This window comes from Oncorhynchus mykiss, chromosome 8, assembly GCF_057628025.1.
Source record: "Oncorhynchus mykiss isolate SJ-2025 chromosome 8, ASM5762802v1, whole genome shotgun sequence".
Lineage (NCBI taxonomy): Eukaryota > Metazoa > Chordata > Actinopteri > Salmoniformes > Salmonidae > Oncorhynchus > Oncorhynchus mykiss.
Genome location: NC_143029.1, coordinates 93,492,957 through 93,637,135, shown reverse-complemented (window position 1 = coordinate 93,637,135; position 144,179 = coordinate 93,492,957). Strand labels below are relative to the sequence as shown.

General features: G+C 44.6%; 2 protein-coding genes across 10 annotated transcripts; both read left to right on the top strand.

The window, feature by feature from the left end:
- Positions 1-47,628: 47,628 nt before the first annotated feature.
- stam (signal transducing adaptor molecule (SH3 domain and ITAM motif) 1) lies at positions 47,629-94,419 on the top strand. Of its 8 annotated transcripts, none has more exons than XR_016482729.1 (15): positions 47,655-47,900; positions 49,566-49,650; positions 56,634-56,709; positions 58,125-58,220; positions 63,095-63,241; positions 63,436-63,526; positions 63,919-64,117; positions 66,091-66,185; positions 68,358-68,446; positions 71,030-71,117; positions 71,356-71,383; positions 80,290-80,344; positions 82,287-82,434; positions 88,434-88,543; positions 88,760-89,644. XR_016482729.1 is itself a non-coding variant. In XM_036986803.2 (14 exons), the coding sequence occupies exons 1-14, from the start codon at positions 47,861-47,863 to the stop codon at positions 88,935-88,937; spliced, it is 1,497 nt and encodes a 498-aa protein (XP_036842698.1). In that variant the 5' UTR covers positions 47,629-47,860; the 3' UTR covers positions 88,938-94,419. The 8 variants fall into 8 exon arrangements, 3 of the variants coding, with proteins under 3 accessions (XP_036842698.1, XP_036842699.1, XP_036842697.1); XR_016482728.1 differs by having other exon boundaries at positions 58,125-58,241; XM_036986803.2 differs by lacking the exon at positions 71,356-71,383 and having other exon boundaries at positions 47,629-47,900; positions 88,760-94,419.
- A 2,460-nt stretch (positions 94,420-96,879) lies between these two features.
- tmem236 (transmembrane protein 236) lies at positions 96,880-123,811 on the top strand. Of its 2 annotated transcripts, XM_021614204.3 has the most exons (4): positions 96,880-97,365; positions 104,582-104,654; positions 107,657-107,786; positions 122,798-123,811. In XM_021614204.3, exons 1-4 carry the CDS (start codon positions 97,115-97,117, stop codon positions 123,388-123,390), a joined length of 1,047 nt encoding a protein of 348 aa, XP_021469879.2. In that variant the 5' UTR covers positions 96,880-97,114; the 3' UTR covers positions 123,391-123,811. The 2 variants fall into 2 exon arrangements, with proteins under 2 accessions (XP_021469879.2, XP_090039152.1); XM_090183026.1 differs by lacking the exon at positions 104,582-104,654 and having other exon boundaries at positions 96,911-97,365.
- The last annotated feature ends 20,368 nt before the right edge of the window (positions 123,812-144,179 follow it).

Below are 144,179 nucleotides of genomic sequence, written 5' to 3'. Positions count from 1 at the left end.
CTGTACGCTGTCCTGAAGGTCGATACAGGACCACTCTAACTGTCTGTCTGCTGTCCTGAAGGTCGATATAGGACCACTCAAACTGTATGTACGCTGTCCTGAAGGTCGATACAGGACCACTCTAACTGTCTGTCTGCTGTCCTGAAGGTCGATATAGGACCACTCAAACTGTATGTACGCTGTCCTGAAGGTCGATACAGGACCACTCTAACTGTCTGTATGCTGTCCTGAAGGTCGATACAGGACCACTATAACTGTCTGTATGCTGTCCTGAAGGTCGATACAGGACAGCTCTGTCAGTCTGCTGTCCTGAAGGTCGATTTATATGACCACTCAAACTGTCTGTACGTTGTCCTGAAGGTCGATACAGGACCACTCTAACTGTCTGTATGCTGTCCTGATGGTCGATACAGGACCGCTCTGTTTGTCTGCTGTCCTGAAGGTTGATACAGGACCACTCTGTCTGTATGCTGTCCTGATGGTCGATACAGGACCACTCTGCCTGCATGCTGTCCTGATGGTCGATACAGGAGCGCTCTGACTGTCTGCTGTCCTGATGGTCGATACAGGACCTCTCTGACTGTCTGCTGTCCTGATGGTCGATACAGGACCGCGCTGTCTGTATGCTGTCCTGATGGTTGATACAGGACCGCTCTGACTGTCTGTATGCTGTCCTGAAGGTCGATTTATATGACCACTCAAACTGTCTGTACGTTGTCCTGAAGGTCGATACAGGACCACTCTAACTGTCTGTATGCTGTCCTGAAGGTCGATACAGGACCACTCTAACTGTCTGTATGCTGTCCTGATGGTCGATACAGGACATCTCTGACTGTCTGCTGTCCTGATGTTCGATACAGGACCTCTCTGTCTGTATGCTGTCCTGATGGTCGATACAGGACCGCTCTGACTGTCTGCTGTCCTGAAGGTCGATACAGGACCACTCTAACTGTCTGTATGCTGTCCTGAAGGTCGATACAGGACCACTCTAACTGTCTGTATGCTGTCCTGAAGGTCGATACAGGACCACTCTGTTTGTCTGCTGTCCTGAAGGTTGATAGAGGACCACTCTGTCTGTATGCTGTCCTGATGGTCGATACAGGACCACTCTGTCTGTATGCTGGCCTGATGGTCGAAACAGGAGCGCTCTGACTGTCCGCTGTCCTGATGGTCGATACAGGACCGCTCTGACTGTCTGCTGTCCTGATGGTCGATACAGGACCTCTCTGACTGTCTGCTGTCCTGATGGTCGATACAGGACCGCTCTGTCTGTATGCTGTCCTGATGGTCGATACAGGACCGCTCTGACAGTCTGTATACTGTCCTGAAGGTCGATACAGGACCACTCTGTCTGTCTGCTGTCCTGAAGGTCGATTTATATGACTACTCAAACTGTCTGTACGTTGTCCTGAAGGTCGATACAGGACCACTCTAACTGTCTGTATGCTGTCCTGAAGCTCGATACAGGACCACTCTGTTTGTCTGCTGTCCTGAAGGTTGATAGAGGACCACTCTGTCTGTATGCTGTCCTGATGGTCGATACAGGACCGCTCTGTCTGTATGCTGTCCTGATGGTCGATACAGGACCGCTCTGACGGTCTGTATACTGTCCTGAAGGTCGATACAGGACCACTCTAACTGTCTGTCTGCTGTTCTGAAGATCGATACAGGACCACTCTAACCGTCTGTACGCTGTCCTGAAGGTCGATACAGGACCACTCTAACTGTCTGTCTGCTGTCCTGAAGGTCGATATAGGACCACTCAAACTGTATGTACGCTGTCCTGAAGGTCGATACAGGACCACTCTAACTGTCTGTCTGCTGTCCTGAAGGTCGATATAGGACCACTCAAACTGTATGTACGCTGTCCTGAAGGTCAATACAGGACCACTCTAACTGTCTGTATGCTGTCCTGAAGGTCGATACAGGACCACTCTAACTGTCTGTCTGCTGTCCTGATGGTCGATACAGGACCGCTCTGACTGTCTGCTGTCCTGAAGGTCGATACAGGACCACTCTAACTGTCTGTATGCTGTCCTGAAGGTCGATACAGGACCACTCTAACTGTCTGTATGCTGTCCTGAAGGTCGATACAGGACCACTCTGTCAGTCTGCTGTCCTGAAGGTCGATTTATATGACCACTCAAACTGTCTGTACGTTGTCCTGAAGGTCGATACAGGACCACTCTAACTGTCTGTACGCTGTCCTGAAGGTCGATACAGGACCACTCTAACTGTCTGTCTGCTGTCCTGAAGGTCGATATAGGACCACTCAAACTGTATGTACGCTGTCCTGAAGGTCGATACAGGACCACTCTAACTGTCTGTCTGCTGTCCTGAAGGTCGATATAGGACCACTCAAACTGTATGTACGCTGTCCTGAAGGTCAATACAGGACCACTCTAACTGTCTGTATGCTGTCCTGAAGGTCGATACAGGACCACTCTAACTGTCTGTCTGCTGTCCTGATGGTCGATACAGGACCGCTCTGACTGTCTGCTGTCCTGAAGGTCGATACAGGACCACTCTAACTGTCTGTATGCTGTCCTGAAGGTCGATACAGGACCACTCTAACTGTCTGTATGCTGTCCTGAAGGTCGATACAGGACCACTCTGTCAGTCTGCTGTCCTGAAGGTCGATTTATATGACCACTCAAACTGTCTGTACGTTGTCCTGAAGGTCGATACAGGACCACTCTAACTGTCTGTATGCTGTCCTGATGGTCGATACAGGACCGCTCTGTTTGTCTGCTGTCCTGAAGGTTGATACAGGACCACTCTGTCTGTATGCTGTCCTGATGGTCGATACAGGACCACTCTGCCTGTATGCTGTCCTGATGGTCGATACAGGAGCGCTCTGACTGTCTGCTGTCCTGATGGTCGATACAGGACCTCTCTGACTGTCTGCTGTCCTGATGGTCGATACAGGACCGCTCTGTCTGTATGCTGTCCTGATGGTTGATACAGGACAGCTCTGACTGTCTGTATGCTGTCCTGAAGGTCGATACAGGACCACACTAACTGTCTGTCTGCTGTCCTGAAGGTCGATACAGGACCACTCAAGCTGTCTGTACGCTGTCCTGAAGGTCGATACAGCACCACTCTGTCTGTCTGCTGTCCTGAAGGTCGATTTATATGACCACTCAAACTGTCTGTACGTTGTCCTGAAGGTCGATACAGGACCACTCTAACTGTCTGTCTGCTGTTCTGAAGATCGATACAGGACCACTCTAACCGTCTGTACGCTGTCCTGAAGGTCGATACAGGACCACTCTAACTGTCTGTCTGCTGTCCTGAAGGTCGATATAGGACCACTCAAACTGTATGTACGCTGTCCTGAAGGTCGATACAGGACCACTCTAACTGTCTGTCTGCTGTCCTGAAGGTCGATATAGGACCACTCAAACTGTATGTACGCTGTCCTGAAGGTCAATACAGGACCACTCTAACTGTCTGTATGCTGTCCTGAAGGTCGATACAGGACCACTCTAACTGTCTGTCTGCTGTCCTGATGGTCGATACAGGACCGCTCTGACTGTCTGCTGTCCTGAAGGTCGATACAGGACCACTCTAACTGTCTGTATGCTGTCCTGAAGGTCGATACAGGACCACTCTAACTGTCTGTATGCTGTCCTGAAGGTCGATACAGGACCACTCTGTCAGTCTGCTGTCCTGAAGGTCGATTTATATGACCACTCAAACTGTCTGTATGTTGTCCTGAAGGTCGATACAGGACCACTCTAACTGTCTGTACGCTGTCCTGAAGGTCGATACAGGACCACTCTAACTGTCTGTCTGCTGTCCTGAAGGTCGATATAGGACCACTCAAACTGTATGTACGCTGTCCTGAAGGTCGATACAGGACCACTCTAACTGTCTGTCTGCTGTCCTGAAGGTCGATATAGGACCACTCAAACTGTATGTACGCTGTCCTGAAGGTCAATACAGGACCACTCTAACTGTCTGTATGCTGTCCTGAAGGTCGATACAGGACCACACTAACTGTCTGTCTGCTGTCCTGATGGTCGATACAGGACCGCTCTGACTGTCTGCTGTCCTGAAGGTCGATACAGGACCACTCTAACTGTCTGTATGCTGTCCTGAAGGTCGATACAGGACCACTCTAACTGTCTGTATGCTGTCCTGAAGGTCGATACAGGACCACTCTGTCAGTCTGCTGTCCTGAAGGTCGATTTATATGACCACTCAAACTGTCTGTACGTTGTCCTGAAGGTCGATACAGGACCACTCTAACTGTCTGTATGCTGTCCTGATGGTCGATACAGGACCGCTCTGTTTGTCTGCTGTCCTGAAGGTTGATACAGGACCACTCTGTCTGTATGCTGTCCTGATGGTCGATACAGGACCACTCTGCCTGTATGCTGTCCTGATGGTCGATACAGGAGCGCTCTGACTGTCTGCTGTCCTGATGGTCGATACAGGACCTCTCTGACTGTCTGCTGTCCTGATGGTCGATACAGGACCGCTCTGTCTGTATGCTGTCCTGATGGTTGATACAGGACAGCTCTGACTGTCTGTCTGCTGTCCTGAAGGTCGATATAGGACCACTCAAACTGTATGTACGCTGTCCTGAAGGTCAATACAGGACCACTCTAACTGTCTGTATGCTGTCCTGAAGGTCGATACAGGACCACTCTAACTGTCTGTCTGCTGTCCTGATGGTCGATACAGGACCGCTCTGACTGTCTGCTGTCCTGAAGGTCGATACAGGACCACTCTAACTGTCTGTATGCTGTCCTGAAGGTCGATACAGGACCACTCTAACTGTCTGTATGCTGTCCTGAAGGTCGATACAGGATCACTCTGTCAGTCTGCTGTCCTGAAGGTCGATTTATATGACCACTCAAACTGTCTGTACGTTGTCCTGAAGGTCGATACAGGACCACTCTAACTGTCTGTACGCTGTCCTGAAGGTCGATACAGGACCACTCTAACTGTCTGTCTGCTGTCCTGAAGGTCGATACAGGACCGCTCTGTTTGTCTGCTGTCCTGAAGGTTGATACAGGACCACTCTGTCTGTATGCTGTCCTGATGGTCGATACAGGACCACTCTGCCTGTATGCTGTCCTGATGGTCGATACAGGAGCGCTCTGACTGTCTGCTGTCCTGATGGTCGATACAGGACCTCTCTGACTGTCTGCTGTCCTGATGGTCGATACAGGACCGCTCTGTCTGTATGCTGTCCTGATGGTTGATACAGGACAGCTCTGACTGTCTGTCTGCTGTCCTGAAGGTCGATATAGGACCACTCAAACTGTATGTACGCTGTCCTGAAGGTCAATACAGGACCACTCTAACTGTCTGTATGCTGTCCTGAAGGTCGATACAGGACCACTCTAACTGTCTGTCTGCTGTCCTGATGGTCGATACAGGACCGCTCTGACTGTCTGCTGTCCTGAAGGTCGATACAGGACCACTCTAACTGTCTGTATGCTGTCCTGAAGGTCGATACAGGACCACTCTAACTGTCTGTATGCTGTCCTGAAGGTCGATACAGGATCACTCTGTCAGTCTGCTGTCCTGAAGGTCGATTTATATGACCACTCAAACTGTCTGTACGTTGTCCTGAAGGTCGATACAGGACCACTCTAACTGTCTGTACGCTGTCCTGAAGGTCGATACAGGACCACTCTAACTGTCTGTCTGCTGTCCTGAAGGTCGATATAGGACCACTCAAACTGTATGTACGCTGTCCTGAAGGTCGATACAGGACCACTCTAACTGTCTGTCTGCTGTCCTGAAGGTCGATATAGGACCACTCAAACTGTATGTACGCTGTCCTGAAGGTCAATACAGGACCACTCTAACTGTCTGTATGCTGTCCTGAAGGTCGATACAGGACCACTCTAACTGTCTGTCTGCTGTCCTGATGGTCGATACAGGACCGCTCTGACTGTCTGCTGTCCTGAAGGTCGATACAGGACCACTCTAACTGTCTGTATGCTGTCCTGAAGGTCGATACAGGACCACTCTAACTGTCTGTATGCTGTCCTGAAGGTCGATACAGGACCACTCTGTCAGTCTGCTGTCCTGAAGGTCGATTTATATGACCACTCAAACTGTCTGTACGTTGTCCTGAAGGTCGATACAGGACCACTCTAACTGTCTGTATGCTGTCCTGATGGTCGATACAGGACCGCTCTGTTTGTCTGCTGTCCTGAAGGTTGATACAGGACCACTCTGTCTGTATGCTGTCCTGATGGTCGATACAGGACCACTCTGCCTGTATGCTGTCCTGATGGTCGATACAGGAGCGCTCTGACTGTCTGCTGTCCTGATGGTCGATACAGGACCTCTCTGACTGTCTGCTGTCCTGATGGTCGATACAGGACCGCTCTGTCTGTATGCTGTCCTGATGGTTGATACAGGACAGCTCTGACTGTCTGTATGCTGTCCTGAAGGTCGATACAGGACCACACTAACTGTCTGTCTGCTGTCCTGAAGGTCGATACAGGACCACTCAAGCTGTCTGTACGCTGTCCTGAAGGTCGATACAGCACCACTCTGTCTGTCTGCTGTCCTGAAGGTCGATTTATATGACCACTCAAACTGTCTGTACGTTGTCCTGAAGGTCAATACAGGACCACTCTAACTGTCTGTATGCTGTCCTGAAGGTCGATACAGGACCACTCTAACTGTCTGTATGCTGTCCTGAAGGTCGATACAGGACCACTCTAACTGTCTGTCTACTGTCCTGATGGTCGATACAGGACCGCTCTGTCTGTATGCTGTCCTGATGGTTGATACAGGACAGCTCTGACTGTCTGTCTGCTGTCCTGAAGGTCGATATAGGACCACTCTAACTGTCTGTATGCTGTCCTGATGGTCGATACAGGACCTCTCTGACTGTCTGCTGTCCTGATGGTCGATACAGGACCGCTCTGTCTGTATGCTGTCCTGATGGTTGATACAGGACAGCTCTGACTGTCTGTCTGCTGTCCTGAAGGTCGATATAGGACCACTCAAACTGTATGTACGCTGTCCTGAAGGTCAATACAGGACCACTCTAACTGTCTGTATGCTGTCCTGAAGGTCGATACAGGACCACTCTAACTGTCTGTCTGCTGTCCTGATGGTCGATACAGGACCGCTCTGACTGTCTGCTGTCCTGAAGGTCGATACAGGACCACTCTAACTGTCTGTATGCTGTCCTGAAGGTCGATACAGGACCACTCTAACTGTCTGTATGCTGTCCTGAAGGTCGATACAGGACCACCCTGTCAGTCTGCTGTCCTGAAGGTCGATTTATATGACCACTCAAACTGTCTGTACGTTGTCCTGAAGGTCGATACAGGACCACTCTAACTGTCTGTACGCTGTCCTGAAGGTCGATACAGGACCACTCTAACTGTCTGTCTGCTGTCCTGAAGGTCGATATAGGACCACTCAAACTGTATGTACGCTGTCCTGAAGGTCGATACAGGACCACTCTAACTGTCTGTCTGCTGTCCTGAAGGTCGATATAGGACCACTCAAACTGTATGTACGCTGTCCTGAAGGTCAATACAGGACCACTCTAACTGTCTGTATGCTGTCCTGAAGGTCGATACAGGACCACTCTAACTGTCTGTCTGCTGTCCTGATGGTCGATACAGGACCGCTCTGACTGTCTGCTGTCCTGAAGGTCGATACAGGACCACTCTAACTGTCTGTATGCTGTCCTGAAGGTCGATACAGGACCACTCTAACTGTCTGTATGCTGTCCTGAAGGTCGATACAGGACCACTCTGTCAGTCTGCTGTCCTGAAGGTCGATTTATATGACCACTCAAACTGTCTGTACGTTGTCCTGAAGGTCGATACAGGACCACTCTAACTGTCTGTATGCTGTCCTGATGGTCGATACAGGACCGCTCTGTTTGTCTGCTGTCCTGAAGGTTGATACAGGACCACTCTGTCTGTATGCTGTCCTGATGGTCGATACAGGACCACTCTGCCTGTATGCTGTCCTGATGGTCGATACAGGAGCGCTCTGACTGTCTGCTGTCCTGATGGTCGATACAGGACCTCTCTGACTGTCTGCTGTCCTGATGGTCGATACAGGACCGCTCTGTCTGTATGCTGTCCTGATGGTTGATACAGGACAGCTCTGACTGTCTGTATGCTGTCCTGAAGGTCGATACAGGACCACACTAACTGTCTGTCTGCTGTCCTGAAGGTCGATACAGGACCACTCAAGCTGTCTGTACGCTGTCCTGAAGGTCGATACAGCACCACTCTGTCTGTCTGCTGTCCTGAAGGTCGATTTATATGACCACTCAAACTGTCTGTACGTTGTCCTGAAGGTCGATACAGGACCACTCTAACTGTCTGTATGCTGTCCTGAAGGTCGATACAGGACCACTCTAACTGTCTGTATGCTGTCCTGAAGGTCGATACAGGACCACTCTAACTGTCTGTCTGCTGTCCTGATGGTCGATACAGGACATCTCTGACTGTCTGCTGTCCTGATGTTCGATACAGGACCTCTCTGTCTGTATGCTGTCCTGATGGTCGATACAGGACCGCTCTGACTGTCTGCTGTCCTGAAGGTCGATACAGGACCACTCTAACTGTCTGTATGCTGTCCTGAAGGTCGATACAGGACCACTCTAACTGTCTGTACGCTGTCCTGAAGGTCGATACAGGACCACTCTGTCTGTCTGCTGTCCTGAAGGTCGATTTATATGACCACTCAAACTGTCTGTACGTTGTCCTGAAGGTCGATACAGGACCACTCTAACTGTCTGTATGCTGTCCTGAAGGTCGATACAGGACCACTCTAACTGTCTGTACGCTGTCCTGAAGGTCGATACAGGACCACTCTGTCTGTATGCTGTCCTGATGGTCGATACAGGACCGCTCTGTCTGTATGCTGTCCTGATGGTCGATACAGGACCGCTCTGACGGTCTGTACACTGTCCTGAAGGTCGATACAGGACCACTCTAACTGTCTGTATGCTGTCCTGAAGGTCGATATAGGACCACTCTAACTGTCTGTCTGCTGTCCTGATGGTCGATACAGGACCGCTCTGACTGTCTGCTGTCCTGAAGGTCGATACAGGACCACTCTAACTGTCTGTATGCTGTCCTGAAGGTCGATACAGGACCACTCTAACTGTCTGTATGCTGTCCTGAAGGTCGATACAGGACAGCTCTGTCAGTCTGCTGTCCTGAAGGTCGATTTATATGACCACTCAAACTGTCTGTACGTTGTCCTGAAGGTCGATACAGGACCACTCTAACTGTCTGTATGCTGTCCTGATGGTCGATACAGGACCGCTCTGTTTGTCTGCTGTCCTGAAGGTTGATACAGGACCACTCTGTCTGTATGCTGTCCTGATGGTCGATACAGGACCACTCTGCCTGTATGCTGTCCTGATGGTCGATACAGGAGCGCTCTGACTGTCTGCTGTCCTGATGGTCGATACAGGACCTCTCTGACTGTCTGCTGTCCTGATGGTCGATACAGGACCGCTCTGTCTGTATGCTGTCCTGATGGTTGATACAGGACAGCTCTGACTGTCTGTATGCTGTCCTGAAGGTCGATACAGGACCACACTAACTGTCTGTCTGCTGTCCTGAAGGTCGATACAGGACCACTCAAGCTGTCTGTACGCTGTCCTGAAGGTCGATACAGCACCACTCTGTCTGTCTGCTGTCCTGAAGGTCGATTTATATGACCACTCAAACTGTCTGTACGTTGTCCTGAAGGTCGATACAGGACCACTCTAACTGTCTGTATGCTGTCCTGAAGGTCGATACAGGACCACTCTAACTGTCTGTATGCTGTCCTGAAGGTCGATACAGGACCACTCTAACTGTCTGTCTGCTGTCCTGATGGTCGATACAGGACATCTCTGACTGTCTGCTGTCCTGATGTTCGATACAGGACCTCTCTGTCTGTATGCTGTCCTGATGGTCGATACAGGACCGCTCTGACTGTCTGCTGTCCTGAAGGTCGATACAGGACCACTCTAACTGTCTGTATGCTGTCCTGAAGGTCGATACAGGACCACTCTAACTGTCTGTACGCTGTCCTGAAGGTCGATACAGGACCACTCTGTCTGTCTGCTGTCCTGAAGGTCGATTTATATGACCACTCAAACTGTCTGTACGTTGTCCTGAAGGTCGATACAGGACCACTCTAACTGTCTGTATGCTGTCCTGAAGCTCGATACAGGACCACTCTGTTTGTCTGCTGTCCTGAAGGTTGATAGAGGACCACTCTGTCTGTATGCTGTCCTGATGGTCGATACAGGACCGCTCTGTCTGTATGCTGTCCTGATGGTCGATACAGGACCGCTCTGACGGTCTGTATACTGTCCTGAAGGTCGATACAGGACCACTCTAACTGTCTGTCTGCTGTCCTGAAGATCAATACAGGACCACTCTAACCGTCTGTACGCTGTCCTGAAGGTCGATACAGGACCACTCTAACTGTCTGTCTGCTGTCCTGAAGGTCGATATAGGACCACTCAAACTGTATGTACGCTGTCCTGAAGGTCGATACAGGACCACTCTAACTGTCTGTCTGCTGTCCTGAAGGTCGATATAGGACCACTCAAACTGTATGTACACTGTCCTGAAGGTCGATACAGGACCACTCTAACTGTCTGTATGCTGTCCTGAAGGTCGATACAGGACCACTCTAACTGTCTGTCTGCTGTCCTGATGGTCGATACAGGACCGCTCTGACTGTCTGCTGTCCTGAAGGTCGATACAGGACCACTCTAACTGTCTGTATGCTGTCCTGAAGGTCGATACAGGACCACTCTAACTGTCTGTATGCTGTCCTGATGGTCGATACAGGACCGCTCTGTTTGTCTGCTGTCCTGAAGGTTGATACAGGACCACTCTGTCTGTATGCTGTCCTGATGGTCGATACAGGACCACTCTGCCTGTATGCTGTCCTGATGGTCGATACAGGAGCGCTCTGACTGTCTGCTGTCCTGATGGTCGATACAGGACCTCTCTGACTGTCTGCTGTCCTGATGGTCGATACAGGACCGCTCTGTCTGTATGCTGTCCTGATGGTTGATACAGGACCGCTCTGACTGTCTGTATGCTGTCCTGAAGGTCGATACAGGACCACTCTAACTGTCTGTCTGCTGTCCTGAAGGTCGATTTATATGACCACTCAAACTGTCTGTACGTTGTCCTGAAGGTCGATACAGGACCACTCTAACTGTCTGTATGCTGTCCTGATGGTCGATACAGGACCGCTCTGTTTGTCTGCTGTCCTGAAGGTCGATACAGGACCACTCTAACTGTCTGTATGCTGTCCTGATGGTCGATACAGGACCGCTCTGTTTGTCTGCTGTCCTGAAGGTTGATACAGGACCACTCTGTCTGTATGCTGTCCTGATGGTCGATACAGGACCACTCTACCTGTATGCTGTCCTGATGGTCGATACAGGAGCGCTCTGACTGTCTGCTGTCCTGATGGTCGATACAGGACCTCTCTGACTGTCTGCTGTCCTGATGGTCGATACAGGACCGCTCTGTCTGTATGCTGTCCTGATGGTTGATACAGGACCGCTCTGACTGTCTGTATGCTGTCCTGAAGGTCGATACAGGACCACTCTAACTGTCTGTCTGCTGTCCTGAAGGTCGATACAGGACCACTCTAACCGTCTGTACGCTGTCCTGAAGGTCGATACAGGACCACTCTAACTGTCTGTCTGCTGTCCTGAAGGTCGATATAGGACCACTCTAACTGTCTGTACGCTGTCCTGAAGGTCGATACAGCACCACTCTGTCTGTCTGCTGTCCTGAAGGTCGATTTATATGACCACTCAAACTGTCTGTACGTTGTCCTGAAGGTCGATACAGGACCACTCTAACTGTCTGTATGCTGTCCTGAAGGTCGATACAGGACCACTCTAACTGTCTGTATGCTGTCCTGAAGGTCGATACAGGACCACTCTAACTGTCTGTCTGCTGTCCTGATGGTCGATACAGGACATCTCTGACTGTCTGCTGTCCTGATGTTCGATACAGGACCTCTCTGTCTGTATGCTGTCCTGATGGTCGATACAGGACCGCTCTGACTGTCTGCTGTCCTGAAGGTCGATACAGGACCACTCTAACTGTCTGTATGCTGTCCTGAAGGTCGATACAGGACCACTCTAACTGTCTGTATGCTGTCCTGAAGGTCGATACAGGACCACTGTGTTTGTCTGCTGTCCTGAAGGTTGATAGAGGACCACTCTGTCTGTATGCTGTCCTGATGGTCGATACAGGACCACTCTGTCTGTATGCTGGCCTGATGGTCGAAACAGGAGCGCTCTGACTGTCCGCTGTCCTGATGGTCGATACAGGACCGCTCTGACTGTCTGCTGTCCTGATGGTCGATACAGGACCTCTCTGACTGTCTGCTGTCCTGATGGTCGATACAGGACCGCTCTGTCTGTATGCTGTCCTGATGGTCGATACAGGACCGCTCTGACAGTCTGTATACTGTCCTGAAGGTCGATACAGGACCACTCTGTCTGTCTGCTGTCCTGAAGGTCGATTTATATGACTACTCAAACTGTCTGTACGTTGTCCTGAAGGTCGATACAGGACCACTCTGTCTGTATGCTGTCCTGATGGTCGATACAGGACCACTCTGTCTGTATGCTGGCCTGATGGTCGAAACAGGAGCGCTCTGACTGTCTGCTGTCCTGATGGTCGATACAGGACCTCTCTGACTGTCTGCTGTCCTGATGGTCGATACAGGACCGCTCTGTCTGTATGCTGTCCTGATGGTTGATACAGGACCGCTCTGACTGTCTGTATGCTGTCCTGAAGGTCGATACAGGACCACTCTAACTGTCTGTCTGCTGTCCTGAAGGTCGATACAGGACCACTCTAACCGTCTGTACGCTGTCCTGAAGGTCGATACAGGACCACTCTAACTGTCTGTCTGCTGTCCTGAAGGTCGATATAGGACCACTCAAGCTGTCTGTACGCTGTCCTGAAGGTCGATACAGCACCACTCTGTCTGTCTGCTGTCCTGAAGGTCGATTTATATGACCACTCAAACTGTCTGTACGTTGTCCTGAAGGTCGATACAGGACCACTCTAACTGTCTGTATGCTGTCCTGATGGTCGATACAGGACCGCTCTGTTTGTCTGCTGTCCTGAAGGTCGATACAGGACCACTCTAACTGTCTGTATGCTGTCCTGATGGTCGATACAGGACCGCTCTGTTTGTCTGCTGTCCTGAAGGTTGATACAGGACCACTCTGTCTGTATGCTGTCCTGATGGTCGATACAGGACCACTCTGCCTGTATGCTGTCCTGATGGTCAATACAGGAGCGCTCTGACTGTCTGCTGTCCTGATGGTCGATACAGGACCTCTCTGACTGTCTGCTGTCCTGATGGTCGATACAGGACCGCTCTGTCTGTATGCTGTCCTGATGGTTGATACAGGACCGCTCTAACTGTCTGTCTGCTGTCCTGAAGGTCGATATAGGACCACTCTAACTGTCTGTACGCTGTCCTGATGTTCGATACAGGACCTCTCTGTCTGTATGCTGTCCTGATGGTCGATACAGGACCGCTCTGACTGTCTGCTGTCCTGAAGGTCGATACAGGACCACTCTAACTGTCTGTATGCTGTCCTGAAGGTCGATACAGGACCACTCTAACTGTCTGTATGCTGTCCTGAAGGTCGATACAGGACCACTCTGTTTGTCTGCTGTCCTGAAGGTTGATAGAGGACCACTCTGTCTGTATGCTGTCCTGATGGTCGATACAGGACCACTCTGTCTGTATGCTGGCCTGATGGTCGAAACAGGAGCGCTCTGACTGTCCGCTGTCCTGATGGTCGATACAGGACCGCTCTGACTGTCTGCTGTCCTGATGGTCGATACAGGACCTCTCTGACTGTCTGCTGTCCTGATGGTCGATACAGGACCGCTCTGTCTGTATGCTGTCCTGATGGTCGATACACGACCGCTCTGACAGTCTGTGTACTGTCCTGAAGGTCGATACAGGACCACTCTGTTTGTCTGCTGTCCTGAAGGTTGATAGAGGACCACTCTGTCTGTATGCTGTCCTGATGGTCGATACAGGACCGCTCTGTCTGTATGCTGTCCTGATGGTCGATACAGGACCGCTCTGACGGTCTGTATACTGTCCTGAATGTCGATACAGGACCACTCTAACTGTCTGTCTGCTGTCCTGAAGATCGATACAGGACCACTCTAACCGTCTGTACGCTGTCCTGAAGGTCGATACAGGACCACTCTAACTGTCTGTCTGCTGTCCTTAAGGTCGATATAGGACCACTCAAACTGTATGTACGCTGTCCTGAAGGTCAATACAGGACCACTCTAACTGTCTGTATGCTGTCCTGAAGGTCGATACAGGACCACTCTAACTGTCTGTCTGCTGTCCTGATGGTCGATACAGGACCGCTCTGACTGTCTGCTGTCCTGAAGGTCGATACAGGACCACTCTGTCTGTATGCTGTCCTGAAGGTCGATACAGGACCACTCTGCCTGTATGCTGTCCTGATGGTCGATACAGGAGCGCTCTGACTGTCTGCTGTCCTGATGGTCGATACAGGACCTCTCTGACTGTCTGCTGTCCTGATGGTCGATACAGGACCGCTCTGTCTGTATGCTGTCCTGATGGTTGATACAGGACCGCTCTGACTGTCTGTATGCTGTCCTGAAGGTCGATATAGGACCACTCTAACTGTCTGTCTGCTGTCCTGAAGGTCGATACAGGACCACTCTAACCGTCTGTACGCTGTCCTGAAGGTCGATACAGGACCACTCTAACTGTCTGTCTGCTGTCCTGAAGGTCGATATAGGACCACTCTAACTGTCTGTACGCTGTCCTGAAGGTCGATACAGCACCACTCTGTCTGTCTGCTGTCCTGAAGGTCGATTTATATGACCACTCAAACTGTCTGTACGTTGTCCTGAAGGTCGATACAGGACCACTCTAACTGTCTGTATGCTGTCCTGAAGGTCGATACAGGACCACTCTAACTGTCTGTATGATGTCCTGAAGGTCGATACAGGACCACTCTAACTGTCTGTCTGCTGTCCTGATGGTCGATACAGGACATCTCTGACTGTCTGCTGTCCTGATGTTCGATACAGGACCTCTCTGTCTGTATGCTGTCCTGATGGTCGATACAGGACCGCTCTGACTGTCTGCTGTCCTGAAGGTCGATACAGGACCACTCTAACTGTCTGTATGCTGTCCTGAAGGTCGATACAGGACCACTCTAACTGTCTGTATGCTGTCCTGAAGGTCGATACAGGACCCCTCTGTTTGTCTGCTGTCCTGAAGGTTGATAGAGGACCACTCTGTCTGTATGCTGTCCTGATGGTCGATACAGGACCACTCTGTCTGTATGCTGGCCTGATGGTCGAAACAGGAGCGCTCTGACTGTCCGCTGTCCTGATGGTCGATACAGGACCGCTCTGACTGTCTGCTGTCCTGATGGTCGATACAGGACCTCTCTGACTGTCTGCTGTCCTGATGGTCGATACAGGACCGCTCTGTCTGTATGCTGTCCTGATGGTCGATACAGGACCGCTCTGACAGTCTGTATACTGTCCTGAAGGTCGATACAGGACCACTCTGTCTGTCTGCTGTCCTGAAGGTCGATTTATATGACTACTCAAACTGTCTGTACGTTGTCCTGAAGGTCGATACAGGACCACTCTGTCTGTCTGCTGTCCTGAAGGTTGATAGAGGACCACTCTGTCTGTATGCTGTCCTGATGGTCGATACAGGACCGCTCTGTCTGTATGCTGTCCTGATGGTCGATACAGGACCGCTCTGACGGTCTGTATACTGTCCTGAAGGTCAATACAGGACCACTCTAACTGTCTGTCTGCTGTCCTGAAGGTCGATATAGGACCACTCAAACTGTATGTACGCTGTCCTGAAGGTCAATACAGGACCACTCTAACTGTCTGTATGCTGTCCTGAAGGTCGATACAGGACCACTCTAACTGTCTGTCTGCTGTCCTGATGGTCGATACAGGACCGCTCTGACTGTCTGCTGTCCTGAAGGTCGATACAGGACCACTCTAACTGTCTGTATGCTGTCCTGATGGTCGATACAGGACCGCTCTGTTTGTCTGCTGTCCTGAAGGTTGATACAGGACCACTCTGTCTGTATGCTGTCCTGATGGTCGATACAGGACCACTCTGCCTGTATGCTGTCCTGATGGTCGATACAGGAGCGCTCTGACTGTCTGCTGTCCTGATGGTCGATACAGGACCTCTCTGACTGTCTGCTGTCCTGATGGTCGATACAGGACCGCTCTGTCTGTATGCTGTCCTGATGGTTGATACAGGACCGCTCTGACTGTCTGTATGCTGTCCTGAAGGTCGATACAGGACCACTCTAACTGTCTGTCTGCTGTCCTGAAGGTCGATACAGGACCACTCTAACCGTCTGTACGCTGTCCTGAAGGTCGATACAGGACCACTCTAACTGTCTGTCTGCTGTCCTGAAGGTCGATATAGGACCACTCTAACTGTCTGTACGCTGTCCTGAAGGTCGATACAGCACCACTCTGTCTGTCTGCTGTCCTGAAGGTCGATTTATATGACCACTCAAACTGTCTGTACGTTGTCCTGAAGGTCGATACAGGACCACTCTAACTGTCTGTATGCTGTCCTGAAGGTCGATACAGGACCACTCTAACTGTCTGTATGCTGTCCTGAAGGTCGATACAGGACCACTCTAACTGTCTGTCTGCTGTCCTGATGGTCGATACAGGACATCTCTGACTGTCTGCTGTCCTGATGTTCGATACAGGACCTCTCTGTCTGTATGCTGTCCTGATGGTCGATACAGGACCGCTCTGACTGTCTGCTGTCCTGAAGGTCGATACAAGACCACTCTAACTGTCTGTATGCTGTCCTGAAGGTCGATACAGGACCACTCTAACTGTCTGTATGCTGTCCTGAAGGTCGATACAGGACCACTCTGTTTGTCTGCTGTCCTGAAGGTTGATAGAGGACCACTCTGACTGTCCGCTGTCCTGATGGTCGATACAGGACCGCTCTGACTGTCTGCTGTCCTGATGGTCGATACAGGACCTCTCTGACTGTCTGCTGTCCTGATGGTCGATACAGGACCGCTCTGTCTGTATGCTGTCCTGATGGTCGATACACGACCGCTCTGACAGTCTGTATACTGTCCTGAAGGTCGATACAGGACCACTCTGTCTGTCTGCTGTCCTGAAGGTCTATTTATATGACTACTCAAACTGTCTGTACGTTGTCCTGAAGGTCGATACAGGACCACTCTGTTTGTCTGCTGTCCTGAAGGTTGATAGAGGACCACTCTGTCTGTATGCTGTCCTGATGGTCGATACAGGACCGCTCTGTCTGTATGCTGTCCTGATGGTCGATACAGGACCGCTCTGACGGTCTGTATACTGTCCTGAAGGTCGATACAGGACCACTCTAACTGTCTGTCTGCTGTCCTGAAGATCGATACAGGACCACTCTAACCGTCTGTACGCTGTCCTGAAGGTCGATACAGGACCACTCTAACTGTCTGTCTGCTGTCCTGAAGGTCGATATAGGACCACTCAAACTGTATGTACGCTGTCCTGAAGGTCAATACAGGACCACTCTAACTGTCTGTATGCTGTCCTGAAGGTCGATACAGGACCACTCTAACTGTCTGTCTGCTGTCCTGATGGTCGATACAGGACCGCTCTGACTGTCTGCTGTCCTGAAGGTCGATACAGGACCACTCTAACTGTCTGTATGCTGTCCTGATGGTCGATACAGGACCGCTCTGTTTGTCTGCTGTCCTGAAGGTTGATACAGGACCACTCTGTCTGTATGCTGTCCTGATGGTCGATACAGGACCACTCTGCCTGTATGCTGTCCTGATGGTCGATACAGGAGCGCTCTGACTGTCTGCTGTCCTGATGGTCGATATAGGACCGCTCTGTCTGTATGCTGTCCTGATGGTTGATACAGGACCGCTCTGACTGTCTGTATGCTGTCCTGAAGGTCGATACAGGACCACTCTAACTGTCTGTCTGCTGTCCTGAAGGTCGATACAGGACCACTCTAACCGTCTGTACGCTGTCCTGAAGGTCGATACAGGACCACTCTAACTGTCTGTCTGCTGTCCTGAAGGTCGATATAGGACCACTCTAACTGTCTGTACGCTGTCCTGAAGGTCGATACAGCACCACTCTGTCTGTCTGCTGTCCTGAAGGTCGATTTATATGACCACTCAAACTGTCTGTACGTTGTCCTGAAGGTCGATACAGGACCACTCTAACTGTCTGTATGCTGTCCTGAAGGTCGATACAGGACCACTCTAACTGTCTGTATGCTGTCCTGAAGGTCGATACAGGACCACTCTAACTGTCTGTCTGCTGTCCTGATGGTCGATACAGGACATCTCTGACTGTCTGCTGTCCTGATGTTCGATACAGGACCTCTCTGTCTGTATGCTGTCCTGATGGTCGATACAGGACCGCTCTGACTGTCTGCTGTCCTGAAGGTCGATACAGGACCACTCTAACTGTCTGTATGCTGTCCTGAAGGTCGATACAGGACCACTCTAACTGTCTGTATGCTGTCCTGAAGGTCGATACAGGACCACTCTGTTTGTCTGCTGTCCTGAAGGTTGATAGAGGACCACTCTGTCTGTATGCTGTCCTGATGGTCGATACAGGACCACTCTGTCTGTATGCTGGCCTGATGGTCGAAACAGGAGCGCTCTGACTGTCCGCTGTCCTGATGGTCGATACAGGACCGCTCTGACTGTCTGCTGTCCTGATGGTCGATACAGGACCTCTCTGACTGTCTGCTGTCCTGATGGTCGATACAGGACCGCTCTGTCTGTATGCTGTCCTGATGGTCGATACAGGACCGCTCTGACAGTCTGTATACTGTCCTGAAGGTCGATACAGGACCACTCTGTCTGTCTGCTGTCCTGAAGGTCGATTTATATGACTACTCAAACTGTCTGTACGTTGTCCTGAAGGTCGATACAGGACCACTCTGTTTGTCTGCTGTCCTGAAGGTTGATAGAGGACCACTCTGTCTGTATGCTGTCCTGATGGTCGATACAGGACCGCTCTGTCTGTATGCTGTCCTGATGGTCGATACAGGACCGCTCTGACGGTCTGTATACTGTCCTGAAGGTCAATACAGGACCACTCTAACTGTCTGTCTGCTGTCCTGAAGGTCGATATAGGACCACTCAAACTGTATGTACGCTGTCCTGAAGGTCAATACAGGACCACTCTAACTGTCTGTATGCTGTCCTGAAGGTCGATACAGGACCACTCTAACTGTCTGTCTGCTGTCCTGATGGTCGATACAGGACCGCTCTGACTGTCTGCTGTCCTGAAGGTCGATACAGGACCACTCTAACTGTCTGTATGCTGTCCTGATGGTCGATACAGGACCGCTCTGTTTGTCTGCTGTCCTGAAGGTTGATACAGGACCACTCTGTCTGTATGCTGTCCTGATGGTCGATACAGGACCACTCTGCCTGTATGCTGTCCTGATGGTCGATACAGGAGCGCTCTGACTGTCTGCTGTCCTGATGGTCGATACAGGACCGCTCTGTCTGTATGCTGTCCTGATGGTTGATACAGGACCGCTCTGACTGTCTGTATGCTGTCCTGAAGGTCGATACAGGACCACTCTAACTGTCTGTCTGCTGTCCTGAAGGTCGATACAGGACCACTCTAACCGTCTGTACGCTGTCCTGAAGGTCGATACAGGACCACTCTAACTGTCTGTCTGCTGTCCTGAAGGTCGATATAGGACCACTCTAACTGTCTGTACGCTGTCCTGAAGGTCGATACAGCACCACTCTGTCTGTCTGCTGTCCTGAAGGTCGATTTATATGACCACTCAAACTGTCTGTACGTTGTCCTGAAGGTTGATACAGGACCACTCTAACTGTCTGTATGCTGTCCTGAAGGTCGATACAGGACCACTCTAACTGTCTGTATGCTGTCCTGAAGGTCGATACAGGACCACTCTAACTGTCTGTCTGCTGTCCTGATGGTCGATACAGGACATCTCTGACTGTCTGCTGTCCTGATGTTCGATACAGGACCTCTCTGTCTGTATGCTGTCCTGATGGTCAATACAGGACCGCTCTGACTGTCTGCTGTCCTGAAGGTCGATACAGGACCACTCTAACTGTCTGTATGCTGTCCTGAAGGTCGATACAGGACCACTCTAACTGTCTGTATGCTGTCCTGAAGGTCGATACAGGACCACTCTGTTTGTCTGCTGTCCTGAAGGTTGATAGAGGACCACTCTGTCTGTATGCTGTCCTGATGGTCGATACAGGACCACTCTGTCTGTATGCTGGCCTGATGGTCGAAACAGGAGCGCTCTGACTGTCCGCTGTCCTGATGGTCGATACAGGACCGCTCTGACTGTCTGCTGTCCTGATGGTCGATACAGGACCTCTCTGACTGTCTGCTGTCCTGATGGTCGATACAGGACCGCTCTGTCTGTATGCTGTCCTGATGGTCGATACAGGACCGCTCTGACAGTCTGTATACTGTCCTGAAGGTCGATACAGGACCACTCTGTCTGTCTGCTGTCCTGAAGGTCGATTTATATGACTACTCAAACTGTCTGTACGTTGTCCTGAAGGTCGATACAGGACCACTCTGTTTGTCTGCTGTCCTGAAGGTTGATAGAGGACCACTCTGTCTGTATGCTGTCCTGATGGTCGATACAGGACCGCTCTTTCTGTATGCTGTCCTGATGGTCGATACAGGACCGCTCTGACGGTCTGTATACTGTCCTGAAGGTCGATACAGGACCACTCTAACTGTCTGTCTGCTGTCCTGAAGATCGATACAGGACCACTCTAACCGTCTGTACGCTGTCCTGAAGGTCGATACAGGACCACTCTAACTGTCTGTCTGCTGTCCTGAAGGTCGATATAGGACCACTCAAACTGTATGTACGCTGTCCTGAAGGTCGATACAGGACCACTCTAACTGTCTGTCTGCTGTCCTGAAGGTCGATATAGGACCACTCAAACTGTATGTACGCTGTCCTGAAGGTCAATACAGGACCACTCTAACTGTCTGTATGCTGTCCTGAAGGTCGATACAGGACCACTCTAACTGTCTGTCTGCTGTCCTGATGGTCGATACAGGACCGCTATGACTGTCTGCTGTCCTGAAGGTCGATACAGGACCACTCTAACTGTCTGTATGCTGTCCTGAAGGTCGATACAGGACCACTCTAACTGTCTGTATGCTGTCCTGAAGGTCGATACAGGACCACTCTGTCAGTCTGCTGTCCTGAAGGTCGATTTATATGACCACTCAAACTGTCTGTACGTTGTCCTGAAGGTCGATACAGGACCACTCTAACTGTCTGTATGCTGTCCTGATGGTCGATACAGGACCGCTCTGTTTGTCTGCTGTCCTGAAGGTTGATACAGGACCACTCTGTCTGTATGCTGTCCTGATGGTCGATACAGGACCACTCTGCCTGTATGCTGTCCTGATGGTCGATACAGGAGCGCTCTGACTGTCTGCTGTCCTGATGGTCGATACAGGACCTCTCTGACTGTCTGCTGTCCTGATGGTCGATACAGGACCGCTCTGTCTGTATGCTGTCCTGATGGTTGATACAGGACCGCTCTGACTGTCTGTATGCTGTCCTGAAGGTCGATACAGGACCACACTAACTGTCTGTCTGCTGTCCTGAAGGTCGATACAGGACCACTCTAACCGTCTGTACGCTGTCCTGGAGGTCGATACAGGACCACTCTAACTGTCTGTCTGCTGTCCTGAAGGTCGATATAGGACCACTCAAGCTGTCTGTACGCTGTCCTGAAGGTCAATACAGCACCACTCTGTCTGTCTGCTGTCCTGAAGGTCGATTTATATGACCACTCAAACTGTCTGTACGTTGTCCTGAAGGTCGATACAGGACCACTCTAACTGTCTCTATGCTGTCCTGAAGGTCGATACAGGACCACTCTAACTGTCTGTATGCTGTCCTGAAGATCGATACAGGACCACTCTAACTGTCTGTCTGCTGTCCTGATGGTCGATACAGGACATCTCTGACTGTCTGCTGTCCTGATGTTCGATACAGGACCTCTCTGTCTGTGTGCTGTCCTGATGGTCGATACAGGACCGCTCTGACTGTCTGCTGTCCTGAAGGTCGATACAGGACCACTCTAACTGTCTGTATGCTGTCCTGAAGGTCGATACAGGACCACTCTAACTGTCTGTACGCTGTCCTGAAGGTCGATACAGGACCGCTCTGTCTGTCTGCTGTCCTGAAGGTCGATTTATATGACAACTCAAACTGTCTGTACGTTGTCCTGAAGGTCGATACAGGACCACTCTAACTGTCTGTATGCTGTCCTGATGGTCGATACAGGACAGCTCTGGTTGTCTGCTGTCCTGAAGGTTGATACAGGACCACTCTGTCTGTATGCTGTCCTGATGGTCGATACAGGACCACTCTGCCTGTATGCTGTCCTGATGGTCGATACAGGAGCGCTCTGACTGTCTGCTGTCCTGATGGTCGATACAGGACCTCTCTGACTGTCTGCTGTCCTGATGGTCGATACAGGACCGCTCTGTCTGTATGCTGTCCTGATGGTTGATACAGGACCGCTCTGACTGTCTGTATGCTGTCCTGAAGGTCGATACAGGACCACTCTAACCGTCTGTATGCTGTCCTGAAGGTCGATACAGGACCACTCTGTTTGTCTGCTGTCCTGAAGGTTGATACAGGACCACTCTGTCTGTATGCTGTCCTGATGGTCGATACAGGACCACTCTGTCTGTATGCTGTCCTGATGGTCGATACAGGACCACTCTGTCTGTATGCTGTCCTGATGGTCGACACAGGAGCGCTCTGACTGTCCGCTGTCCTGATGGTCGATACAGGACCGCTCTGACTGTCTGCTGTCCTGATGGTCGATACAGGACCTCTCTGACTGTATGCTGTCCTTATGGTCGATACAGGACCGCTCTGTCTGTATGCTGTCCTGATGGTCGATACAGGACCGCTCTGACTGTCTGTATGCTGTCCTGAAGGTCGATACAGGACCACTCTAACTGTCTGTACGTTGTCCTGAAGGTCGATACAGAACCACTCTAACTGTCTGTCTGCTGTCCTGAAGGTCGATATAGGACCACTCAAACTGTCTGTACGCTGTCCTGAAGGTCGATACAGGACCACTCTAACTGTCTGTATGCTGTCCTGAAGGTCTATACAGGACCACTCTAACTGTCTGTCTGCTGTCCTGATGGTCAATACAGGACATCTCTGACTGTCTGCTGTCCTGATGGTCGATACAGGACCTCTCTGTCTGTATGCTGTCCTGATGGTCGATACAGGACCGCTCTGACTGTCTGCTGTCCTGAAGGTTGATACAGGACCACTCTAACTGTCTGTATGCTGTCCTGAAGGTCGATACAGGACCACTCTAACTGTCTGTCTGCTGTCCTGAAGGTCGATACAGGACCACTCTAACCGTCTGTACGCTGTCCTGAAGGTCGATACAGGACCACTCTAACTGTCTGTCTGCTGTCCTGAAGGTCGATTTAGGACCCCTCAAACTGTCTGTACGCTGTCCTGAAGGTTGATACAGGACCACTCTAACTGTCTGTATGCTGTCCTGAAGGTCGATACAGGACCACTCTAACTGTCTGTCTGCTGTCCTGAAGGTCGATACAGGACCACTCTAACTGTCTGTATGCTGTCCTGAAGGTCGATACAGGACTGCTCTGTTTGTCTGCTGTCCTGAAGATCGATACAGGACCACTCTAGGACCACTCTGACAGGACCACTCTGACTGTCTGCTGTCCTGATGGTCGATACAGGATGACTCTGACTGTCTGCTGTCCTGATGGTCGATACAGGACCGCTCTGTCTGTATGCTGTCCTGATGGTCGATACAGGACCGCTCTAACTGTCTGTATGCTGTCCTGAAGGTCGATACAGGACCACTCTGTTTGTCTGCTGTCCTGAAGGTTGATAGAGGACCACTCTGTCTGTATGCTGTCCTGATGGTCGATACAGGACCGCTCTGTCTGTATGCTGTCCTGATGGTCGATACAGGACCGCTCTGACTGTCTGCTGTCCTGATGGTCGATACAGGACAACTCTGTCTGTATGCTGTCCTGATGGTCGATACAGGACCGCTCTGACTGTCTGATGTCCTGATGGTCGATACAGGACCACTCTGACTGTCTGCTGAACTGATGGTTGATACAGGATGAGTCTGACTGTCTGCTGTCCTGATGGGCTATACAGGACTTCTCTGACTGTCTGCTGTCCTGATGGTCGATACAGGACCGCTCTGTCTGTATGCTGCCCTGATGGTCGATACAGGACCGCTCTGACTGTCTGCTGTCCTGAAGGTCGATACAGGACCACTCTAACTGTCTGTATGCTGTCCTGAAGGTCGATACAGGACCACTCTAACCGTCTGTACGCTGTCCTGAAGGTCGATACAGGACCGCTCTGACAGTCTGTATACTGTCCTGAAGGTCGATATAGGACCACTCTAACCGTCTGTACGCTGTCCTGAAGGTCGATACAGGACCACTCTAACCGTCTGTCTGCTGTCCTGAAGGTCGATATAGGACCACTCAAACTATATGTACGCTGTCCTGAAGGTCGATACAGGACCACTCTAACTGTCTGTATGCTGTCCTGAAGGTCGATATAGGACCACTCTAACTGTCTGTCTGCTGTCCTGAAGGTCGATATAGGACCACTCAAACTATATGTACGCTGTCCTGAAGGTCGATACAGGACCACTCTAACTGTCTGTATGCTTCCCTGAAGGTCGATACAGGACCACTCTAACCGTCTGTACGCTGTCCTGAAGGTCGATACAGGACCACTCTAACTGTCTGTCTGCTGTCCTGAAGGTCGATATAGGACCACTCAAACTATATGTACGCTGTCCTGAAGGTCGATACAGGACCACTCTAACTGTCTGTCTGCTGTCCTGATGGTCGATACAGGACATCTCTGACTGTCTGCTGTCCTGATGGTCGATACAGGACCTCTCTGTCTGTATGCTGTCCTGATGGTCGATATAGGACCGCTCTGACTGTCTGCTGTCCTGAAGGTCGACACAGGACCACTCTGTCTGTCTGCTATCCTGAAGGTCGATTTATATGACCACTCAAACTGTCTGTACGTTGTCCTGAAGGTCGATACAGGACCACTCTAACTGTCTGTATGCTGTCCTGATGGTCGATACAGGACCGCTCTGTTTGTCTGCTGTCCTGAAGGTTGATACAGGACCACTCTGTCTGTATGCTGTCCTGATGGTCGATACAGGACCGCTCTAACTGTCTGTATGCTGTCCTGAAGGTCGATACAGGACCACTCTGTTTGTCTGCTGTCCTGAAGGTTGATAGAGGACCACTCTGTCTGTATGCTGTCCTGATGGTCGATACAGGACCGCTCTGTCTGTATGCTGTCCTGATGGTCGATACAGGACCGCTCTGACTGTCTGCTGTCCTGATGGTCGATACAGGACAACTCTGTCTGTATGCTGTCCTGATGGTCGATACAGGACCGCTCTGACTGTCTGATGTCCTGATGGTCGATACAGGACCACTCTGACTGTCTGCTGAACTGATGGTTGATACAGGATGAGTCTGACTGTCTGCTGTCCTGATGGGCTATACAGGACTTCTCTGACTGTCTGCTGTCCTGATGGTCGATACAGGACCGCTCTGTCTGTATGCTGCCCTGATGGTCGATACAGGACCGCTCTGACTGTCTGCTGTCCTGAAGGTCGATACAGGACCACTCTAACTGTCTGTATGCTGTCCTGAAGGTCGATACAGGACCACTCTAACCGTCTGTACGCTGTCCTGAAGGTCGATACAGGACCGCTCTGACAGTCTGTATACTGTCCTGAAGGTCGATATAGGACCACTCTAACCGTCTGTACGCTGTCCTGAAGGTCGATACAGGACCACTCTAACCGTCTGTCTGCTGTCCTGAAGGTCGATATAGGACCACTCAAACTATATGTACGCTGTCCTGAAGGTCGATACAGGACCACTCTAACTGTCTGTATGCTGTCCTGAAGGTCGATATAGGACCACTCTAACTGTCTGTCTGCTGTCCTGAAGGTCGATATAGGACCACTCAAACTATATGTACGCTGTCCTGAAGGTCGATACAGGACCACTCTAACTGTCTGTATGCTTCCCTGAAGGTCGATACAGGACCACTCTAACCGTCTGTACGCTGTCCTGAAGGTCGATACAGGACCACTCTAACTGTCTGTCTGCTGTCCTGAAGGTCGATATAGGACCACTCAAACTATATGTACGCTGTCCTGAAGGTCGATACAGGACCACTCTAACTGTCTGTCTGCTGTCCTGATGGTCGATACAGGACATCTCTGACTGTCTGCTGTCCTGATGGTCGATACAGGACCTCTCTGTCTGTATGCTGTCCTGATGGTCGATATAGGACCGCTCTGACTGTCTGCTGTCCTGAAGGTCGACACAGGACCACTCTGTCTGTCTGCTATCCTGAAGGTCGATTTATATGACCACTCAAACTGTCTGTACGTTGTCCTGAAGGTCGATACAGGACCACTCTAACTGTCTGTATGCTGTCCTGATGGTCGATACAGGACCGCTCTGTTTGTCTGCTGTCCTGAAGGTTGATACAGGACCACTCTGTCTGTATGCTGTCCTGATGGTCGATACAGGACCACTCTGCTAGTATGCTGTCCTGATGGTCGATACAGGAGCGCTCTGACTGTCTGCTGTCCTGATGGTCGATACAGGACCTCTCTGACTGTCTGCTGTCCTGATGGTCGATACAGGACCGCTCTGTCTGTATGCTGTCCTGATGGTTGATACAGGACCGCTCTGACTGTCTGTATGCTGTCCTGAAGGTCGATACAGGACCACTCTACCTGTCTGTCTGCTGTACTGAAGGTCGATACAGGACCACTCTAACCGTCTGTACGCTGTCCTGAAGGTCGATACAGGAAAACTCTAACTGTCTGTCTGCTGTCCTGAAGGTCGATATAGGACCACTCAAGATGTCTGTATGCTGTCCTGAAGGTCGATACAGCACCACTCTGTCTGTCTGCTGTCCTGAAGGTCGATTTATATGACCACTCAAACTGTCTGTACGTTGTCCTGAAGGTCGATACAGGACCACTCTAACTGTCTGTATGCTGTCCTGAAGGTCGACACAGGACCACTCTAACTGTCTGTATGCTGTCCTGAAGGTCGATACAGGACCACTCTAACTGTCTGTCTGCTGTCCTGATGGTCGATACAGGACATCTCTGACTGTCTGCTGTCCTGATGGTCGATACAGGACCTCTCTGTCTGTATGCTGTCCTGATGGTCGATACAGGACCGCTCTGACTGTCTGCTGTCCTGAAGGTCGATACAGGACCATTCTAACTGTCTGTATGCTGTCCTGAAGGTCGATACAGGACCGCTCTAACTGTCTGTACGCTGTCCTGAAGGTCGATACAGGACCACTCTGTCTGTCTGCTGTCCTGAAGGTCGATTTATATGACCACTCAAACTGTCTGTACGTTGTCCTGAAGGTCGATACAGGACCACTCTAACTGTCTGTATGCTGTCCTGATGGTCGATACAGGACAGCTCTGTTTGTCTGCTGTCCTGAAGGTTGATAAGGGACCACTCTGTCTGTATGCTGTCCTGATGGTCGATACAGGACCACTCTGCCTGTATGCTGTCCTGATGGTCGATACAAGAGCGCTCTGACTGTCTGCTGTCCTGATGGTCGATACAGGACCTCTCTGACTGTCTGCTGTCCTGATGGTCGATACAGGACCGCTCTGTCTGTATGCTGTCCTGATGGTTGATACAGGAACGCTCTGACTGTCTGTATGCTGTCCTGAAGGTCGATACAGGACCACTCTAACCATCTGTATGCTGTCCTGAAGGACGATACAGGACCACTCTGTTTGTCTGCTGTCCTGAAGGTTGATACAGGACCACTCTGTCTGTATGCTGTCCTGATGGTCGATACAGGACCACTCTGTCTGTATGCTGTCCTGATGGTCGACACAGGAGCGCTCTGACTGTCCGCTGTCCTGATGGTCGATACAGGACCGCTCTGACTGTCTGCTGTCCTGATGGTCGATACAGGACCTCTCTGACTGTCTGCTGTTCTGATGGTCGATAAAGGACCGCTCTGTCTGTATGCTGTCCTGATGGTCGATACAGGACCGCTCTGACAGTCTGTATACTGTCCTGAAGGTCGATACAGGACCACTCTAACTGTCTGTCTGCTGTCCTGAAGGTCGATTTATATGACTACTCAAACTGTCTGTCTGCTGTCCTGAAGGTCGATACAGGACCATTCTAACTGTCTGTATGCTGTCCTGAAGGTCGATACAGGACCGCTCTAACTGTCTGTACGCTGTCCTGAAGGTCGATACAGGACCACTCTGTCTGTCTGCTGTCCTGAAGGTCGATTTATATGACCACTCAAACTGTCTGTACGTTGTCCTGAAGGTCGATACAGGACCACTCTAACTGTCTGTATGCTGTCCTGATGGTCGATACAGGACAGCTCTGTTTGTCTGCTGTCCTGAAGGTTGATAAGGGACCACTCTGTCTGTATGCTGTCCTGATGGTCGATACAGGACCACTCTGCCTGTATGCTGTCCTGATGGTCGATACAGGAGCGCTCTGACTGTCTGCTGTCCTGATGGTCGATACAGGACCTCTCTGACTGTCTGCTGTCCTGATGGTCGATACAGGACCGCTCTGTCTGTATGCTGTCCTGATGGTTGATACAGGAACGCTCTGACTGTCTGTATGCTGTCCTGAAGGTCGATACAGGACCACTCTAACCATCTGTATGCTGTCCTGAAGGACGATACAGAACCACTCTGTTTGTCTGCTGTCCTGAAGGTTGATACAGGACCACTCTGTCTGTCCGCTGTCCTGATGGTCGATACAGGACCGCTCTGACTGTCTGCTGTCCTGATGGTCGATACAGGACCTCTCTGACTGTCTGCTGTTCTGATGGTCGATAAAGGACCGCTCTGTCTGTATGCTGTCCTGATGGTCGATACAGGACCGCTCTGACAGTCTGTATACTGTCCTGAAGGTCGATACAGGACCACTCTAACTGTCTGTCTGCTGTCCTGAAGGTCGATTTATATGACTACTCAAACTGTCTGTCTGCTGTCCTGAAGGTCGATACAGGACCATTCTAACTGTCTGTATGCTGTCCTGAAGGTCGATACAGGACCGCTCTAACTGTCTGTACGCTGTCCTGAAGGTCGATACAGGACCACTCTGTCTGTCTGCTGTCCTGAAGGTCGATTTATATGACCACTCAAACTGTCTGTACGTTGTCCTGAAGGTCGATACAGGACCACTCTAACTGTCTGTATGCTGTCCTGATGGTCGATACAGGACAGCTCTGTTTGTCTGCTGTCCTGAAGGTTGATAAGGGACCACTCTGTCTGTATGCTGTCCTGATGGTCGATACAGGACCACTCTGCCTGTATGCTGTCCTGATGGTCGATACAGGAGCGCTCTGACTGTCTGCTGTCCTGATGGTCGATACAGGACCTCTGTGACTGTCTGCTGTCCTGATGGTCGATACAGGACCGCTCTGTCTGTATGCTGTCCTGATGGTTGATACAGGAACGCTCTGACTGTCTGTATGCTGTCCTGAAGGTCGATACAGGACCACTCTAACCATCTGTATGCTGTCCTGAAGGACGATACAGAACCACTCTGTTTGTCTGCTGTCCTGAAGGTTGATACAGGACCACTCTGTCTGTATGCTGTCCTGATGGTCGATACAGGACCACTCTGTCTGTATGCTGTCCTGATGGTCGACACAGGAGCGCTCTGACTCTCCGCTGTCCTGATGGTCGATACAGGACCGCTCTGACTGTCTGCTGTCCTGATGGTCGATACAGGACCTCTCTGACTGTCTGCTGTTCTGATGGTCGATAAAGGACCGCTCTGTCTGTATGCTGTCCTGATGGTCGATACAGGACCGCTCTGACAGTCTGTATACTGTCCTGAAGGTCGATACAGGACCACTCTAACTGTCTGTCTGCTGTCCTGAAGGTCGATTTATATGACTACTCAAACTGTCTGTACGTTGTCCTGAAGGTCGATACAGGACCACTCTAACTGTCTGTATGCTGTCCTGAAGGTCGATACAGGACCACTCTGTTTGTCTGCTGTCCTGAAGGTTGATAGAGGACCACTCTGTCTGTATGCTGTCCTGATGGTCGATACAGGACCGCTCTGTCTGTATGCTGTCCTGATGGTCGATACAGGACCGCTCTGACAGTCTGTATACTGTCCTGAAGGTCGATACAGGACCACTCTAACTGTCTGTCTGCTGTCCTGAAGATCGATACAGGACCACTCTAACCGTCTGTACGCTGTCCTGAAGGTCGATACAGGACCACTCTAACTGTCTGTCTGCTGTCCTGAAGGTCGATATAGGACCACTCAAACTATATGTACGCTGTCCTGAAGGTCGATACAGGACCACTCTAACTGTCTGTATGCTGTCCTGAAGGTCGATACAGGACCACTCTAACTGTCTGTCTGCTGTCCTGATGGTCGATACAGGACATCTCTGACTGTCTGCTGTCCTGATGGTCGATACAGGACCTCTCTGTCTGTATGCTGTCCTGATGGTCGATACAGGACCGCTCTGACTGTCTGCTGTCCTGAAGGTCGATACAGGACCACTCTAACTGTCTGTACGCTGTCCTGAAGGTCGATACAGGACCACTCTGTCTGTCTGCTGTCCTGAAGGTCGATTTATATGACCACTCAAACTGTCTGTACGTTGTCCTGAAGGTCGAAACAGGACCACTCTAACTGTCTGTATGCTGTCCTGATGGTCGATACAGGACCGCTCTGTTTGTCTGCTGTCCTGAAGGTTGATACAGGACCACTCTGTCTGTATGCTGTCCTGATGGTCGATACAGGACCACTCTGCCTGTATGCTGTCCTGATGGTCGATACAGGAGCGCTCTGACTGTCTGCTGTCCTGAAGGTCGATACAGGACCTCTCTGACTGTCTGTCTGCTGTCCTGAAGGTCGATACAGGACCACTCTAACCGTCTGTACGCTGTCCTGAAGGTCGATACAGGACAACTCTAACTGTCTGTCTGCTGTCCTGAAGGTCGATATAGGACCACTCAAGCTGTCTGTACGCTGTCCTGAAGGTCGATACAGCACCACTCTGTCTGTCTGCTGTCCTGAAGGTCGATTTATATGACCACTCAAACTGTCTGTACGTTGTCCTGAAGGTCGATACAGGACCACTCTAACTGTCTGTATGCTGTCCTGAAGGTCGATACAGGACCACTCTAACTGTCTGTATGCTGTCCTGAAGGTCGATACAGGACCACTCTAACTGTCTGTCTGCTGTCCTGATGGTCGATACAGGACATCTCTGACTGTCTGCTGTCCTGATGGTCGATACAGGACCTCTCTGTCTGTATGCTGTCCTGATGGTCGATACAGGACCGCTCTGACTGTCTGCTGTCCTGAAGGTCGATACAGGACCATTCTAACTGTCTGTATGCTGTCCTGATGGTCGATACAGGACCGCTCTGTCTGTATGCTGTCCTGATGGTCGATACAGGACCGCTCTGACAGTCTGTATACTGTCCTGAAGGTCGATACAGGACCACTCTAACTGTCTGTCTGCTGTCCTGAAGATCGATACAGGACCACTCTAACCGTCTGTACGCTGTCCTGAAGGTCGATACAGGACCACTCTAACTGTCTGTCTGCTGTCCTGAAGGTCGATATAGGACCACTTAAACTATATGTACGCTGTCCTGAAGGTCGATACAGGACCACTCTAACTGTCTGTATGCTGTCCTGAAGGTCGATACAGGACCACTCCAACTGTCTGTCTGCTGTCCTGATGGTCGATACAGGACATCTCTGACTGTCTGCTGTCCTGATGGTCGATACAGGACCTCTCTGTCTGTATGCTGTCCTGATGGTCGATACAGGACCGCTCTGACTGTCTGCTGTCCTGAAGGTCGATACAGGACCACTCTAACTGTCTATACGCTGTCCTGAAGGTCGATACAGGACCACTCTGTCTGTCTGCTGTCCTGAAGGTCGATTTATATGACCACTCAAACTGTCTGTACGTTGTCCTGAAGGTCGAAACAGGACCACTCTAACTGTCTGTATGCTGTCCTGATGGTCGATACAGGACCGCTCTGTTTGTCTGCTGTCCTGAAGGTTGATACAGGACCACTCTGTCTGTATGCTGTCCTGATGGTCGATACAGGACCACTCTGCCTGTATGCTGTCCTGATGGTCGATACAGGAGCGCTCTGACTGTCTGCTGTCCTGAAGGTCGATACAGGACCTCTCTGACTGTCTGTCTGCTGTCCTGAAGGTCGATACAGGACCACTCTAACCGTCTGTACGCTGTCCTGAAGGTCGATACAGGACAACTCTAACTGTCTGTCTGCTGTCCTGAAGGTCGATATAGGACCACTCAAGCTGTCTGTACGCTGTCCTGAAGGTCGATTTATATGACCACTCAAACTGTCTGTACGTTGTCCTGAAGGTCGATACAGGACCACTCTAACTGTCTGTCTGCTGTCCTGATGGTCGATACAGGACATCTCTGACTGTCTGCTGTCCTGATGGTCGATACAGGACCTCTCTGTCTGTATGCTGTCCTGATGGTCGATACAGGACCGCTCTGACTGTCTGCTGTCCTGAAGGTCGATACAGGACCATTCTAACTGTCTGTATGCTGTCCTGAAGGTCGATACAGGACCGCTCTAACTGTCTGTACGCTGTCCTGAAGGTCGATACAGGACCACTCTGTCTGTCTGCTGTCCTGAAGGTCGATTTATATGACCACTCAAACTGTCTGTACGTTGTCCTGAAGGTCGATACAGGACCACTCTAACTGTCTGTATGCTGTCCTGATGGTCGATACAGGACAGCTCTGTTTGTCTGCTGTCCTGAAGGTTGATAGAGGACCACTCTGTCTGTATGCTGTCCTGATGGTCGATACAGGACCACTCTGCCTGTATGCTGTCCTGATGGTCGATACAGGAGCGCTCTGACTGTCTGCTGTCCTGATGGTCGATACAGGACCTCTCTGACTGTCTGCTGTCCTGATGGTCGATACAGGACCGCTCTGTCTGTATGCTGTCCTGATGGTTGATACAGGACTGCTCTGACTGTCTGTATGCTGTCCTGAAGGTCGATACAGGACCACTCTAACCGTCTGTATGCTGTCCTGAAGGTCGATACAGGACCACTCTGTTTGTCTGCTGTCCTGAAGGTTGATACAGGACCACTCTGTCTGTATGCTGTCCTGATGGTCGATACAGGACCACTCTGTCTGTATGCTGTCCTGATGGTCGACACAGGAGCGCTCTGACTGTCCGCTGTCCTGATGGTCGATACAGGACCGCTCTGACTGTCTGCTGTCCTGATGGTCGATACAGGACCTCTCTGACTGTATGCTGTCCTGATGGTCGATACAGGACCGCTCTGACTGTCTGTATGCTGTCCTGAAGGTCGATACAGGACCACTCTAACTGTCTGTACGCTGTCCTGAAGGTCGACACAGAACCACTCTAACTGTCTGTCTGCTGTCCTGAAGGTCGATATAGGACCACTCAAACTGTCTGTACGCTGTCCTGAAGGTCGATACAGGACCAATCTAACTGTCTGTATGCTGTGCTGAAGGTCGATACAGGACCACTCTAACCGTCTGTACGCTGTCCTGAAGGTCGATACAGGACCACTCTAACTGTCTGTCTGCTGTCCTGAAGGTCGATTTAGGACCACTCAAACTGTCTGTATGCTGTCCTGAAGGTTGATACAGGACCACTCTAACTGTCTGTATGCTGTCCTGAAGGTCGATACAGGACCACTCTAACTGTCTGTCTGCTGTCCTGAAGGTCGATACAGGACCACTCTAACTGTCTGTATGCTGTCCTGAAGGTCGATACAGGACCACTCTAGGACCACTCTGACAGGACCGCTCTGACTGTCTGCTGTCCTGATGGTCGATACAGGATGACTCTGACTTTCTGCTGTCCTGATGGTCGATACAGGACCGCTCTGTCTGTATGCTGTCCTGATGGTCGATACAGGACCGCTCTGACTGTCTGCTGAACTGATGGTTGATACAGGTTGAGTCTGACTGTCTGCTGTCCTGATGGTCTATACAGGACCTCTCTGACTGTCTGCTGTCCTGATGGTCGATACAGGACCACTCTAACTGTCTGTATGCTGTCCTGAAGGTCGATACAGGACCACTCTAACTGTCTGTCTGCTGTCCTGAAGGTCGATACAGGACCCCTCTAACTGTCTGTATGCTGTCCTGAAGGTCGATACAGGACTGCTCTGTCTGTATGCTGTCCTGAAGGTCGATACAGGACCACTCTGTCTGTCTGCTGTCCTGAAGGTCGATTTATATGACCACTCAAACTGTCTGTACGTTGTCCTGAAGGTCGATACAGGACCACTCTAACTGTCTGTATGCTGTCCTGATGGTCGATACAGGACAGCTCTGTTTGTCTGCTGTCCTGAAGGTTGATACAGGACCACTCTGTCTGTATGCTGTCCTGATGGTCGATACAGGACCACTCTGCCTGTATGCTGTCCTGATGGTCGATACAGGAGCGCTCTGACTGTCTGCTGTCCTGATGGTCGATACAGGACCTCTCTGACTGTCTGCTGTCCTGATGGTCGATACAGGACCGCTCTGTCTGTATGCTGTCCTGATGGTTGATACAGGACCGCTCTGACTGTCTGTATGCTGTCCTGAAGGTCGATACAGGACCACTCTAACCGTCTGTATGCTGTCCTGAAGGTCGATACAGGACCACTCTGTTTGTCTGCTGTCCTGAAGGTTGATACAGGACCACTCTGTCTGTATGCTGTCCTGATGGTCGATACAGGACCACTCTGTCTGTATGCTGTCCTGATGGTCGACACAGGAGCGCTCTGACTGTCCGCTGTCCTGATGGTCGATACAGGACCGCTCTGACTGTCTGCTGTCCTGATGGTCGATACAGGACCTCTCTGACTGTATGCTGTCCTGATGGTCGATACAGGACCGCTCTGTCTGTATGCTGTCCTGATGGTCGATACAGGACCGCTCTGACTGTCTGTATGCTGTCCTGAAGGTCGATACAGGACCACTCTAACTGTCTGTACGCTGTCCTGAAGGTCGACACAGAACCACTCTAACTGTCTGTCTGCTGTCCTGAAGGTCGATATAGGACCACTCAAACTGTCTGTACGCTGTCCTGAAGGTCGATACAGGACCAATCTAACTGTCTGTATGCTGTGCTGAAGGTCGATACAGGACCACTCTAACCGTCTGTACGCTGTCCTGAAGGTCGATACAGGACCACTCTAACTGTCTGTCTGCTGTCCTGAAGGTCGATTTAGGACCACTCAAACTGTCTGTATGCTGTCCTGAAGGTTGATACAGGACCACTCTAACTGTCTGTATGCTGTCCTGAAGGTCGATACAGGACCACTCTAACTGTCTGTCTGCTGTCCTGAAGGTCGATACAGGACCACTCTAACTGTCTGTATGCTGTCCTGAAGGTCGATACAGGACCACTCTAGGACCACTCTGACAGGACCGCTCTGACTGTCTGCTGTCCTGATGGTCGATACAGGATGACTCTGACTTTCTGCTGTCCTGATGGTCGATACAGGACCGCTCTGTCTGTATGCTGTCCTGATGGTCGATACAGGACCGCTCTGACTGTCTGCTGAACTGATGGTTGATACAGGTTGAGTCTGACTGTCTGCTGTCCTGATGGTCTATACAGGACCTCTCTGACTGTCTGCTGTCCTGATGGTCGATACAGGACCACTCTAACTGTCTGTATGCTGTCCTGAAGGTCGATACAGGACCACTCTAACTGTCTGTCTGCTGTCCTGAAGGTCGATACAGGACCCCTCTAACTGTCTGTATGCTGTCCTGAAGGTCGATACAGGACTGCTCTGTCTGTATGCTGTCCTGAAGGTCGATACAGGACCACTCTGTCTGTCTGCTGTCCTGAAGGTCGATTTATATGACCACTCTAACTGTCTGTACGTTGTCCTGAAGGTCGAAACAGGACCACTCTAACTGTCTGTATGATGTCCTGAAGGTCGATACAGGACCACTCTAACTGTCTGTCTGCTGTCCTGAAGGTCGATTTAGGACCACTCAAACTGTCTGTACGCTGTCCTGAAGGTTGATACAGGACCACTCTAACTGTCTGTATGCTGTCCTGAAGGTCGATACAGGACCACTCTAACTGTCTGTCTGCTGTCCTGAAGGTCGATACAGGACCACTCTAACTGTCTGTATGCTGTCCTGAAGGTCGATACAGGACCACTCTAGGACCACTCTGACAGGACCGCTCTGACTGTCTGCTGTCCTGATGGTCGATACAGGATGACTCTGACTGTCTGCTGTCCTGATGGTCGATACAGGACCGCTCTGTCTGTATGCTGTCCTGATGGTCGATACAGGACCGCTCTAACTGTCTGCTGTCCTGATGGTCGATACAGGACAACTCTGTCTGTATGCTGTCCTGATGGTCGATACAGGACCGCTCTGACTGTCTGATGTCCTGATGGTCGATACAGGACCACTCTGACTGTCTGCTGAACTGATGGTTGATACAGGATGAGTCTGACTGTCTGCTGTCCTGATGGTCTATACAGGACCTCTCTGACTGTCTGCTGTCCTGATGGTCGATACAGGACCGCTCTGTCTGTATGCTGTCCTGAAGGTCGATACAGGACCACTCTAACTGTCTGTCTGCTCTCCTGAAGGTCGATACAGGACCACTCTAATTGTCTGTCTGCTGTCCTGATGGTCGATACAGGACCACTCTGTCTGTATGCTGTCCTGATGGTTATACAGGACCACTCTGACTGTCTGCTGTACCGATGGTCGATACAGGACCACTCTGTATGTCTGTCTGCTGTCCTGAAGGTCGATACAGGACCACCGTGACTGTCTGGTGTCCTGACGGTCAATACAGGATCACTCTGACTGTCTGCTGTCCTGATGATCAATACAGGATCACTCTGACTGTCTGCTGTCCTGATGGTTGATACAGGACCACTCTGACTGTCTGCTGTCCTGATGGTCGATACAGGACTGCTCTGTCTGTATGCTGTCCTGATGGTCGATACAGGACCGCTCTGTCTGTCTTCTGTCCTGATGGCTGACACAGGACCACTTTGACTGTCTGCTGTCCTGATTGTCAATAAAGGAACACTCTAATTGTTTGGATCATTTCCCGATCGTCGATACAGGACCACTCTGTGTGTCTGCTGTCCTGATGGTCAATACGGGACCACTCTGTCTGCATGCTGTCCTCCATGGTTGATACAGGAAAACCTTGACCGTCTGGTTTCTTGATGGGACCAATCTAACTGTCTGTATGCTGTCCTGATGTTCACCGCTCTGTCTGTCTGCTGTTCTAATGGTCAATACAGGACCACATTGACTGTCTGGTGTCCTGATGGTCGATATAGGACCACGCTATCTGTCTGCTGTCCTGATGGTTGAAACAGGGCTGTGTTATTGTGATACTGTGTTTCTTAGAACACTATCTGCTACAGCAGTTAAACCCTAAAACAAGGTGTTGAATGAATAGTGGATAGAATGGCCGCTCTAACTGTTGTGTCTGTGGGAAAGGCGTGCCGCTAGCGGGACACCTCGACAACATCTGGTGAAATTGCAGAGCGCGAAATTCAAACTACAGAATTATAAATATTTAACTTTCATAAAATCACAAGTGTAATACATCGGGGGGGGGGGGGGGGCGCCAACCCAGACAGGATGACCACAGTTAAATCCTTACCACCTCTCCCTGCTCTCACACTATATATTAGACCCCAAACACAACACGTTCCGACGACCACACATGGTTAATTCTATGCTGGTCAACACGTTCCGAGGACCACACATGCTTAATTCTATTCTGGTCAACATGTTCCCGAGGACCACACATGGTTAATTCTATGCCACGCAACACATTCCGAGGACCACACATTCCCCTGTCAATAACAGGTTATTTCTGCATTCAACATTTGAAAACGTCACCATTTTATAGCATTATGTTTAATAGGCCATTCTCATCTTGTCTCTAGCAGAAGAGTGGACAGGCTCATCTTGTCTCTAGCAGAAGAGTGGACAGGATCATCTTGCCTGTAGAGTGGACAGGCTCATCTTGCCTGTAGAGTGGACAGGCTCATCTTGCCTGTAGAGTGGAACGTCACCATTTTATAGCAGTATGTTTAATAGAGACCAGCTTGGTCAGGACGACTGATGTCCCATTCCTCTTTTTAGAAACACTGGAGAGCTGACGTCTGCCTGCCTGCCTGCCTGCCTGCCTGCCTGCCTGCCTGCCTGCCTGCCTGCCTGCCTGTCTGCCTGCCTGCCTGCCTGCCTGCCTGCCTGCCTGCCTGCCTGCCTGCCTGCCTGCCTGCCTTCCTGCCTGCCTGTCTGTCTGTTAACAGCTCTGTGCTAGTTGTGGTCACTCCACCAGTGGTGAGAGGACATCACGTTCTTTATAGACACCTTATGTATATTTAAAGACATATTCCTGTAAATAGCACTACCGGTTAATAATTGAACAGCTATTTGCTGAAATATATGACTATGGCTGTGTGCTGTGATCTTGGAGCAGGGCAGGAGTCAGGAGATGTAACTACGCTGTATGGCAAGGTTAGTGCAGCTAGGTTGGTATGGCTAGATTGGTACGGCTAGGTTAGTACGGCTAGGTTGGTACGGCTAGGTTAATACGGCTAGGTTGGTACGGCTAGGTTAGTACGGCTAGGTTAGTACGGCTAGGTTGGTACGGCTAGATTGGTACGGCTAGGTCAGTACGGCTAGGTTAGTACGGCTAGGTTGGTACGGCTGGGTAGGTACGGCTAGGTTGGTACGGCTAGGTTGGTACGGCTAGGTCAGTATGGCTAGGTTGGTATGGCTAGGTTGGTATGGCTAGCTTAGTAAGACTGGGTTAGTACGGCTATGTTGGTATGGCTAGGTTGGTACGGCTAGCTTAGTAAGGCTGGGTTAGTACGGCTAGGTTGAGGCTGAGAATGTACACAACTACAGTAGATATATTTTATGTGCAGGTTACAGAGCTGACACAACAATAACTACTTAAATTCCATTACAGTCATTAACTCTGTCTCGTAGACAGGACAGGCTCATTTTGTCTGTAAAGTGGACAATCTCATCTTCTTTGTTTCAGCAGAGTGGAACGGCTCATATTGTCTTTAGCAATAGAATGGTAAGGCACATCTTGTCTGTAGAGTGGACAGGCTGGTCTTGTCTGTAGAGTGGAAAGGCTGGTCTTGTCTGTAGAGTGGACAGGCACATCTTGTCTGTGGAGTGGGCAGGTTCATCTTGTATGTAGAGTGGCCAGGTTCATCTTGTATGTAGAGTGGCCAGGCTCATCTTGTCTGTAGAGTGGCCAGGCTGGTCTTGTCTGTAGAGTGGACAGGCTGGTCTTGTCTGTAGAGTGGACAGGCTGGTCTTGTCTGTAGAGTGGACAGGCTGGTCTTGTCTGTAGAGTGGACAAGCTGGTCTTGTCTGTAGAGTGGACAGGTTCATCTTGTCTGTAGAGTGGACAGGCACATCTTGTCTGTAGAATGGACAGGTTCATCTTGTCTGTAGTCTGGACAGGTTCAACTTGTCTGTGGAGTGGACAGGTTCATCTTGTCTGTGGAGTGGACAGGTTCATCTTGTCTGTGGAGTGGACAGGTTAATCTTGTCTGTAGAGTGGCCAGGCTCATCTTGTCTGTAGAGTGGACAGGCTGGTCTTGTCTGTAGAGTGGCCAGGCTGGTCTTGTCTGTAGAGTGGACCGGCTGGTCTTGTCTGTAGAGTGGACAGGCTGGTCTTGTCTGTAGAGTGGATAGGCTGGTCTTGTCTGTAAAATGGACAGGTTCATCTTGTCTGTGTAGTGGACAGGTTCATCTTGTCTGTGGAGTGGACAGGCTCATCTTGTCTGTAGAGTGGACAGGCACATCTTGTCTGTAGAGTGGACAGGCACATCTTGTCTGTGGAGTGGACAGGTTCATCTTGTCTGTGGAGTGGACAGGCACATCTTGTCTGTAGAGTGGACAGGTTAATCTTGTCTGTAGAGTGGCCAGGCTCATCTTGTCTGTAGAGTGGACAGGTTATTCTTGTCTGTAGAGTGGACAGGCTGGTCTTGTCTGTAGAGTGGACAGGTTATTATTGTCTGTAGAGTGGACAGGTTATTATTGTCTGTAGAGTGGACAGGTTAATCTTGTCTGTAGAGTGGCCAGGCTCGTCTTGTCTGTAGAGTGGCCAGGCTGGTCTTGTCTGTAGACTGGACAGGCTGGTCTTGTCTGTAGAGTGGACAGGCTGGTCTTGTCAGTAGACTGGACAGGTTCATCTTGTCTGTAGACTGGACAGGCTCATCTTGTCTGTAGACTGGACAGGCTCATCTTGTCTGTAGACTGGACAGGCACATCTTGTCTGTGGAGTGGATGGGCACATCTTGTCTGTGGAGTGGACAGGCTCATCTTGTCTGTAGAGTGGCCAGACTCGTCTTGTCTGTAGAGTGGACAGGTTCATCTTGTCAGTAGACTGGCCAGGTTCATCTTGTCTGTAGAGTGGAAGGTTTCATCTTGTCTGTAGACTGGACAGGCTCATCTTGTCTGTAGTCTGGACAGCTTCATCTTGTCTGTAGTCTGGACAGCTTCATCTTGTCTGTAGAGTGGCCAGGCTGGTCTTGTCTGTAGAGTGGCCAGGCTGGTCTTGTCTGTAGAGTGGACAGGCTGGTCTTGTCTGTAGAGTGGACAGGCTGGTCTTGTCTGTATAGTGGACAGGCTGGTCTTGTCTGTAGAGTGGACAGGCTGGTCTTGTCTGTAGAGTGGACAGGTTCATCTTGTCTGTAGAGTGGACAGGTTCATCTTGTCAGTAGACTGGCCAGGTTCATCTTGTCTGTAGACTGTCCAGGTTCATCTTGTCTGTAGTCTGGACAGGCTCATCTTGTCTGTAGACTGGACAGGCTTATCTTGTCTGTGGAGTGGACAGTAAATTTTATCAGCATATCGATTGCGCAACCAGGGGTGGAAAGACCTTGGATCATTGTTACTCTAACTTCCGCGACGCATATAAGGCCCTGCCACGCCCCCCTTTCGGAAAAGCTGACCACGACTCCATTTTGTTGATCCCTGCCTACAGACAGAAACTAAAACAAGAGGCTCCCACGCTGAGGTCTGTCCAACGCTGGTCCGACCAAGCTGACTCCACACTCCAAGACTGCTTCCACCACGTGGACTGGGACATGTTTCGTATTGCGTCAGACAACAACATTGACGAATACGCTGATTCGGTGTGTGAGTTCATTAGAACGTGCGTTGAAGATGTCGTTCCCATAGCAACGATTAAAACATTCCCTAACCAGAAACCGTGGATTGATGGCAGCATTCGCGTGAAACTGAAAGCGTGAACCACTGATTTTAATCAGGGCAAGGTGTCTGGTAACATGACCGAATACAAACAGTGCAGCTATTCCCTCCGCAAGGCTATCAAACAAGCTAAGCGTCAGTACAGAGACAAAGTAGAATCTCAATTCAACGGCTCAGACACAAGAGGCATGTGGCAGGGTCTACAGTCAATCACGGACTACAGGAAGAAATCCAGCCCAGTCACGGACCAGGATGTCCTGCTCCCAGGCAGACTAAATAACTTTTTTGCCCGCTTTGAGGACAATACAGTGCCACTGACACGGCCTGCAACGAAAACATGCGGTCTCTCCTTCACTGCAGCCTAGGTGAGACATTTAAACGTGTTAACCCTCGCAAGGCTGCAGGCCCAGACGGCATCCCCAGCCGCGCCCTCAGAGCATGCGCAGACCAGCTGGCCGGTGTGTTTACGGACATATTCAATCAATCCCTATACCAGTCTGCTGTTCCCACATGCTTCAAGAGGGCCACCATTGTTCCTGTTCCCAAGAAAGCTAAGGTAACTGAGCTAAACGACTACCGCCCCGTAGCACTCACTTCCGCCATCATGAAGTGCTTTGAGAGACTAGTCAAGGACCATATCACCTCCACCCTACCTGACACCCTAGACCCACTCCAATTTGCTTACCGCCCAAATAGGTCCACAGACGATGCAATCTCAACCACACTGCACACCGACCTAACCCATCTGGACAAGAGGAATACCTATGTGAGAATGCTGTTCATTGACTACAGCTCGGCATTCAACACCATAGTACCCTCCAAGCTCGTCATCAAGCTCGAGACCCTGGGTCTCGACCCCGCCCTGTGCAACTGGGTACTGGACTTCCTGACGGGCCGCCCCCAGGTGGTGAGGGTAGGCAACAACATCTCCTCCCCGCTGATCCTCAACACTGGGGCCCCACAAGGGTGCGTTCTGAGCCCTCTCCTGTACTCCCTGTTCACCCACGACTGCGTGGCCACGCACGCCTCCAACTCAATCATCAAGTTTGCGGACGACACAACAGTGGTAGGCTTGATTACCAACAACGACGAGACGGCCTACAGGGAGGAGGTGAGGGCCCTCGGAGTGTGGTGTCAGGAAAATAACCTCACACTCAACGTCAACAAAACTAAGGAGATGATTGTGGACTTCAGGAAACAGCAGAGGGAACACCCCCCTATCCACATCGATGGAACAGTAGTGGAGAGGGTAGCAAGTTTTAAGTTCCTCGGCATACACATCACAGACAAACTGAATTGGTCCACTCACACAGACAGCATTGTGAAGAAGGCGCAGCAGCGCCTCTTCAACCTCAGGAGGCTGAAGGAATTCGGCTTGTCACCAAAAGCACTCACAAACTTCTACAGATGCACAATCGAGAGCATCCTGGCGGGCTGTATCACCGCCTGGTACGGCAACTGCTCCGCCCTCAACCGTAAGGCTCTCCAGAGGGTGGTGAGGTCTGCACAACGCATCACCGGGGGCAAACTACCTGCCCTCCAGGACACCTACACCACCCGATGTCACAGGAAGGCCATAAAGATCATCAAGGACATCAACCACCCGAGCCACTGCCTGTTCACCCCGCTATCATCCAGAAGGCGAGGTCAGTACAGGTGCATCAAAGCTGGGACCGAGAGACTGAAAAACAGCTTCTATCTCAAGGCCATCAGACTGTTAAACAGCCACCACTAACATTGAGTGGCTGCTGCCAACACACTGACACTGACTCAACTCCAGCCACTTTAATAATGGGAATTGATGGGAAATGATGTAAATATATCACTAGCCACTTTAAACAATGCTACCTTATATAATGTTACTTACCCTACACTATTCATCTCATATGCATACGTATATACTGTACTCTATATCATCGACGGTATCCTTATGTAATACATGTATCACTAGCCACTTTAACTATGCCACTTTGTTTACATACTCATCTCATATGTATATACTGTACTCGATACCATCTACTGTATCTTGCCTATGCTGCTCTGTACCATCACTCATTCATATATTCTTATGTACATATTCTTTATCCCCTTACACTGTGTACAAGACAGTAGTTTTGGAATTGTTAGTTAGATTACTTGTTGGTTATTACTGCATTGTCGGAACTAGAAGCACAAGCATTTCGCTACACTCGCATTAACATCTGCTAACCATGTGTATGTGACAAATACAATTTGATTTGATTTGATTTGATTTGTAGTTACAGGTTAATTTTGTCTGTAGAGTCGATTGGTTAATATTTTCTGTAGAGGTAGACTTGAGAGGTTCATCTTGTCTGTAGACTGGACAGGTCAGTCTTGTCTGTTGCGTGAACAGGCTCATCTAGTCTTTAGCAGTAGAGTGGACTATCTTATCTTGTCTGTAACAGTCGATTGGACAGGCTCAAATGGTTTGTCGATTGGAAAGGCTCACCTTGTCTGTAGAGTCGACAGGCTCATCTTGTCTGTGGACAGGCTCATTTTGTCTCTATTAGTACAGTCAACAAGCTCGTCTTGTATCTAGAGTACACAGGCTCTTCTTGATTGTAAGGTGGATTGGCTCATCTTGTCTGTAGAGTAGACAGGCTCATCTCATTTGCTGAGCAGTTTTCATACCAGGGGGTGATGCAACCGGTCAGGATGGTCTCGATTGTGCAGCTGTAGATCTTTTTGTGGATCTGTGGACCAATGCCAAATCTTTTCAGTCTCCTGGGGGGGAAAAGGTGTTGTCGTTTCATCTTCACGACTGTCTTGGTGTGTTTGGACCATGATAGTTTGTTGGAGATGTGGACACCAAGGAACTTGGTCTTGCTCACATTGAGGGAGAAGGTGTTGTCCTGGCACCACAATGCCAGGTCTCTGACGACCTCCCCATAGTTTGTCTCATTGTTGTCGTTGATCAGGCACTGTTGTATCGTCAGCAAACGTAGTGATGGTGTTGGAGTTGTGTTTGGCCACGCAGTCATGGGTGAACAAGGAGTACAGGAGGGGACTAAGCACGCACCCCTGAGGGTTCCCAGTGTTGAGGATCAACGTTGCAGATGTGTTGTTGCCTACCTTTACCACCTGGAGGTCTACCTTTACCACCTACCTTTACCATCAGGAAGGCCAGGATCGTAGACATGTTGTTGAACGCTAAGCTCAATCACTGGGGCCAAGCTTCCTGCCATCCAGGACCTATATACTAGTTGGCATCAGAGCAAAGCCCAAGAAATTGTAAAAGACTCCAGTCATCCAAGTCAAAGACAGTTCTCTCTGCTATCGCACAGCAAGCGGTACCGGAGCTTCTACCCCCAAGTCATAAGACTGCCGAACAATTAATAAAATGGCCACCCGGACTATTTACATTGACCCCCCCCCCCCATACTTGTATTGACTCTGCTGCTACTCTCTGTTTATTATTTATCCTCTGTGGAGATGGGTGAACCTTCCAGAAGGAGAACCATCTATGCAGCCCTCCACCAATCAGGCCTTTATGGTAGAGTGGCCAGACAGACGCCACTCCTCAGTAAAAGGCACATGATAGCCCTCTTGGAGTTTGCCAAAAGGCACCTAAAGGACTCTGAAGTCCATGAGAAACAAGATTATCTGGTCTGATGAAACCAAGATTGAACTCTTTGGCATGAATGCCAAGCGTCACATCTGGAGGAAACCTGGCACCATCTCTACAGTGAAGCACGGTGGTGGCAGCATTATGCTGTTGGGATGTTTTTCAGCATCAGGGACTGGGAGACTAGTCAGGATCGAGGGAAAGATTAATGGAGCAAAGTACAGAGAGATCCTTGATGAAAACCTGCTCCAAAGCGCTCAGGACCTCAGAATGGGGTGAAGGTTCACCTTCCAACATGACAATGACACTAAGCACACAGCAAGACAATGCAGGTTTGGCTTCAGAACAAGTCTCTGAATGTCCTTGAGTGACCCAACCAGAGCCCGGACTTGAGCCCGATCAAACATCTCTCGAGAGACTGGAAAATAGCTGTGCAGCAACGCTCCCCATCCAACCTGACAAAGCTTGAGAGGATCTGCAGAGAGGAATAAAAGAAACTCTCCAGATACAGGTTTGCCAAGCTTGTAGCGTCATACCCAAGAAGACTTGAGGCTGTAATCGCTGTCAAAGGTGCTTCAACAAAGTACTAGTAGAGTAAAGGGTCTGAATAGTTGTGTAATTTTTAATACATTATCAAAAAATTCTAAATAATATATTTTTTTGTCATTATGGGGTATTATGTGTAGATAAGGAGAAAAAAACGATGTAATCAATTTTAGAATAAGGTTGCAACGTAACATAATGTGGAAAAAGTCCAGGCGTCTGAATACTTTCCGAATGCACTGTATATGGTTGAATCATCCGCATACATGGACACACATGCTTTGTTTAATACCAGTGGCAGGTCATTGGTGAAAAGAGTAGAGGGTCTAGTGAGCTGGCCTGCAGTACACCAACTTTACATGTTTGACATTAGAGAAGCTTCCATTAAAGAAAACCCTTAGATATTAGATAGATAGCTCTGAATGCATGATATGGCAAAGGTTGAAAAAAGCCAGAACTGATTAAAACATTGTTTCTGATGTAATTTGTCATTATTGTGTCATATATACAATACACACAGTAGACACACTGAATCAATACGTTAGGCTGTACAGTCCAATATGAATCAATAGGTTAGGCTGTACAGTCCTGCATGAATATGCAATATACACAATAGACTGACTGGAAAGGTGATTTACCACAATCAAAGTCCTGCAAAAAGAGCCAAGAAACTAATTGTGTGTACACTCTACCCAGTCGTGTTCTGTGGGTGTCACTGTGTAGGCTGAAACCCAATTTCACAGGTGCACAATCCATAGCTGAAGCTGTACAGTGCATATCATTCTTCTCTCAAACTCCCTACAGTTTTTAGCCATTAGCTTCACCCACAACTTCCTAATGTGAACTACTATCCCGATGCTGTGTTTTAACATTTACAAATGTCAATAATCATCGCTTTTAAAGCATATAACCCTTATCTTTCATCCACAAGAAAGAATCCTTCAACTAAAAAATATACACTTACTGTAGCAGTTACAGATCCATACAGCTATTGAACCTCCATCCTACTAAACTACACTGTAGCAGTTACAGATCCATACAGCTATGGAGCCTTATCCTACTAAACTACACTGTAGCAGTTACAGATCCACTGTCACAAAATAAAGGTCTCCTTATTGTCCCTAGAATTTCTAAGCAAAAAACTGGAGGCAGGGCTTTCTCCTATAGAGCTCAATTTTTATGGAATGTCTATCCATGTGAGAGACGCAGACTCGGTCTCGGCCCTACGTCTTTGTTGAAGACTCATCTCTTCAGTAGTTCCTATGATTAGTTCCTCTGATTGAGTGTAGTCTGGCCCAGGGGTGCGAAGGTGAACGACAAGGCACTGAAGTGAGGAACCGCCCTTGTTTTGGGTCTCTTTCAGTATCACATCCGGCTGTGATTGGGAGTCCCATAGGTCCCATTTGTTCTTAACTGACTTGCCTAGTTAAATAAAGGTTAAATAATAAAATAATACATTCTCTGCCTCTGACCCGATCACGGGAGCTGAGTAACTGGCTTACTAGTGCTCTTCCATGCCATCCCCAGGAGGGATGCATCACTTTGTGCCAGGCTTTTTTCGCTATATTCGACTTGAGTGGGTTGAGTCACTGACATTCCTGCCCGGTTTTGTGCCTCCTCGGGCTCATGTGTTGGATGAGATCTTAGTGGGCTATGCTCAGCCTTGTCTCAGGGTAGTCAGTTGGTGGTCTGTTGATATCCCTCTAGTGGTGTGGGGGCTGTGCTTTGGCAAAGTGGGTGGAGTTGTATCCTGCCTGTTTGGCCCTATCCGGGGGTAGTGTCGGACAGGGCCACAGTGTCCCCCTACCCCCGTCTCAGCCTCAATGCTGCAATAGTAGAGTATGCCCCCAATGCAATTCTGAATTCAAATACATCCAGTGCAATTTCAACTAATAACTGTCTTTATGTTGAATGTATATAACAACATTCCAACCTTGTTTAGCATTATTTAGTCCAATTGTGGCATGATTGCACAATTGTTATCCGTTTGTGTCAGTTTCAATGGGGAACTTTTAGTTTGAAGGCGAACCCCAGAAGTCCATTTTAGTCGGTCACGTGAACGTCTATGTTCAGAACGCAGTGATGTCCGTTACCCAGAATGCATCGTTTGTTGCTGGCTGATCGAGGACTGACTGACTGCCTGGCTAGCTAGCTGGCTACTACATATGCCCTACTTTCTGTACTAGCTATGCGTTTTAATGTAATAACTAACGTTAGTGAATAGCCGAGTGAAACGAATAAGAGAACTACAACACTGTGGTTGATATAATTGCGGTAATGCCTCTCTTCACGTCCAATCCATTTGAGCAAGATGTTGGTAAGTTGTGAACGTTGACGTTGGCTACACTAACGCTTCGGCTTTGTTTGTGCATTGCTAGCTATTACTTAGTACCTGAACGTTATCCAGGTCTTGAGTTGATTTTCCTCACGTAGCTAGTTAACGTTAGCGGCACGTCGTCTTAAGTTTTGTAGCCGTAGCTAGCTAACACCCTTCTTTAGTTAACTAGCTTGTTAGTTAGCTGACTGGCAGTCAACATGGCTACATAACCTTAGCCAGTAAGAGCAATGGGGATAGCCTATTCACTAGCTAACTACTGAAGTGTTGTTAGCCAGACACCTGGCCCCGGTAATGTTGATAAAGTTAGACCATTTTGATAAGCGACAGTAAAGATGTTAACTAGCAGCAAACTGATGCTCCATGGTGCCAGACGGAGAAGATGACGTTGCATTTTATCTGCAGCTACAAAACATCAGCTACACTAGATGCCACTACAATGACTAACTAACTATGCAGGCAAAGAAGCTAAACACGTTGCTAACGTTAACTTGGATGTGTGTGTATCAAGCATAGGTTAGTGAAGGGGTTAGCTATCTAGCTATGGTAGCTTGCAAGCTAACTATCGCCAGGTCAAAGGATGGACATGAGGACTTTTTGGATTTGACCATGAGGACTTTTTGGAAGACGTAGCTACACAGGAGAAGATGAGACTGGAAGAGATGTTATTGACAACACTGGAAGGGGATTAGAAATGTTCCTCTCGCTAAATTATAGCCCTTGTCATGGTGTAGTAGCCTATTCTGAATGATTTAATTTGTTTCTGAACAGACGGCAGTAATTCTATGGCTTTGGCAAGTATATTTAAATGTGTCAGGGGTGCCGCAATTCGTTCAGAACCCTTGGCGTGGATTAAATAAGGAAATAAATGATAAAAGTGCAACGAGAGAGATGAGATGCAGGCTCATGTCTATCAGAGTAGAAAGAAGGAGAGATGTTATAGAACATATGTAAATAGTCCGGTGGCCATTTGATTAATTGTTCAGCAGTTTATGGCTTGGGGTAGAAGCTATTAAGGAGCCTTTTGGTCCTAGACTTGGCGCTCCGGTACCGCGTGCCATAGGTTACAATTTTTTACGAAGCACCTGCAGTGCTTAATTAGAGCCGGATCAGGTTCCGGCACCTCCACGTTTTGGACTGTTTTGTTTCTAAACATGGTGGCTGGAGAATTAACTAAGAGAGAACTCAAATGAACTTTGATCGCTTTTATTAAACATGTTACGTTGCAAAAATGTGAAAATTATTTATTGGGCCAGTAGAGGTACGGGATCCAGCCAATTATGTTTAGAAACAAAACAGTCCAAAACGTGGAGGTGCCGGAACCTGATCCGGCTCTAATTAAGCACTGCAGGTGCTTCGTAAACAACAGGTGTAGACTAACAGTGAAATGCTTTCTTAAGGCCCTTCCCAACAATGAAGAGATAGTTGAACAAATGTAAAAAATAATAACCCAGGGAATAAATAGAAAAATAATAACATAAGGAATAAATACATGTTGAGTAACTGATGCACCATATCTGGTTAGAACTCTGGCTCTAGATGTGACAAGTGGTTCCCCACATTATCTGACTGCCACCCTAAATGGATTTGTTTGTGTTATAGCCTACTTCAGCAGTGAGCTAATGTTTTGTGTTTGTTGTTCTTCAGAGAAAGCCACCAGTGAGATGAACACAGCGGAGGACTGGGGCCTCATCCTGGACCTTTGTGATAAGATAGGACAGTCTCGCTCTGGGTCAGTTACACATGTCAATCAATTATATGTATACTGTATATCCAGATGGGGCAGTCTCCTAGCGGGTCAGTAATAAGATGGGGCAGTCTCCTAGCGGGTCAGTAATAAGATGGGGCAGTCTCCTAGCGGGTCAGTAATAAGATGGGGCAGTCTTCTAGCGGGTCAGTAATAAGATGGGGCAGTCTCCTAGCGGGTCAGTAATAAGAGTATGTATGTCTAGGAGTAGGCCACATGAAGGTGTGATCTTTGTAATAAAAATGTGTTGATGAATATTAGTGTGTTGTTGATGTTAGTTTGGACACACCTACTCTTTCAAGGGGTTTTCTTTATTTTTACTATTTTCTACATTGTAGAATAAAAGTGAAGACATCAGCAAATATGAAATAACACATGTATTCATATAGTAACCAAAAAAGTGTTAAACAAATCAAAATATATTTCAGTATCTTCAAAGTGGCCACCCTTTGCCTTGATGACAGCTTTGCACTCTCTTGGGATTCTCTCAAAAAGCTTCACCTGGATTGCTTTTCCAACAGTCTTGAAGGAGTTCCCACATGCTGAGCACTTGTTGGCTGCTTTTCCTTCAGTCTGCGATCCAACTCATCCCAAACCATCTATATTAGGTTGAGGCCGGGTCATTGTGGAGGCCAGGTCATCTGATGCAGCACTCCATCACACTTCTTCTTGGTCAAATAGCCCTTATACAGCCTGGAGGTGTGTTTTGGGTAATTGTCCTGTTGAAAACAAATGATAGTCCCACTAAGTGCAAACCAGATGGGATGACATATCGCTGTAGAATGCTGTGGTAGTCATGCTGGTTAAGTGTGCCTTGAATTCTAAATAAATCACAGACCATGTCACCAGCATAGCACCATCACACCTCCAAGCTTCACGATGGGAACCACACATGCAGAGATCATCTGTTCACATACTCTGAGTCTCACAAAGACAGGGCGGTTGGAACCAAAAATTTGGGCTCAGACCAAAGGACAGATTTCCACCGGTCTAATGTCCATTGCTTGTGTTTCTTGGCCTAAGCAAGTCTCTTCTTCTTATTGGTGTCCTTTAGTAGTGGTTTCTTTACAGCAATTCGACCATGAACGATGCGGGTGGTGGGTAGCCTAGTGGTTAGAGCGTTGGACTAGTAACCGAAAGGTTGCAAAATCGAATCCTCAAGCTGACAATGTAAAAATCTGTCTTTCTGCCCCTGAACAAGGCAGTTAACCCACTGTTCCTAGTCCGTCATTGTAAATACGAATTTGTTCTTAACCTTTCTGATCTCCCCATCCCGGATCCGGGTTCGTGAATACAGACTCAAGCTCATTACCATAACGCAACGTTAACTATTCATGAAAATCGCAAATGAAATGAAATAAATATGCTAGCTCTCAAGCTTAGCCTTTTGTTAACAACACTGTCATCTCAGATTTTCAAAATATGCTTCTCAACCATTGCAAAACAAGCATTTGTGTAACAGTATTGATGGCTAACGTAGCATTTAGCATTAACATTCAGCTGGCAACATTTACACAAAAAAACAGAAAAGCATTCAAAAAAATCATTTACCTTTGAAGAACTTCAGATGTTTTCAATGAGGAGACTCTCAGATAGCAAATGTTCAGTTTTTCCTGAAAGATTATTTGTTTAGGACAAATCGCTCCGTTTTCTGCGTCACGTTTAGCTATGAAAAAACCCCTGTATCCAGGATTGTGTAAATCTATCAGCAAGCTCATTAGCATAACACAACGTTAACTATTTATGAAAATCGCAAATGAAATGAAATAAATATGCCATCTCTCAAGCTTAGCCTTTTGTAAACAACACTGTCATCTCAGATTTTCAAAATATGCTTCTCAACCATAGGAAAACAATAATTTGTGTAAAAGTAGCTAGCTAGAGTTAGCATTTCGCGTTAGCATTTAGCGTTAGCATTAGCGTTAGCATCCAGCACGCAACATTAACAAAAACATAAAAGCCTTCAAATAAAATAATTTACCTTTGAAGAACTTCTGATGTTTTCAATGAGGATACTCTCAGTTAGATAGCAGATGCTCAGTTTTTCCAAAAAGATTCCTTGTGTATTAGAAATAGCTCCGTTTTATACATCACATTTGGCCACCAAAAAAAATCCATAAATTCAGTCCTCAAAACGCAAACTTTTTTCCAAATTAACTCCATAATATCGACTGAAAACATGGCAAACGTTGTTTAGAATCAATCATCAAGGTGTTTTTCACATATCTCTTCATTGATACATCGTTCTTGGACACATGCTTTCTCCCCTGAATCAAATGGTAAAGTGGAAGCAGCTGGCAATTGCGCACCGAATTCGACGCAGGACACCAGGCGGACACCTGGGAAATGTAGTCTCTTATGGTCAATCTTCCAATGATATGCCTACAAATACGTCACGATGCTGCTAAGACCTTGGGCGAACGACAGAAAGTGTAGGCTCATTCGTTGCGCAATCACAGCCATATAAGGAGAGAATGGAAAACAGAGCTTCAGAAATTCTGCTAATTCCTGGGTGATGCATCATCTTGGTTTCGCCTGTAGAATGAGTTCTGGGGCACTTACAGACAAAATCTTTGCAGATTCTGAAACTTCAGAGTGTTTTCTTTCCAAAACTGTCAAGAATATGCATAGTCGAGCATCTTTTCGTGACAAAATATCGCGCTTAAAACGGGAACGTTTTTTATCCAAAAATGAAATAGCGCCCCTAGAGCTCTAACAGGTTAACTGACTTGCCTAGTTATTTAAAAAAACAGTTGATGTTGAGATGTCTGTTACTTGCACTATTTATTTGGGCTGCAATCTGAGGTGCAGTTAACGCTAATGAATTTATCCTCTGCAGCAGAGGTAACTCTGGGTCTTCCTTTCCTGTGGCGGTCCTCATGAGAGCCAGTTTCATCATAGTGCTTGATGATTTGTGCGACTGCACTTAAAGAAACTTTCAAAGTTCTTGAAATTTTTCCAGGTTGACTGACCTTCATGTCTTAAAGTGATGATTGACTTTTGTTTCTCTTTGCTTATTTTAGCTGTTCTTGCCGTAATATGGACTTGGTATTTTACCAAATAGGGTTTTAATATCTTCTACAACCCTATGTTGTCACAACACACCTGATTGAATCAAATGCATTAAGAAGGATAGAAATTCCACCAATGAACTTTTAACAAGGCACACCTGTTAATTTAAATGCATTCTAGGTGACTACCTCGTGAAGCGAGTTGAGAGAATGCCAAGAGTGTGCGACGCTGTCAAGGTAAAGGGTGGCTACTTTGAAGAATCTAACATATATAGAATATATTTTGATTTGTTTAACCTTTCTAGCGCCCTCGACAACGTTCCACTGAAAAGGCAGCACGCAAAATTCAAAAATATTTTTTAGAAATATGTAAATTTCACACATTAACAAGTCCAATACAGCAAATAAAAAAACATATTGTTAATCTACCCATTGTGTCCGATTTCAAAAATGCTTTACAGCTAAAACGCAACATGATTATGTTAGGTCAGTGTCAAGTCACAAACACACACAGCCATTTCCCAGCCAAAGATAGGAGTCACAAAAAGCAGAAATAGAGAGAAAATTAATCACTAACCTTTGATCTTCATCAGATGACACTCATAGGACATCGTGTTACACAATACATGTATGTTTTGTTCGATAATGTGCATATTTCTATCCAAGAATCTGTTTACATTGGCGCCTTACGTGCAGTAATGTTTTGATTCCAAAAGATCCAGTGATTTTGCAGAAATACTAATAATAAACATTGATAAAAGAGACTAGTGTTATTCACAGAATTAGAGATTTCTCCTTAATGCAGCCGCTGTGTCAGATTTAAAAAAAACTTTACGGAAAAAGCATAATCTGAGAACCTCGCTCAGAACCCAAAACATCCAGAGGAATAGCCGCCATTTTGTAATCAACAAAGTTAGAAACAACACCATAAATATTCACTTTGATGATCTTCATCAGAAGGTACTCCCAGGAATCACAGTTCGACAATAAATGACTGATTTGTTCAATAAAGTTCCATTTATGTCCAAATAGCCACTTGTTGTTAGCATGTTCAGCCCAGTAAACCATCTTCATGAGGTGTGAGCATTTCATCCAGACAAAAACTCAGTTCCCTTACAGTCCTTTAGAAACATGTCAAACGATGTATGGAATCAATATTGTTTTTAGCATAAAACATCAATGTTCCAACCGGAGAATTCCTTTCACTTCAGAAAGGCACTGGAACGAGAGGTAACTCTGTCGGGAGCGCGCGTCATGAGACCAAGGCTCTCTGCCAGACCACTGACTCGGGAGGTTTCATGAGCCCCTCCTTTATAGTAGAATCCTCCAAGTTTCAAAAGATGGTTGACATCTAGTGGAAGCCCTAGGAAGTGCAACCTCATCCATATCTCAATGTGTACACAGTAGGCCAAGCTTTGGAAAACTACAAACCTCAGATGTCCCACTTCCTGGTTTGTTTTTTCTCAGGTTTTTGCCTGCCATATGAGTTCTGTTATACTCACAGACATCATTCAAACAGTTTTAGAAACTTCAGTGTTTTCTATCCAATACTAATAATACTATGCATATATTAGCATCTGGGACAGAGTTGGAGGCAGTTCACCCTGGGCATGCTATTCATCCAAAAGTGAAAATGCTGCCCCCTATCCCAAAAAGGTTAACACTTTTTTTTGGTTACTACGTGATTCTATATGTGTTATTTGTTAAGTGTTGCAGTCATTTCAGTCGCTGTAGTAGCTGACGTGTATTGTGTTGAATCATCCGCAGACATAGACACACTTTACTCAAAGCCAGTGGCATGTCATTAGTAAAGATTGAAAAAACAATATGTAAGGGGCCTACGAGACAGCTTCCCTGTGAAATTCCTGATTATGTTGGAGAGGCTTCCATTAAAGAACACACTCTGTGTTCTGTTAGACGGGTAACTCTTTATCCACAATATAGTAGGGGGTGTAAAGCCATAACACATTTTTCCAGCAGCAGACAATGATCAATCATGTCAAAAGCCACACTTAAGTCTTAACAAAACAGCCCCCACAATCCTTTTTATCATCAATTTCTCTCAGCCAATAATCAGTAATTTGTGTAAGTGCTGTTTTCGTTGAATATCCTTCCCTATAAGTGTGCTGAAAGTCTGTTTGTTTACTGTAAAATAGCATTGTATCTGGTCAAACAATTTTTTCCTAAAGTTTACAATGTGTTGGTAACAGCCTGATTGGTTGGCTATTATCCAGTAATGGGGGCTTTACTATTCTTGGGTAGCAGAATGACTTGGTTCCCTCCACTTTCTAGTAGGCTTAAATTGAAAATATGGCAAATAGGAGTGGCAATATCGTCCCCTATCATCCTCAGTAATTTTCCATCCAAGTTGTCAGACCCCGGTGGTTTGTCATTGTTTATCAACAATTTTTTTTGTTCACCTCTTCCACACTGACTTTACGGAATTCAAAAGTATAATTCTTGTCTTTCATAATTTGGTCAGATATACTTGGATGTGTAGTGTCAGCGTTTGTTGCTGGCATGTCATGCCTAAATTTGTTAATCTTGCCTATGAAAAAATCATTAAATTAGTTGGCAATATCAGTTGGTTTTGTGTTGAATGAGCCGTCTGTTTCAATGAATGATGAAACTGATTTTGCCTTTTTTCACAATTAAATTTTAGGCGCTCCAAATATTTTTACTATCATTCACATTTTTATTTTATTCGGTTTAGTCACATGATTTCTCAATTTGCATAAAGTTTGTGAATCCGTTGTGCAGCCAGACTTATTTTCCATTCCTTTTGCCTCATCCCTCCCAACTATATCATTTTAAATTCCTCATCAGTCCACAGGGATTTAACCGTTTTTAGTCATTTTCTTAATGGATGTGTGCTTATTAGTAACTGGAATGAGCAATTTCATAAATGTGTTCAGTATACCGTCTGTTTGCTCCTCATTACACACCACGGACCAACAAATATTCTTTACATCAACAACATAGGAATCACTACAAAATGTATTGTATGACCTCTTATACACTATATTAGGCCCAGCCTTTGGGACTTTGGTTTTCCTAGATGTGTCTACTAAAGTTGCAGGCACTGGTTACAGTTTGGAGCAGCTTGATGAAAGCCAGTCAATATTTAAATCACCCAGAGAATATACCTTTCTGTTGCTATCACATACATTATCAAGCATTTCACACTTGTCATCCAGATACTGACTGTTAGCATTTGGTGGTCTATAGCAGCTTCCCACCAGAATGGGCTTTAGGTGAGGCAGATTAACCTGTAGCCATATTACTTCAACAGTATTTAACATGAGATCCTCTCTAATCTTTACAGGAATGTTCTGAATATAAACATCAACACCTCCACTATTGGCACTTCTGTATTTTCTGTCAATGTTATAACCTTGTATTGCTACCACTGTATCATCAAAGGTATTATCTAAGTGAGTTTCAGAGTTACTCAGAATATGAATGTAATCTGTTACTAGAAAATTATTGATTTCATTAACCTTGTTTCTTAAGCTACATATGTTAACGTGGGCTATTTTGAGCATTTTTCTTCCGGGATGCTTACTGTTTTCATTGCTTTACTGTGAAGCTTAGCAGCAGTAGATGTGCTCATGTTATTTATGTTAGTGCAGGGTGAGAACCTAGCATCACAATGGTAGGGATTAACTGAGCTGGGCTTGAGTCATTAAGTCATTGTTTCAACGTAGCCTTATAATGCTGTGAATGGATCCATGAACCCAAATGATGTGGGTGGATTCAATCCTCCTTATAAAACATGTTTTGTTTCCAGAATATCAACAATTGTCAAAAAAGATTACACCCATTGAGCTGCAAAAATCACTTAGCCAGTTCTGAAGAGAGAGAATCCCGCTAAAGCATTGTTGATGATGTGTGTGTTATTGATGAAGTTGTATGTGTTGTTGATCATAATGAAGGTTGATGTGTGTTCTATTCAAGGCCTAAAGAATGTCTTCGGTCGATTATGAGACGAGTCAACCACAAGGATCCACATGTTGCCATGCAGGCTCTGACGGTAAACACAGACAACACAGCTATGTATTACAACAGGTGCTTGGAGGAAAAACTGTCTGCTGTATAAATATATTTCATAAAGCGGTCTTAAGCTGTCATAAAGCCCTGTCTTATGCTGTAAATGCACTACATGACCAACAGTATGTGGACACCATCTTGTCGAACATCTCATTCCAAAATCATGAGCGTTAATATTGACTTGGTCCCCCATTTGCTGCTATAACAGCCTCTATTCTTCTGGGAAGGATTTCCACTAGATGTTGGAACATTGCTGCGGTGACTTGCTTCCATTCAGCTACAAGAGCCTTAGTGAGGTCGAGCACCGATATTGGCCGATTAGGCCTGGCTTGCAGTCGGCGTTCCTATTCATCCCAAATGTGTTCGATGGGGTTGAGGCTTTGTTCAGGCCAGTCAAGTTCTTCCACACCGATCTCGACAAACCATTTCTGTATTGACCTTCGTGCACGAGGGGATTGTCATGCTGAAACAGCAAAGGGCCTTCCCCAAACTGTTGCCAAAAAGTTGGAATCACAGAATCATCTAGAATGTCATTGTATGCTGTAGCGTTAAGATTTCCCTTCACTGGCACTAAGGAGCCTAGCTCAAACCATGGAAAACAGCCCCAGACCATTATTCCTCCACCAAACTTTACTGTTGTCACTATTCATTGGGGCAGGTAGCGTCCTCCTAGCATCCGCCAAACCCAGATTCGTACATCGGACTGCCAGATGGTGAAGTGTGATTCGTCACTCCAGGGAATGTGTTTCCTCTGCTCCAGAGTCCAATGACGGTGACCTTTACACCACTCCAACGACGCCTTGCATTTCACATGGTGATCTTAGGCTTGTGTGCGGCTGCTCGGCCATGGAAACCCATTTCAAGACGCTCCCAATGAACAGTTATTGTGCTGACTTTGCTTCCAGAGGCAGTTTGGAACTCGGTAGTGAGTGTTACAACTGAGGACAGACAGCTTTTACGCGCTTCAGTACTCTGCAGTCCTGTTCTGTGAGCTTGTGTGGCCTACCACTTTGCGGCTGAGTCGTTGTTGCTCCTAGACGTTTCCACATCACAATAACAGCACTTATAGTTGGCCAAGGACAGCTCTAACAGGGCAGAAATTTGATGAACTGACTTGTTGGAAAGGTAGTATTCTATTACGGTGCCACGTTGAAAGTCATTGCCAATGTTTGTCTATGGAGATTGCATGGCAGTTTGCACGATTTGAAACACCTGTCATTAACAGGTGTGGCTGAAATAGCCAGATCCACTCATTTCAAGGGGTGTCCACAGTTTTGTCGATATAGTGTGTATTTCATAAAGCTGTCTTATGCTATAAATATTTCATAGAGCTTTATGACAGCTTAAAAAAAGCTTTATCTTTACATTATTGAAGTAAACATGTTTTTCCCTTCCCAGCTACTTGGTGCCTGTGTTTCAAACTGTGGGAAGATATTTCATCTAGAAGTGTGCTCCAGAGAGTTTGCCAGTGAGGTCAGCAACGTTCTAAACAAGGTCTGGATATTCGCTGTCATTGTATGTAATGTTACAGAAATATCTACTTTGAAAATTGTTGTATGAAACGTGTTGTATAAAGTTTGTAGGGCCATACTAATGTAAGTGTGTGTGTTACAGGCCCATTTTCAGCTGGCTACTTTTTCCATTTTAGTTTTATTTATTCATATTATAAGCTCAACAATGCACACATGGCTGAAGGCTACGCGTGAAGTTTCCAAAATGCCATTAGCCGGAAAACACAATTCTCCAAAGCGCACCACAAGCGGTAACATGCGATGTAGATGAAAATATCTGTGAGCGGTTTCATGCAATATAGATGTTAGAAATTAAGAGGGGAGATCTAAAGATGCATTGGTTACTAATAATTTTAAATGTCACCTTTATTTAACCAGGTAGGCCAGTTGAGAACAAGTTCTCATTTACAACTGCAACCTGGCCAAGATAGAGCAAAGCAGTGCAACAAAAACAACACAGAGTTACACATGGAGTAAACAAATATACAGTCAATAACACAATATAAAAATCTATATACAGTGTGTGCAGATGAGGTAGGATAAGGCAATAAATAGGCGAAAATAATTACAATTTAGCATTAATATGGGGATTATTAATATGGGGATGAGGTAGTCGTGTGTGCTATTTACAGATTGGCTGTGTACAGTGATCGGTAAGCTGCTCAGACAGCTGATGCTTAAAGTTAGTGAGGGACATAGAAGTCTCCAGCTTCAGTGAATTTTTTTTTTTTTTTTTTGCAATTCGTTCCAGTTATTGGCATCGGAGAACTCGAAGGAAAGGCAGCCAAATGAGGAGTTGGCTTTGGGGATGACCAGTGAAATATACCTGCTGGAGCGCATGCTGCTGGGTGTTGCTATGGTGACCAGTGAGCTGAGATAAGGTGGTGCTTTACCTAGCAAAGACTTATAGATGACCTGGAGCCAGTGGGTTTGGCGATGAATATGATGCGAGGGCCAGCCAACGAGAGCATACATGACGCAGTGGTGGGTAGTAGTTTGTTGAGTAGAGTGTTGGAGGCTATTTTGAAAATGACATCGCTGAAGTCCAGGATCGGTAGGAGAGTCAGTTTTACGAAGTTATGTTTAGCAGCATGAGTGAAGGAGGCTTTGTTGCGAAATAGGAAGCCGATTTCTAGATTTAATTTTGGATTGGAGATGCTTAATTTGAGTCTGGAGGGAGAGTTTACAGTCGAACCAGACACCTAGGTATTTGTAGTTGTCCACATATTCTAAGTCAGAACCGTCCAGAGTGATGATGGTAGTCGGACGGGCGAGTGCGGACAGCGATTGGTTGAAGAGCGTGCATTTAGTTTTACTAGCATTTAAGAGCAGTTGGAGGCCACGGAAGGAGTGTTGTATGGCATTGAAGCTCTTCTGGAGGTTTGTTAACTGTGTCCAAAAAAGGGCCAGAAGTATACAGCATGGTGTCGTCTGCGTGGAGGTGGATCAGAGAATCACCAGCAGCAAGAGCGACGTCACTGATACATATAGAGAAGAGTCGCCCCAAGAATTGAACCTTGTGGTACCCCCGTAGAAACTGACAGAGGTCCGGACAACAGGCCCTCCGATTTGACACACTGAACTATCTGAGAAGTAGTTGGTGAACCAGGCGAGGCAGTCATTTGAGAAACTAAGGCTATTGAGTCTGCCGATAAGAATATGGTGATTGACGGTCGAAAGCCTTGGTCATGTCAATGAAGACGGCTGCACCTTACTGTCTTTTATCGATCGTGGTTATGATATCGTTTAGGACCTTGAGCGTGACTGAGGTGCACCCATGACCAGCTCAGAAACCAGATTGCATAACGGAGAAGGTACAGTGGGATTTGAAATGGTTGATCTTTGTTAACTTGGCTTTTGAAGACTTTAGAATGGCAGGGCAGGATAGATATAGGTCTGTAACAGTTTGGGTCTAGAGTGTCTCCCCCTTTGAAGAGGGGGATGACCGCGGCAGCTTTCCAATCTTTAGGGATCTCAGATGATACGAAAGAGTTTGAATAGGCTAGTAATAGGCATTGTAACAATGGCTGTGGATAATTTTAGAGAGGGTCCAGATTGTCTAGTCCAGCTGATTTGTAGGGTCCAGATTTTGCATCTCTTTCAGAACATCAGCGATTTGGGTGAAGGAGTAGCGGGGGGATGAGGGGGCTGAGATGTTGGCCAGGGTAGGGGTAGCCAGGGGGAAAGCATGGCCAGCTGTAGAAAAATGCTTATTGAAATGTTTGATTATTGTAGATTTATCGGTGGTGACAATGTTTCCTAACCTCAGTGCAGTGGGCAGCTGCGAGGAGGTGCTCTTATTCTCCATGGACTTTACAGTGTCCCGAAACATATGGAAATTTGTGTTACAGGATGCAAATTTCTGTTAGGGAAGCGAAGGCTAGCATTTTCAAACTGAGGGTAGGTTGGTCAGGATGATATCTGAGGGTTCCCGTGTTTACCGATTTTTAGGGTTGTACCTGGTAGGTTCCTTGATAATTTGTGAGATTGAGGGCATCTAGTTTAGATTGTAGGACGGCCGGGGTGTTAAGCATATTCCAGTTTTTCAACTAGCATGGGTTGCTAATATGTCAAGAATTATTATCAACTAGCATGGGTTGATAATATGACTAGGATTATCATCAACTAGCATGGGTTGCTAATATGACTAGGATTATACCTTTGGCTGCTGGACAATTTAAAACGTTGATTTGAAAACCTATAGAACGTTATGAAAATGCTGGTTTCAATGGCATATGAACTCTTTATAGAATTCCACCCACATTTCTATGGTTGTATTTTGGCTACTTTGAAACAGGGCAAGACATGCTTCATAAAATGACATAAAACGTCCAGGTTTAAACAATTAAGTAAATGGTTAAATAGTTTCAAAATGCTGACTGCCTCCTCTCAGATTCCAGGTGGGTGAAGTGAGGTGCACAACAGCCACTGACTGCCCTTCCCTCCGGTCTTGGTTAACATTTGGTCTGAACAAAAACCGCGCCTTGAGAATGTCGACAGAATCAAGCCTTTACGTTGTTAATTATCCTTCATTATATTTGTCAAACATAATTCTGCCAATAACAGCTAGGTTTCTCCTCCCCACGCAGAACACTCCCAGACAGTCCTGCAAAGAAGCTACTTATTTTTTATTTTTTTTAGCATTTTTAATTGAAAACAACCGTAGGAAGGTACTTAATTGTTACCCAGAAATAATTTGATATTGAGATATTGAAAACTGCTGCGTTCGACCTTTACTTCATTGTTCTGTTTGAATAAAATACACTGCCTTTCAAAAGTTTGGGGTCATTTAGAAATGTCCTTGTTTTCCATGAAAACGCATGAAATAAAATTAGTTGCAAAATGATTAGGAAGGCAAGGTTGCAATGACAAGGTTATAAAAAATGATTTTTAATTTAAATAACTTCGCTTTCGTCAAAGAATCCTCCATTTGCAGCAATTACACCATTGCAGACCTTTGGCATTCTAGTTGTCAATTTGTTGAGGTAATCTGAAGAGATTTCACCCCTTCCTGAAGCACGTCCCACAAGTTGGATTGACTTGATGGGAACACAACAGCTCAGTCGGGTTGAGATCTGGTGACTGCTGGCCACTCCATTATTGACAGAATACCAGCTGACTGCTTCTTCCCTAAATAGTTATTGTGTAGTTTGGAGCTGTGCTTTGGGTTATTGCCCTGTTATAGGAGGAAATTGGCTCCATTTAAGCGTCGTCCACAGAGTATGGCATGGCGTTGCAAAATGGAGTGATAGCCTTCCTTTTTCAAGATCCCTTTTACCCTGTACAAATCTCCCACTTTACCACCACCAAAGCACCCCCGACCATCACATTGCCTCCACCATGCACTCCTCCAACATATAATAATTTTTTTCTGCGTCTCACAAATTATTTTTTTTGTGATCTGAACACCTCAAACTTAGATTTCTGTCCATAACACTTTTTGTCCAATTTTCACGTCTGTGTTCTTTTGCCCATCTTATTCATTTATTTTTATTGGCCAGTCAGATATGGCTTTTTCTTCGCAACTCTGCCTAGAAGGCCAGCGTCCTGGAGTTGCCTCTTTGCTGTTGACTTTGAGACTGGTGTTTTGTGGGTACTATTTAATGAAGCTGCCAGTTGAGGACTTGTGAGGCGTCTGTTTCTCAAACTAGACACTAATGTAGTTGTTCTCTTGCTCAGTTGTGCACCGGGGCCTCCCACTCTTTCTATTCTGTTTCTTGGCAATTTCTTTCATGGAATAGCCTTCATTTCTCAGAACAAGAATAGACTGACGAGTTTCAGACGAATGTCCTTTGTTTCTGGCCATTTTGAGCCTGTAATTGAACCCACAAATGCTGATGCTCCAGATACTCAACTAAAGTATTGACTAGTTAAAGAAGACCAGTTTTATTGCTTCTTTAATCAGGACAACAGTTTTAAGCAATGCTAACATAATTGTAAATGGGTTTTCTAATACTCAGTTAGCCTTTTAAAATAATCAACTTGGATTAGCTAACACAATGTGCCATTGGATAACAGGAGTGATGGTTGCTGATAATGGGCCTCTGTACGCCTATGTAGATATTCCATAAAAAAATCAGCCGTTTCCAGCTACAATAGTCATTTACAACATTAACAATGTATACACTGGATTTCTGATCAATTTGATGTAATTTTAATGGACCAAAAAATGGCTTTTCTTCTGAATGGTAGTGTACGTAATTCGAAAAACAAACATTGTGTCAATTCATATCTTGCAGTAAAACAACTGTAAATAAGACTTTAACCCCCTGGTCCCTGGGTGCGTTGCTGGCTACTCTTTCTATTTGGCTGGCTACTTTACATACTTGTGGAAAACGTGTGTGTGTGTGTGTCCAGGGCCACCCTAAGGTATGTGAGAAGCTGAAGGCACTGATGGTAGAGTGGGCAGAGGACTTTAGGAATGACCCTCAGCTCAGCCTGATTTCAGCCATGATCAAGAACCTCAGGGAACAGGGGGTCACCTTCCCTGCTGTGGGCTCTCAGGTGGGTGTACTGGGGGGGGGGGGTCCTCACCTTCCCTGCTGTGGGCTCTTAGGTGGGTGCACTGGGGGGGGGGGGGGGGGGGGTAGGCTACTGTGTGATTATAAAACAGAGATTAAACACGTTGCTGTTACAAGGCTGCATTCATTCTGGAGCAGAATAGGGCTGCATTCATTCTTGGATATTGGTCTGTTTAGGCTGCGGAGAAAGCTAAAGCAAGTCCTGCTTTAGTGGCAAAGGATCCATCCACCTTAACCAACAAGAAGGAGGAGGAAGACCTGGCTAAAGGTAAAGACACCCACTAGACCTGGCTAAAGGTAAAGACACCCACTAGACCTGGCTAAAGGTAAAGACACCCACTAGACCTGGCTAAAGGTAAAGACACCCACTAGACCTGGCTAAAGGTAAAGACACCCACTAGACCTGGCTAAAGGTAAAGACACCCACTAGACTGGGTTCTAGATTAAAACTAGACCTGGCCGAAGGTAAATAGACTGCTTCTTCTGGAATAAAGTTTGTAACGACATGATCATGGAATTAGCATATTACTAAATATATTAAAATGTAATTGTAAATCTCTGACCATGTCCTCTTGTCTTCTGCCCCCCCCCTCTCTTCTCTCCTTTCTTCCATTCTCCTCTCTCTTCTCTCCTTTCTTCCATTCTCCGCTCCTCCCCCAGCCATAGAGTTATCTCTAAAGGAGCAGCGAAGTCAGCCCGGGTCAGGTCTGTCTGGGTCTGGTTTGTACCCCAGCGCCTCTTTCCTCTCTTCCCAGAGGCCTGAGGGCAGGAAGGTCAGGGCCATCTATGACTTTGAGGCTGCAGAGGACAACGAGCTTACCTTCAAGTCTGGAGAGATCATCACTATCCTGGACGACAGGTCAGGTCACCTTGCCATTCCAACCCTAAACCTATCCCTACCATACCAACCTTAAACCCTATCCCTACCATACCAACCCTAAACCCTATCCCTACCATACCAACCCTAAACCCTATCGCTACCATACCAACCCTAAACCGTATCCCTACCATACCACTATCCCTGCCATACCAACCCTAAACCCTATCCCTATCATACCAACCCTAAACCGTATCCATGCCATACCAACCCTAAACTGTGTCCCTACATACCAACTCTAAACCCTATCCCTTCCATTCCAATAACCCTTAAACCCTATCCCTGCCATACCAACCCAAACCCTTAAACCCTATCCCTGCCATACCAACCCAAACCCTTAAACCCTATCCCTGCCATACCAACCCTAAACCCTATCCCTGCCATACCACTAACCCCTAAACCCTATCCCTGCCATACCAACCCTCAACCCTATCCCTGCCATACCACTAAACCCTATCCCTGCCATACCAAACCTAAACCCTATCCCTACCATACCACTAAACACTATCCCTGCCATACCTCTATCCCTGCCATACCAACACTATCCATGCCATATCACTAACCCTATCCCTGCCATACCACTAACCCCTGAACCTTATCCCTACCATACCAACCCTAAACCCTATCCCTACCATACCAACCCTATCCCTACCATACCACTAACGCCTACACCATATCCCTGCCAAACCACTAACCCTGCCATACCAACCCTTAAACCCTATCCCTGCCATACCAACCCTTAAACCCTATCCCTGCCATACCAACCCTTAAACCTATCCCTGCCATACCAACCCTAAACTTTATCCCTCCCATACCAAACCTAACTCCTAAACCCTATCCCTGCCATAGCAACCCTATCCCTACCATACCAACCCTTAAACCCTATCCCTACCATACCATCCCTAAACCCTATGCCTACATACCAACTCTAAACCCTATCCCTACCACACCAACCATAAACCCTATCCCTGCCATACCACTAACCCTGCCATACCAACCCTATCCCTACCATACCAACCCTAAATCCTATCCCCGCCACACCAACCCTAAACCCTATCCCTATCATACAACTAACCCTACCATACCAACCCTAAACCCTATCCCTACCATACCAACCCTAAACCATATCATGCCATACCAACCCTACACCATATCCATGCCATACCAACCCTACACCATATCCATGCCATACCAACCCTACACCATATCCATGCCATACCAACCCTACACCATATCATGCCATACCAACTCTACACCATATCCCTTCCATTCCACTAACCCTGCCATACCACTAAACCCTCCATACCAACCCTAAACCCTATCCCTGCCATACCACTAACCCAACCCTAAACCATATCCCTGCCATACCACTAAACCCTCCATACCAACCCTAAACCCTTTCCCTTCCATTCCACTAACCCTACCATACCAACTCTAAACCCTATCCCTAACATACCATTATCCCTGCCATACTAACCCTTAGCCCTAAATCCTATCCCTACCATTCCAACCCTACCCCTCCCATTCCACTAACCCTGCCATACCACTAACCCTGCCATACAAACCCTAAACCCTATAATACCACTATTGCTTCCATACCAACCCTATCCCTGCCATACCACTAACCCTGCCATACAAACCCCTAAACACTATCCCTACCATACCAACCCTAAACCCTAACCCTATCCCTGCCATACAAACCCTAACCTCTAAACCATATCCCTGCCATACCACAGTGTGCTGTTTAGCCCAGGAGTAGTGGGCCCTGTTTAGCCCTGGAGTAGTGGGCCCTGTTTAGCCCAGGAGTAGTGGGCCCTGTTTAGCCCAGGAGTAGTGGGCCCTGTTTAGCCCAGGAGTAGTGGGCCCTGTTTAGCCCAGGAGTAGTGGTTCTTCTGGGCTGTGTCTGGGAAACCAGTCCTTACTGTTCACTAACAGGCTGTATTTTGGGGTTTCAGTGACCCCAACTGGTGGAAAGGAGAAACGTATCAGGGAGTTGGACTATTCCCCTCAAACTTTGTAACGGCTGATCTGACTGCAGAGCCTGAGATGAGTGAGTTCACATGCACCAGGGTTTCTGTTAGGAAAATGTGGCGGCGATCATTTGACCACCAGCATTTTAATTTACCGGACATTTGACAAATGTACTGGACCCATATTCATTGGGTGCGTAACCAGATTAGGGCATCCACTCACGGTGCTCAGAATGACAGAAATCACATTTACATTATGGTCATTAATCTAAATAAAACATCCAAGTCGAGAATGCAACAAGTGTGGTTTCCTTACCGAATTCCGATGCGCACTTTGAAGATGTTAGTAACATTACATACACATGTACTTTTTGTCAGCCAACAAGACCAGTAACGAACAGCAAAATCACAAGCCACCAAGAACAGTAACAAACAGCAGAATCACTAGCCACCAAGACCAGTAACGATCAGCAGAATCACTAGCCACCAAGACCAGTAACGATCAGCAGAATCACTAGCCAACAAGACCAGTAACGATCAGCAGAATCACTAGTCAACAAGACCAGTAACGAACAGCAGAATCACTAGCCAACAAGACGAGTAACGATCAGCAGATGTTAATCTAACTATCCCCATAGTAGAAAAGTTTGTTGAGAAAGTAATATCCTATTGCAAACAGACTCTGGGACTGTTGTGGGACGGTAGATCCCAAATGCATACAACCAGTAGGCTTAGGCTACAGTAGTCTTAGGCTACATAAAAATAAACAAATGTTTTAAAGCAAGGAGTCTGTTGCAACAGGTAACATTTTGCTTAATGTTGATAACTATTATTTCTTCACATTACAACTGCGCAGCAATGCAGCAGTAGTACAGCAGTAGGCTACGCGCTAATGTTCGTTCCATAATGCAATTAGTGGGAAAACACAGTTGTCAAAAGTGCGCAAGCGGTTTCATGTGACATAGATGAAAATATCTGTTAGAAATGTAGAAAGAGGGGAGATTTAAAGATGCATCAACTAGCATGGGATGATAATATGACTAGGATTATCATCAACTAGCATGGGATGCTAATATGACTAGGATTATCATCAACTAGCATGGGTTGCTAATATGACTAGGATTATACCTTTGGCTGCTGGACAAAAATAATGTTGATTTAAAAACCTATAGAATGTTATACAAATGCTGTTTTCAATGGCATATGAAGTCTATAAATAATAGACTACTGGTTTCAATGGCATGTGGAAGCCTTTATAAAATAATGGACTACTGGTTTCAATGGCATGTGGAAGTCTTTATAAAATAATGGACTACTGGTTTCAATGGCATGTGGAAGTCTTTATAAAATAATGGACTACTGGTTTCAATGGCATGTGGAAGCCTTTATAAAATAATGGACTACTGGTTTCAATGGCAAATGGGAGTATTTAAAAAAAAAAGTAATTACCTCCAAGGATATGGTCTGATTTTGGCTAGGCTACTTTGAAGCAAGGTAAGACATGCCTCATATGTGGTAAAAACGTTCAGGTTTCAAACAATTGTGTTTTCAAAATGCATGCTACCTCCAGCTCATTGCAAAGTGGTGTGTGATGCGTCGATGAAGGCTGCCTTCCGTTGCCTATACATTTGAATGGTGAATGGGAAGCACACTTCAATCACCACTTGAGAAATACAAGTAGTACCTCAACACGGGATTGCATTTAGAATTGTTGCGCAATGATTTGGCTCGAAACAGCCAACGAATTAGCAGTTTGAGATGCTGTAACAGCAGTTCTTGCGCTGTCTGACATATTTTCCACTCAAAGGCTCTATCTGAATGCTGTGCCTGTGTGATGAATAAGATTAATGTAACGAATATACACATGCATTAATTTAATTCCACTAAATTATGGAAATTAACCTATAACCTATTTTTTTTTCTTCTCCTGGATAATTGACAGGAGCCGATTTAAAGAAAAAAAAATTAACTGCCAAAGCCGCCTATGACCTCTTAACGGAAAACCTGACACACACACACACACACACACACACACACACACACACACACACACACACAAAGCCCCCCTGGCTATCTCCATGTCCCCCTGGCTGTCCATGTCTCCTCTGTAACTATTCCCCAGATTGTTGCTGTAAATGAGAATGTGTTCTCAGACAATTTACCTGAGAAAATAGGGGTTAAATAAATAAAAATAAAACCATGACTGCCTCCATGTCCCCCTTACTGTCCCCCTGACTGTCCTGTGTCCACAGTGAAGACAGAAAAGAAGACGGTGCAGTTCAGTGAGGAGGTCCAGGTGGAGAGCATAGAGCCTGAGCCTGAACCGGTCTACATAGACGAGGTACGACAGCTTTATTCTACAGCTTTATGTACAGTACCAGTCAAAAGTTTGGACACACCTACTCATTCAAGAGTTTTTCTTAATTTTTACTATTTTCTACATTGTACAATAATAATGAAGACATCAAAACTATGAAATAACACATGGAATCATGTAGTAATCAAACAAATCAAAATATTTTCAAATAGCCACACTTTGCCTTGAAGACAGTTTTGTATACTCTTGGCATTCTCTCAACCAGCTTCACCTGGAATGCTTTTCCAACTGTCTTGAAGTTCCCACATATGCTGAGCACTTGTTGGCTGCTTTTCCTTCACTCTGCGGTTCAACTCATCCCAAATAATCTCAATTGGTTTGAGGTCTGGTGATTGGAGGCCAGGTCATCTGATGCAGCACTCCATCAATTTCCATCTTGGTCAAATAGCCCTTATACAGCCTGGAGATGTGTTGGGCCATTTTCCTGTTGAAAAACAAATGGTAGTTCCAATAAGCGCAAACCAGATAGGATGGCGTATCGCTGCAGAATGCTATGGTAGCCATGCTGGTTAAGTGTGCCTTGGTCTGTAATTTATTTAGAATTCGTGTCACCAGCAAATCACCCACACACCATAACACCTTCTCCTCCATGGTGGGAAATACACATGCAGAGATCTTCCGTTCACCCACACTGCGTCTTACAAAGACAGGGTGGTTGGAACCAAAAATCTCAAATTTCGACTCCAGACCAAAGGACAGATTTCCACCGGTCTAATGTCCATTGCTTGTGTTTCTTGACCCTAACAAGCCTATTCTTATTATTGGTGTCCTTTTGTAGTGGTTTCTTTGCAGCAATGTGACCATGAAGGCCTGAATCACACATTATAGTTGATGTTGATATGTTTGTTACTTGAATTCTGTGAAGCATTTATCTGGCTGCAATTTCTGAGGCTGGTAACTCTATTGAACTTATCCTCTGCAGCAGAGGTAACTCTGGGTCTTCCTGTCCTGTGGCGGTCCTCATAAGAGCCAGTTTCATCATAGCGCTTGATGGTTTTTGCGACTGCACTTGAAGGAACTTTCAAAGTTCTTAAAATGTTCCGTATTGACTGACCTTCGTGTCTTAAAGTAATGATCCACTGTCATTTCTCTTTGCTTATTTGAGCTGTTCTTGACATATTATGGACTTGGTCTTTTACCAAATAGGGCTGTCTTCTGTATACCACCCCTCCTTGCCACAACACAACTGATTGGCCCAAGCGCATTAAGAAGGAAGACATTTCCACAAATGAACTTTTAACAGGGCACACCTGTTAATTGAAATGCATTTCAGGTAACTACCTCATGAAGCTGGTTGAGAGAATGCCAAGAGTGTGCAAAGCTGTCATCAAGGCAAAGGGAGGCTACTTTGAAGAATCTCAAATATAAAATATATTTCAATTTGTTTAACGCTTTTTTGGTAACACATGTAGTTATTTCATTGTTCGGATGTCTTCACTATTATTCTACAATGTAGAAAATAATAAAAATAATGAAAAGCTCTTAAATTAGGTGTTCTAAGACTTGACGGCGTGTGCGCGTTTGGAAAGTATTCAGACCCCTTGACTTTTTGTTCATTACAGTCCTATTCTAAAATTGATTAAATTGGGGGTTTTCCCTCATCAATCTACCCCATAATGACAAAGCAAAAGTTTTTAAATACTTTTTGCAGATTTATAAAATATAAATAATATATAATCTTTTTATTTTATTTTTTGTGAATTTCACCCCTTTTTTCTCCCCAATTTCGTGGTATCCAATTGTTGTAGTAGCTACTATCTTGTCTCATCGCTACAACTCCCGTACGGGCTCGGGAGAGACGAAGGTTGAAAGTCATGCGTCCTCCGATACACAACCCAACCAAGCCGCACTGCTTCTTAACACAGCACGCATCCAACCCGGAAGCCAGCCGCACCAATGCGCCGGAGGAAACACCGTGCACCTGGCCACCTTGGTTAGCGCACACTGCGCCCAGCCCGCCACAGGAGTCGCTGGTGCGCGATGAGAACAGGGACACCCCTACCGACCAAGCCCTCCCTAACCCGGGCGACGCTAGGCCAATTGTGCGTCGCCCCACGGACCTCCCGGTCGCGGCCGGTTACGTAAAGAATGTTTTTAAGTCTTGAGACATGGATTGTGTACATGTGCCATTCAGAAGTTTAATGGGCAAGACAAAATATTTAAGTGCCTTTGAACGGGGTATGGTAGTAGGTGCCAGAAGCATTGTTTTGTCAAGAACTGCAACACGGCTGGTTTTTCCATGCTCAACCGTTTCCCTTTTGTCCCAAGAATGGTCCACCACCCAAAGGACATTCAGCCAACTTGACTCAACTGTAGGAAGCATTGGAGTCATCATGAGCCAGCATCCCTGTGGAACGCTTTCGACACCTTGTAGAGTCCATGGCCCGACGAATGGAGGCTATTCTGACCGCAAAAGGGCACAACTCTTATTAGGAAGGTGTTCCAAATGTTTGGTATACTCAGTGTATACTATTATAGGTGTAATGTTTTACTTCCTTTCATAAAAAAGCTCTACTGAAGTTCTATTTGGTTATTTTTCCTCACCAGGAGAAAATGGACCAGCTGCTGCACATGATCCAGAGTGCAGATCCAACAGACAACCAGTCTGATGCCTGTGAGCTGCTGCAGCTAGAGGGTGAGACCAACTTACTAATTCTTACAGCTAGACTGACCTACGATTAACTTACTGAACAACTATTACTAAATAACAAATTCCTACAGCTAGAGGGTAAGATTGACTTACTGAACAACTATTACTAACTAACCTTTACAGCTAGAGGGGATAAGACCTACTAACCAAAACAGCTTGAGGCTAAGACTAACTCTTAAAGCTAAATGCTAAGTCTATCCATCTATCTCTCTGTCTCTTACAGCTAGAGGTTAAGACTGACTAACTAATAGGTATGTAACAATTCACCGATGCGCATCAGTCACTGATTTCAATGTTTAAGATGGTTTGTGGACCCCAAAACCGATTCAAACATTACAAATTTCAAATTCATCAACATTTTTGGCTCATATTACTTTCTTCCTTACAAAAATACCTGATCTCCTCTGGTGTCTAGCTAAGCATTTAACTGTGTTGACAGTCATTGATCTACAAGTAATTTTGCATGCAGAACAACCTAGGGAAAATCAGTAGCCTCATCAAACTGCGCACTGTGCCCAGATCCGCGCTGCCAAAGCGAGTAGGGCCTGATCTTACACAGCACCTTCAGCATTCAAATGCTAAAATGGCTTGCCCAATATTAGTCTTTATTGGTTGAGTGACCTATGTTATTTTACCAGAATAAAAGTAAGCTACCGGAAACAACTGATCTGGCTATTCCTGTTTTACGTGGCTTACAATAGTTTATTTCCATTGTTCAGGTTCACCATCAGCAATAGTTTTGTTAAAATAAATAAATAAATAAAATGGTGTATATGGTCATTTTTAGATATACAGGGTAAAGTTTATATTTTCGTAACGAGGAATCGCTTTTGCGAGGCCAAAGCTGGAATACAAAAGAAGCTCATGAAACACTTCCAAATGGTCAAAACCATTTGGTTTTGAGATGGGGATGAAATCGAATGTTGTGCTGTATATGCATTTGCTATGTCATAGCTAATTAAAACAATACATATTGATTCATTAGCAGCTCAAACATTTAATCTGCAAAAATGACAAGTTAATTAGTGGATGATGGTGATTTCAGAAACATAGTAGGGGGGAAAAAAACAGGCTACACCCCCCCTCCCTAGTGGGGTGGTAGAGGTCTCGTCTCCCTTATGGCTCAGCTCATAGTACATACATCATTTAGACACACACACACAGTAAATACACCATAGACATACAGTGCCTTCGGAAGGTATTCAGACCTTCACTTTTTGTCACAGCTTTATTCTAAAATGGATTGAATAGTTTTTTTCCCTCATCAATCTACACACAATATCCGATAGTGACAAAACAAAAACAGGTTTAGAAATGTTTGCCAATTTTATAAAAAATAAGAAACTGAAATATCACATTTACATAAGTTGAAGCACTTTTGGCATCAAGTCTTCTTGGGTATGATGCTACAAGCTTGTCACACTTGTATTTGGAGAGTCCCTGCCACTGACAACATCGCCACAGCATGATACTGCCACAGCCATGCTTCACCATAGGGATGGTGCCATGTTTTCTCCAGACGTGACGTTTGGCATTCAGGCCAAAGAGTTCAATCTTGGTTTCATCAAACCAGAGAATCTTGTTTCTCATGGTCTGAGTCCTTTAGGTGCCTTTTACTGAGGAGTGGCTGCTCTACCATAAAGGCCTGATTGGTGGAGTGCTGCAGAGATGGTTGGGCTTCTGGAAGGTCCTCTCATCTCCACAGAGAAATTCTAGAGCTCTAACAGAGTGACAATTGGGTTCTTGGTCACCACCCTGACCAAGGCCCTTCTCCCCTGATTACTCAGTGTGGCTGGGCGGTCAGCTCTAGGAAGAGTCTTGGTGGTTCCAAGCTTATTCTGTTTAAGAATGATTGAGGCCATTGTGTTCTTGGGGACCTTCATTGCTGCAGAAATGTTTTGGTGCCCTTCCTCAGATCTGTGCCTAGACACTAATCAAGTTGTAGAAACATCTCAAGGATGGTTAATGAAAACAGGATGCACCTGTGCTCAAGTTCGAGTCTCATAGCAAAAGGTCTGAATAATTATGTAAATAAGGTATTTCTGTTTAGAATTTATAAACAGTGACACTGAAATTACAGAAAATATTAATTATGACCACTTCCTTCCATTTCAATATTTGATAAAGGGGTTGATTTAATTGAACAATATTTTCTCTTATCTTTTTCACCAAACAATGAAGGAGAGTTATCTAATTACATGGTGGCTAATAATGACCTGATTCCGTAAACTAGGCGTATGTCGCAAGTCACGACTTCACAGGAGAGCCGTTTGAACGCAAAAAATACATTTTTACCAAAATGTTTTTTTTTCTGCAGAAATGCCATCTCAAACATGTGAACTTTCATGTGCCTTAATATCAAACTTTTATGCCATCTGTAAATACGAATAATATTGTTCAGTTACGAGCCTAGTTGGTTTAGCCACAGAAAAACAGAGAAACCTTCCTGCTAGCCTTGATTTGCTGAGGTAATGAGTGGGCTGGACATGCCGAGAGATGAGTTTGGATTGGTCTTCCATATAGCACACGTCTGTCTATTGGAGCTGGTCAGTATGTCTAGGTAATTGTGTCAAACGCGGCTTTAAAAGAAAATGTATTGTGTAGTAAAACTGCATAAACCTAATGTCAAGTTAAAGTGTACTGTTAGCTTGCTAACGTTATGTGTATGCTCTCTACTTTCTGGAGGACTGAGTTTTGTCCTAGTGTGCCAGAGTGCACAATAACTGATACATTTTTGAACGCTCAACACCCGTCTAATTTGTCTGGAGTCAGTAAATGTCGGCAAAGAAAGCAAAATTAAATTGTTGCCAGCAGCACTGTTAGTCACCAACGCTCTGGAAAACAGCCTAACCAGCTCTGCTAGGGGGAGTAAAATAGTCAGTGGGGTGTTCTCTCATTATGTGTCTGGAAGTAGCTAGCCAATGTTAGCCAGTTAGCTTGGGTGCTTGACTGTCGTTAAGTCAGAGCGTCCAGTGTGCTCTGAATTTACGAACGAACAATGTGACAGCACAGTTGCGGTCACCAACGCGCTGGATAACATACTGTAACAGCCTAACCAGCTCTGCAAGGGTGAGTAATGTTCAGTGAGCTGTTCTCTCTCTCTCTTAGATGTCTGGAAGTAGCTGGTAAGATAGTACAAAATGGTTGGATCAACCCTTAAAGAGATGGGTGGGTCTAAGGCTTAAGAGAGTGTGAACAATGCTGAATGGGTGTAGACAAAGAAGGGCTCTCCTATAGTAGTGCCAAAACATTGAAAGACCGTTTTCTCAAAAGTGAGTTTACAAGTGTATCAACTTTCAATTACTTTCCCATTGTTTACTCAAATGCAGTGTATGATATACCATTTTGTAGCTCGGAGTCTCTACATTTATCCGTTTGTAAAAACAGAAATTCAAATGTTGCTACATAAGACCGAATCCAGGTGGTGAGTCACAATATTACGTTTTTGTATACGGAGAAACTGACTAACTCTTACAGCTTGAGCAGGCCTGGGCAAAGGCCGGTCCGGGGGCCCTATGTGGCCCGCGACCTGATTCAATACTGCCCGTGGAATCATGCTCAGATCACATAAAGAATTTGCGATAGTAAAGTTTTTTTTTTTTAAGTATTTGTTATTCAAATTAAAAGACCAATGAATACTTGTATTTGTGTAATGATTTAATTACCACCGCTTGTGGGACATTTTGCTAGTTAAATGCCCGCCTTATCTCAGCTCACTGGTCACCATAGCAACACCCACCCGTAGCACGCGCTCCGGCAGGTATATTGCACTGGTCATCCCCAAAGCCAACACTTGTTTTTGCTGCCTTTCCTTCCAGTTCTCTGCTGCCAATGACTGGAACAAATTGCAAAAATCACTGAAGCTGGAGACTCATATCTCCCTCACTAAATTTAAGCATCAGCTGTCAGAGCAGCTTACCGATCACTGTACCTGTACACAGCCAATCTGTAAATAGCACACCCGACTGCCTCATCCCCATATTATTACTTACCTTCTTGCTCTTTTGCACCCCAGTAGCTCTACTTGCACATCATCATCTGCACATCTATCACTCCAGTATTAATGCTAAATTGTAATTATTTTGCCTCTAGGGCCTATTTATTGCCTACCTCCCTACTCTTCTACATTTGCACACACTGTACATAAATAGAAACATCTTTCATTTATTTTGTGTTATTGACTGTACGTTTGCTTATGTGTAACTCTGTGTTGTTTGTGTCGCACTGCTATGCTTTATCTTGGCAAGGTCGCAGTTGTAAATGAGAACTTGTTCTCAACTGGCTTACCTGGTTAAATAACGGTGAAATTAAAATAAAAAGGCACGTATAAATAACAACTGCACAAAGACGGGGCGGCAGGGTAGCCTAGTGGTTAGAGCGTTGGACTAGTAACCGAAAGGTTGCAAGTTCAAACCCCCCAGCTGTCGTTCTGCCCCTGAACAGGCAGTTAACCCACTGTTCCTAGGCCGTCATTGAAAATAAGAATGTGTTCTTAACTGACTTGCCTAGTTAAATAAAGGTGTAAAATTATTTATTTTTTTTATAAAAAAGACCAGACAGTGACTGACAGGCTGACTTCACACTTACAAATAGTAGCTCGCTAGAAATTGGCCCAAAAATTAGTTTTTGGGGTAATTAGACAATGAATGTAGGGTGTTCCAGCAAGAGTGTACATCAAAATATTTATTTGAGGTACCAGGGAAAGCTGTGTCCAAAGTTAGCATTGTTGTCTTGAATGACTAGAACTTGTCCCAACACATCCGGACGAAGCATGCAGAGAAATATTGGAATATGTCTTCTGAGCAGAGGGCAATTGCATCAAAAGAGTTACTTTCTCAGTTGCAAAAGCAGCAAGGAGTTTTCACAAAACTGCATTCATTCAAACAGAATTGCGATAGCTAGATATGTACTGTCCCACAAAATTGCTAAACATAGCAAGCCATTCGCTGAGTTAGAATTCATTACAGAATGTTTAATTGACTCTGCAGCAATACTTTGCCCCGACAAGAAAGCTGTTTGAAAATTGTTTCCCTGTCAAGACGAACGGTGACACATCGTGTTGAGGACATCGCAGAGAATATATAACCACAGTTGAAAGACAAGGTAAAGGATTTCTCCTTGGCCCTGGATGAGAGCAGTGATGCATGTGACACGGCTCAGTTGTTGATATTCTTACGAGGCATAACCCCAGACTTTGAAATTACAGAGGAGCTTGTTTCAGTGCAGTCAATGAAGAGCACAACCACAGGGAAAGATTTATTTGAGGAGGTTAAAAAGTGTGACTGAGTTTTGAAAAGTTATCCAGTGTGACCACTGATTGGTGCCCAAACTTGACAGGAAAAAACATTGACCTTTTGAAAAAGATACAAGATCAAATTGCTGAGCTGAACCCAGATCAGAAAATGATCAAGGGTAATTTCCTGCATTGCATTATTCATCAGGAGCTGCTTTGTCAATGTGTTCTGAAAATGAGCCATGTTGTGGATATATTCACTGAAGTAGTAAACTTTAAACCACAGGCTGTTTGTCTCACTGTTGGAAGAGACGAGTTTGGGTCATGTAGATCTCCCCTACCACACAAACGTGAGATGGCTGAGTTTGGGGAAGGTGCTTAAAGGATGTGGGACCTGAAGTTGGAGATTGCTGAGTTTTTGCAAATGAAAGGAAAATATGTGGATTTCCCTCACCAGCAAGTTAAAGAATGTTTGGCTGATTTTGCCTTTACCATCAATCATGCCTTCATCATGGCACTCATGAATGAACTGATTTCCAAACTACAAGGGAAGGGCCTTCAGATGTACAGCCTTGTTAAAGCCTTCAAGGGAAAATTACTCCTCCTGGCCTGCCAAGTAGAAGCCAACAATCTCACCCACTTTTTGACACTACTAGTCTGTTCCCTATCAGATGACCAGGGGGAGAATTATACATTGCTGCTGCGTGCTTTGAACAGGGAGTTTTTTTCTCATAGTTTTGAGGATTTCAAAGTGTTGGAAAATGACATGCGGTTGGTTTCCTCTCATTTCACCTTCATTGTGGACCACGCTCCCACTGACTTGCAACTTGAGCTGATCGGTCTGATGCAGTGATTGGAGAACTAGTCAAAACAATGTCACTGACGAGGTTCTATGCATCTCTCGATGAACAAAACTTTCCAAAGATTAGGAGTTACAGTAGATATATCTGTCAACAGTCATACTGGGAAAATAATTGCCCAGGCCTGATCTAGAGGGTAAGACTGACTAACTCTTACAGCTAGAGGGTATTTTATTTATCTTATTTAACCTTTTATTTAACTAGGCAAGTTAGTTAAGAACAAATTCTTATTTACAAGGACGGCCCACCACAAGGCAAAAGGCGTCCTGCGGGGACGGGGACTGGGATTATAAATAATAAAGAGGGGACAAAACACACATCACGACAAGAGACAACACTACATAAAGAGAGACCTAAGACAATAACATAGTAAGGCAGCAACACATGACAACACAGCATGGTAGCATCACAACATGACAACAACATGGTAGCAACACATGGTAGCAGCACAAAACATGGTACAAATATTATTGGGCACAGACAACAACACAAAGGGCAAGAAGGTAGAGAGAACAATGCATCACACAAAGCAGCCACAACTGTCAGTAAGAGTGTCCATGATTGAGTCTTTGAATAAAGAGATTGAGATAAAACTGTCCAGTTTGAGTGTTTGTTGCAGGTCGTTCCAGTCGCTAGCTGCAGCAAACTGAAAAGGAGTGACCCATGGATGTGTGCTTTGGGCACCTTTAACATAATGTGACTGGCAGAGCTGGTGTTGTATGTGGAGGATGAGTGCTGCAGTAGATATCTCAGATAGGGGGGAGTGAGGCCTAAGAGGGTTTTTTATAAATAAGCATCAACCTGTTGGTCTTGCGACGGGTATACAGTCCTATAAGGAGCATTGGTGGCAAATCTGATAGCCGAATGGTAAAGAACATCTAGCTGCTCGAGAGCACCCTTACCTGCCGATCTAAAAATTATGTCTCTGTAATCTAGCATGCGTAGGATGATCGTCTGAATCAGGCTTAGTTTGGCAGCTGGAGTGAAAGATGGGCAATCACAATAGAGGAAACCAAGTCTAGATGTAACTTTAGCCTGCAGCTTTGATATGTGCTGAGAGAAGGACAGTGTACCATCTAGCCACACTCCCAAGTACTTGTATGAGGTGACTACCTCGAGCTCTAAACCCTCAGAGGTAGTAATCACACTGATGGGGAGAGGGGCATTCTTCTTACCAAACCACATGACCTTTGTTTTGGAGGTGTTCAGATCAAGGTTAAGGGTAGAGAAAGCTTGATGGACAGTAAGAAAGCTCTGTTGTAGAGCATTTAACACAAATTCCGGGGAGGGGCCAGCTGAGTATAAGACTGTATCATCGGCATATAAATGGATGAGAGAGCTTCTTACTGCCTGAGCTATGTTGTTGATGTAAATTGAGAAGAGTGTGGGGCCTAGGATTGAGCCTTGGGGTACTCTCTTGGTAACATGCCGTGGCTGAGACAGCAGATTTTCTGACTTCATACACTGCACTCTTTGAGGTAGTTAGCAAAGCAGGCCAAAAACCCCTCAGACACCAATACTCCTCAGACGGCCCACAAGAATTGAATGGTCTACCATATCGAAAGCTTTGGCAAAGTCAATAAAAATAGCAACATTTCTTAGAATCAAGGTCAATGGTGACATCATTGAGGACCTTTTTAGGGTTGCAGTGACACATCCATAACCTGAGCTGAAACCGGATTGCATACCAGAGAAAATATTTCAAGGCATCAAGAAAGCCAGTCAAGAAAGCCAGTCAGTTGATAATTGACAAGTTTTTCCAACACTTTTGATAAACAGGGCAAAATAGAAATAGGCCTATAACAGTTAGGATCAGCTTGATCTCCCCCTTTAAATAAAGGACGAACTGTGGCTGCCTTCCAAGCCATTGGAACCTCCCCAGAAAGGAGAGACGCTTTGCGATGATAGGGGCAGCAACCTTAAAGAAGAAAGGGTCTAAACCATCTGACCCAGATGTTTCTCTGGGGTCAAGTTTACAGAGCTCCTTTAGCACCCCGGATTCAGTGACTGCCTTCAGGGAGAAACTTTGTAGCAGGGCAGTGGAAAAAGCTGGAGAAACATCGGGGTTAGTCTCATTAGAAGGGGTGGGAGATGAGGAAATGTTGGACAGTCAAGGAGGCATGGCTGAGTCAAATAGGAATCCTGACTTAATGAAGTGGTGATTAAAGAGCTCAGCCATGTGCTTCTTGTCAGTAACAACCACATCAACATTAAGGGACATGGGCAGCTGTGAGGAGAGTTTATTCTTCAGGTCTTTAACCGTTTTCCAGAACTTCTTGAGGTTAGACCCACAGAGAGAGAACTGCTTCTTAAAGTATCTAAATTTCGCCTTCCGGATAGCCTGAGTGCACTTATTCCTCATTTGCCTGGATGAGAACCAGTCATTCTGAGTATGCGTTTGCTGAGCCTTTCGCCAATGCAATTCTTGAGGTGGAGTAACTCTGCAAGATCACGGTCGAACCAGGGGCTGAACCTGTTTTTTAATTCGAATTTTCTTTATGGGGGCGTGTTTGTTAACAATACCATTAAAAATATTAAAAAAGAAGGTCCAAACGTCAAGCTGATTCTATACAATTTTACAGAGACCAGGTCATGAAGGAAGGCTTGCTCATTAAAGTTTTTTTTTTAGCAATTGTCTATGACAAATCAGGACAGGTCGTTTCACTGAGCAGCCATTACGAACACAGGCTAAGGGTAAGAATGACTAACTCTTACAGCTAGAGGGTTAGTTAGCTAGTTTGTCATTCTTACCCAACTAACACACTAGCTGTAAGAGGTAGTTAGTAAGACTGACTAACTCTTACAGCTAAACGGTAAGAATGACTAACTCCTACAGCTAGGGGCTAAGACTGAATGGCTAACTTCTACAGCTAGAGGCTAAGATTGACTGACTGACTGACTGACTGACTGACTGACTGACTCTTGCATCTAGTGGGTAAGACTGACTAACTACTGTCATTAATAATTTATTTAACTTGTTTCTTAATTAAAACACTAGTTGCATTTAGAATGCACTATACAGTTACAAAACATTACATAACATTGTGTTTCTTGTTCTGCTAAGGTGCCTGCAACCAGATGTGTCCCCTCATTGATCAGAAGCTTGAGAGCACTGACAGGTACGGTATTCAGCTTACACCTTGCTGACTGACTGGTTGACTGACTGGTTGGTTGACTGACTGGTTGGTTGACTGACTGGTTGGTTGACTGACTGGTTGGTTGACTGACTGGTTGGTTGACTGACTGACTGGTTGACTGACTGACTGGTTGGTTGACTGACTGGTTGGTTGACTGACTGACTGACTGACTGGTTGGTTGACTGACTGACTGGTTGGTTGACTGACTGACTGACTGACTGGTTGGTTGACTGACTGACTGACTGGTTGGTTGACTGGTTGGTTGACTGACTGACTGACTGGTTGGTTGACTGACTGGTTGACTGACTGACTGGTTGGTTGACTGACTGGTTGGTTGACTGACTGACTGACTGGTTGGTTGACTGACTGACTGGTTGGTTGACTGACTGACTGACTGACTGGTTGGTTGACTGACTGACTGACTGGTTGGTTGACTGACTGACTGACTGACTGGTTGGTTGACTGACTGACTGACTGACTGGTTGGTTGACTGACTGACTGACTGACTGGTTGGTTGACTGACTGACTGACTGGTTGGTTGACTGGTTGGTTGACTGACTGACTGACTGGTTGGTTGACTGGTTGGTTGACTGACTGACTGACTGGTTGGTTGACTGGTTGGTTGACTGACTGACTGACTGGTTGGTTGACTGGTTGGTTGACTGACTGACTGACTGGTTGGTTGACTGGTTGGTTGACTGACTGACTGACTGGTTGGTTGACTGGTTGGTTGACTGACTGACTGACTGGTTGGTTGACTGGTTGGTTGACTGACTGACTGACTGGTTGGTTGACTGGTTGGTTGACTGACTGACTGACTGGTTGGTTGACTGACTGACTGACTGGTTGGTTGACTGACTGGTTGGTTGACTGACTGACTGGTTGGTTGACTGACTGGTTGGTTGACTGACTGGTTGGTTGGTTGACTGACTGGTTGGTTGGTTGACTGACTGGTTGGCTGACTGGTTTCTTGGCTGACTGGCTGACTGGTTGCGTGGCTGACTGACTGACTGGTTGCTTGGCTGACTGACTGACTGGTTGCTTGGCTGACTGACTGACTGGTTGCTTGGCTGACTGACTGACTGGTTGCTTGGCTGACTGACTAACTGGTTGCTTGGCTGACTGACTGACTGACTGGTTGCTTGGCTGACTGACTGACTGACTGACTGGTTGCTTGGCTGACTGACTGACTGACTGACTGGTTGCTTGGCTGACTGACTGACTGACTGACTGGTTGCTTGGCTGACTGACTGACTGACTGACTGGTTGCTTGGCTGACTGACTGACTGACTGACTGGTTGCTTGGCTGACTGACTGACTGACTGACTGGTTGCTTGGCTGACTGACTGACTGACTGACTGGTTGCTTGGCTGACTGACTGACTGACTGACTGGTTGCTTGGCTGACTGACTGACTGACTGACTGGTTGCTTGGCTGACTGACTGACTGACTGACTGGTTGCTTGGCTGACTGACTGACTGACTGACTGGTTGCTTAGCTGGCTGACTGACTGACTGGTTGCTTGGCTGACTGACTGGTTGCTTGGCTGACTGACTGGTTGCTTGGCTGACTGACTGGTTGCTTGGCTGACTGACTGGTTGCTTGGCTGACTGACTGGTTGCTTGGCTGACTGACTGGTTGCTTGACTGACTGACTGGTTGCTTGACTGACTGACTGACTGACTGACTGGTTGCTTGACTGACTGACTGACTGACTGACTGGTTGCTTGGCTGACTGACTGACTGACTGACTGGTTGACTGACTGACTGACTGACTGGTTGCTTGGCTGACTGACTGACTGGTTGCTTGGCTGACTGACTGACTGGTTGCTTGGCTGACTGACTGACTGGTTGCTTGGCTGACTGGCTGACTGACTGACTTACTGACTGGTTGCTTGGCTGACTGACTGACTCCTGTGTTTCAGGAAGCATTCAGAGCTGTCAGAGCTGAATGTGAAGTTGATGGAGGCTCTGTCTCTTTATGCTAAGCTTATGAATGAGGACTATGCCATGTACACAAAGCTACAGACCCAGCAGTATTACATGCATCAATCTGCCAACGCAGCACAACAGGTAGGTCACTCATCTCTCTCTCTTTCTTGCCCTCTCTCGTTCTTTCTCAAAATACGGCCCACAAATGCACGGTAGAAAGATAAAAATGTATTGCTGGTTCCCGAGTGGTGCAGTGGTCTAAGGCACTGCATCTCAGTGCAAAAGGAGTCACTCAGTCCCTGGTTTGAATCCAGGCAGTATCAAATCCGGCTGTGATTGGAGTCCCATAGGGCGGTGCACAATTGGCCCAGCATCTTCCGGGTTTGGCCGGGGTTGGCCGTCATTGTAAATAAGAATTTGTTCTTAACTGACTTGCCTAGTTAAAATATGGGTTCAATTAAACACATTTTATAAATGTATTTTAAACATTGTTGAACGAAAACACAGTTTTCTCTAAGGAAAAGAGGGGGAGTTGGCTACAGAACCTGTATATGAAAGGCAATGGTAACGTGGGAGGGTTGAGAGAGACTACAGAACCTGTATATTTTAATTTGGTAAATCAGCTTGTTTCTTAACCAGGCACTAGAAGGCTGGTGGTGACTGGTTAGCTACAGGGAAGTAATTACTGACTTAGCAGACGACCACCACCAGTTTGTGATAGTAGTAAGGATGAAATACAGCTATTTGACAAGACCACCTTCAACTTTTTAATGAGGTAACGTTTGGTCTATACGTTTGGTATTCAGAACCCTTGACTTGTTCCACATTTTGTCCTTATTAGAGGTCGACCGATTATGATTTTTCAACGCCGATACCGATTATTGGAGGACCAAAAAAGGCCGATACCGATTCATCGGCTGATTTAAATAAATATTTTATTTAATTTTTTTGTAATAATGACAATTACAACAATACTGAATGAACACTTATTTTTAACTTCATATAATACATCAATAAAAATCAATTTAGCCTCAAATAAATAATGAAGCATGTTCAATTTGATTTAAATAATGCAAAAACAAAGAAAGTAAAAGTGCAATATGTGCCATGTAAAAAAGCTAACGTTTAAGTTCCTTGCTCAGAACATGAGAACATATGAAAGTTGGTGGTTCATTTTAACATGAGACTTCAATATTCCAAGATAAGAGGTTTCCGGTTGTAGTTAATATAGTATTTATGGGACTATTTCTCTCTCTGCCATTTGTATTTCAAATACCTTTGACTATTGGATGTTCTTATAGGCACTTTAGTATTGCCAGTGTAACAGTATAGCTTCTGTCCCTCTCCTCGCCCCTACCTGGGCTTGAACCAGGAACACATCGACCACAGTCTCAAAGAAAACCATTAGTAACACACTACGCCGTCATGGATTAAAATTCTGCAGCGCACGCAAAGTCCCCCTGCTCAAGCCAGCACATGTCCAGGCCCGTCTGAAGTTTGCCAATGACCATCTGGATGATCCAGAGGAGGAATGGGAGAAGGTCATGTGGTCTGATGAGACAAAAATAGAGCTTTTTGGTAAAAACTCCACTCGCCGTGTTTGGAGGAAGAAGAAGTATGAGTACAACCTCAAGAACACCATCCCAACCGTGTAGCATGGAGGTGGAAACATCATTCTTTGGGGATGCTTTTCTGCAAAGGGGACAGGACGACTGCACCGTATTGAGGGGAGGATGGATGGGGCCATGTATTGCAAGATCTTGGCCAACAACCTCCTTCCCTCAGTAAGAGCATTGAAGATGGGTCGTGGCTGGGTCTTCCAGCATGACAACGACCCGAAACACACAGCCAGGGCAACTAAGGAGTGGCTCCGTAAATGCAAACAAAGGTTTCTGTACCAAATATTAAGTTCTGCTTTTCTGATGTACCAAATACTTATGTTAATGTAACGGTTGTCGTCGTTGGAAGGAGAGGACCAAAGCGCAGCGTGGTAAGTGTTCATCCTTTTTTTTAATCAAACTGAACACTTTACAAATACAAAATAACAAAATGAAAACCGAAACAGTTCTATCTGGTACAGACACACAGACTGAAAATAACCACCCACTAAACACAAAAGGAAAACAGGCTACCTAAATATGGTTCTCAATCAGGGACAACGATAGACAGCTGCCTCTGATTGAGAACCATATCAGGCCAAACACAGAAATAGAAAATATAGAAATACTAACAGACTGCCCACCCCCACTCACGCCCTGACCATACTAAATAAAGACAAAACAAAGGATTCAAGGTCAGAACGTGACAGTACCCCCCCCCCCCCCCCCCCCCCCCCCCCCATTCCAAAGGTGCGGACTCCTGCCGCAAAACCTGAACCTAATAGGGGAGGGTGTGGGTGGGCGTGGACCACACTTCACCACAGTTTTTCCTCTGCCTCATTGTCCGCCTCCGTGGCCTCTTACGAGCGGCGACCCTCGCCGACGACCTCTGACTGGGGACCCTAGAAATGGGTCCCGAACGGGCGGCGCCGGGCAGGCGGGAGGCTCCGGCGGCGCCGGGCAGGCAGGAGCACCTGTAGGGAGAAGACAGAGAGCCTGGTGCGGGGGGCTGCCACCGGAGGGCTGGTGCGTGGAGGTGGCACCGGATAGACCGGACCGTGCAGGCGCACTGGAGCTCTTGAGCACCAAGCCTGCCTGCCCAACCTTACCTGGTTGAATGCTCCCTGTAGCCAGGCCAGTGCGGCGAGGTGGAATAGCCCCGCACTGGGCTGTGCTGGCGAACCGGGGACACCATGCGTAAGGCTGGTGCCATGTACGCCGGCCCAAGGAGATGCACTGGGGACCAGATTCGTAGAGCCGGCTTCATGGCACCTGGCTCGATGCCCACTCTAGCCCGGCCGATACGAGGAGCTGGAATGTACCGCACCGGGCTATGCACAAGCACCGGGGACACCTTGCGCACCACCGCATAACACGGTGCCTGCCCGGTCCCTCTCGCTCTCCGGTAAGCAGGTCTCCTACCTGACTTAGCCACACTCCCCGTGTGCCCCCCCCAAGAAATGTTTGGGGCTGCCTCTCGGCTTCCAGCCGCGCTGCCGTGCTTCCTCCTCATACCAGCGCCTCTCCGCTTTCGCTGCCTCCAGCTCTGCTTTAGGGCGGCGATATTCCCCTGCTTGTGTCCAGGGTCCCTTGCCGCCCAGAATCTCCTCCCAAGTCCATCTCTCCAGGTACCGCTGCCTCTCCTGCTGCTGCTGCCTCCACGGGGAGTGTGGCCAAGATTTTAGGAAAAATTTGTAGACCACCAAATCTGGTTAATCCTTGGGAGCGATTTCCAAACGCCTGAAGGTACTACGTTCATCTCTACAAACAATACTACGCAAGTATAAACACCGTGGGACCACGCAGCCGTCATACCACTAAGGAAGGAGACACATTCTGTCTCCTAGAGATGAACGTACTTTGGTGCGAAAAGTGCAAATCAATCCCAGAACAACAGCAAAGGACCTTGTTTTAGATTAACTGTCTTCAAAGTAATGACTCGGGACGTCGGGTTTGAAATGAAAGCTTATTTTAGTAATAATACTTGTTCACGTTACATTTAACAACTTTAGATTCTACAGAGCAATGCAGGTAAGATGCTAGCGGAAAATCAGCTTTATCACTTTGCACCTGCACATAACTGGCGCATTATCTCTCTCATTCCTGTCGCAAGGCATTCTGGAACTTGCAGTCAAAAGCGTAATTCAATACTAACCAATACAATTACATATGTAAATAACTGTAAAGAAATATATTCAGATACAGCTCCATGAATTAATTTAAACTTTAACTCTAACACATTAAAGTTACAACACCTTGTGAAGATGCTGGAGGAAACCGGTACAAAAGTATCTATATCCACAGTGAAACGAGTCCTATATCGACATAACCTGAAGCCACTGCTCCAAAACCGCCATAGAAAATCCAGACTACAGTTTGCAACTGCACATGGGGACAAATATTGCACTTTTTGGAGAAATGTCTTCTGGTCTGATGAAACAATAATAGAACTGTTGGGCCATAATGACCATCGTTATGTTTGGAGGAAAAAGGGGGAGACTTGCAAGCCGAAGAACACCATCCAAACTGTGAAGCACAGAATCCAATAAAATGTTATTTGTCACATACACATGGTCAGCAGATGTTAATGCGAGTGTAGCGGAATGCTTGTGCTTCTAATATCTAAAATGTTATCTAACCTAACAATTTCACAACAACTACCTTATACACACAAGTGTAAAGGAATTAATAAGAATATGTACAAAAAAAAATATATGAATGAGTGATGGCCGAACGGCATAGGCAAGATGCAGTAGATGGTATAGAGTACATTTATATACATATGAGATGAGTAATGTAGAGTTTGTAAACATTAAATAAAGTGTGCATTGTTTAAAGTGGCTAGTGATACATTTATTACAAATGTATTATTAAAGTGGCTAGAGATGAGTCAGTATGTTGGCAGCAGCCACTCAATGTTAGTGGTGGCTGTTTAACAGTCTGATGGCCTTGAGATAGAAGCTGTTTTTCAGTCTCTCGGTCCCAGCTTTGATGCACCTGTACTGACCTCGCCTTCTGGATGATAGCGGGGTGAACAGGCAGTGGCTCGGGTGGTTGTTGTCCTTGATGATCTTTTTGGCCTTCCTGTGACATTGGGTGGTGTAGGTGTCCTTGAGGGCAGTTTGCCCCTGGTCCGGTGATGTTGTACAGACCTCACTACCCTCTGGAGAGCCTTACGGTTGTGGGAGGAGCAGTTGCCGTACCAGGTGGTGATGCAGCCCGACAGGATGCTCTCGATTGTGCATCTGTGACAAGCTGAATTTCTTCAGCCTCCTGAGGTTGAAGAGGCGCTGCTGCACCTTCTTCACCACGCTGTCTGTATGTGTGGACCATTTCAGTTTGTCCGTGATGTGTACGCCGAGGAACTTAAAACTTTCCACCTGTTCCAGTACTGTCCCGTCGATGTAGATAGGGTGCTGCTCCCTCTGCTGTTTTCTGAAGTCCACAATCCTCTCCTTTGTTTTGTTGACATTGAGTGTGAGGTTATTTCCCTGATCCGAGGGCCCTCACCACCTCCCTGTAGGCCATCTCGTCATTGTTCGTAATCAAGCCTACCACTTTAGTGTCGTCTGCAAACTTGATGATTGTGTTGGAGGCGTGCATGGCCACGCAGTCATGGGTGAACAGGAAGTACAGGAGAGGGCTGCTTTGCAGCATCATGTTGTGGGGATGCTTTGCTGCAGGAAGGACTGGTGCACTTCACAAAATAGATGTCATCATGAGGAGGGAAAATTACGTGGATATAGTGAAGCAACATCTCAAGACATCAGTCAGGAAGTTAAAGCTTGGTCGCAAATGCGTCTTCCAAATGGACAATGACCCCAAGCATATTTCCAAAGTTGTGGCAAAATGGCTTAAGGACAACAAAGTCCAGGTATTGGAGTGGCCATCACAAAGCCTTTGACCTCAGTCCTATAGAAAATGTGTGGGCAGAACTGAAAAAGCGTGTGAGCAAGGAGGCCTACAAACCTGACTCAGTTACACCAGTTCTGTCAGGAGGAATGGGCCAAAATTCACCCAACTTATTGTGGGAAGCTTGTGGAAGGCTACCTGAAACGTTTGCCCAAATTGAACAATTTAAAGGCAATGCTACCAAATACTAATTGAGTGTATGTAAACTTCTGACCCACTGGGAATGTGATAAAAGAAATCAAATCTGAAAAAAATAATTCTCTCTACTATTATTTGGAGGTTTCACGTTCTTAAAATAAAGTGGTGATTCTAACTTTTTTTTATTTTTTTTATTTCACCTTTATTTAACCAGGTAGGCTAGTTGAGAACAAGTTCTCATTTACAACTGCGACCTTTAGACAGGTAATTTTACTAGGATTAAATGTCAGGAATTGTGAAACTGATTTTAAAGGTGTTTGGCTAAGGTGTATGTAAACTTCTGACTTCAACTGTATATATAGATAGATATATATATATATATATATATAGATAGATAGATAGATAGATAGATAGATAGATAGATAGATAGATAGATAGATAGATAGATAGATAGATATCTATATCTCTAGTATTCTGTGTTTGTTCCCCCAGGTGTACCCGGGTCAGTCTGGAGGGTCCTATGGGATGAGCGGTCCAGGAGGGGTTCAGCAGGGATACAGTGTTCCTCTGGAGCAGCTACAGACTGGCCAGCCAGCACCCAGGTAACTGTCCTAACAACCATTCACACACACCTAACCCTAAAGGAATCTTCACAAATGGAGCTGATGGAAGTCCGTTTGCTTTGCGTTCCAAAAATTCAACCGCACAAATATACATAGAACTACATAAAGAGCGACGCTAACAGACATCCGTCAGCTCCGTTTGGGTAGACTTTACCTACTGTAGATCCTTTAACCTGCTGTGTGTGTGTGTTCTAGTGATGTCCATATGTACATGGGCCAGCCTCCAGTCTACAGTCCAGCTGCAGAGGGCTTGTCCTACCAGCCTCCAGCCAATCAGCCATCCGGCTACAGCTCCATCCCCAACCCTGGCCAGAGCCTTCCACACCCACCTGACACACAGCAGCACCCCTACCCCGAGAAGGCTCTTCTATAGAAAACACTACGCACACTACGCCATGCTACACGTTACGCCATGCTACACGCTACGCCACGCTACGCCATGCTACACGCCACGCTACTACACGCCCCGCTACACGCCACGCAACACGCCACGCGCACACTCCATGCACACATTACGCTACGCCATGCTACACGCCATGTTCACACTACGCCACGCTTCACACTACGCCACACACCCATACTACAAACTGCACACACCACACACCCACACTGCAAACTACACACGCCACACACCCACACTGCAAACTACACACGCCACACTGCAAACTACACACGCCACACTGCAAACTACACACGCCACACTGCAAACTACACACGCCACACTGCAAACTACACACGCCACACTGCAAACTACACACGCCACACTGCAAACTACACACGCCACACTGCAAACTACACACGCCACACTGCAAACTACACACGCCACACTGCAAACTACACACGCCACACTGCAAACTACACACGCCACACTGCAAACTACACACGCCACACTGCAAACTACACACGCCACACTGCAAACTACACACGCCACACTGCAAACTACACACGCCACACTGCAAACTACACACGCCACACTGCAAACTACACACGCCACACTGCAAACTACACACGCCACACTGCAAACTACACACGCCACACTGCAAACTACACACGCCACACTGCAAACTACACACGCCACACTGCAAACTACACACGCGCACTGCAAACTACACACGCGCACTGCAAACTACACACGCGCACTGCAAACTACACACGCGCACTGCAAACTACACACGCGCACTGCAAACTACACACGCGCACTGCAAACTACACACGCGCACTGCAAACTACACACCCGCACTGCAAACTACACACGCCACACACCCGCACTGCCTACTACACACCCACACTACACACGCCACACTGCAAACTACACTCGCCACACACCCACACTGCAAAACTGCAAACTACACTCGCCACACACCCACACTGCAAAACTACACACCCACACTGCAAAACTACACACGCCCACACTGCAAAACTACACACGCCCACACTGCAAAACTACACACGCCCACACTGCAAACTACACACGCCCACACTGCAAACTACACACGCCCACACTGCAAACTACACACGCCCACACTGCAAACTACACACGCCCACACTGCAAACTACACACGCCCACACTGCAAACTACACACGCCCACACTGCAAACTACACACGCCACACACCCACACTGCAAAATACACATGCCACACTGCAAAATACACACCCACACTACACACGCCACACAAACACTACAAATTACACATACAGGTACACATTTACAGATACACAAGTAGACATGGACACATTCTGCATACTCTGCCATTTCATCTCTCTCTCTCTGTCATTTCATCTCTCTCGCACTCACTCTCTCTCACCCTAAAAGAGCAGAACCATGAAGCCCGTCCAGCATATGAACAGACAGTGATGTTCCACATCATGAAGAGAAGCAGCAACTTGTTTAACTTTTCTTTTTTAAAGGAAACTGACAATGTTATGCTACTTCATTCTTTCTTGTCGTTGCATCGTTTTAGAAATACTAAAGATGAGAAAATAGTGAAACAGGCAGACATTGTTTAAATGTACTGTACTGGTGATGTACTACAGTGCATTCGGAAAGTATTCAGGCCCCCTGACATTTTCCACATTTTGTTACAGCCTTATTCTAAAATTGATTAATTACTTTTTCCCCTCATCAATCTACACACACCCCATAATGACAAGGCATAAACAGGTTTTTAGAGAATTTTATAAAAAAATGTTTTTTTAAAGATACCTTATTTACATAAGTATTCAGACCTTTTGCTATGAGACTCGAAATTGAGCTCAGGTGCATCCTGTTTCAATTGATCATCCTTGATGTTTCGACAACTTCATTGGAGTCCAAATACAATTGATTGGCCATGATTTGGAAAATGCACACACCTGTCTATATAATGGTCCCACAGTTGACAGTGCATGTCAGAGCAGAAACCAAGCCATGAGGTGGAAGGAATTGTCTGTGAAACTCTGAGACAGGATTGTGTTGAGACACAGATCTGGGGAAGGGTACCAAAACATTTCGGCAGCATTGAAGATCCCCAAGAACACAGTGGCCTCCATTTTTAAATGGAAGAAGTTTGGAACCACCAAGAATTCCTAGAGCTGGCTGACCGGCCAAACTGAGCAATCGGGGAGAAGTGCCTTGGTCTGGGAGGTGACCAAGAACCCAATGGTCACTCTGACAGAGCTCCAGAGTTCCTCTGTGGAGATGGGAGAACCTTCCAGAAAAACAACTGTCTCTGCAGCACTCCACCAATCAGGCCTTTATAGTAGAGTTGCCGGACCGAAGCCACTCAGTAAAATGACAGCCCGCTTGGAATTTGCCAAAAGGACTCTCAGACCATGATAAACAAGATTTTCTGGTCCGATGAAACCAAGATTGAACTCTTTGCCTGAATGCCAAGCGTCACATCTGGAGGAAACCTGGCACCATGCAGCAGGGACTGGGAGACTAGTCAGGATCGAGGAAAAGATGAATGGAGTAAAGTACAGAGATGAAAACCTGCTCCAGAGTGCTCTGGTCCTCAGACTGGGGCGAAGGTTCACCTTCCTCCAGGACAATGACCCTAAGCACACAGCCAAAACGACGCAGGAGTGGCTTCAAGGCAAGTCTCTGAATGTCCTTGAGTGATTGAGAGGATCTGCAGAGAAGAATGGGATAAACTCCCCAAATACATGTATGCCAAGCTTGTAGAGTCATACCCAAGAACACTTGAGGCTGTAATCAATGCTGTAAGTGCTTCAACAAAGTACTGAGTAAAGAGTCTGAATACACCGTTTTTTCTTTGTCATTAGGGGGTATTGTGTGTAAAAAAGAAAAAAAATATGTAATCTGTTTTATAAAAAGGTTGTAACAACAAAATGTGAAAAAAGTGAAGGTCTGAATACTTTCCGAATGCACTGTTTATTGTACTGGTGAGACATGCTGTACTAGCCATATGAAAAGGTCTAGTACATTTATACTCTACTGGTTCTATATACTATACTAGTCATATGATATAGTACATATATACAGTACTGGTGATTATATACTGTACTAGTCATATGATATATTATAGTACATATATTCTGTGCTGGTGACACATACTGAACTAGTCATATGATATAGTACAGTACATATGTACTGTACTATATCATATGACTAGTGCAGTAAAAATATATACATGCATACATACACACTACATGACCTAAAGTATGTGGACACCTGTTCCCTCAAACATCTCATTCCAAGCTCATGGGCATTAATATGGAGTTGGTCCCCCGTTTGCTGCAATAACAGCCTCCACTCTTCTGGCTTTCCACTAGATGTTGGAACATTGCTGAGGGGACTTGCTTCCATTCAGCCACAAGCGCATTATTGAGGTTGGCACTGATGTTGGGTGATTAGGCCTGGCTCACAGTCGGGGTTCCAATTAATCCCAAAAGTGTTCGATGGGTTTGAGGTCAGGGCTCTGTGCAGGCCAGTCAAGTTCTTCCACACCGTTCTCGACAAACCTTTTCTGTATGGACCTTGCTTTATCCACGGGGGCATTGTCATGCTGAAACATGAAAGCGCCTTCCCCAAACTGTTGCCACAAAGTTGGAAGCACAGAATCGTCTAGAATGTCATTGTATGCTGCAGCGTTGATTTCCCTTCACTGGAACGAAGGAGCCCGAACCATTATTCCTCCTCCAACCAACTTTTCAGTTGACACTATGCATTCGGGCAGCTGTTTTTGCTCCTAGAAGTTTCCACGTCACACTAACACCACTTACAGTTGACCGGGGCAGCTCTAGCAGGGGAGAAATTTGAGGAAGTGACTTGTTGGAAATGTGGCGTCCTATGACAGTGCTACGTTGAAAGTCACTGAGCTATTCAGTAAGGCCGTTCTACTGCCAATGTTTGTCTATTGAGAGTGCATGGCTGTGTGCTCAATTTTTCTACACCTGTAAGTAATGGGTGTGGCGGAAATAGCTGAATCCACTAGTTTGAAGGGGTATCCGCATATTTTTGTATATGTAGTGTGTACTGTACTCGTGATATGTACTGTGCTAGTAATATGATAGTGTGTGTATAATATAATGTACTAGTGAATGAGATATAGTATATGTATTAGTAATATTATATAGTGTCCTGAGTGTTTCTGTCCAGGTCTGATGGGGTGTGTTTGTGTTTCCCGAACAAAACAACAAGCAGCAATTGCCCCTGCTCTCCTGGACATGTGAACACATGTCCCTGGGGACATGAAGTACACTACTCTAGAGCAGAGCCTTATGAGGCAGCCCTATGAAGCTCGGGCCAAAGTACTGAACTATGTAGGGAATAGATTTCCATTTGAGATCTGCCTCCAGGGATCTGACTAATTCTGCTGTTATCTTTTTAAGCTTCTCTTGCCAGTGTTAAATTGATAGTTTTTTTTATTGTGCGTTTTAATTTATATTTGATTATTGTTATGCTATTTTACATGCACAGTACTTTACAGAATTTGTCATGATAGAAAATGAATGTGATGTCCTTCCTGATTTTAGGTCTATATTTAAATAGCTCATAAGAAGTGTTCTCTCATTTTAACCCTTTAGATCCAGGAGCTGCTGTTCATCTCAATGTATTTATCTAACCTTAACTACCCCTTATAGACTGGCCTCTGACTGTATTTATCTGAAGTAGAACCGAGCAATAGGTCTGGATGAAGGTTATGTTTATACAACTAAAGAATCCTGTCATTTCAAGTCTGGGGAATGTCGTCTACTGTGTTATCTTCTACTTCCCCCTAGCTCTGATCCATACTGTCACTACGTTCTCTACTGCCCCTAGCTCTGGTCTATACTGTCACTACATTATCTACTACCCCCTAGCTCTGGTCCATTTTGTCACTACATTCTCTACTACCCCCTAGCTGTGGTCCATGTTGTCACTACATCCTCTACTGCCCCCTAGCTCTGGTCCACAATGTCACTACATTCTCTACTTCCCCCTAGCTCTGGTCCATACTGTCACTACATTCTCTACTTCCCCCTAGCTCTGGTCCATACTGTCACTACATCATCTACTACCCCCTAGCTCTGGTCCATGCTGTCACTACATTCTCTACTGCCCCCTAGCTCTGGTCTATACTGTCACTACATTCTCTACTGCCCCCTAGCTCTGGTCTATACATCCCTGCTACTCGGAGCATGTAACAGACCTTATGAGAATATAAAGCCCATTGGATCAACTGACAGTAAAGTGTAGCATCAATCTTCATGCCTGGTTTAACTGTCATTTAATAGGATCTCTATGGGTTTACCTTTCAAACATGATAGTTGTAAAGGTTTTGTTAAATGTACCCAGCTGTTTAATATTTACTATTTTAACCATGCTTATTCATTGGTATTCACAATAAAACTAAAAGCCAAATATCCAGAATATTGTGGTTTACTATGATTTCTGTATGACTGGCTTTTCTTTTTACACAGATCATGTTCTAGGTTGATAGGTCATGTAGTTGACATGGGTAATGGTCTAGGTTGATAGGTCATGTAGGTGACATGGGTAATGGTCTAGGTTGATAGGTCATGTAGGTGACATGGGTAATGGTCTAGGTTGATAGGTCATGTAGTTGACATGGGTAATGGTCTAGGTTGATAGGTCATGTAGGTGACATGGGTAATGGTCTAGGTTGATAGGTCATGTAGGTGACATGGGTAATGGTCTAGGTTGATAGGTCATGTAGGTGACATGGGTAATGGTCTAGGTTGATAGGTCATGTAGGTGACATGGGTAATGGTCTAGGTTGATAGGTCATGTAGTTGACATGGGTAATGGTCTAGGTTGATAGGTCATGTAGGTGACATGGGTAATGGTCTAGGTTGATAGGTCATGTAGTTGACATGGGTAATGGTCTAGGTTGATAGGTCATGTAGGTGACATGGGTAATGGTCTAGGTTGATAGGTCATGTAGGTGACATGGGTAATGGTCTAGGTTGATAGGTCATGTAGGTGACATGGGTAATGGTCTAGGTTGATAGGTCATGTAGGTGACATGGGTAATGGTCTAGGTTGATAGGTCATGTAGGTGACATGGGTAATGGTCTAGGTTGATAGGTCATGTAGTTGACATGGGTAATGGTCTAGGTTGATAGGTCATGTAGGTGACATGGTTGATAGGTCATGTAGGTGACATGGGTAATGGTCTAGGTTGATAGGTCATGTAGTTGACATGGGTAATGGTCTAGGTTGATAGGTCATGTAGGTGACATGGGTAATGGTCTAGGTTGATAGGTCATGTAGGTGACATGGGTAATGGTCTAGGTTGATAGGTCATGTAGGTGACATGGGTAATGGTCTAGGTTGATAGGTCATGTAGTTGACATGGGTAATGGTCTAGGTTGATAGGTCATGTAGTTGACATGGGTAATGGTCTAGGTTGATAGGTCATGTAGTTGACATGGGTAATGGTCTAGGTTGATAGGTCATGTAGTTGACATGGGTAATGGTCTAGGTTGATAGGTCATGTAGTTGACATGGGTAATGGTCTAGGTTGATAGGTCATGTAGTTGATATGGGTAATGGTCTAGGTTGATAGGTCATGTAGTTGACATGGGTAATGGTCTAGGTTGATAGGTCATGTAGGTGACATGGGTAATGGTCTAGGTTGATAGGTCATGTAGTTGACATGGGTAATGGTCTAGGTTGATAGGTCATGTAGTTGACATGGGTAATGGTCTAGGTTGATAGGTCATGTAGGTGACATGGGTAATGGTCTAGGTTGATAGGTCATGTAGTTGACATGGGTAATGGTCTAGGTTGATAGGTCATGTAGGTGACATGGGTAATGGTCTAGGTTGATAGGTCATGTAGTTGACATGGGTAATGGTCTAGGTTGATAGGTCATGTAGTTGACATGGGTAATGGTCTAGGTTGATAGGTCATGTAGGTGACATGGGTAATGGTCTAGGTTGATAGGTCATGTAGTTGACATGGGTAATGGTCTAGGTTGATAGGTCATGTAGGTGACATGGGTAATGGTCTAGGTTGATAGGTCATGTAGTTGACATGGGTAATGGTCTAGGTTGATAGGTCATGTAGGTGACATGGGTAATGGTCTAGGTTGATAGGTCATGTAGTTGACATGGGTAATGGTCTAGGTTGATAGGTCATGTAGTTGACATGGGTAATGGTCTAGGTTGATAGGTCATGTAGTTGACATGGGTAATGGTCTAGGTTGATAGGTCATGTAGTTGACATGGGTAATGGTCTAGGTTGATAGGTCATGTAGGTGACATGGGTAATGGTCTAGGTTGATAGGTCATGTAGTTGACATGGGTAATGGTCTAGGTTGATAGGTCATGTAGGTGACATGGGTAATGGTCTAGGTTGATAGGTCATGTAGTTGACATGGGTAATGGTCTAGGTTGATAGGTCATGTAGGTGACATGGGTAATGGTCTAGGTTGATAGGTCATGTAGTTGACATGGGTAATGGTCTAGGTTGATAGGTCATGTAGTTGACATGGGTAATGGTCTAGGTTGATAGGTCATGTAGTTGACATGGGTAATGGTCTAGGTTGATAGGTCATGTAGTTGACATGGGTAATGGTCTAGGTTGATAGGTCATGTAGTTGACATGGGTAATGGTCTAGGTTGATAGGTCATGTAGTTGACATGGGTAATGGTCTAGGTTGATAGGTCATGTAGGTGACATGGGTAATGGTCTAGGTTTATAGGTAATGTAGCTGACATGGGTAATGTTCTAGGTTGGGATATATAATCTAGTTGACACTGGTAATGTTAAACAATATTTTCCCCCTTAGTACAGTATGGGAGTGCTTTTTGTGACCCCATAAAAAGTTGAGCGTGACTACCTTATTGCCTTAGTAATAAAAGTATACAATTTCCTGAGTCGTATGATGTTGCGTAGTGATGTGTAAGCAGTGTTGGTGAGCAGAGTCCACAGGAGGGTTCACTGGTTTCTGCTCCAGTCAGACAGAACAGGAGTAGTTTCAGTCCAGACAGAGAACAGGAGTAGTTTCAGAACAGACTGAGAATTGAAAGGGTTTCAGACCAGACTGGTGTTAAAGGAAGGGGCTGTATCTAAACCCTGGGGAACAAGGGTTAAAGACATGCCATCAGGGCGGATGATCAAGCTGGTGGTGTACGAGGTGTTACAGGTCGCTTGTCTCAGTGTTCCAATGTTTGTGGTGATGGAGAGGTTTGCTTCCCTGATGCTCCATGTCAGAGGAGATCTGACTGCCTATTGGTTGGTGGTAGCAGCTTCCATAGCCTACGTTACCTCTGTATCTCTGCTGGTCTGGGTTCCACTCCGGTACTTTGTCCTCAAGCAGCGCACGGTCATCACAGACATCACGCAGTGGTGAGTACATTACATTAGACAGTATTTGGAAAGTATTCAGACCTCTTCCCCTTTTCCACATTTTGTTACGGAACAGCCTTATTCTAAAATGTATTAAATACGTTTTTCTCATCAAAATACACACAATACCCCAAAATGACAAAGCGAAAGCAGGTTTTTAGAGATTGTTTTGTAAATGTATTAACGATAAAAAAAACATCTTATTTACATACGTATTCATGCCCTTTGCTATGAGACTTGAAATTGAGCTCAGGTGCATCTTGATCGTCATTGACCCTCAACCAACCTCTCCACTCACTGGACCCTTTTGATCACTCGACTAAGCATGCCTCTCCTTAATGTCAATATGTCTTGTCCATTGCTGTTCTGGTTAGTGTTTATTGGCTTATTTCACTGTAGAGCCTCTAGTCCTGCTCATTATACCTTATCCAACCTATTAGTTCCACCACCCACACATGCAATGACATCTCCTGGTTTCAATGATGTTTCTAGAGACAATCTCTCTCTTCATCACTCAATACCTAGGTTTACCTCCACTGTATTCACATCCTACCTTACCTTTGTCTGTACATTATACCTTGATGCTATTTTATCGCCCACAGAAACCTCCTTTTACTCTCTGTTCTAGACGACCAATTCTTATTGCTTTTAGCCGCACCCTTATTCTACTCCTCCTATGTTCCTCTGGTGATGTAGAGGTGAATCCAGGCCCTGCAGTGCCTAGCTCCACTCCTATTCCCCAGGCGCTCTCTTTTGACGACTTCTGTAACCGTAATAGCCTTGGTTTCATGCATGTTAACATTAGAAGCCTCCTCCCTAAGTTTGTTCTTTTCACTGCTTTAGCACACTCTGCCAACCCGGATGTTCTAGCTGTGTCTGAATCCTGGCTTAGGAAGACCACCAAAAATTCAGACATTTTAATTCCCAACTACAACATTTTCAGACAAGATAGAACTGCCAAAGGGGGCGGTGTTGCAATCTACTGCAAAGATAGCCTGCAGAGTTCTGTCCTACTATCCAGGTCTGTACCCAAACAATTTGAACTTCTACTTTTAAAAATCCACCTCTCTAAAAACAATTCTCTCACCGTTGCCGCCTGCTATAGACCACCCTCTGCCCCCAGCTGTGCTCTGGACACCATATGTGAACTGATTGCCCCCCATCTATCTTCAGAGTTCGTGCTGCTAGGCGACCTAAACTGGAACATGCTTAACACCCCAGCCATCCTACAATCTAAACTTGATGCCCTCAATCTCACACAAATTATCAATGAACCTACCAGGTACCTCCCCAAAGCCTTAAACACGGGCACCCTCATAGATATCATCCTAACCAACTTCCCCTCTAAATACACCTCTGCTGTCTTCAACCAAGATCTCAGCGATCACTGCCTCATTGCCTGCATCCGTAATGGGTCAGCGGTCAAACAACCTCCTCTCATCACTGTAAAACGCTCCCTGAAACACTTCAGCGAGCAGGCCTTTCTAATCGACCTGGCCGGGGTATCCTGGAAGGATATTGACCTCATCCCGTCAGTAGAGGATGCCTGGATATTTTTTAAAAATGCCTTCCTAACCATCTTAAATAAACATGCCCCATTCAAGAAATTTAGAACCAGGAACAGATATAGCCCTTGGTTCTCCCCAGACCTGACTGCCCTTAACCAACACAAAAACATCCTATGGCGTTCTGCATTAGCATCGAACAGCCCCCGTGATATGCAGCTGTTCAGGGAAGCTAGAAACCATTATACACAGGCAGTTAGAAAAGCCAAGGCTAGCTTTTTCAAGCAGAAATTTGCTTCTTGCAACACTAACTCAAAAAAGTTCTGGGACACTGTAAAGTCCATGGAGAATAAGAACACCTCCTCCCAGCTGCCCACTGCACTGAAGATAGGAAACACTGTCACCACTGATAAATCCACCATAATTGAAAATTTCAATAAGCATTTTTCTACTGCTGGCCATGCTTTCCACCTGGCTACTCCTACCCCTGTCAACAGCACTGCACCCCCAACAGCAACTCGCCCAAGCCTTCCCCATTTCTCCTTCTCCCAAATCCATTCAGCTGATGTTCTGAAAGAGCTGCAAAATCTGGACCCCTACAAATCAGCCGGGCTAGACAATCTGGACCCTTTCTTTCTAAAATTATCTGCCAAAATTGTTGCCACCCCTATTACTAGCCTGTTCAACCTCTCTTTCGTGTCGTCTGAGATTCCCAAAGATTGGAAAGCAGCTGCGGTCATCCCCCTCTTCAAAGGGGGGGACACTCTTGACCCAAACTGCTACAGACCTATATCTATCCTACCATGCCTTTCTAAGGTCTTCGAAAGCCAAGTCAACAAACAGATTACCGACCATTTCGAATCTCACCATACCTTCTCTGCTATGCAATCTGGTTTCAGAGCTGGTCATGGGTGCACCTCAGCCACGCTCAAGGTCCTAAACGATATCTTAACCGCCATCGATAAGAAACATTACTGTGCAGCCGTTGATCATTGATCTGGCCAAGGCTTTCGACTCTGTCAATCACCACATCCTCATCGGCAGACACCACAGCCTTGGTTTCTCAAATGATTGCCTCGCCTGGTTCTCCAACTACTTCTCTGATAGAGTTCAGTGTGTCAAATCGGAGGGTCTGTTGTCCGAACCTTTGGCAGTGTCTGGGGGTGCCACAAGGTTCAATTCTTGGACCGACTCTCTTCTCTGTATACATCAATGAGGTCGCTCTTGCTGCTGGTGAGTCTCTGATCCACCTCTACGCAGACGACACCATTCTGTATACTTCCGGCCCTTCTTTGGACACTGTGTTAACAACCCTCCAGGCAAGCTTCAATGCCATACAACTCTCCTTCCGTGGCCTCCAATTGCTCTTAAATACAAGTAAAACTAAATGGATGCTCTTCAACCGATCGCTACCTGCACCTACCCGCCTGTCCAACATCACTACTCTGGACGGCTCTGACTTAGAATACGTGGACAACTACAAATACTTAGGTGTCTGGTTAGACTGTAAACTCTCCTTCCAGACCCATATCAAACATCTCCAATCCAAAGTTAAATCTAGAATTGGCTTCCTATTTCGCAACAAAGCATCCTTCACTCATGCTGCCAAACATACCCTTGTAAAACTGACCATCCTACCAATCCTCGACTTTGGCGATGTAATTTACAAAATAGCCTCCAATACCCTACTCAACAAATTGGATGCAGTCTATCACAGTGCAATCCGTTTTGTCACCAAAGCCCCATATACTACCCACCATTGCGACCTGTACGCTCTCGTTGGCTGGCCCTCGCTTCATACTCGTCGCCAAACCCACTGGCTCCATGTCATCTACAAGACCCTGCTAGGTAAAGTCCCCCCTTATCTCAGCTCGCTGGTCACCATAGCATCTCCCACCTGTAGCACACGCTCCAGCAGGTATATCTCTCTAGTCACTCCCAAAACCAATTATTTCTTTGGCCGCCTCTCTTTCCAGTTCTCTGCTGCCAATGACTGGAACGAACTACAAAAATCTCTGAAACTGGAAACACTTATCTCCCTCACTAGCTTTAAGCACCAACTGTCAGAGCAGCTCACAGATTACTGCACCTGTACATAGCCCACCTATAATTTAGCCCTAACAACTACCTCTTTCCCAACTGTATTTAATAAATTTATTTATTTTGCTCCTTTGCACCCCATTATTTTTATTTCTACTTTGCAAATTCTTCCATTGCAAAACTACCATTCCAGTGTTTTACTTGCTATATTGTATTTAACTTGCCACCATGGCCTTTTTTGCCTTTACCTCCCTTCTCACCTCATTTGCTCACATTGTATATAGACTTGTTTATACTGTATTATTGACTGTATGTTTGTTTTACTCCATGTGTAACTCTGTGTTGTTGTATCTGTCGAACTGCTTTGCTTTATCTTGGCCAGGTCGCAATTGTAAATGAGAACTTGTTCTCAACTTGCCTACCTGGTTAAATAAAGGTAAAATAAAATAAAATAAATAAAAAAATTGAGATGTTTCCACAACTTGGAGTCCACCTGTGGTAATTGCAGTTGATTGGACATGATTTGGAAAGGCACACACCTTTCTATGTAAGGTCCCACAGTTGTCAGAGCAGAAACCAAGCCATGAGGTCGAAGGAATTGTCTGTAGAGCTCCGAGACAGGATTGTGTTGTGGCACAGATTCTGGGGAAGGATACCAAAACATTTCCGCAGCATTGAAGGTACTAAAAAACACAGTGGCCTCCATCCATTCTTAAATGGAGTACGTTTGGAACCACCAAGACTCTTCCTGGAGCTGGCTGCCTAGCCAAACTGAGCAATCGGGGGAGAAGGGCCTTGGTCTGGAATGTGACCAAGAGTCTGATGGTCACTCTGACAGAGCTCCAGAGTTCCCCCGTGGAGATGGGAGAACCTTCCAGAAGGACAACCATCTGTGCAGCACTCCACCAATCAGTCCTTAATGATAGAGTTGCCAGACGGAAGCCGCCACTCAGTAAAAGGCACATGACAGCCCACTTGGAGTTTGTCAAAAGGCACCTAAAGGACTCTGACCTTGAGAAACAAGATTCTCTGGTCTGATGAAACCAAGATTGAACTCCTCGGCCTGAATGCCAAGCGTCACATCTGGAGGAAACCTGACACCATCCCTATGGTGAAGCATTGTGGTGAAAGCATCATGCTGTGGGGATGTCCTTGAGTGGCCCAGCCAGAGCCCGGACTTGAACCCGATCAAACATCTCTGAAGAGACCTGAAAATAGCTGTGCAGCGACACTCCCCATCCAAACTGACGCCCCTAATCAAATAAAATGTTCTGCGTCACATGCGCCAAATTTAACAGGTGTAAGCCTTTCAATGAAATGCTTACTATATACTGTGGGGTACTGGTACAGAGTCAATGCACCGGTTAGTTAAGGTAATATGTACATGTAGGTAGAGTTATTAAAGTGACTATGCTTAGATGATGACAACAGAGAGTAGCAGCGTTGTAAAAGAGGGGTCGAGGGCGTGGGGGGGGCAATGCAAATTGTCTGGGTAGCCAATTGATGAGACGTTCAGGAGTCTTATGGCTTGGAGGTGATGACAGATTTGCACACTCTTGGCATTCTCTCAACCAGCTTCATGAGGAATTATTTTCCAACAGTCTTGATGGAGTTCCCATATGATGTGCACCTGTTGGCTGCTTTTCTTTTACTCTGCGGTCCAACTCATCTCAAACCATCTCAATTGAGTTGAGGTCTGGTGATTGTGGAGGCCAGGTCATCTGATGCAGCACTCCATCACACTTCTTCTAGGTCAAATAGTCCTTACAGAGCCTGGAGGTGTGATGGGTCATTGTCCTGTTGAAAAACAAATTATATTCCCACTAAGCACAAACCAGATGGGATGGTGTATCGCTGAAGAATGCTGTGGTAGTCATGCTGGTTAAGTGTGCCTTGAATTCTAAATAAATCACCGACCGTGTCACCAGCAAAGCACCACCACACCTTCTCCTCCATGCTTCCCTGTGTGAACCACACATGCGGAAATCACCTGTTCACTTGGTTTCTTTGCAGCAATTCAACCATGAAGGCCTGATTCACGCAGTGTCCTCTGAACAGTTGATGTTAATGTGTCTGTTACTTGAACTCTGAAGCATTTTTTGGGGCTTTTTTTACATTACACATTTCAATACATTATACCTTACATTATACATATTACACATTATACATTACATTATATATTACATTATACATTACATTATATATTATACATTACATTATACATTATATATTGCATAATACCTTACAATATACATTACATTCTAAATTATATATTACACATTATACATTACATTATATATTACATTATACATCACATTATATATTATACATTATACATTACATTATGCATTACCTTACATTATACCTTATATATTACATTATATATTACATTATACATTACATTATATATTATACAGTATCCATTACATTATACCTTACATTATATATTATACAGTATCCATTACATTATACCTTACATTATATATTATACAGTATCCATTACATTATACCTTACATTATATATTATGCATTACATTATATATTATACAATTTACATTACAAAATACATTACATTATACATTACATTATACATTACATTATACTTTACATTATACATTACATTATACCTTATATATTACATTATACATTATATATTACATTATACCTTACATTATATATTATACAGTATCCATTACATTATACATTACATTATATATTATATAGTATCCATTACATTATACCTTACATTATATATTATACAGTATCCATTACATTATACCTTACATTATATATTATGCATTACATTATATATTATACAATTTACATTACATTATACATTACAAAATACATTACATTATACATTACATTACATTATACATTACATTATACATTACATTACATTATACATTACATTATACATTACATTATACTTTACATTATACATTACATTATACCTTATATATTACATTATACCTTACATTATATATTATACAGTATCCATTACATTATACCTTACATTATACATTACAAAATACATTACATTATACATTACGTTATACATTATACCTTACATTATACATTACGTTACGTATTATATTAAACATGTCATTATATTATAAATGATTGTATACCTTACATTATACATTGCATACCTTATATTACATATCACATTGTACCTTACATTACATATTACATTATATTATACACTATATTATACATTACCTTATATTACATTACATTATATTGTACACATTACATACCTTACTATACATTAAATTATACATTGCATTATACCTTACTATACATTACATTATACATAACATTACATTATACATTATACATTACATTATACCTTACTATACCTTACATTTTACATTACATTATACCTTACTATATATTAAATTATAAATTACATTATACCTTACATTATATATTATACATTATACATTACATTATACATTACATTATATATTATACATTATACATTACATTATACCTTACATTATATATTATACATTATACATTACATTATACATTACTCATTATATTATACATAACATATATATATATATATATATAGCTCAGTTGGTAGAGGCAATGCCAGGGTTGGGGTATTGGAGGATTTGGATTGTAGCATGGCCTATGTCATTGACTAACATGCTGTTTTTCAGGAGACCAACAACATTGGCCTATGTGATTCTGTGCACGTTACCATGCTTCTCTATTCTGATCGCCGGTTCCAAGGTAAAACATTTTTTTATTTTTTTATATAAATGTCAGGGCATGTGTCACTTGACTTTGGCTCTCTTGTGAGTGGAGTATGTGTGCACAGTGACCAAACACACACACACAGGAACAGGATGTGACGGGGAGTCAGGTACTCACTAACAATCCTAAATACAACAGCTTAACTATCAACCTGATCCACGGTGGAATGAAGTAGGAATTCAAACAAGGTTACGTCATGTCATTACATTCTCACCCTGACCGTCTCACCCTGACCGTCTCACCTCAACCGTCTCACACTAACCTTAACCCTAATAACAAACACAGGACATTCAATGAGATCTTACTGCCAAAATCTTATAACAAAGATTTTAGATTTTTCTATCTCATGAAGACGTTTTCCTGACGGTGTCTCTATGAAGACGTTTTCCTGACGGTGTCTCTCTATAGGTATACTTTACGACTTGTTGCAGATAAAAAAATCTGTGTGTAGTGCACACAAAATATACTTTTTTTGCATAAGTTTTCATGTACCGAAAAACATCTAAAGTTCAATGTGTTTTATTGCATTTTCAACTCTACCATTTGTTTTTGTCACAAAAACTGTTGCATTAAATAGCAAATATGCCTACTCTGGTCATGGTATATGCACTCTGGCCAACAGCTCACAGATACAGAACGGGTAGGCTAGTCTCCATGAGATTATTAAGGATAAAAGGGAGAATATTTTTCTTGTCAAACGGAAATCAAGCATGGATCATCATGTCACCAGAATCAGCCCTTCAATATTTATTGGAAAGGAGCACCAAGCTCATGACCTTTCACCAGCCTGTGAAGTTCATACATGTTTTCATCTGTAGCCTAATAAACTCCATGCTTTTCAGAGTTGTGGTGGGAGGACCACACACCATATCATCGCATTACTCCATATGATGGTTATTAAATCAATATTTGAGCATGAAGGTGTTTCCACTGCCATTTCTTGCATAATTATTTATAAAAATATCCCACCATGTCGAACGAATCAATTATCTGTCAGCATTAAGAAAATTGTACCAAAACTTTCTCTTTCCATCAGACTTTTAAGGTATGACGGTACTTGAATAAAAATTGGATGGAAAATGTAATAACTCTTCCTACAGTTGAAGTCGGAAGTTTACATACACTTACGTTGGAGTCATTAAAACAAATTTTTCAATCACTCCACAAATTTCTTCTCAACAAACTATAGTTTAGGCAAGTCGGTCAGGACATCTATTTTGTGCATGACACAAGTAATTTTTCCAACAATTGTTTACAGACAGATTATTTCACTTATAATTCACTGTATCACAATTCCAGTGGGTCAGAAGTTTACATACACTAAGTTGAGTGTGCCTTTAAACAGCTTGGAAATTCCAGAAAATGATGTCATGGCTTTAGAAGCTTGTGATAGGCTAATTGACATAATTTGAGTCAATTGGAGGTGTACCCGTGGATGTATTTCAAGGCCTACCTTCAAACTCAGTGCCTCTATGCTTGACATCATGGGAAATCTAAATCATTTAGCCAATACCTCAGAAAAAAATTGTAGACCTAAACAAGTCTGGTTCAAATGCCTGAAGGTACCACATGTATATGTACAAACAATAGTATGCAAGTATAAACACCATGGGACCACGCAGCCGTCATACTGCTAAGGAAGGAGACGTGTTCTTTATCCTAGAGATTAACGTACTTTGGTGCGAAAAGTGCAAATCAATTACAGAACAACAGCATTGGACCTTGTGAAGATGATGGAGGAAACGGGTACAAAATGATCTATATCCACAGTGCGAGTCCTATATCAGCATAACCTGAAAGGGCGCTCAGCAAGGAAGAGGACACTGCTCCAAAACTGCCATAAAAAGCCAGACTAAAGTTTGCAATTGCACATGGGTACAAAGATCATACTTGTTGGAGAAATGTCCTCTGGTCTGATGAAACAAAAATATAACTGTTTGGCCATAATGACCATCATTTTGTTTGGAGGAAAAAGGGGGAGGCTTGCAAGTCGAACACCATCCAAACTGTGAAGCTCGGGGAACAAAACATTGATATTTTGGGTCCATGGCCAGGAAACTCCCCAGACCTTAATCCCATTGAGAACTTGTGGTCAAACTTCAAGAGTCGGGTGGACAAACAAAAACCCACAAATTCTGACAAACTCCAAGCATTGATTATGCATGAATGGGCTGCCCATCAGCCAGGATGTGGCCCAGAAGTTAATTGACAGCATGCCAGGGCAGATTGCAGAGGACTTGAAAAAGAGGGGTCAACACTGCAAATCTCGACTCTTTGCATCAACTTCATGTAATTGTCAATAAAAGCCTTTGACACTTATGAAATGCTTGTAATTATACTTCAGTATTCAATAGTAACATCTGACAAAAATATCTAGACACTGAAGCAGCAAACTTTGTGGAAATTAATATTTGTGTCATTCTCAAAACTTTTTATCATGACTGCACATGTACATTTTACCTCAATTACCTCAACACCGGTGCCCCCGCACATTGACTCTTTACCGGTACCCTCTGTATATAGCCCCGCTATTGTTATTTACTGCTGCTCTTTAATTATTTGTTGTTCTTATCTCTTACTTTCTTTTAGGCATTTTCTTAACTGCATTGTTGTTTAAGGGCTTCTAAGTAAGCGTTGAATACCTGTTGTATTTGGCGCATGTGACAAATAAAATTTGATTTGACACATGGTTACAGAAGACATTTTCTCTGATGCAGGTGGACAGATACTCTGCGCTTCCTTAACCCTTGAACTCTAACCCCAAATCCTAACCCCAAGCCCTTACCCTAACCTTAACCCTTAACTGTTTCTCTCTAAGTTGCTCCATGCAGGTGGATAAAGAATCACAGTACAGATAGGACCACTTCTCTGAACTGCCTTAACCCCTGACATCTAACCCTAACCTTAACCCCTGACATCTAACCTTAACCCGTAGCCCTAAACCCTAACTCAATCTCGCTCTACGTTGGTCCATTCAGGTGCAGGTGGATAAGGGACCCCAGTACAGACAGGACCACTTCTCTGAGCTGCCCATCTCTCTTGTGCTCTTCTCTCTCATCTGTGTGGATATCATCGAGAGGATCCGGCCGTGCTGCCTCACTGGGCAAGGTACCATTGTTACTGCCTCACTGGGCATGGTGCTGTTGTTACTGCCTCACTGGGCATGGTGCCATTGTTACTGCCTCACTGGGCATGGTGCCATTGTTACTGCCTCACTGGGCATGGTGCCGTTCTTACTGCCTCACTGGGCATGGTACTGTTGTTACTGCCTCACTGGGCATGGAGCCGTTGTTACTGCCTCACTGGGCATGGAGCCGTTGTTACTGCCTCACTGGGCATGGTACTGTTGTTACTGCCTCACTGGGCATGGTGCCGTTGTTACTGCCTCACTGGGCATGGTACTGTTGTTACTGCCTCACTGGACAAGGTACTGTTGTTACTGCCTCACTGGACAAGGTACTGTTGTTACTGCCTCACTGGGCATGGTGCCGTTGTTACTGCCTCACTGGGCATGGTGCCGTTGTTACTGCCTCACTGGGCATGGTGCCGTTGTTACTGCCTCACTGGGCATGGTGCCGTTGTTACTGCCTCACTGGGCATGGTGCCGTTGTTACTGCCTCACTGGGCATGGTACTGTTGTTACTGCCTCACTGGGCATGGTGCCGTTGTTACTGCATCACTGGGCATGGTGCCGTTGTTACTGCCTCACTGGGCATGGTGCCGTTGTTACTGCCTCACTTACTTCAGATGGTAGTGATAAATCTGCTACTAGTAATGTATATCTGCTACTGATGCTACTAGTGATGTATATCTGCTACTACTGATGTATATCTGCTACTAGTGATGTATATCTGCTACTAGTGATGTATATCTGCTACTAGTGATGTATATCTGCTACTAGTGATGTAAATCTGCTACTAGTGATGTATATCTGCTACTAGTGATGTAAATCTGCTACTAGTGATGTATATCTGCTACTGATGCTACTAGTGATGTATATCTGCTACTAGTGATGTAAATCTGCTACTAGTGATGTATATCTGCTACTAGTGATGTAAATCTGCTACTAGTGATGTATATCTGCTACTGATGCTACTAGTGATGTATATCTGCTACTAGTGATGTATATCTGCTACTAGTGATGTATATCTGCTACTAGTGATGTATATCTGCTACTAGTGATGTATATCTGCTACTAGTGATGTATATCTGCTACTAGTGATGTAAATCTGCTACTATTAATTTATATCTGCTACTGATGCTACTAGTAATGTATATCTGCTACTAGTGATGTATATCTGCTACTAGTAATGTATATCTGCTACTAGTGATGTATATCTGCTACTAGTAATGTATATCTGCTACTAGTGATGTATATCTGCTACTAGTAATGTATATCTGCTACTAGTAATGTATATCTGCTACTAGTGATGTATATCTGCTACTAGTGATGTATATCTGCTACTAGTGATGTATATCTGCTACTAGTAATGTATATCTGCTACTAGTGATGTATATCTGCTACTAGTAATGTATATCTGCTACTGATACTACTAGTAATGTATATCTGCTACTAGTGATGTATATCTGCTACTGATGCTACTAGTAATGTATATCTGCTACTAGTGATGTATATCTGCTACTAGTAATGTATATCTGCTACTAGTGATGTATATCTGCTACTAGTAATGTATATCTGCTACTAGTGATGTATATCTGCTACTAGTAATGTATATCTGCTACTAGTAATGTATATCTGCTACTAGTGATGTATATCTGCTGCTAGTGATGTATATCTGCTACTAGTAATGTATATCTGCTACTAGTGATGTATATCTGCTACTAGTGATGTATATCTGCTACTAGTAATGTATATCTGCTACTAGTGATGTATATCTGCTACTGATACTACTAGTAATGTATATCTGCTACTAGTGATGTATATCTGCTACTGATACTACTAGTGATGTATATCTGCTACTAGTGATGTATATCTGCTACTAGTGATGTATATCTGCTACTAGTAATGTATATCTGCTACTGATGCTACTTGTGATGTATATCTGCTACTAGTAATGTATATCTGCTACTGATGCTACTAGTGATGTATATCTGCTACTAGTGATGTATATGTGCTACTAGTGATGTATATCTGCTACTAGTAATGTATATCTGCTACTGATGCTACTAGTGATGTATATCTGCTACTAGTAATGTATATCTGCTACTGATGCTACTAGTGATGTATATCTGCTACTAGTGATGTATATATGCTACTAGTGATGTATATCTGCTACTAGTGATGTATATCTGCTACTAGTAATGTATATCTGCTACTAGTGATGTATATCTGCTACTAGTGATGTATATCTGCTACTAGTAATGTATATCTGCTACTGATACTACTAGTAATGTATATCTGCTACTAGTGATGTATATCTGCTACTGATACTACTAGTGATGTATATCTGCTACTAGTGATGTATATCTGCTACTAGTGATGTATATCTGCTACTAGTAATGTATATCTGCTACTGATGCTACTTGTGATGTATATCTGCTACTAGTAATGTATATCTGCTACTGATGCTACTAGTGATGTATATCTGCTACTAGTGATGTATATGTGCTACTAGTGATGTATATCTGCTACTAGTAATGTATATCTGCTACTGATGCTACTAGTGATGTATATCTGCTACTAGTAATGTATATCTGCTACTGATGCTACTAGTGATGTATATCTGCTACTAGTGATGTATATATGCTACTAGTGATGTATATCTGCTACTAGTGATGTATATCTGCTACTAGTAATGTATATCTGCTACTAGTGATGTATATCTGCTACTAGTGATGTATATCTGCTACTAGTAATGTATATCTGCTACTGATACTACTAGTAATGTATATCTGCTACTAGTGATGTATATCTGCTACTGATACTACTAGTGATGTATATCTGCTACTAGTGATGTATATCTGCTACTAGTGATGTATATCTGCTACTAGTAATGTATATCTGCTACTAGTAATGTATATCTGCTACTGATGCTACTAGTGATGTATATCTGCTACTAGTGATGTAAATCTGCTACTAGTGATGTATATCTGCTACTAGTGATGTAAATCTGCTACTAGTGATGTATATCTGCTACTGATGCTACTAGTGATGTATATCTGCTACTAGTGATGTAAATCTGCTACTAGTGATGTATATCTGCTACTAGTGATGTAAATCTGCTACTAGTGATGTATATCTGCTACTGATGCTACTAGTGATGTATATCTGCTACTAGTGATGTATATCTGCTACTAGTGATGTATATCTGCTACTAGTAATGTATATCTGCTACTAGTGATGTATATCTGCTACTAGTGATGTATATCTGCTACTAGTGATGTAAATCTGCTACTATTAATTTATATCTGCTACTGATGCTACTAGTAATGTATATCTGCTACTAGTGATGTATATCTGCTACTAGTAATGTATATCTGCTACTAGTGATGTATATCTGCTACTAGTAATGTATATCTGCTACTAGTGATGTATATCTGCTACTAGTAATGTATATCTGCTACTAGTAATGTATATCTGCTACTAGTGATGTATATCTGCTACTAGTGATGTATATCTGCTACTAGTGATGTATATCTGCTACTAGTAATGTATATCTGCTACTAGTGATGTATATCTGCTACTAGTAATGTATATCTGCTACTGATACTACTAGTAATGTATATCTGCTACTAGTGATGTATATCTGCTACTGATGCTACTAGTAATGTATATCTGCTACTAGTGATGTATATCTGCTACTAGTAATGTATATCTGCTACTAGTGATGTATATCTGCTACTAGTAATGTATATCTGCTACTAGTGATGTATATCTGCTACTAGTAATGTATATCTGCTACTAGTGATGTATATCTGCTACTAGTGATGTATATCTGCTACTAGTAATGTATATCTGCTACTAGTGATGTATATCTGCTACTAGTGATGTATATCTGCTACTAGTAATGTATATCTGCTACTAGTGATGTATATCTGCTACTAGTGATGTATATCTGCTACTAGTAATGTATATCTGCTACTAGTGATGTATATCTGCTACTGATACTACTAGTAATGTATATCTGCTACTAGTGATGTATATCTGCTACTGATACTACTAGTGATGTATATCTGCTACTAGTGATGTATATCTGCTACTAGTGATGTATATCTGCTACTAGTAATGTATATCTGCTACTGATGCTACTTGTGATGTATATCTGCTACTAGTAATGTATATCTGCTACTGATGCTACTAGTGATGTATATCTGCTACTAGTGATGTATATGTGCTACTAGTGATGTATATCTGCTACTAGTAATGTATATCTGCTACTGATGCTACTAGTGATGTATATCTGCTACTAGTAATGTATATCTGCTACTGATGCTACTAGTGATGTATATCTGCTACTAGTGATGTATATATGCTACTAGTGATGTATATCTGCTACTAGTGATGTATATCTGCTACTAGTAATGTATATCTGCTACTAGTGATGTATATCTGCTACTAGTGATGTATATCTGCTACTAGTAATGTATATCTGCTACTGATACTACTAGTAATGTATATCTGCTACTAGTGATGTATATCTGCTACTGATACTACTAGTGATGTATATCTGCTACTAGTGATGTATATCTGCTACTAGTGATGTATATCTGCTACTAGTAATGTATATCTGCTACTGATGCTACTTGTGATGTATATCTGCTACTAGTAATGTATATCTGCTACTGATGCTACTAGTGATGTATATCTGCTACTAGTGATGTATATGTGCTACTAGTGATGTATATCTGCTACTAGTAATGTATATCTGCTACTGATGCTACTAGTGATGTATATCTGCTACTAGTAATATATATCTGCTACTGATGCTACTAGTGATGTATATCTGCTACTAGTGATGTATATCTGCTACTAGTGATGTATATATGCTACTAGTGATGTATATCTGCTACTAGTGATGTATATCTGCTACTAGTAATGTATATCTGCTACTAGTAATGTATATCTGCTACTAGTGATGTATATCTGCTACTAGTAATGTATATCTGCTACTGATACTACTAGTAATGTATATCTGCTACTAGTGATGTATATCTGCTACTGATACTACTAGTGATGTATATCTGCTACTAGTGATGTATATCTGCTACTAGTGATGTATATCTGCTACTAGTAATGTATATCTGCTACTAGTAATGTATATCTGCTACTGATGCTACTAGTGATGTATATCTGCTACTAGTGATGTATATCTGCTACTAGTGATGTATATCTGCTACTAGTGATGTATATCTGCTACTAGTGATGTATATCTGCTACTAGTGATGTATATCTGCTACTAGTGATGTATATCTGCTACTAGTAATGTATATCTGCTACTAGTAATGTATATCTGCTACTAGTGATGTATATCTGCTACTAGTAATGTATATCTGCTACTGATACTACTAGTAATGTATATCTGCTACTAGTGATGTATATCTGCTACTGATACTACTAGTGATGTATATCTGCTACTAGTGATGTATATCTGCTACTAGTGATGTATATCTGCTACTAGTAATGTATATCTGCTACTAGTGATGTAAATCTGCTACTATTAATTTATATCTGCTACTGATGCTACTAGTGATGTATATCTGCTACTAGTAATGTATATCTGCTACTGATGCTACTAGTAATGTATATCTGCTACTAGTGATGTATATCTGCTACTAGTGATGTATATCTGCTACTAGTGATGTATATCTGCTACTAGTAATGTATATCTGCTACTAGTAATGTATATCTGCTACTAGTGATGTAAATCTGCTACTATTAATTTATATCTGCTACTGATGCTACTAGTGATGTATCTCTGCTACTAGTAATGTATATCTGCTACTGATGCTACTAGTAATGTATATCTGCTACTAGTGATGTATATCTGCTACTAGTGATGTATATCTGCTACTAGTAATGTATATCTGCTACTGATGCTACTTGTGATGTATATCTGCTACTAGTAATGTATATCTGCTACTGATGCTACTAGTGATGTATATCTGCTACTAGTGATGTATATGTGCTACTAGTCATGTATATCTGCTACTAGTAATGTATATCTGCTACTGATGCTACTAGTGATGTATATCTGCTACTAGTAATGTATATCTGCTACTGATGCTACTAGTGATGTATATCTGCTACTAGTGATGTATATCTGCTACTAGTGATGTATATCTGCTACTAGTGATGTATATATGCTACTAGTGATGTATATCTGCTACTAGTGATGTATATCTGCTACTGATGCTACTAGTAATGTATATCTGCTACTGATGCTACTAGTGATGTATATCTGCTACTAGTGATGTATATCTGCTACTAGTAATGTATATCTGCTACTAGTAATGTATATCTGCTACTGATGCTACTAGTGATGTATATCTGCTACTAGTGATGTATATCTGCTACTAGTGATGTATATCTGCTACTAGTGATGTATATCTGCTACTATTGATGTGTATCTGCTACTAGTGATGTATATCTGCTACTAGTGATGTATATCTGCTACTGATGCTACTAGTGATGTATATCTGCTACTAGTGATGTATATCTGCTACTAGTAATGTATGTCTGCTACTGATGCTACTAGTGATGTATATCTGCTACTAGTAATGTATATCTGCTACTGATGCTACTAGTAATGTATATCTGCTACTAGTGATGTATATCTGCTACTAGTGATGTATATCTGCTACTAGTGATGTATATCTGCTACTAGTGATGTATATCTGCTACTAGTGATGTATATCTGCTACTAGTCATGTATATCTGCTACTAGTGATGTATATCTGCTACTGATGCTACTAGTGATGTATATCTGCTACTGATGCTACTAGTGATGTATATCTGCTACTAGTGATGTATATCTGCTACTAGTGATGTATATCTGCTACTAGTGATGTATATCTGCTACTAGTGATGTATATCTGCTACTAGTAATGTATATCTGCTACTGATGCTACTAGTGATGTATATCTGCTACTAGTGATGTATATCTGCTACTAGTGATGTATATCTGCTACTAGTGATGTATATCTGCTACTAGTGATGTATATCTGCTACTAGTGATGTATATCTGCTACTAGTAATGTATATCTGCTACTGATGCTACTAGTGATGTATATCTGCTACTAGTAATGTATATCTGCTACTAGTGATGTATATCTGCTACTAGTAATGTATATCTGCTACTGATGCTACTAGTGATGTATATCTGCTACTAGTAATGTATATCTGCTACTGATGCTACTAGTGATGTATATCTGCTACTAGTGATGTATATCTGCTACTAGTGATGTATATCTGCTACTAGTGATGTATATCTGCTACTAGTGATGTATATCTGCTACTAGTGATGTATATCTGCTACTAGTGATGTATATCTGCTACTAGTGATGTATATCTGCTACTAGTGATGTATATCTGCTACTGATGCTACTAGTGATGTATATCTGCTACTAGTGATGTATATCTGCTACTAGTAATGTATATCTGCTACTGATGCTACTAGTGATGTATATCTGCTACTAGTAATGTATATCTGCTACTGATGCTACTAGTGATGTATATCTGCTACTAGTGATGTATATCTGCTACTAGTAATGTATATCTGCTACTGATGCTACTAGTAATGTATATCTGCTACTGATGCTACTAGTGATGTATATCTGCTACTAGTGATGTATATCTGCTACTAGTGATGTATATCTGCTACTAGTAATGTATATCTGCTACTGATGCTACTAGTAATGTATATCTGCTACTAGTAATGTATATCTGCTACTAGTAATGTATATCTGCTACTAGTGATGTATATCTGCTATTAGTAATGTATATCTGCTACTAGTAATGTATATCTGCTACTTGTAATGTATATCTGCTACTAGTAATGTATATCTGCTACTAGTAATGTATATCTGCTACTAGTAATGTATATCTGCTACTAGTAATGTATATCTGCTACTAGTAATGTATATCTGCTACTAGTAATGTATATCTGCTACTAGTAATGTATATCTGCTACTAGTAATGTATATCTGCTACTAGTAATGTATATCTGCTACTAGTGATGTATATCTGCTACTAGTGATGTATATCTGCTACTAGTGATGTATATCTGCTACTAGTGATGTATATCTGCTACTAGTGATGTATATCTGCTACTAGTGATGTATATCTGCTACTAGTGATGTATATCTGCTACTAGTGATGTATATCTGCTACTAGTGATGTATATCTGCTACTAGTGATGTATATCTGCTACTAGTGATGTATATCTGCTACTAGTGATGTATATCTGCTACTAGTGATGTATATCTGCTACTAGTGATGTATATCTGCTACTAGTGATGTATATCTGCTACTAGTGATGTATATCTGCTACTAGTGATGTATATCTGCTACTAGTGATGTATATCTGCTACTAGTGATGTATATCTGCTACTAGTGACGTATATCTGCTACTAGTGACGTATATCTGCTACTAGTGACGTATATCTGCTACTGATACTACTAGTGATGTAATCTTCTACTAGTGATGTACACTACTGTTCAAAAGTTTGGGGTCACTTAGAAATTTCCTTGAAATGTCCTGTTCTTGTTCTGAGAAATGAATTTAAAGAAGAAATTGCCAAGAAACTGCCTTTACAAATGTTAAAATATTTTAAATGCCCAGTGCAGTCAAAAAACATAAAAATAACATCAAATTGATCAGAAATACAGTGTAGACATTGTTAATGTTGTAAATTACTATTGTAGCTGGAAACGGCTGATTTTGAATGGAATATCTATATAGGCGTACAGAGGCCCAATATCAGCAACCATCACTCCTGTTTTCCAATGGCACGTGTTAGCTAATCGAAGTTGATCATTTTAAAAGGCTAATTGATCATTAGAAAACCCTTATGCAATTATTTTAGCACAGCTGAAAACTGTTCTGATTAAAGAAGCAACAAAGCTGGCCTTTAGACTAGTTGAGTATCTGGAGCATCAAATCAAAATCAAATCAAATCAAATTTTATTTGTCACATACACATGGTTAGCAGATGTTAATGCGAGTGTAGCGAAATGCTTGTGCTTCTAGTTCCGACAATGCAGTAATAACCAACAAGTAATCTAACTAACAATTCCAAAACAACTGTCTTGTACACAGTGTAAGGGGATAAAGAATATGTACATAAGGATATATGAATGAGTGGTGGTACAGAGCAGCATAGGCAAGATACAGTAGATGGTATCGAGTACAGTATATACATATGAGATGAGTATGTAAACAAAGTGGCATAGTTAAAGTGGCTAGTGATACATGTATTACATAAGGATACAGTCGATGATATAGAGTACAGTATATACGTATGCATATGAGATGAATAATGTAGGGTAAGTAACATTATATAAGGTAGCATTGTTTAAAGTGGCTAGTGATATATTTACATTTCCCATCAATTCCCATTATTAAAGTGGCTGGAGTTGAGTCAGTGTGTTGGCAGCAGCCACTCAATGTTAGTGGTGGCTGTTTAACAGTCTGATGGCCTTGAGATAGAAGCTGTTTTTCAGTCTCTCGGTCCCAGCTTTGATGCACCTGTACTGACCTCGCCTTCTGGATGATAGCGGGGTGAACAGGCAGTGGCTCGGGTGGTTAATGTCCTTGATGATCTTTATGGCCTTCCTGTGACATCGGGTGGTGTAGGTGTCCTGGAGGGCAGGTAGTTTGCCCCCGGTGATGCGTTGTGCAGACCTCACTACCCTCTGGAGAGCCTTACGGTTGAGGGCGGAGCAGTTGCCGTACCAGGCGGTGATACAGCCCGCCAGGATGCTCTCGATTGTGCATCTGTAGAAGTTTGTGAGTGCTTTTGGTGACAAACCGAATTTCTTCAGCCTCCTGAGGTTGAAGTGGCGCTGCTGCGCCTTCTTCACAATGCTGTCTGTGTGAGTGGACCAATTCAGTTTGTCTGTGATGTGTATGCCGAGGAACTTAAAACTTGCTACCCTCTCCACTACTGTTCCATCGATGTGGATAGGGGGGTGTTCCCTCTGCTGTTTCCTGAAGTCCACAATCATCTCCTTAGTTTTGTTGACGTTGAGTGTGAGGTTATTTTCCTGACACCACACTCCGAGGGCCCTCACCTCCTCCCTTGGCCGTCTCGTCGTTGTTGGTAATCAAGCCTACCACTGTTGTGTCGTCCGCAAACTTGATGATTGAGTTGGAGGCGTGCGTGGCCACGCAGTCGTGGGTGAACAGGGAGTACAGGAGAGGGCTCAGAACGCACCCTTGTGGGGCCCCAGTGTTGAGGATCAGCGGGGAGGAGATGTTGTTGCCTACCCTCACCACCTGGGGGCTGCCCGTCAGGAAGTCCATTACCCAGTTGCACAGGGCGGGGTCGAGACCCTCTTCTTACCAGAAATATGTTTGTTTCTGTCTGCGCGATGCGTGGAGAAACCCGTTGGCTGCACCGCCTCGGATAGCGTCTTTCCAGTGAGCCACGTTTCCGTGAAGCAAAGAACGTTACAGTCTCTGATGTCCCTCTGGAATGCTACCCATGCTCGGATTTCATCAACCTTGTTGTCAAGAGACTGGACATTGGCAAGAAGAATGCTAGGGAGTGGTGCACGGTGTGCCCGTCTCCGGAGTCTGACCAGAAGACCGCCTTGTTTCCCTCTTTTTCGGAGTTGTTTTTTTGGGTCGCTGCATGGAATCCACTCCGTTGTCCTGTTTGTAAGGCACAACACAGGATCCGCGTCGCGAAAAACATATTCTTGGTCGTACTGATGGTGAGTTGACGCTGATCTTATATTCAGTAGTTCTTCTCAACTGTATGTAATGAAACCTAAGATGACCTGGGGTACTAATGTAAGAAATAACACGTAAAAAAACAAAAAACTGCATAGTTTCCTAGGAACGCGAAGCGAGGCGGCCATCTCTGTCGGCGCCGGAAGCATTCAGCGCCATCAGCATTTGTGGGTTCGATTACAGGCTCAAAATGTCTAGAAACAAAGCACTTTCTTCGGAAACTCGTGAGTCTATTCTTGTTCTGAGAAATGAAGGCTATTCCATGCAAGAAATTGCTAAGAAACTGAAGATCTCGTACAACGCTGTGTACTACTCCCTTCACAGAACAGAGCAAACTGGCTCTAACCAGAATAGAAAGAGTGGGAGGCCCCAGTGCCCAACTGAGCACGAGGAGAAGTACATTAGTGTCTAGTTTGAGAAACAGACGCCTCACAAGTCCTCAACTGGCAGCTTCATTAAATAGTACCCGCAAAACACCAGTCTCGACGTCAACAGTGAAGAGGCGACTCCGGAGTACTGGCCTTCTAAGCAGAGTTCCTCTGTCCAGTGTCTGTGTTCTTTTGCCCATCTTAATCTTTTATTTTTATTGGCCAGTCTGAGATATGGCTTTTTCTTGCAACTCTGCCTAGAAGGCCAGCATCCCGGAGTCACCTCTTCACTGTTGACGATGACACTGGTGCTTTGCGGGTACTATTTAATGAAGATGTCAGTTGAGGACTTGAGGTGTAGACTGACTAGTTTCAGAAGAAAGTGCTTTGTTTCTGGACAATTTGAGCCTGTAGTCAAAACCACAAATGCTGATGCTCCAGATACTCAACAGAATGCCATTTTTTTTATTGCTTCTTTAATCAGGACAACAGTTTTCAGCTGTGCTAACATAAACGCAAAAGGCTTTTCTAATGATCAATTTGCCTTTTAAAATGATCGACTTGTATTAGCTAACAAAATTTGCCATTGGAACATGGGAGTGATCAAATCAAATCAATGTATTTATATAGCTCTTTGTACATCAGCTGATATCTCAAAGTGCTGTACAGAAACCCAGCCTAAAACCCCAAACAGCAAGCAATGCAGGTACAGAAGCACGGTGGCTAGGAAAAACTCCCTAGAAAGGCCAAAACCTAGGAAGAAACCTTGAGAGGAACCAGGCTATGTGGGGTGGCCAGTCCTCTTCTGGCTGTGCCGGGTGAAGATTATAACAGAACATGGCCAAGATGTTCAAATGTTCATAAATGACCAGCATGGTCAAATAATAATAATCACAGGCAGAACAGTTGAAACTGGAGCAGCAGCACGGCCAGGTGGACTGGCGACAGCAATGAGTCATCATGCCAGGTAGTCCTGAGACATGGTCCTAGGGCTCAGGTCCTCCTCCGAGAGAGAGAAAGCGAGAGAGAGAATTAGAGAGAGCATACTTAACTTCACATAGGACAGGAGAAGTACTCCAGATATAACAAACTGACCCTAGCTCCCCAACACATAAACTACTGCAGCATAAATACTGGAGGCTGAGACAGGAGGGGTCAGGAGACACTGTGGACCCATCCGATGACACCCCCGGACAGGGCCAAACAGGAAGGATATAACCCCACCCACTTTGCCAAAGCACAGCCCCCACACCACTAATAGGGATATCTTCAACCACCAACTTACCATCCTGAGACAAGGCCGAGTATAGCCCACAAAGATCTCCGCCACAGCACAACCCAAGGAGGGGGGGCCAACCCAGACAGGAAGATCACATCAGTGACTCAACCCACTGAGTGATGGTTGCTGATAATGGGCCTCTGTAGATATTCCATTCAAAATCAGCCGTTACCAGCTACAATAGTCATTTACAACATTAACATTAACACATACACTGAATTTCTGATCAATTTGATATTTTCAATGGACAAAAAATGTGCAAAAACAAGGACATTTCTAAGTGACCCCAAACTTTTGAAAGGTAGTGTATATTTCCAAATTGAGGTTGGAATGGTAGTATGAAATTGATTATTCCCCTTTACTGTTAGAGCTGTTTGAAAAGACCGCCTGTTTTTGTGGGATGGAGTTTTTGCCTGCCTGGTGACATCACTGGGCGTTACATTTTATTTTATATTTTTTATTTTACCTTTATTTAACTAGGCAAGTCAGTTAAGAACAATTGATTATATTTAAGCATCAGCTGTCAGAGCAGCTCACAGATAGGAACAGTGGGTTAACTGCCTGTTCAGGGGCAGAACGACAGATTTTATTTTATATTTTTGTACCTTGTCAGCTCGGAGATTTGAACTTGCAACCTTTCGGTTATTAGTCCAACACACTAGGCTACCCTACACTAGGCTACCCTGCCGCCCCAATTAATTAATAGACCAATAACAAAGATGGTTCCAAACCTCTGCCAATGACAGCTAGTTTTCAGTTTTCCTCTCCCCACTCATACCACTCCCAGACAGTCCTAGCAAAATTCAAGCTTGAGAAATTGCTCATTGCTAAGAACTATTTTTAACCATTTTGATTGTTTTCAATCACAGTAAGATACTTAATTCTTACCCAGATATTGTTTATTTCACCTTTATTTAACCAGGTAGGCCAGTTGAGAACAAGTTCTCCCTTTACAACTGCAACCTGGCCAAGAAAAAGCAAAGCAGTGTGACACAAACAACAACACAGAGTTACACATGGAATAAGCAAACGTACAGTCAATAACACAACAGAAAAAAATCTATATACAGTGTGTGCAAATGCAATAAGGCAATAAGTAGGCCATAGTGGCAAAGTAATTAGAATTTAGAAATTAAACACTGGAGTGATAGATGTGCAGAATATGAATGTGCAAGTAGAGATACTGGGGTGAAAAGGAGCAAAAATAAATAAATAATAACAATATGGGGATGAGGTCGTTGGATGGGCTATTTACAGATGGGCCATGTACATGGGCTATGTACAGGTGCAATGATCTGTGAGCTGCTCTGATAGCTGATGCTTAAAGTTAGTGAGGGAAATATGTCTCCATCTTCAGTGATTTTTGCTATTCGTTCCTGTCATTGGCAGCAGATACCTGGAAGGAAAGGCGGCCAAAGGAGGAATAGGCTTTGGGGGTGACCAGTCAAATATACCTGCTGAAGTGTGTGCTACGGGTGATTGCTGCTATGGTGACCAGTGAGCTGAGATAAGGTGGGGCTTTACCTAGCAAAGACTTATAGATGACCTGGAGCCAGTGGGTTCGGCGACGAATACAAAGCGAGGGCCAGCCAACGAGAGCATACAGGTCACAGTGGTGGGTAATATATGGGGCTTTGGTGACAAAACGGATGGCATTGTAGTAGACTGGATACAATTTACTGAGTAGAGTGTTGGAGGCTATTTTGTAAATGACATCGCTGAAGTCAAGGATTGGTAGGATAGTCAGTTTTACGAGGGTATGTTTAGCAGCATGCGTGAAGGATGCTTTGTTGCGAATTAGGAAACCGGTTCTAGATTTAATTTTGGATTGGAGATGCTTACTGTGAGTCTGGAAGGAGAGTTTACTGTCTAACCAGACATCTAGGTATTTGTAGTTGTCCACATATTCTAAGTCAGAACCGTCCAGAGTAGTGATGCTGGACTGGCGGGCAGGTGCGGGCAGCGATCGGTTGAAGAGCATGCATTTAGTTTTATGAGCAGTTGTAGGAGTGTTGTATGGCATTGAAGCTTGTCTGGAGGTTAGCTAACACAGTGTCCAAAGAAGGGCCAGAATTATACAGAATCAAATATTATTTGAGATAAAAAGACAGCTGCATTGGACCTTTTTAGAAATGACTAAATCCAAATGGAAACTGTAGTAATGATGATGGACCTACATTCATATTGTTTTTTGACGGTCCAGCTCGCTGAAAAAGCTAAACAGTCAGAGAGCATCAACAATTCCCAAAACAATTCATTGAGATTATTTTATCCATGTTTTGTCAGCGAGGAAATAGAACACATTTTCAATGTGGCCCTCCGGACCTCGTTGAAGACCAAATGCGGTCAAATGAGTTTGACATCCCTGATGTAGACAATATTGCCATGGTCTGTAACCGGTAAAAAATTCGACTGAATGATCTGTTTTCTGCTATTTGATGAAAGGCTTGACCAATTTCTATAAAATAAGTCAATTTTTATTATTCTAAGCAGGGACATGATCAATGTGGGCACCACTGATACTACTATATAATGATGTCCTGTTGTCTCCTCCAGCAGACCGTATGGAAATGGATCTGGACATGCCGGGTCCTGTTCTGACCCACCTGGAGCAGGTGAACAGCGTGTCGGGCCAACTGTACTATGAGAGGGGGCAGAACGGGGTGTTGGGGAACGGTTCTGGTACAGGGAGGTGGAGAGACCAGGAAGCAGTCGGCTCACGACCAACCAGCGCGGCCTACCTATACTCGTCACACTCCCACTCTGGCCCGCTCCGTGTCCTGTGGTCCCAGGATATGAGGTCAGAGGTGATTGTTCACAGCTTCCTGTTCTGGATGGATGTGGTGGAGCTGGTGCGCGTGGCGGGGATTCCAGATGTGTTTTACTCTGGCTGGGTGTTTGCTGTCTACATCCTGGCATTTCTGTCCTGTCTCCGTCTGGCAGTGACGCCTCACAGCGCTCTACTGCCATCAGCTGGCTTTTTCCTGCAGGACCTGCCTTTCCTGCTGCTGCGCCTCGCTCTGATCTCTGTCCACGGCTACATCACACCCCTGCTTTACCCAATGAAGAACCTGTTGGTCTGCCTTACATTCACCTACTTCAACTTCCTGACCAAGCTCCGCCTCTTCCGCAGAGATAGCATGTTCTAGTCTTGCCCACCAGACACTCTCTCTCTGTCGAGACGTCTGGTTTCACAGCGCCTCAGAACTGGACTTGACGGGGAGTCTATGGCAGGACCAGTGAAAACAGAAGTGGTGTAAAGTACATTTTATCTGTACTTTTATTTACTATTTATGTTTTTGACAACTTTTACTCCACTACATTCCTAAAGAAAATAATGTACTTTTTACTCCTTACATTTTGCCTGACACCCAAAAGTACACATCACATTTTGAATGCTTAGCTGCACAGGATAATTGTCTAATTCACACACTTATCAAGATAACATCCCTGGTCATTCCTACTGCCTCTGATCTGGCAGACTCACTAAACACAAATGCTTAGTTTGCAAATTAAATCTGAGTGTTGAACTGTGCACCTGGCTATCTGTAAATTTAAAACACAAGAAAATCGTGTTGTCTGGAATTTTCTATTATTTATTATTTTACTTTTGATACTTAAGTACATTTAAAACCAAATACTTTTAGACTTTTACTCAAGTAGTATTTTATTGGTTGACTTTCACGTTTACTTGAGCCATTTTCTATTAAGGTATCTTTTTACTTATGCTCAAGGATGAAAATTGGGTACTTATTCCACCACTGGTGAACAGTCCGTTTTAATTGGCTGATCGCTCAGTCCATCACCATCTAGCAGAACCCTTAGAACCTCCCTACTACATTGTTGAGTTTAATGTGCCAAGCAGAGCAAGTGATTTAAACAACGAAGTGAGTTAGGACAATCTGAAAGTATGCATCTTCGATTTTTTTTCCACTTATAAACTGTATATGCCCGAACACAGAATCAGTTGAGCTTCCCAAAAATAATATGGTTAATGTGATCGAACACTTTGCCATTTCTCAAATTCCCATAATACAGCTGTAGCCAGCTCGCTCCCTCTCATGCCTCGATTTTAACTACACCCCTTTCAAGTCTTTATAGCAGTGTTACCAGGCTCTATATGTCAGCAAATCGAGCCTGGGGACAAGGTTAAGCATGTTCTAAATAGATTACATCATCAGGATTCACTGAGTTGTTATTGGTTTTTATACCATCGTTGGGGAAGACATTAGGGATAGCCCATGTACCCTAGGGCTAGGGAGTGAACATTTATTTATAGTAAGGGTTACATGGGGAAAATTGGACCTCTCTGAAATGAGAATGGATGGCCCTGCCTGAACCATCCCCTATATCCAAAATAATAATTAAAATGAAATGGAAAGCAGAGAACATGTCTACAATTTACCCTCAATTCTTGGACAGACTAAAACTTTAGATATGTCGTTTTAAAAACTGTTCTTTGTCCTGTTAGCATTACATGGCAAAGCGATAATTTTGATAGTGCATGGGGTTGCAGGCCAGGAGTTTGTGGGTTTGCAGACCACCGTAGTCAAGAGTAGGGGTGGAAAGATTTCATTTATAGTAGAAGCTATCAGATGAATCTATCATCGTATTTGCAGCACAGAGAAATAATTAAGTTTCATTAACATTCCATGCAATTCTATGTAATTTAACATATTAGTATAATATTTTTGTAATAAAACAAATTACAGACTGAGAATGGACAGGGATAGGCCTATGTGTTCATCTTAACATATTTTTCCAATGCCAAAGTGTGCCTTGTTTGCAACAAAATGATCCCCATTTGAAAATAGTTCAATCTGAGACGTCATTAGGCTTAACCTAATGAGAGAAGGTAATAAGTGTTTCCCTACAAATGGTCTGGGTTAAATATCTACTGTTGTACAGATAGTGACTAGCTTAATCAATTGATAGTGACAAAATTAGATTACTTCCCAAGCAAAGTCAGCCTCTGAATGTCAAAGAAATGAAACAATGAAATCCCCATAATGTATCACAGACACGTCTTTCCCAGGTACTTTACAGCTGGTTTCTTGTATAAGGTATTGCATACCCCCTAGGGTTAGCCTATATAACTACAAACTACAATACAATGTACAATGTGTCGTGAGCCATCACTTTTGAGTTAAATGTGTTTAAATGTAAGTTAAGTATTTATTCCTACTCCATCGTACTACATATTTGTTCATATTACATGACTGGAGAGAGAATTCAAGGATGTTATCATTTTTCCAAAACGACTTTTAGGGTCAATTACAACCAACAGTCTCAACACCAGGTGATCTCTCGTTAAACCAATAATATGCGCTAAGATTACCCGCCCAGTTGATCTCAATTTCAACTACAATTGGCCACTATATTACCGCTCCCTAAAGCTGATGTCCATGTTAAAACACCCATATCAACTGAAATCCACTTACTCAAGCTGAACGATGATGGCCAGAGCTTACCCATGGTGTTGTACAATGATTTACCTCATCATTTTTGTCAAAGTATGATAACTTCCATTCAAAAGTTTGGGGTCACTTAGAAATGTCCTTGTTCTTGAAAGGAAGCACATTTTTTGTCAATTTAAAATAACATCAAATTAATCAGAAATCCAGTGTATACATTGTTAATGTTGTAAATGACTATTGTAGCTGGAAACTGCTGATTTTTAAAAATGGAATATCTACAGAAGCCCATTATCAGCAACCATAACTCCTGTGTTCCAATGGCATGTTGTGTTGGCTAATTGATCATTAGAAAAGCCTTTTACAATTATGTTAGCACAGATGAAAACGGTTGTCCTGATTAAAGAAGCAATACAACTGTCTGCCTTTAGACTAGTTGAGTATCTAGCACCAGCACTTGTGGGTTCGATTACAGGCTCAAAATGGCCAGAAACAAAGGACTTTCGTCTGAAACTCGTCAGTCTATTCTTGTTCTGCCCAACTTAGTATGAGAACAAGTACATTAGAGTGTCTAGTTTGAGAAACGGATACCTCACAAGTCCTCAACTGGCAGCTTCATTAAATAGTACCCGCAAAACACCAGTTTCAGTGTCAACAGTGAGGAGGCGACTCTGGGATACTGGCCTTTTAGGCACAGTTACAAAGAAAAAGCCGTATCTCAGACTGGCCAATAAAAAGAAAATATTAACATGGGCAAAAGAACAGACACTGGACAGAAGAACTGTGCCTAGAAGGCCAGCATCCCGGAGTCGCCTCTTCACTGATGACGTTGAGACTGGTGTCAAGGAACTCGTTAATCTGTGTTGTTGTGCTGTTACATTTGTATTGGTGTTTCATGTCCAATGCGCTCAGGGTGTTGTTACATGCCATTTGCGGAGTGCATTATGTGCAAAGTCATTTCACTTCCCCGTGAGAACCTTGAGCACAGCTGACTTGGCTTTGCTGTACCGCAGCCGAAGCCTGGCAGCAGCCTACCTACCAAAGGTTGCACAGTGTCCATAACAATGAAGGAAGCGCATCTCTATCCCAAACCTTTCAATAGTTATCTATATTACCTGAGTTTTGTCTTATTCCGTTTATTTATATGAAAATGCTAAAACTTTAGATAACAATAGATGGCGAAGTCAAAGATACTGGTTTCCATTTGTTGCAAAGTTTTCCCTAAATGCTTATGACATATCCAGAACCAGCCAGCTGGCTAATCTTTTGAATACAGTAAAGAACAAACAGCAACATCAAGACATTAGCTAGCCAGCTACACTGACAGCTGTCAGTGCCTTATTTGTTGATGTTTCTCCACGTGACGATGTTCCTTCCCACCCCCAATTCGTGAATATGTAGCCTCCCTTATTCTTTGGAGGTGGAACCTAAAATAGAGTTTCCGCTCTAGAACAGGAATTAAGTCAAAATAGGGACGGCATTGCCCTCTGGTGGGGTCCTTAACCCCAGTAGTAAGCATTTCACTGTTAGTCTACAACTGTTCTTGACATGTGACAAAATAATCGGATTTGATCCTGGTTGCGGCCAACATTTTTCAAGACAATTTCTTCTGTATTTGCAGTGTGATTTAAAACTCATATTTGAGTAGACTAAGCACAGATCTGTACAACTGAAATTACTCTACACATTTTAGTAATGTAAGGCTTGTTGGTCTACTTGTCATTTTCAATTTATATAGGCCATGAAAAAAAAAAGCTTGTCTTAATACAGTATGGTCGTTTTTTGAATCAAAGGACAGTAGAGTACAGTAAAGTAGAGTTCAGTACGGCAAAGTAGAATGTAATCAATCAAATGTATTTATATAGCCCTTCTTACGTCAGCTGATATCTCAAAGTGCTGTACAGAAACCCAGCCTAAAACCCCAAACAGTAGGCAATGCAGGTGTAGAAGCACGGTAGCTAGGAAAAACTACCTAGAAAGGCCAGAACCTATGAAGAATCCTAGAGAGGAATTATGAGGGGAGAGGCTATGAGGGGTGGCCAGTCCTTTTCTGGCTGTGACGGGTGGAGATTATAACAGAACATGGCCAAAATGTTCATAGATGACCAGCAGGGTCAAATACTAATAATCACAGTGGTTGTTGAGGGTGCAGCAAGTCAGCACCTCAGGAGTAAATGTCAGGTGGCTTTTCATAGCCGATCATTGAGTATCTGCTGTCTCCAGAGAGTTGAAAACAGCAGGTCTGGGACAGGTAGCACATCCGGTGAACTGGTTCGGGTTCCATAGCCGCAGGCAGAACAGTTGAAACTGGAGCAGCAGCACGGCCAGGTGGACTGGGGACAGCAAGGAGTCATCAGGCTAGGTAGTCATGAGGCATGGTCCTAAGGCTCAGGTCATCCGAGAGAGAGAGAGAGAGAGTGAATTAGAGAGAGCATACTTAAATTCACACAGGAAACCGGATAGGACAGGAGAAATACTCCAGATACAGTGCCTTGCGAAAGTATCCGCCCCCTTGAACTTTGCGACCTTTTGCCACATTTCAGGCTTCAAACATAAAGATATAAAACTGTATTTTTTTTGTGAAGAATCAACAACAAGTGGGACACAATCATGAAGTGGAACGACATTTATTGGATATTTCAAACTTTTTTAACAATTCATAAACTGAAAAATTGGGCGTGCAAAATTATTCAGCCCCCTTAAGTTAATACTTTGTAGCGCCACCTTTTGCTGCGATTACAGCTGTAAGTCGCTTGGGGTATGTCTCTATCAGTTTTGCACATCGAGAGACTGAAATTTTTTCCCATTCCTCCTTGCAAAACAGCTCGAGCTCAGTGAGGTTGGATGGAGAGCATTTGTGAACAGCAGTTTTCAGTTCTTTCCACAGATTCTCGATTGGATTCAGGTTTGGACTTTGACTTGGCCATTCTAACACCTGGATATGTTTATTTTTGAACCATTCCATTGTAGATTTTGCTTTATGTTTTGGATCATTGTCTTGTTGGAAGACAAATCTCCATCCCAGTCTCAGGTCTTTTGCAGACTCCATCAGGTTTTCTTCCAGAATGGTCCTGTATTTGGCTCCATCCATCTTCCCATCAATTTTAACCATCTTCCCTGTCCCTGCTGAAGAAAAGCAGGCCCAAACCATGATGCTGCCACCACCATGTTTGACAGTGGGGATGGTGTGTTCAGAGTGATGAGCTGTGTTGCTTTTACGCCAAACATAAAGTTTTGCATTGTTGCCAAAAAGTTCAATTTTGGTTTCATCTGACCAGAGCACCTTCTTCCACATGTTTGGTGTGTCTCCCAGGTGGCTTGTGGCAAACTTTAAACTACACTTTTTATGGATATCTTTAAGAAATGGCTTTCTTCTTGCCACTCTTCCATAAAGGCCAGATTTGTGCAATATACGACTGATTGTTGTCCTATGGACAGAGTCTCCCACCTCAGCTGTAGATCTCTGCAGTTCATCCAGAGTGATCATGGGCCTCATGGCTGCATCTCTGATCAGTCTTATCCTTGTATGAGCTGAAAGTTTAGAGGGACGGCCAGGTCTTGGTAGATTTGCAGTGGTCTCATACTCCTTCCATTTCAATATTATCGCTTGCACAGTGCTCCTTGGGATGTTTAAAGCTTGGGAAATATTTTTGTATCCAAATCCGTCTTTAAACTTCTTCACAACAGTATCTCGGACCTGCCTGGTGTGTTCCTTGTTCTTCATGATGCTCTCTGCGCTTTTAACGGACCTCTGAGTCTATCACAGTGCAGGTGCATTTATACGGAGACTTGATTACACACAGGTGGATTGTATTTATCATCATTAGTCATTTAGGTCAACATTGGATCATTCAGAGATCCTCACTGAACTTCTGGAGAGAGTTTGCTGCACTGAAAGTAAAGGGGCTGAATAATTTTGCACGCCCAATTTTTCAGTTTTTGATTTGTTAAAGTTTGAAATATCCAATAAATGTCGTTCCACTTCATGATTGTGTCCCACTTGTTGTTGATTCTTCACAAAAAAATACAGTTTTATATCTTTATGTTTTGAAGCCTGAAATGTGGCAAAAGGTCGCAAAGTTCAAGGGGGCCGAATACTTTCGCAAGGCACTGTATAGCAGACTAACCCTGGCCCCCCGAGACACAAACTACTGCAGCATAAATATTGGAGGCTGAGACAGGAGGGGTCGGGAGACACTGTGACCCCGTCCGACGATACGGACAGAGCCAAACAGGCAGAATATAACCCCACCCACTTTGCCAAAGCACAGCCCCCACACCACTAGAGGGATATCTTCAACCACCAACTTACCATCCTGAGACAAGGCTGAGTATAGCCCACAAAGACCTCCGCCACGGCACAACCCATTTGGGTGGGCGCCAACCCAGACAGGAAGACCACATCAGTGAATCAACCCACTCAGGTGACGCACCCCCTCCAGGGATGGCATGAGAGAGCCCCAGTAAGCCAGTGACTCAGCCCCTGTAATAGGGTTAGAGGCAGAGAATCCCAGTGGCAAGAGGGGAACCGGCCAGGCAGAGACAGCAAGGGCGGTTCGTTGCTCCAGAGCCTTTCCGTTCACCCTCCCACTCCTGGGCCAGACTACACTCAATCATATGACCCACTGAAGAGATGAGTCTTCAGTAGAGACTTAAAGGTTGAGACCGAGTTTGCGTCTCTGACATGGGTAGGCAGACCGTTCCATAAAAATGGAGCTCTATAGGAGAAAGCCCTGCCTCCAGCTGTTTGCTTAGAAATTCTAGGGACAATTAGGAGGCCTGCGTCTTGTGACCGTAGCGTACGTGTAGGTATGTACGGCAGGACCAAATCAGAGAGATAGGTAGGAGCAAGCCCATGTAATGCTTTGTAGGTTAGCAGTAAAACCTTGAAATCAGTCCTTGCTTTGACAGGAAACCAGTGTAGAGAGGCTAGCACTGGAGTAATATGATAAAAAAATGTGGTTCTAGTCAGGATTCTAGCAGCCGTATTTAGCACTAACTGAAGTTTATTTAGTGCTTTATCCGGGTAGCCGGAAAGTAGAGCATTGCAACAGTCTAACCTAGAAGTGACAAAAGCATGGATTAATTTTTCTGCATCATTTTTGGACCGAAAGTTTCAGATTTTTGCAACGTTACGTAGATGGAAAAAAGCTGTCCTTGAAATGGTCTTGATATGTTCTTCAAAAGAGAGATCAGGGTCCAGAGTAACGCCGAGGTCCTTCACAGTTTTATTTGAGACGACTGTACAACTATTAAGATGAATTGTCAGATTCAACAGAAGATCTCTTTGTTTCTTGGGACCTAGAACAAGCATCTCTGTTTTGTCCGAGTTTAAAAGTAGAAAGTTTGCAGCCATCCACTTCCTTATGTCTGAAACACAGAATGTGGTGATCGATGGTATCAAAAGCAGCACTAAGGTCTAGGAGCACGAGGACAGATGTAGAGCCTCGGTCCGATGCCATTAAAATGTCATTTACCACCTTCACAAGTGCCGTCTCAGTGCTATGATGGGGTCTAAAACCAGACTGAAGCATTTCGTATACATTGTCTTCAGGAAGGCAGTGAGCTGTTGCGCAACAGCCTTTTCTAAAATTTTTGAGAGGAATGGAAGATTCGATATAGGCCGATAGTTTTTTATATTTTCTTGGTCAAGGTTTGGCTTTTTCAAGAGAGGCTTTATTACTGCCACTTTTAGTGAGTTTGGTACACATCCGGTGGATAGAGAGCCGTTTATTATGTTCAACATAGGAGGGCCAAGCACAGGAAGCAGCTCTTTCAGTCGTTTAGTTGGAATAGGGTCCAGTATGCAGCTTGAAGGTTTAGAGGCCATGATTATTTTCATCATTGTGTCAAGAGATATAGTACTAAAACACTTGAGCGTCTCTCTTGATCCTAGGTCCTGGCAGAGTTGTGCAGACTCAGGACAACTGAGCTTTGAAGGAATACGCAGATTTGCTTTCTAATAATCATAATCTTTTCCTCAAAGAAGTTCATGAATTTATCACTGCTAAAGTGAAAGTCATCCTCTCTTGGGGAATGCTGCTTTTTAGTTAGCTTTGCGACAGTATCAAAAAGAAATTTCGGATTGTTCTTATTTTCCTCAATTAAGTTAGAAAAATAGGATGATCGAGCAGCAGTAAGGGCTCTTCGGTACTGCACAGTACTGTCTTTCCAAGCTAGTCGGAAGACTTCCAGTTTGGTGTGGCGCCATTTCCGTTCCAATTTTCTGGAAGCTTGCTTCAGAGCTCGGGTATTTTCTGTGTATTAGGGAGCTAGTTTCTTATGAGAAATGTTTTTAGTTTTTAGGGGTGCAACTGCATCTAGGGTATTGCACAAGGTTAAATTGAGTTCCTCAGTTAGGTGGTTAACTGATTTTTGTCCTCTGGCATCCTTGGGTAGACAGAGGGAATCTGGAAGGACATCAAGGAATCTTTGTGTTGTCTGTGAATTTATAGCACGACTTTTGATGATCCTTGGTTGGGGTCTGAGCAGATTATTTGTTGCAATTGCAAACGTAATAAAATGGTGGTCCGATAGTCCAGGATTATGAGGAAAAACATTAAGATCCACAACATTTATTCCATGGGACAAAACTAGGTCCAGCGTATGACTGTGACAGTGAGTGGGTCCAGAGACATGTTGGACAAAACCCACTGAGTCGATGATGGCTCCGAAAGTTTTTTGGAGTGGGTCTGTGGACTTTTCCATGTGAATATTAAAGTCACCAAAGATTAGAATATTATCTGCTATGACTACAAGGTCCGATAGGAATTCAGGGAACTCAGTGAGGAACGCTGTATATGGCCCAGGAGGCCTGTAAACAGTAACTATAAAAAGTGATTGAGTAGGCTGCATAGATTTCATGACTAGAAGCGCAAAAGATGAAAACGTCTTTTTTTTTTTTTGTAAATTGAAATTTGCTATCGTAAATGTTAGCAACACCTCCGCCTTTGCGGGATGCACGGGGGATATGGTCACTAGTGTAGCCAGGAGGTGAGGCCTCATTTAACACAGTAAATTCATCAGGCTTAAGCCATGTTTCAGTCAGGCCAATCACATCAAGATTATGACCAGTGATTAGTTCATTGACTATAATTGCCTTTGAAGTAAGGGATCTAACATTAAGTAGCCCTATTTTGAGATGTGAGGTATCATGATCTCTTTCAATAATGACAGGAATGGAGGTGGTCTTTATCCTAGTGAGATTGCTAAGGCGAACACCGCCATGTTTAGTTTTGCCCAACCTAGGTCGAGGCACAGACACGGTCTCAATGGTGATAGCTGAGCTGACTACACTGACTGTGCTAGTGGCAGACTCCACTATGCTGGCAGGCTGGCTAACAGCCTGCTGCCTGGCCTGCACCCTATTTCATTGTGGAGCTAGAGGAGTTAGAGCCCTGTCTATGTTGGTAGATAAAATGAGAGCACCCCTCCAGCTAGGATGGAGTCCGTCACTCCTCAGCAGGTCAGACTTGGTCCTGTTTGTGGGTGAGTCCCAGAAAGAGGGCCAATTATCTACAAATTCTATCTTTTGGGAGGGGCAGAAAACAGTTTTCAACCAGTGATTGAGTTGTGAGACTCTGCTGTAGAGCTCATCACTCCCCCTAACTGGGAGGGGGCCAGAGACAATTACTCGATGCCGAAACATCTTTCTAGCTGATTTACACGCAGAAGCTATGTTGCGCTTGGTGATCTCTGACTGTTTCATCCTAACATCGTTGGTGCCAACGTGGATAACAATATCTCTATACTCTCTACACTCGCCAGTTTTAGCTTTAGCCAGCACCATCTACAGATTAGCCTTAACGTCGGTAGCCCTGCCCCCCGGTAAACAGTGTATGATCGCTGGATGATTCGTTTTAAGTCTAATACTGCGGGTAATGGAGTCGCCAATGACTAGAGTTTTCAGTTTGTCAGAGCTAATGGTGGGAAGCTTCGGCGTCTCAGACCCCGTAACGGGAGGAGTAGAGACCTGAGAGGACTCTGCCTCTGACTCCGACCCGCTGCTTAATGGGGAAAACCGGTTGAAAGTTTCTGTCGGCTGAATGAGCGACACCGGTTGAGCGTTCCTACAGCATTTCCTTCCAGAAACCGTGAGAAAGTTGTCCGGCTGCGGGGACTGTGCCAGGGGATTTATACTACTATCTGTACTTACTGGTGGCACAGACGCGGTTTCATCCTTTCCTACACTGAAATTACCCTTGCCTAGCGATTGCGTCTGAAGCTGGGCTTGTAGCACAGCTATCCTCGCCGTAAGGCGAGTACAGCGACTGCAATTAGAAGGCATCATGTTAATGTTACTACTTAGCTTCGGCTGTTGGAGGTCCTGACGAATCGTGTCCAGATAAAGCGTCCGGAGTGAACAAGTTGAGGAAAAAACAAAAATATAAACGGTAATTAAAAAGTAAAAACAGTAAATTTGTCAGGTAGCAAAACAGGTTGGCAACAAAACACACAGCAAATCGAAAAAGCTGATCTGTCATATTATAATAGAGACATAGAGACAGTAGATCTAGCTGGTTTGGCATAATATAATAGAGACAGTAGATCAAGCTGGTCTGTCATAATATAATAGAGACAGTAGATGTAGCTGGTCTGTAATAATACAATAGAGACATTAGATAATGCTGGTCTGTCATAATACAAAAGAGACAGTAGGATTAGCTGGTCTGTCATAATTAAATAAAGACAGTAGATCTAGCTGGTCTGTCATAATATAATAGAGACAGTAGGATTAGCTGGTCTGTCATAATTAAATAAAGACAGTAGATCTAGCTGGACAGCAAATCGAAAAAGCTGATCTGTCATATTATAATAGAGACATAGAGACAGTAGATCTAGCTGGTTTGGCATAATATAATAGAGACAGTAGATCAAGCTGGTCTGTCATAATATAATAGAGACAGTAGATGTAGCTGGTCTGTAATAATACAATAGAGACATTAGATAATGCTGGTCTGTCATAATACAAAAGAGACAGTAGGATTAGCTGGTCTGTCATAATTAAATAAAGACAGTAGATCTAGCTGGTCTGTCATAATATAATAGAGACAGTAGATGAAGCTGCTTTGTCATCATATAATAGAGACAGTAGATCTAGCTGGTCTCTCATAATATAATAGAGACAGTAGATCTAGCTGGTCAGTCATAACACAAAAGAGACAGTAGGATTAGCTGGTCTGTCATAATATAACAGAGACATAGAGACAGTAGATCTAGCTGGTTTGTCGTAATATAGAGACAGTAGATCTAGCTGGTCTTTCATCATACAATTGTACAGTAGATCTAGCTGGTCTGTCATAATATAAAAGAGACAGTAGATCTAGCTGGTCTGTCATAATATAATAGAGACAGTAGATCTAACTGGTCAGTCATAATATAATAGAGACAGTAGATCTAGCTGGTCAGTCATAACACAAAAGAGACAGTAGTATTAGCTGGTCTGTCATAATATAACAGAGACAGTAGATCTAGCTGGTGTGTCATAATGTAATAGAGACAGTAGATCTAGCTGGTCTTTCATAATATGATAGAGACAGTAGATAAAGCTGGTCTGTCATAATACAAAAGAGACCGTAGGATTAGCTGGTCTGTCATAATATAATAGAGACAGTAGATCTAGCTGGTCTGTCAAAATATAATAGAGACATAGAGACAGTAGATGAAGCTGCTTTGTCATCATATAATAGAGACAGTAGATCTAGCTGGTCTCTCATAATATAATAGAGACAGTAGATCTAGCTGGTCTATCATAATATAATAGAGACAGTAGATTTAGCTAGTCTGTCAGAATTTGATAGACTATAGCTCTAGCTGGTCTGTCATAATATAATAGAGACAGTAGATCTCGTTGGTTTGTCATAATATAATAGAGACAGTAAATCTAGCTGGTCTGTCATAATATAATAGAGACAGTAGATTTAGCTAGTCTGTCATAATTTGATAGACTATAGCTCTAGCTGGTCTGTCATAATATAATAGAGACAGTAGATCTCGTTGGTTTGTCATAATATAATAGAGACAGTCGATCTAGCTGGTCTTTCATCATACAATTGTACAGTAGATCTAGCTGGTCTGTCATAATATAAAAGAGACAGTAGATCTAGCTGGTCTGTCATAATATAATAGAGACAGTAGATCTAGCTGGTCTGTCAAAATATAATAGAGACATAGAGACAGTAGATGAAGCTGCTTTGTCATCATATAATAGAGACAGTAGATCTAGCTGGTCTCTCATAATATAATAGAGACAGTAGATCTAGCTGGTCTATCATAATATAATAGAGACAGTAGATCTAGCTGGTCTGTCATAATATAACAGAGACAGTAGATCTAGCTGATCTGTCATAATATAATAGAGACAGTAGATCTAGCTAGTCTTTCATAATACTATAGAGACAGTAGATCTAGCTTGTCTGTCATAATTCAATAGAGACAGTAGATCTAGCTGGTCTGTCATAATATAATAGAGACAGTAGATAAAGCTGGTCTGTCATAATACAAAAGAGACAGTAGGATTAGCTGGTCTGTCATAATATAATAGAGATAGTAGATCTAGCTGGTCTGTCATAATATAAAAGAGACATAGAGACAGTAGATCTAGCTGGTCTGTCATAATATAATAGAGACAGTAGATCTAAATCAAATCAAATTTTATTTGTCACATACACATGGTTAGCAGATGTTAATGCGAGTGTAGCGAAATGCTTGTGCTTCTAGTTCCGACAATGCAGTAATAACCAACAAGTAATCTAACTAACAATTTCAAAACTACTGTCTTGTACACAGTGTAAGGGGATAAAGAATATGTACATAAGGATATATGAATGAGTGATGGTACAGAGCAGCATAGGCAAGATACAGTAGATGGTATCGAGTACAGTATGTACAAATGAGATGAGTATGTAAACAAAGTGGCATAGTTTAAAGTGGCTAGTGATACATGTATTACATAAGGATACAGTCGATGATATAGAGTACAGTATATACGTATGCATATGAGATGAATAATGTAGGCTAAGTAACATTATATAAGGTAGCATTGTTTAAAGTGGCTAGTGATATATTTACATCATTTCCCATCAATTCCCATTATTAAAGTGGCTGGAGTTGAGTCAGTGTCAGTGTGTTGGCAGCAGCCACTCAATGTTAGTGGTTGCTGTTTAACAGTCTGATGGCCTTGAGATAGAAGCTGTTTTTCAGTCTCTCGGTCCCAGCTTTGATGCACCTGTACTGACCTCGCCTTCTGGATGATAAGGCAGTGGCTCGGGTGGTTGATGTCCTTGATGATCTTTATGGCCTTCTTGTGACATCGGGTGGTGTAGGTGTCCTGGAGGGCAGGTAGTTTGCCCCCGGTGATGCGTTGTGCAGACCTCACCACCCTCTGGAGAGCCTTACGGTTGAGGGCGGAGCAGTTGCCGTACCAGGCGGTGATACAGCCCGCCAGGATGCTCTCGATTGTGCATCTGTAGAAGTTTGTGAGTGCTTTTGGTGACAAGCCGAATTTCTTCAGCCTCCTGAGGTTGAAGAGGCGCTGCTGCGCCTTCTTCACGATGCTGTCTGTGTGAGTGGACCAATTCAGTTTGTCTGTGATGTGTATGCCGAGGAACTTAAAACTTGCTACCCTCTCCACTACTGTTCCATCGATGTGGATAGGGGGGTGTTCCCTCTGCTGTTTCCTGAAGTCCACAATCATCTCCTTAGTTTTGTTGACGTTGAGTGTGAGGTTATTTTCCTGACACCACACTCCGAGGGCCCTCACCTCCTCCCTGTAGGCCGTCTCGTCGTTGTTGGTAATCAAGCCTACCACTGTTGTGTCGTCCGCAAACTTGATGAATGAGTTGGAGGCGTGCGTGGCCACGCAGTCGTGGGTGAACAGGGAGTACAGGAGAGGGCTCAGAACGCACCCTTGTGGGGCCCCAGTGTTGAGGATCAGCGGGGAGGAGATGTTGTTGCCTACCCTCACCACCTGGGGGCGGCCCGTCAGGAAGTCCAGTACCCAGTTGCACAGGGCGGGGTCGAGACCCAGGGTCTCGAGCTTGATGACGAGCTTGGAGGGTACTATGGTGTTGAATGCCGAGCTGTAGTCGATGAACAGCATTCTCACATAGGTATTCCTCTTGTCCAGATGGGTTAGGGCAGTGTGCAGTGTGGTTGAGATTGCATCGTCTGTGGACCTATTTGGGCGGTAAGCAAATTGGAGTGGGTCTAGGGTGTCAGGTAGGGTGGAGGTGATATGGTCCTTGACTAGTCTCTCAAAGCACTTCATGATGACGGATGTGAGTGCTACGGGGCGGTAGTCGTTTAGCTCAGTTACCTTAGCTTTCTTGGGAACAGGAACAATGGTGGCCCTCTTGAAGCATGTGGGAACAGCAGACTGGTATAGGGATTGATTGAATATGTCCGTAAACACACCGGCCAGCTGGTCTGCGCATGCTCTGAGGGCGCGGCTGGGGATGCCGTCTGGGCCTGCAGCCTTGCGAGGGTTAACACGTTTAAATGTCTTGCTCACCTCGGCTGCAGTGAAGGAAAGACCGCATGTTTTCGTTGCAGGCCGTGTCAGTGGCACTGTATTGTCCTCAAAGCGGGCAAAAAAGTTATTTAGTCTGCCTGGGAGCAAGACATCCTGGTCCGTGACTGGGCTGGATTTCTTCCTGTAGTCCGTGATTGACTGTAGACCCTGCCACATGCCTCTTGTGTCTGAGCCGTTGAATTGAGATTCTACTTTGTCTCTGTACTGGCGCTTAGCTTGTTTGATAGCCTTGCGGAGGGAATAGCTGCACTGTTTGTATTCGGTCATGTTACCAGACACCTTAGACACCTGTTATTCTACAGGCTGGGATCCACACTATGCAGCTGTTATTCTTTATGCTGGGATCCATACTATAAAGCCGTTATTCTATAGGCTGGGATCCACACTATGCAGCTGTCATTCTATAGGCTGGGATCCACACTGTTATTCTAAAGGCTAGGATCTACACTATGCAAATGTTATTCTATAGATTGGGATCCATACTATGCAGCTGTTATTCTATAGGCTGGGATCCACTGTTGTTCCATAGGCTGGGATCCACAATATGCAGCTGTTATTCTATAGGCTGGGATCCACACTGTTATTCCATAGGCTGGGATCCACACTATACAGCTGTTATTCTATAGGCTGAGATCCACACTATACAGCTGTTATTCTATAGGCTGGGATCCACACTGTTATTCTATAGGCTGGGATCCACACTATGCAGCTGTTATTCTGTAGGCTGGGATCCACACTATGCAGCTGTTATTGTATAGGCTGGGATCCACACTGTTATTCTACAGGCTGGGATCCACACTATGCAGCTGTTATTCTATATGCTGGGATGCATACTATAAAGCCGTTATTCTATAGGCTGGGATCCACACTATGCAGCTGTTATTCTATAGGCTGGGATCCACACTATACAGCTGTTATTCTATAGGCGGGGATCCAGACTATGCAGCTGTTATTCTATAGGCTGAGATCCACACGATGCAGCTGTTATTCCATAGGCTGGGATCCACACTATGCAGCTGTTATTCTGTAGGCTGGGATCCACACTATGCAGCTGTTATTCTATAGGCTGGGATCTACACTATGCAGCTGTTATTCTATAGGCTTGGATCCACACTATGCAGCTGTTATTCCATAGGCTGGGATCCACACTATGCAGATGTTATTCTATAGGCTGGGATCTACACTATGCAGATGTTATTCTATAGGCTGGGATTCACACTATGCAGCTGATATTCTATAGGCTGGGATCCACACTATGCAGCTGTTATTCTATAGGCTGGAATACACACTATGCAGTTGTTATTCTATAGGCTGGGATCTAAACTAAACAGCTGTTATTCTATAGGCTGGGATCCACACTATGCAGCTGTTATTCTCTAGGCTGGGATCCACATTATGCAATTGTTATTCCATAGGCTGGGATCCACACTATGCAATTGTTATTCCATAGGCTGGGATCCACACTATGCAGCTGTTATTCTATAGGCTGGGATCCACACTATGCAGCTGTTATTCTATAGGCTGGGATCCACACTATACAGCTGTTATTCTATAGGCTGGGATCCACACTATGCAGCTGTTATTCTATAGTCTGGGATCCACACTATGCAGCTGTTATTCTATAGGTTGGGATCTACACTATACAGCTGTTATTCTATAGGCTGGGATCCACACTATGCAGCTGTTATTCTATAGGCTGGAATCCACACGATGCAGCTGTTATTCTATAGCCTGGGATGCACACTATGCAGCTGTTATTCTACAGGCTGGGATCCACACTATGCAGCTGTTATTCTATAGGCTGGGATCCACACTGTTATTCTATAGGCTGTGATCCATACTGTTATTCTATATGCTGGTATCCACACTATGCAGCTGTTATTTTATAGGCTGAGATCCACACTGTTATTCTATTGGCTGGGATCCACACTGTTATTCTATAGGCTGGGATCCACACTGTTATTCCATTGGCTGGGATCCACACTATGCAGCTGTTATTCTATAGGCTGAGATCCACACTATGCAGCTGTTATTCTATAGGCTGGAATCCACACTGTTATTCTATAGGCTGGGATCCACACTATGCAGCTGTTATTCTATAGGCTGGGATCCACACTGTGCAGCTGTTGCAAGAGCGCATAGTTTCAAAAACAATGATTTATAGGGTTCAAATACACATTTAGGTATGTGAACAGCCATCCACAACAACCACAATCTGTAAGGCACAAATAGCTAAATGAGAGAGCAGCAGTGTGATTCACATCAATGCTCTATATAGATATCAATAATAAGTGATACCCGTATCGCCGTAGACTACACCACTGCTGTCATCCTCACCTCCAAGAGTTTATTCAAGTTGGATAATCTTTGGACGCCGACAGCAGTCGCACCATTGGAAGACATAGCTTGGACTGTAGCCTACAAAAGCCTATTTCTGCTCTCTTTTCCCACGATCCATCAAACACATTTGGTGTGTCATCATAGCTGTCTCTGACATGTGGTCAGACTTGCTAGGGTGGAACAAACTTAAACTTGCTGATTTTAATGTCGTCATTGAGAAAACTGAAGTGTCAAAGATGTTTTTCCCGCAAAGCATCCTTTCTGAATTTAAAAGACATCTAGTTTTTCAAAATGATCAATTCTGATTACAATATTTTTGCTGACAATGTAACGGAATACAGTTACTGTTTTTTTTAGTGATCCGTTACTCCCCAACCCTGACCTGTCAGGTGGATGGATTATCTTGACAAAGGAGAAATGCTCAAAAACAGGGTTTGTGAACATTTGAGAGAAATAAGCTTTTTGTGCATATGTACAATTTCTGGGATCGTTTATTTCAGCTCATGAAATATGGGACCAAGACTTTACATGTTGTGTTTATATTATTGTTTAGTGTATATAATTTCTGTTCCCCTTCATTGATACACTGTAATATATATAGTCGATGTTCCTGTCCATTGATGTTGTGTCATTGAGTCTGGTCTGATGAATGTTAATATCCCCGCATATGGATGAGGCCAGATAACTGCTTGGAGGGCTGTGATTGGTTGAGCCAGTAGGACACAATAGAGCCTCTTCCTTTGTGGTGTCCAGGTGCAGACACTTCAAGGCATGAAGAGAGGTGGGGGCTCTGTACTCTTCTACACACAACACTGCAACAAACACACCGGATCACCCACAGAAGAACAAACAGTCCAGGAAGGAGTCACTCTCCTCCAGCCTGTTTTAAACAATACATTACCACCCAGTACAATAATTGTGCTTAATTTGATCTTTATTTTATCTTAAAGACTTTAAATGCCCACATCATTTTCTTGGAATAAAACAGAAAAAAACTAAACCATATATACTGTAAACATTCACATTTGATTAAAAGGTATCCCCTAGTTAGTAAACTTACCACAAAAGAGCACAGTTGATTATGAACAGAAAACATGAACCTGTATAGCAGTGGCTCTCCAAACCTAAACCTTTGCATTTTGAAGTTGATCTATGTTCAATTCATCAGCTCGTCCCAAATGGCACCAATAGTGCTCTACTTTTGACCAGGGCCTATAGGGCTCAGGTCAAAGGTAGTGCCCTATATAGGGGCTAGAGTGCCATTCGGACACATGATTTCCCAACCCTCCTGGGGAAACACCAGGCTGCAAGTATTAGTTCTAGCTCTGCCCTATTTGACACCTAGGTCAGCTGACCAAGGGTTTGGCGGTGAGGTAATCAGGTGTGTTAGTATAGGGCTGGAACAAAGATGTGGACTGTCTGGTCTCCCAAGACGAAGGTTGAGACGCTGTTGTAGAACAATTCGAAGTACTGTACCACCATGAAGCATGATAGCAGACCGAGGACTGCACACGGATACATCCCGATCCTCCAAGGATGCACTTGCACACTCCACATTGTGGCTTTAAAGGCTAGAGGGAGTTTCCACCATTGTGAAATCCATGACCGTTTGCACCTGTGCACTTCGGAAGAAGGGTAGAGAATCGGGACACAGTCAACCTCTCCATCCTTGCCTCATAAAGGTCTAGCTCATCAAAGAGAGTCAACCTGTCCTTCTCTGATTCATTAAGAAATGTGATTCCTTATCCCTCCATGATAGATGAACCTAACCTGAGGACTAGTGTTTTTCCTTCCCCACTCATAATGATAGATGAACCTAACCTGAGGACTAGTGTTTTTCCTCCCCCACTCATGATGATAGATGAACCTAACCTGAGGACTAGTGTTTTTCCTTCCCCACTCATGATGATAGATGAACCTAACCTGAGGACTAGTGTTTTTCCTTCCCCACTCATAATGATAGATGAACCTAACCTGAGGACTAGTGTTTTTCCTTCCCCACTCATGATGATAGATGAACCTAACCTGAGGACTAGTGTTTTTCCTCCCCCGTCCATCGTGATGATAGATGAACCTAACCTGAGGACTAGTGTAAGATCCAAAGCTAGGGCCTATCAAGCCTCTAGCTCTGTGGACGAATGTGGTCTTGAGGCACTCAAATGACTCTGGTTCGATACCCGGTTTGTTTGGTCACGTCTAGAATGAATAAACACAAACCTCATGCAGTCCTTCAGCCAATTAGAAGGACTGGTCTCCCCAGCACCCTATTCCCTATATAGTGCACTACTTTAGAGCAGGACCCATTATCACCCTGTTCCCTATAAAGTGCACTTCTTTAGAGCAGGGCCCATTAGCACCCTGTTCCCTATATAGTACACTAGGGTACCATTCCCGATGCAGACGTGGTAAACACTATTGCCTGGTGGAGAAATGACGTCACAACAGGAGCTGATGTCAAGGCACTTCCCCAGAGAGAGAGGATCTTATTTTTCAGTGTCTGTGAGGCACCAACATATTAAACTAGATAATAAAACAGAATAATGTCATTATTAAACACTTGGCTAGTTCAGAGAACTGGATTTCTAAATAATAATAATAACACTGTTTATTTGGTAGGTTTGGTGTAACTTTTAAGCTGGCGAGCCTGGTCTGTTGCTGGGCTGTCTGCATTTGGTAGTCCCTTTTGATTAGAAACTCATCTGGCTTTTGAAACGCAGCACTAACTGTGAGATATACTGTAAGGGACGGTATCCTGGTACACAGATTAAGCTTAGTCCTGTATCAAACACCAATCTCATTTGAGAATCTTCATTGAAAGTGGGTTTTTTTCATCCAGGAATAGGCTTAATTTCTGTTCGGAAAACAGGCCACAACTGTGGAGCCGTTGCAGTGTCACACCGCTGTTCAACTGGCCATCAGGAGAAACTATTGTTAACAGATCATTATCTAGCCCTAACTGGGCTACTGTTAACAGAGATCATTATCTAGCCCTAACTGGACTACTGTTAACATGTCATTATCTAGCCCTAACTGGACTACTGTTAACAATGGTATTATCTAGCCCTAACTGGGCTACTGTTAACAGAGATCATTATCTAGCCCTAACTGGGCTACTGTTAACAGAGATCATTATCTAGCCCTAACTGGACTACTGTTAACAGAGATCATTATCTAGCCCTAACTGGACTACTGTTAACAGAGATCATTATCTAGCCCTAACTGGACTACTGTTAAAAGAGATCATTATCTAGCCCTCACTGGAATACTGTTAACAGAGATCATTATCTAGCTCTAACTGGACTACTGTTAACATGTCATTATCTAGCCCTAACTGAACTACTGTTAACATGTCATTATCTAGCCCTAACTGGACTACTGTTAACATGTCATTATCTAGCCCTAACTGGGCTACTATTAACAGAGATCATTATCTAGCCCTAACTGGACTACTGTTAAAATGCCATTGTCTAGCCCTAACTGGACTACTGTTAACATGTGATTATCTAGCCCTAACTGGACTACTGTTAACATGTCATTATCTAGCCCTAACTGGACTACTGTTAACAATGGTATTATCTAGCCCTAACTGCGCTACTGTTAACAGAGATCATTATCTAGCCCTCACTGGAATACTGTTAACAGAGATCATTAT

Bases quoted from the DNA above. Each gene is read 5' to 3' on its own strand.
- stam (XM_036986802.2), top strand. From the start codon at position 47,861: ATGCCTCTCTTCACGTCCAATCCATTTGAGCAAGATGTTG. The intron at 63,242-63,435 runs GTGGGTGTACTG...TGGTCTGTTTAG, and splicing joins TCCCTGCTGTGGGCTCTCAG to GCTGCGGAGAAAGCTAAAGC. The intron at 88,544-88,759 runs GTAACTGTCCTA...TGTGTGTTCTAG, and splicing joins ACTGGCCAGCCAGCACCCAG to TGATGTCCATATGTACATGG.
- tmem236 (XM_021614204.3), top strand. From the start codon at position 97,115: ATGCCATCAGGGCGGATGATCAAGCTGGTGGTGTACGAGGTGTTACAG. The intron at 97,366-104,581 runs GTGAGTACATTA...GCTGTTTTTCAG, and splicing joins ATCACAGACATCACGCAGTG to GAGACCAACAACATTGGCCT. The intron at 107,787-122,797 runs GTACCATTGTTA...TGTCTCCTCCAG, and splicing joins GTGCTGCCTCACTGGGCAAG to CAGACCGTATGGAAATGGAT.